At 37.3% G+C, this 114,126-nt stretch overlaps 1 protein-coding gene across 1 annotated transcript; it reads left to right on the top strand.

Moving 5' to 3' along the window:
* Positions 1 to 6,436: 6,436 nt before the first annotated feature.
* AHI1 (Abelson helper integration site 1) lies at positions 6,437 to 89,043 on the top strand. Its single transcript, XM_053939189.1, has 25 exons — positions 6,437 to 6,473; positions 8,079 to 8,150; positions 8,984 to 9,105; positions 14,870 to 15,480; positions 16,044 to 16,204; positions 16,501 to 16,714; positions 17,611 to 17,800; positions 19,319 to 19,414; positions 20,909 to 21,094; positions 21,968 to 22,108; positions 23,112 to 23,244; positions 24,235 to 24,358; positions 26,561 to 26,790; positions 27,822 to 27,925; positions 28,746 to 28,864; positions 31,832 to 31,962; positions 33,264 to 33,404; positions 35,290 to 35,492; positions 42,975 to 43,092; positions 64,496 to 64,554; positions 69,990 to 70,055; positions 72,368 to 72,530; positions 73,936 to 74,036; positions 84,265 to 84,344; positions 87,889 to 89,043. Exons 2-25 carry the CDS (start codon positions 8,141 to 8,143, stop codon positions 88,124 to 88,126), a joined length of 3,741 nt encoding a protein of 1,246 aa, XP_053795164.1. The 5' UTR covers positions 6,437 to 6,473; positions 8,079 to 8,140; the 3' UTR covers positions 88,127 to 89,043.
* The last annotated feature ends 25,083 nt before the right edge of the window (positions 89,044 to 114,126 follow it).

The following is a 114,126-nucleotide window of genomic DNA, read 5'->3' on the forward strand; positions in this document are numbered from 1 at the left end:
GTTTTGCTGAATTTTAATGTAAGATTTTTTTGCTTTTGGCCTATAAATAAAAACTGTAGTACACAGTGAAAAAAACTTTTCTGTATTACAGAATTTTAGCTTTGGGAGAACTGCCACTCACAAGAAGTTGATAATACACAACAAAAACAAAATCCGTGGTCACAATTGGTCTTGTATCTACTCTGGAGAGAACTTTCTGAAGGTAAATGTGGCTCAACAAAATCAGTGAGGACAAAAAACATTCTTAAACTCTCTTCTGAAAAAAGACTGCTTACTTGCCCCCATGAACTAAGGGCACCCACTTCAGGACTAGAAGACAAGTCAAGGACAGAACTAACAGTGAAATCTTTTTAGTTCAAAGACTTGCAGATCTCTGAGAAGCAGCCACAGAAATTTGGACTGCCAAATAAACACATACAGGCATTTCTACTGCCAGTATTGGGACACACCAACTTTCCAGCATAGCTAGTCCTTATGACTTGCATTCATAGCACTAGAAATTTAGCATGCAAGATGCAGTCATCTCAGGATGCAGAACATCTTGCACAATTGTTCTCTAATTATTAAAGAAATTGATTATTGACTTTAAAGTTTTGACCCTTCTTTTTTATTATCAGTATAATATATGTAAATTTCTTCTTTCTGTTGCCCCGACTCAAGCTTCACCTTATGTCAAATCAGATCGTTTGCTCAGATACCAAATAGCAGAAACCTGATTATGTTTTGCTCTCAAGAGAAAATTACCCAGTGATCAGTTAAACAATTAACTTCTGCCAACATATCACTGCACATTTAGCACTCTCTGAGTTATCCAACCCCAAATCTTGTTTCCATTTTATGCACTCGAGTGACACTTTGAGGCTGTCCCTGCATGTGAACAGATTTTACTTTTTGCTGAAAGTTAGGCTCTGACAAGAACCTTGATCCATTCTTCATCATCCTGGAATTCCTGCAATATTTTCAGAATGCATCTGGTATCTACAAACTGTTCACATGTAACCCACAATATGCCACCTTAGTTCGTGTCCCTTTCTACTTCCCACACATCCCAAGTGTAAGATAATGGAAAGCTTTCTCTGTACAAGCCCCTGCAACTGAAATACCAGGTGAACACAGGGAGGACATGCTTTTGAAGCCACTGAAAAACTCCATGCATACATGTTCAATTTTTTTCAAAAGTCTTGGTTTTCTGCTTCTAGCAGAACAGAATTGCACACTTGTCTCTGCTTAAGAGAAGGATGCGTTGTGTTTGTAGTACGCTTTCTTTTCTTTGGTCTGTTCCACAGGCCATCAAAGTACAGACAAAACTCATCCTGTTATTTTAGGGGCTGTACAAGTTCCCCTGCATTCTTTAGGTGCCGCTCCTGACTTGCATTGCTTTTGTAATCATGAGCAAAGTCCAAATATTTTTTTTTAAATTTCACGGTCAGGAAATGGAAAAAAAATATTTGTGACACTGACACAGGAATACACATTGCAACATCTTTAGTTGTAATAAAAGTGTGATTAGCAGCCTCAGGAACTGCTTAGTATCAGCAGGTCATGTTTTGCACTATGCAAAGTACATCAGAAAAACTGTAAGACATAGGATCTTGTAACATGAGGTGAAAAAGTCTTCTTTACATCAGCATGTCAATCCTTGGCTTACAGTAGCTGTCTATATGGAACATTCTTAACTCCAGAATAGTGATTTTTAACTAGTCCAGGTTGAAAGGAGCAAATTTAACATAGACTGTGGAAACCCAGGGCACTGGGAATATTTCTCTGTCTGCACTGGGGTGTCCTGATCCCCAGGGGAGCACTGACTTTGACCCTCATTCATGGAGAAAACTTCCAAAGCCTCAAGGTAAACTAGAAACCAAAAAAAGTGTGAAATAGAGTGTAGAGATTGTAAAGAGTAGTGTAGTACGTCACACGGGTGAGAAATTTAGGGTTTAGGATTTTTAATATGTTATAGATGCGTTCAAGATGGAGGATATAGGGTGTTGTCTTGAGTTCCTTTCTTCTTTCTTCTTCTTTCTTCTTCTTGGGTTTAGCTGGTATCTTGTAATTGGGTAGAAAAATCCGCATTGCAGGTCTTTAGGGGTCAGTTATTGGGTTAGAAAGGAAAATAATTTAGGTGTCGCTTCTTAATTGGGTAGCTTAGTTTTTGATTAGACTTAAAAGGCCTTGTAACAAGAGATTGTTAGCCATTTCTGTGCTGGTTTTCCTGTACACAGAGTCTGGTGCAGACAGTGTGCTGAAGTTTTGGTAACATAACAATAAACAGAAGCTGAAGACTGAAAAAGTTCAATGCATCTCTCATTTGTGACACAGAACTGCTCCAGGAGGGTCTCCCCTGCCAGGGGATCCCCCAGGGAGCTGCCCAACTTGGGGCCCGCAAACTCACAACAGACTTGTTTTATCTATTATTTATGAGTAAGAACTGCAGCGTTGTCATCTGTCTCTACCCCCCAAAAACCCAACTAAACAAGTCAGCTACAGAGGTCAGATTTATTCTCCCCTGACACGGAAAATGGCCCTGACCACTACTTGCTTATAGATGTCAGATGGCACAAATACCTCATGTTTGTCAAAGGTGTAATGGTCACAGAAATGTCAAACACATTGTTTTGAAACAACTGTTCCTGGAAACGTGGCACAAGCTTTTGGTAGTAATAGAAAACCTGTCGATGTCTCCTGCCAGACTTATTTAGAAGGCTTTATAGCCCATTACTGCTGGTCAAATTAGACAATATCAAATCTGCTTTCCATGTCAATGATTAAAAATGACTGGTTTTGAGTTTGCCATAACTGAGCCTCTCAGCTGCCAGGATGTTAGTTAGGAAGGAATATCTATCTGGATTTCTGGTCCAATCTCTTGTTCAATGCAAGGCCAACCTAAAAGTGAGACCAGGTTGTTCAAGGCCATTATTTCACGGACTTTGGGGCACTACAAAGGACAGAGAGATAAAAGAATGGAGATTCACTAAGGATAAAAGGAAGAACATCAATGCTGAGGAGTTGGGTTTTGTTTGTGCTATGCCAAGGCAACCCAGGACACCTGCCTAACAAAACCAGAAATATCCCTACCTATCAGCTGAGTGCATGTAAGCATTTGAGAAAGCAGAGGACTGGTAAGTACAAAAAGAGATAGTAGTGACTGTCACTAACAACACAGAAGGAAGGAACAGGCAAGCCAGGTTTCCGAAGGTGCATTCTTTTGGAAGCCAGTGTAATTCATTGACAGAACTTGAGGGATGCAATGCTTGGGAACTATGTCACAAACTCAGGATCACAAGCATTTGCTCACCTCTAGTTTCTGCAAATTGCTGTCAAATGAAGGCTAATTTTACTCAACTTTACTTCTGAAAAAAATGAACCATGTTCATTGAAAACCTTGCACTGATTTTTCAAACCTTACAGTGCATGAGGGACCTTTGACATCTATATTTTAATCAATTTTTACACAGAAGAAACGATTATACAGGTTTTCAATGACAAATATGCTTAAGTTTATTAGGTAATTATCCCTAAGAGGGAAGGAAAAAAAATATCCCCAAAACACTGCTTAGATCAACTATTAAATCAGGCAACAAATAAAAGTTTCTCCCGTATCTGCATAGCTCGAGGACATCCATTTGTGCTGCTTTTTGCAGAAAGCTTGTGTGCATTCCAAACACTTGTCACTTGCCCTCCTGAGCCCAACAGAGCCCATTACCCAGGGACTTTATTCTTCCGCAAGCTACTTTTGTTCGTCTGATCTCTGAGAGCTAATATGTACTTTCGACACTTTTTTTTTTTTAATGGACCATGAAATACCCGTGGGAGGGCTCCCGTTTCTAAGGCTTTTCATCGCTTTTTGTTTGTTTGTTTGTTTTTCTGTTGTTTTGTTTTTTCCCCTTCCCCGCGCCTCCCTGCGCGCGCCGTTTCCTTGGCAGCCGGGATTGTTTTGGGCGGAACCACGGGCGCGGCGCTGCGGAGGGGGGAGCGCGGCCAAGGAAGAGCCCACTGGCGGAGGGAAGGGGGGGAGGCGGGGCGGCCGCAGCAGCCGCCGGGCCACGTCGCGGCCGCCGCGGGAGCGGACGGGGCCGGGTGAGTGATGCCCTCGGCGGGGAGCGGGGCCGCGTCCCGGGCCGGGCCCCTCCGGCCGTGCTTCGCCGCTTGTCGCAGCGCACGGCGCCGGGGGCGGGTAGGGCTGGGTAACGCCTCCCCGCCGCTGTTCCCTCCCCTGGCTCCCCTTCCCGCCCCGGGGCGGGGGGCTCAGCCTGGGGCTGGGCACGGCTGCAGCCGCTCGGGCGCCGCGCCGAGACCGCGGCAGTTGGCGCGCGCGGGCGGGGAGCGGGATCGGGATCGGGATCGGGGCTGGGGAGCGGGAGCAGGGGCGGGAGCGCGGTCGGGCCGGGCGGCGGCCAGCGCGGGCCGGGCCGCGCGGGCGGGCTCGGCGCGCTCCGGGAGGGAGCGGGAGCGGCCGGCGCACCTGGCGAGCGTGCCCGGAGTGGCCCCGCAGTGACTCTGCCGGGCAGGCGGCACCGGCGGCCTAGGGCGACCTGCGCGCTGTCGCTGTCTGCTCCCGGCGCGGCGGCACGGGGCAGTGCCGCGGGAAGCCCTAATCCCCAGATGGGTGTTGTTTCGCCCCTCCCGGCACCCCACCCCCGCTTTTCACGAACTTCATAGGTCACTGGGGTGACATGCGTGGGCAGTTGTAGTGAACATACAGTGCTTCTCCATGCCTGACACCTTGGGCTCCAAAGCGGGGATGCCTCCCCCGCATGCGGAACGCGCATCTGGATGCGCATCACATCCTCGTTGAATAATTCCGTCGGTTAGTCCAGTTGTGTGGGGTCGGAAGGTCCCTTTATATCTTTTAAATCTCCCACTACTCTTTCAGGCAAAGCAGAATGCCACATTGAAAATTAAAATACTTAGGGTGGTCTCTTGCCGAGAACACTTTTTCATAATTAGCATTCTAAGATAAAGCAGAAACTTAAAGCCTAAAAAACAATAAAAGTTGTCTAGATTTCCTTACATAGAACTGAAGTCAGTAATTTTGCCATCAGAGTCTGTTTGCAACTTTCTCTGCACTGAAGGTGCCAAATTTCTGGGGTAAAACCCACAACCTAACAGTTCCTATGAAGCAAAAACTTTCTGGTATGTTACTACTAGAAAACCGAGGGTAGCACCAGCTTTTGAAAACATCTTTTCTTATTAGTATGAGTGTAAAGTTTTTACAGGCACATCTAAACTGGTAGAAAACTACTGCACTTTTACTAGGTTTTACATAGGTGTTTATTTCGTCTGTCAGTTTTCTGGACTTAAATACTGAATTTTCGTTAATAAAACTAGATTGCTTTTTGATGTCAGATTTTTCAATAGTGAAGAGGAACAGATTCATCTCAGTGTAATTTTGCTGTATGATTCTGAGCTGAAGCTCTTTCATGTCTCAGAGTAATGATCCCTACATGTAGCTTAATTAGGTGCCTACTAGTAAAACCCAGGATTTCCCTCTATGATCTAGAAGATGAGAAATAAAGAAGGCCTGACGTTCTACTTGTTTTCAGACACTGAAGTTCATGCTCACTTATTGCGACGAAAGAAAAACAAGGAATTTTGTTCAGGAAAATCCTAAGTGTGCAATTATATTTTGTCAGCTCAGTTTACTAAACGGTTATAATTGGGTAGGAAATTTTTCACTTCCCATTGCGTAGTGCAAATTCTGTATGTCCTGCTCATTGTAGTATGAGTTTGATTTATATCTTTTATTAGTGGTCAATAAAAGCGGGTTTTGTGTATGGAGACCCTCGTGGCATGTTTAGCATGGAATCCCTGTATTACAGATGTAGAATATAGCAACTCAGTGAGCATTGTGAAATACTGTGAAAAGAGCAAGAGGTTAATGTAAAATCACTTTATAAATAGAATGTTGGAGAAGAGCTAACTAGGTTATTTTCAGGAAAGTATAGTAATTGTAAGTTTAGGCTTTATGAATTTGTTTTGCTGTTTTTTTCCTGCTGGCTGGAATGTCACTTTCCAGGTATGTGTTTTTGTCAGTCTTGGATTGTCTTATATTTACTAACATGGAAGAGCTCCAGTCTGATCAGGCAAAAATGCATTTTACAAAATTAATGATAGCTGAGCTTACTCAGACTGAGGCACGGTGGTTGCTGAACTTTGATGTACAATTAAATCTCTCCTATTCTAAGGTGAGATTACTCTAAGTAAACAGCCTTGTTCTTATCCTTGTTGATTAATGATCTATATTTACACAAGCCTGATAGTTGCTTTAATGCAGCATGTCAAAGACCACAAAGCTCTAAATTGGAAATTACTATTAAACAATACTGCTGTCATTAGAGAACTTTATCTCTGAGTTTTATTGCCACAACAGGGTAGACACTGAATAAATAAACAGTGATGCACTCATTGGTGAATTTTGCTGATGATTCTTCATTTTACAGAGCGTGCTTGTAGACATGAGGCGACCCTAGCCTTTGGTAAGATGTTTGTTCCATTAGAATCAAAAAAATATCTGTAAGATTAATATTTTAACCAACCTATAGGTTGCTTGGGTTTTTTGGTGGACTGATTTATTTAACCTTTGACCAGAAACTTATTTCTGTACTTAGAATACGTATGCACTTACTTCATTTTGCTTTTGTGTACTATATTGTCTCTCATATTTTTTGCTTTAATTTTAAGAGCCCTTCAGTATTTCATTTTGTGTTTCTAATTTGTTTTAGAGGGCTTGTTGAAATTATTCAGCTAATTATAAGATACTTTTTCCATGTTTCTGTGGTCCTCAGTCAGTGATTAAAGTGATAGAATCTGCTGTATTTTTTGAATTAATTTAGTTTTCTGCTCTTCTAAATTATGTGCTTTCTAGCCAATTGTGAATTGACTACTTGGAAAGCAGCACTTAGTAACTGTAGTACTTTAAAAATGCCCATTAGATTTAACCAAGTATAAGTTGCAAAATCAGTTTTATCTTTCAATGGTATTTTCTCTTTTAATTTATTGTAAGAAGTGTTATTTTTAACAGTTGCTGGTTTAGTTGAGACAGTAAAGCTTTGCTGTCAGGAGTCAGAACATGTTTCAGATAGTGAAAATATTGCAACCTCATCAGTGTCAATTTCAGGCATAGTTTGGGTGAGTGTTAGGTGGCTTGGACCAAAATGGTGTGAGAATAGTGCAACCACACATCCTGGCAGTGTTTAATGCTATGTGTAATTTGTTGGGATCGGTGCAGTCTGGCTGTGCAGTGAATGTGAGTTACTGGTGTCTAACAGGGGCTGTACCTAGGGAGAACTTGGAGTTGTTACCTGGTGGGCTGTGGGGGACATAGGTACCAGAGTTCCCTGCGTGGAAGGCTAAGGGGAACATCACACCTTCATAGGAACCTACACTTCATTAGTTCTGCTGTTTACAAAACAGCTCTTTGTATTAAAGTTTTTTGTAGAACAGTCTGAATTTTCTTGATGAAAAGATAAACCTGTGTGATATTTTTATTTGCCTTCAAGCTTAGTTTGGATTGCATTTGCAGGCTTTTTTCCACAACCAGGAGGGCCTAAATTTTTTTTTTTTCTTTAGAGAAATGAGTTTCATGTAGTTGCTTGTCTGCTTTATAAAAATACAAATCCTTTATATAAACATAAATATTTAGGGATTTGTAATAAAGTTAGATATGCTGGCAGATACTAACCTTTGTATTGAAAACTATCAGCCTGCTTCCTCAATGATGCTGTCAGGAGAGGAATCTGATTAGAATGGCTTCAACATAAATGGTTTCATGGGTCATTATTATTTAAATAAACTGTTGGATTTTTAAGAAGGCTGGAGGACTAAAGTCCTGAAAAAATTTGGCTACCACCCAGAAATAGCCAAATAGGTAATGAAATTAATGTTGTTTTTTATTTACCCTCAAGTAATAAGTATCAGAGCTGGGATTTGATAGCAGAAAATTTCTAATAATTTAGATAAATAGGGAAATACTTTTTTCTAAATAAAATGTAATCCCTAATACTAATTAGCACAGATTTAATTATTAATTTGAAGTCTATGGACCACTTATGTTAATGACAGTTGTTAAATACTTTAAATAGAATGGTGAATTCTGAGGAAGAAGCAGCTGTTGTGTTGAGCCACTTCTAACTGAGGACTGAAAATGCGAGCAGGTAAGGATATGTTGTGTTTGATTTCCTGTACATATTTTATAATTAGAACTAGGTGCAAATGATAGAAATTATTTCTGTCCTATATAAATCCCTAATGTTCCATTGTCACCTTTTTGAGTTCATGATTATGGCTAATTTTCGAAGTGGTGTTATTTTTTAATTTTAAATTCAGGGACTTTCACAAAAAGTTGTAATGACAGTGGTAAATATGCTGTAGCTGAAGATTCAACAGCCTTTTTCAGTGGTGTTCCAGGTGCATTTTGAATTCTTGGTTACAAATTAAGCATTACCTAAGGGGAACTAGAACACCTACTGCTTCAAGGGTTGAAGTGCTGCTGATGGCAGTATCATGATTCACAGAAAAGCAAGAGTGCCATCTCCTAGCTCTTACAGGTCTGTATAAGGGTGGTGCTGCTCTGGTTTCCAGGCCCAATAAGAACCCAGAGCTGCTACTTCTCCTGGAAGACAGCGTGTCACCTCTGCTCATAAACAGGGAGGGCAGTAATCTGTCCTCTGCTTTGGCTAGCCCAAGTTTTGTGCTGATCCTGGTGCATGTGCTCTTCAAAATGTGTTTTCTTCAGGAGACAGGTTAGATGGTGCTGACTTCAGCAACAAGTGAAAGACTTGTGTGTGTCTGTGCAAAGCTGCTGAGTTATCCTTGTATGGGTTATGTTGCCAGTGGAAATTCTTAACTGAGTACAAAGTGAATTTTTTGGTAAAATTTCCCCGATAAATAATTCTCATCCTTTGCAATTTTAGAGCATGATTATTCACTTTTTTTAGCAATGGTGATTAATGAGATGGCAAATCATACTCTCGATTTCTTTTTGCAGTTGAAAGTGAGGCGAAGGCAAAAACCAAAGTCCGCTTTGAGGAAATCTTCAGACACCATGCTAGCCTAGCAGACACAAAGAAATCAAAGAAAAAGAAGTTTGACTCTCAAGAGAGTATTGTGGTGAGTTACAACACATGCGGGCTTTGTTTGATTGCCTTCCTTAACAGAAAAAAAGATCAGGAAAATATATTGCAGAAAGGAGATGTAAGCATTAAAAAAAATGGAAGTGTAAAGTATGTTTCTGTGTGTCCCCCTTGGTTTTGGTGTGGCTTTTATTTTCTTCTTTGTGTACCAGCAAAGTATCCTTGTAACTTGGAGGTATGCCAAAATGATGTAGACTATAATGGTGGGGAAAACAAAGTGTCACATGCAGGCATGCACTTGTTTAATGTCCACCAGTACTTGTTTTTCCATACCCCATTTTCATAAAATTTTTCAAATTCAGTACTGACTTTACTGGGAGTTAATGAAATGTTTGAGGGCTAGTAGAATTACATCTGTGAAAGTATTTAATTTTGAGAGGACTACATCTGTGTAATACAGGTGTATCTGTCTAATACAGCTGTGAATTGAAAACTGATGAGAAAATATAGTAATATTAAGAGATAATAATTAATGATTCCATTTTCTACTTTTTTTAATCTCAGTAATCAGTGAATTTCTGCATGTGCTGAGCTTTGTGTCTTGAGTGGTTCGTTGTTCACATGTCAACTTTTTTTTAAAGATTTTGACCTTTGCTTGCGACTTGCAGATTAGGAAGGATTCTATCACCCCTTTATAGTTAGATGACATTTTTGTTTGTGGCATATCTGTCTCTAAAGGAGCCTCAGAAATCCCTCTGAGTTATGGTTTATATTGTAGTCTTTTTCCTGAAGAAGAGAATAAAAGTTCAATATGAACTTGTTCTAATATACCTGATTATTGACTTAGAAAATTTGGTATTTGGAAAGAAAGTAAATAGGTTAGAAGACAAATGTTCTGTTTTTTTTATTTTCCTCTTGATAGGTTTTATATTTTTAGTCATTTTTCTTACAATTGTGTCCATATCAGATTCTGGAAATGAATGTTCCTTCATTAATACTCATTTAAGACAAATGGGTGGTATTTCATGTAATATCATAAATGTTACATGTAGTTATATATATTAAGTATATTCAGAATAGATACATCAAACTTAGTATTGCTAAATCTTTGGTCTTAGGTTGACAGTTTGAAGTTGGATTTTGTATGGGCTTTTAAAAAATTTATATTCCTTGATGTACATGCTATTTAGTCAATAGTCTATACAAAGAATCAACTTGATGTCTAAAAATAGTACAGAGAGTTAGAAGGTGGGGTTTTTTTCCCTTATTTACTGGTATGTATGTAAATAAAAGGCTAAGTTCTTCCTCAGTTAAGTTTACTTTTTTATGAAATGTGAATTTTTAATTCTGTAATATGTAAGTATTTTTGAACACATAATTGTATGTTCATATACAACTACATATTAATCAAAAATATTTTAAACTTGCTTTGGTTTTAGAATTGGTTTCCATTCCAGAAATCTCTGATATGAAACACTAGTGTTTTGGAGTTATGTAGAAACACTTAAAATCACCGTGACCAGAATCAAAACGCAGTGGTATGCAAGCAAATTAAGAAGCATTTTTAGGATCAGTGTGGAAATTCAAATTTCTGGCTTTGTTGAAGCTATAAATGTTACAAATGAAATCACTTAAAAATTAAGGACTTGAGGAGAGCTTGTATTGAAACCTATTACTGACCATTTGGAGTATATCGTTAAAGCGTGACAAAGTTGCAGGAGCTCAGGTTGGTATTTTCCGTGCTGGTTGTGTTCAAGTAGAAATTTCTGTAAAAGCTTCAGCAAATTCACAGTCATTTCTCTGTGAAAAATAAATGTGTGTGGGAGTGGAAGAGTAGGTAGATGGACAAGGTTGGCTGGTTTTGTTCCCATTTTCTTCAGTTCATGTGATTTAACTGTACAGAGTTTCACATATCTTGAAATAATGTGAAATTTGTCAGTGATGGTTGCCTTCATGTCATGCACTTGCCATAAATGGTCTCCCAGCTTTGATCAAAAACAGGTCATGGTTCAGAGCCTATTTCCACTTGAAATGTTCCAGTCTGTTTCCTTCCTTTGTCTTTGCTCTAGCCTCTCTTAGAGATTAATAAGACTTTTCCCCTTATCGTCCACTGTTTCTTTGAAACCTGAGTTCTGGAGCTGCAGGGCCTTGCTCTGGTTTTAAATTACAGAAGTGAGGATAAGGAGAATGCCTGCCTACTTGCCTGCTCTGCTTTGTGTGCCCATTGCCTGGAGAGCCTGCTTGGACAACAGGGAAGCAGTCTGCTTGGAAGAGGAAAGATTGATGTCTGTAGGGCAGGATGAGTTTGAAGCCACAACTGATAGGAATGAAGAGCTTGTAATGGAGATGGAAATACGCATCAGCTGTGGCCAGTGGAAGTTCTGCTTTGCTGTTCAGTAAATAGCTGCTAGAACAGTGGCTGTGAAGTCTGAAGGCACTGTGGAAAAAACAAGCAATTGAGACAGAGTCAGTGAATTTGCTAATAACCCTTCTAGGGCAGCCACCATATTTATTTTTTACCATTTGTGCCTCCTATTACAGGCACAAATCATTCATTGTTTGAATGAGGCAAGCCACAGATCAGACAAAGTCCAGGTACATTAATCTGTCTAAAGTCATCATGAAAATGAATGAATTTATTTTGTTCAATCTAAATTCTGTGGTTGAAAAGAGGATGTTTAAAAACATTCTACCAGATGAAAAGGTTAGATCACTGTATGGAGGCAAAAATTTCTTTCTTAGACTGTAATCTGATCAGATTACAATATTGGGATGGACTGGCATTGGTAACTTGGGTTTTGTGTTCAAGGCAGGGCTGCAGCAGATTTATCTGGCTAGTAGGCTGAAAGGCACTGAATAATTGTTGAGATTTCCACTGGATTTTACACCTTCGTTTCTTGTGCATAAAATAGGAGAACTGATAATAGTTGACTATATAATTGATCCATACATTCTCTCAATGTTTTCTGTTACAATTTGGTGGGAAAATTCCAAGCCCATCATCTTATCTGTAAATTAAAGTTCTTCTAGCTTTGAGTGACTATATTTTATAGCCTTACACAAGCAATGGCAGTAAAATTGGTTTCCTAGTACATTAAGGTTTTCTTAAACATCCCACCCAACAAGCCATCATCACAAGTACATTCAGTAACAATTCAACTGTAGGTTAATGGTCTTGTACAACCAGTACATATCAGCGCTTCAGTGGGCTGGCAGTGTCCATCCCCAGTTTTTCAAGGTGTGCCAGTGTTTTTATGGGCGGAAATTCAGGTACCTCTGTAAATCAGGTTACACAAGTTTCCAAACACCCATGACAAACTCACTCTATATGATGCCAGTTTCCACTCATGCATGTTTGAGAAGTCCTTGTGAAAAGGTGTAAGTCCTTTGAAAAGTCATTGTCCCTGCTAACACCTCTGGGGCACAAATGGCAGTGATGTGACCTGTGATTGACTAATTGTGGTGTGAGCCTTGAGTGTCAGCCCATGTGTGTGCACCTTGGCTGTCACCCATCCCCTGCTCCTTTCAAGCCAGTAGTGCAAGCAAGGCTGTTTCCAGGGGGGAGTGCTTCCTCTGCCCTGTTGTAATGTGGCCACAGAGCTGCTGTGAAAAAAAGCCTTATTTGTTCCATATTTTAAGCTGAGAAAGCCAGGTTCAGGTGAGCAGCCCTCTGGAGTTACTCCAGAGAGAGGCCTGTCTTACTGAGCTGCTTTTCCAACCTAACTCCTTTCTCTAATTCAGTTCAGTGTTTATGTATTGATGATTGCTCTTACTTGATGTCTCTTAGTCCTGTGTTTCAGAGAATCTATACCAGTATTCCCACTTCTGCCAGAATCCTAATCTGAAGGTTTTTATGAACCTCTTGGCTTTTACTTCTTTGTTTTGTAACTTCTTTGCATCTTTCCTCGCTGTTTAATTATGTCATGTAATTGCAGCATGTGGGAGAGGTGGCCTGAATTGAGGTCATGCAGGCTATTTATCAGAGGAATTTACGTTTGAACTGTTGAAGCAGCTTTGTGCCTGCAGTATCCGTTAATGTTCCTGAAATTTGCTGTAGTTCGAGATTGTGGTTTGTTTTCATTATGGGGAAATGGCCTCAAGTTGTACCAGAGGAGGTTTAGATATTAGGGAAAACTTTTCCATTGAAAGGATAGTCAGACATTGACTGCCCAAGGAAATGATGGAGGTATCATCCCTAGAGCTGTTCAAAAGGCATGTGGATGTGGCACTTGGGGATATGGTGTAGTGGTGCTGGATTAATGGTTGGGCTTCATGATTTTTAGAAGTCTTTTCCAACCTAAGTGGTTCTATGAATCTATGATTTTTTGTTTGTAGGCAATAATAAATAACAAGTTCTAGTAAGTATTTCAAGCCAGTTTTTGCATCAGGTAGATTCCTTTAAGGAGATTATTCTTGAGTATCAGAGTTATTTTAGAAACTCTTGACCAGGTCATAGATGAGGGCTTTTTGTTTAGGATTTCTCAAATAATTCTACTTCTTGAACTTAGTGGATTGATGTTTTATCAAAGACAAAAATCAGCAAGACCTTAGTTACTGGCCACTGTTGGGTTTTAATTGTCAGTGTGTTTTAATCTTCATTTCTCCTACTTTACAGTTAAAGTTATTCACAGAAATAAAGGTAAGGAAGTGAACAATCTATTAGGAACATTATTCTGTTTTGGGGGTTTTTCTTAGTTTATACAAAGCTTGCTCTTTAATACTTTTATTTTCCTTACTCTGTTCTGTATTTCAAGTTATTTCTATTAAATTTTCCACATCCTCTTGAATTATTGACTTACAAATAAATATGATGTTAGTAGTTTCTTTGAGCATGTATAAGATGAAAATGAAAGGTCAGTTTTTTCATACTTATTACACATATTGTCCCTGTTTACAAATGTTTGAGACAAACATGATTCTATGACTGGGAGTTGTATCCTGACAAGAAGGGAATAATGTCTTTGTTTATTGAGGAAGAAGGTCTTGGCAAATAAAACTTTGTAGGCAGATATGTATATTTTCTCCAAACTTTTAAATTTGCTTTTGTTATGTTTTAAAGCCCTTTCTAGACCTCAGTTACTTGCTGTGTTCTTTGGCATTATCATAGAATCATAGTTTGGATTGAAAGGAACTTTAAAGGTGATCTAACCCAAGTGCCTTGCCATGATAGGTACATTTTGAACTAGATCAAGATGCTCAGAGTCCCTTCCAACCTGAACTTGAACATATCCAAGGAGGCAGGGAAGTGGCATTATAACGTTTTGTAACCAGAAATAGAAACTTGAAGGAGAGAGGAAAGTTTAAATTGAGTTTTCTATAAAATCATCAAGAAGTGCTTAAACAAATGGACTAGCTGAAATTTAGTTCTGACGAGCAGCTTTCAGTGGAAGACACTGCAAACAACCAAGCCTGAAATCTGTCTCTAACTTGGATTTTCAGTGGATGAAAATATTTGTTTTTGTGGTGCATGTAGTCTTCTCATCCTCCACAGTGTAAAACACTGGCATCTGTTTATGGAGTAGACTTGTTGGTTTTCTTTTTTAACTGGATATGTGTAAAAGTCATGTGAAAACATACTGTAACATTGAGGATGAGGTGCCTGAATACCAAATTTTTTTTTTTCAGTGTGAATTTTCTGTTGACTTCCAATCTGTTGCTTGTCAAATTGAAACAACAAAATAAGTAGATCTTTGATTTAATTTTACTTTGAGTAATGTTGCTGAAGGAATAACATGAAGTGCGGTGTTTATCCTTGGAACATGATTTTTAGTACAAATGTTTTATGTTCTTTTCATTTATAGCTTGATACCTTTAGAAATAATATTGATCTATCTAAGGAAAGTGTGAATGATGAAGCAATTATAAACAACACCTATAATCCTGAAGAAGAGAGCCCAAGATTTACAAAAAATAAATTGAGAGAGAAAGCGTCAATTGCAAAGAAAATAAACAATGATGTTGTTAGTGGAGAAGAGAACAAGCAGCCAAAGTTGAACAGGAAGAAAAAGAAATCACTCTTACAAGAACAATTTAATGAGGAGGAAGATTTATATGAAGCTAAATTGGGGAGTTTTGAAGAAAAGACTAATGATTTTCCAAAGAAGAAAACAAAAAGTAAATCACAAACAGATGTACCTGATCAAGAAGGTGATGGAAAGATCAAAAATTTCTTGACTGAAGTGAGAAATGTAACTGAATTAGAAGAGGAAGAACAGCTTATTCAAGCCTATCAGCTGCATGTGGCTGAGGAAGAGGCAAATGCAATTAAAACGAAAATGAGAAAGAAACTTAAAGAACAGATGTCTGAATCTACCTCCACTGTTCAAAGGCATGAAGTTGCATTGAATAATGAAGTGGGCAAAAAGAAGAAAAAGAAGAAAGAGCAAGCAATTTTAACTGAAGCTGAAACAAGGTAACGTGGCAAACCCTACATGGTGTGTCTGTGAATCTTACACAAAATGTTTCATTTTAAGATAGGCAGCAGCTTTCTGATAAATTGTTCATATTTTCTAAGTGATTAACTGGATGATTCTGTTACGAAGAAGCAGTACTAAATCTTTTCTCAAAAGGCTGTCATGATTAATATTTAGCTCATGGATTCTTTTCAACTTTTTAAAAAATATTCTTCGTTGCTATTTGATGTTTGTATACTGTGGAATTCACTCTTAACTAAATTAAGATTGTTTTGGGCATGATTTTTTTTTTTTAGTGATAAGTGATGCCCCTGATCCAGCAAAAAAAGTATTTGTTTACCTCTTCACATAAATGGTTCTGCAGTTCTCTGGTAATTAGGGGAAAAGGAAGAGGGGAGAGCACTGAAAAAGGCAAGACACTAATGGGGCTGGGGGCTGTTATGTTTTCAAGATACACAGATGATGAGTTGGAGAATTTCAAGTGGATTAATAATGGCAATGAGTAATTGTATCAGTATATGCAGTGGACTGCAGTTGCTTACAGTGATCTATTACCTTGCAGTGCAATGTCCCTTTCTGAGCTGCAGCATCATCATCCAGAAGCAGGTGGCAATGAAAGTCAGTCACCTCAAAGACTATTTACATCTGAAGGACAGAAACTGGAGGCAAGCATGGAAAAGCAGAAGCCTAAAGCCAAGAAGGTTAAGAAGAAAAGCAGAAAAGGTCTGCCAACAAAACATTATAATACTGTACTACTTAGCTGCACATTTTTTTGTGCTGCTACAGAAATACTTGTCCATAGTAGTAGCACAGAAGTGATTGAGCTGTTTGAGTTACTTATATTTAAGTTACTCAGTTGTACCTCTGTTTTTCCAATTCTGAAGCTCATTTGTGAGTATGTTTATTTGATAAATCAATCTAAAATCTTGAAAATTCATTTACTATAAGAAGTTTTGAGTTGAGACGGAAATTAGTATGTTCCACTAGTGACAGTTTGTTTACTTTGCTCCAATTTCTAGAAGAAACCACGGATGTTGCTGCAGAAAATGATGAGGAAATGAAGAATTCAGAAATTTTAACTCAGTCTAAATTTGGTTTTGGCGATGATCTTGTTTTGGGAGTTTATATCCATCGATCGGATCAACTTAAAATTGATCACTTGGTATCTCATCCTGTGGTCAAAATCCATATTGTTGATCAGAGAAGTGGCTTATATGTGAAGAAGGATTATAGGTGACGTTTAGTAAACTGTTTCTATTATCACTGATTACAATTAATAGGTATAGTCTTCCCTACAAAATTAAATATGAAAATGAAAACAAGGGTGTATTTTAAGCTTGGGTAGTTGTTCATTAGTTTCTGCATCTATGATATGTATATATATGCATACCATAAATGAGGGTGATATTTTTTTTTTCCTTTTGGCACTTCTAAATGCTCTGCACTGCTGTATTGCTTTTGAGGCTCCCCAGGGCAGTGGTCACAACATGAAGCCTGACAGAGTTCAAGAAGCGTTTGGACAATGCTCTCAGGCACATGGTGTGACTCTTGGGGATGGTGCTGTGCAGGGTGAGGAGTTGGACTTGATGATCCTTGTGGATCCCTTCCAACTCAGCATATTCTGTGAATCTGTGATACTTCCAACATAGTCCATTCTGTATTCTTCCCAGAGGCAAAATTTCTTAAGTGTCAAAAATATGTAAAAGCCAAGAACATGCAATCAAAATTCTTGTAGTATAAATAGTATCTGCCTTTTATATTAAGAACTTTAAATCAAGTCTAGTTCTTTATATTTTTAATTAATCCAGTTGCTTGTCTCCATTGTCATTATCCATAATTTTCCTGAAACCAGGTTTTTCTGGGGCTTAAACAGTAGACTCCACCGTGATCTTCATGCATTAATTTGCTAACAGTAATTTAATTGTTAGGATTTTCAACTTCAGCCTGTAGTTTTTCTATATACATTGCAAATTGTCTTAAATTTTCAGTGGGTTTAGAAAATTTTTTCTAGAATCAGACAAACAGTATCTTATATGTTTCTTAGCTTTCAGTAATTGAAAATACTGTTTTGTTCAAGGTTGTTTTTTAAATGCTCTAACAATTGTAATTCTTTGGAAATCTTCTAACAGCATGAAGGAAGATTCTTCTTATGAACAAGGAGAAATAGAGCACATTCTTCCTATAATGACACAACCATGTGATTTTAGAAAGTCTAAATCAACAATTCCAGAGTGGGAAGAGCAAGTAATATTTAATGAACGTTTTACTTATTTTATTCAAAACACTGAGGAAAACCCTCAGGTTATCTTGTTTTTTGAGGTAAGATGAAATATTTTGCATCCAATTTATTCACATTCTGCTTTTTTGTTTTTTCATCAGTATCTATTTGACTGAATTGGGTGTTTTATTTCAGTTAAATTGGGTTAGTCTCATAGCTTTAAGGTACAAAGTCAAGTGGAGATACCAAAAGTGGTGTTTTTTTATAGGAAAGGATCTTGTTTTAATAGTAACAAGGAGCAAAAAGCTTTCTTAGAAAATCAGCTCTCAAACTTCTGGGGAAGGCTGGTAAGATACGGTGGATATCACTATTTTCATTTTCTTGAAATTTGAAAAGAGGTTTAAGTACAAGAAACTCAAAGGTAGAATTTGTCTGCATGTAGCAGCACCTCATTTTACCAATGAGCAAACCGTTGCATTATTTCCATTAGCATTTTACACATCCACCTCTCCTCTCCTAGTTTGCATAAAGTAATTATTAATTTGTCCTCCAATACAATTATGTTTAAAGGAAAAATTTTAGGTTATGTATTCAACATAATTTTTAGCTTAGGCATTTCAATATTTGTACAGAGAGATCCTGTACAATTGGAAACTTAATACAATAAATATTTTTTGTTCCTTGTTTTTTTTTCCTCTTTCAAATAGGTTTGACTATAATTTATTGCCATATTGAATTATAATTAATTGAATATAATTTATTGCCATATGTTTCTTAAGGTTTTGTGATGCTTGTAAATGAACATGTTTATAGAATTAAGAATACTTAATTGCTTACCACAAAACTAATTACGTTTGTATGTGAAGATTCTTCATGGAAATAATGTTGGAACCAAAAGTGTGATTCCACTAAAAAAAGGCTGTTTAACTTCAGTGTAGTTTATGAAATACAACTTTGAAAAAATTATTATATTATTCTAAGGGCTTTTTGTATACCACATAAACTTCCAGGAGTACCAAAATATGGGAAAATTCATGTCCCTGACAGAAAAATGAAGATTCATAGGCATCCCTGTAAGTGTTCAAGGCCAGGTTGGATGGGGTTTTGACCAGCCTCATCTAGTGGAAGATGTCTAAGCCTATGGCTCACAACTCTGGGATCTCTGAAGGCTTCTTCCAACCCTAATTGTTCTATGACTGATTCAATGACAAAACTGATAAAGCTATTAAAGAAAAACTAACTTTTTGACTGCCATTTTCTGTCTAGATTAAAATGCAGCTGTTTTCTACTGTCAGATTTGAGATCTAAATGATTTCTGAATTTTTAAGAAAATGACACATTATTATTTTTTCTCTTTTATTGAGATGTAAGGGGAACAAGAATAAGTTTTTTTAAGACTAGACTTCTTTTTTAATGGAGGTTATAGTCATCAGGTAAATGCACAAGGACCTGTTATTTCTAATTTTATACTTGTGTGGAAGAAACTCTGTTTTTGTAATTTCTTAAAATTTAAATCTGTTTAATTTAGTGAATTGACCAAGCATATTTTCAGCAGTTTTCTTTTACCATGACATATACATTCATTAGAAATACGTTTATATTCCTGCTGATACTTCTAGGTCCTTGATTCTCCGAGTATGCGTGAAGTGAGAGCCAGCTCTGATGTAAAAATTCAGGAAGGTCGTTACCGAAAAATTTGTTGGGCATTTCTAAAGGTACTGTAAATATTTAAATTAAGAAAAAAAATTCATAAATCCTTTTATCTGAAAATCTCTAACAGTACTAAGGAGGAAAGCATTTAAAAATATTTTCAGCAACAGAGATGGAAGAAAAAAAAGTCCTTGTTTGCTTGGCTGTTCTCTTCTTTTCCTCTTCTTCCACTCCATGAAATCAACACAGTAACAGGCTTGACATTAAAGTATATGTCTTTTTCAAGAAAAGAATGTGTAGAATTTTTGTAGAATGTAGAATGTCTAAAAGTTTTTTGTTTGTTCATAAAGTACACAAGGTTGTTTTCTTTTGAAGTTTTCTTTGCGTTTATGTGATTCTGAAGAAAATGGCAAATCCACTAATTTCTGTACCTCAGCTGTTCTGTATTCTAGTGACATTTTCATTTGTCCAGTCTTTGAAAAGACTCCCTTAATTATAGAATGCTTTTCATTTTCATTTGCAGAGTTTGAAATGCTGTGGCAATTGAGATACAAATGTGCCAAATGTGAGATACGGTTAATTTAGACCGCACATGTACATTTCTACCCTTTTAAGAGAAACTTGAATGTGTCAGTTAGTTCTTTGAGAGCTGACAAACTTCCGTTTCCCTGAGGATTGTTTATTTACACCTACCCCTGTGTGTGATAGTCATTGACAATCATTGAGCAGTCCACAACATAGAGGAAATGTGAGAAATACAGGAGAAGATAATGGACTGCAAGTATAGGTGAAGGGATGGGAGCCTCTGTAGCAATTCCCCACAGAGATTCTTCTGAGCTCTGCCCAAGATAAATCTACTGGAATCAGGGGTCTGCTATCCCATGTCTGTTAGCAGAGCTCTGGTAGGAGCTGTGCATCCAGGCATTCAGCTTACTCCTGAAGAGAGGGAAGAACAAATTTTCAGCTCATAAATATGAATAAAATTGTTGCCTGTTCTTCATTCATTCTGCATCTGCCTGCATTATCCTTTTAGCTGTATCAGTCAAAGTAGAAATGTCTCAATTCAACACTGATCAGTGTTAATGGCAGTAGGTACTTCTGTTATTCTTCAGTTCAGTAGGGCTGACTCTGTCTCCTCTGAAGTTGGAGAGGTTACTACATTGCTCTATCTTCTGTTCTGAACCAAAGCCTTACCCAATGCACTCAAAGAAGACAGATTTGGAAAAAGCTGTTTGTGGATTGGCAGTCCTTTGAGATTTGGTTGATTTTAGCAAGTAGTAGTTTAAAAAAAAAAAAAAAAAAGAAGTCTTCCCACTTTCAAGATATTACTGCCGTGAAGCATCTTTTGAAACTAGGCGGCCATCTAAGATTTAGTCTTCGTGATTTGATTCTGAGGGGATTAAATACATGCTTAGTTCAGCATCACTTTTAGAGTTAATATATTCCTGCAATGGGAAGTGGATTTCAAGAGTTTATACTGTTAAGTAAGATATTAAAAATTATCAATTACTTTTGTGTTCATCTTTCTTCCTTTTTCCTCTTTTTAATCAACCTTCCAGCTTGTAGGTGCAAATGGAGTTCTAAACGTTGGTGGAAAACTTCGTCTGCAATTGTATTACCCACCTTCAAGGACCAAGTCACATTCAAATGTAGTTGAGGTTTATGACTGGTGGGCAAAATGTCCTAGAAATCGTTACCCATCAACTTTATATGTATCTGTAAAAGGGCTGAAACTGCCAGATCTTGTAAGTTACATATATAATATATAAATATATTCACAAATATGCAGACTTTTCTGTAGGAACTAGTACCTAGGTAGAGCATGTGAGTCTGTGTTTGTAGGCATGTATATAAAAGCTGTGCTTACATGCAGTATATAAAATGCATAATAAGAATGTTACATCTCAAGATAGGTGTTTCAAACTCAGTCCTTCATAGGTATCTTTGAAAAATAGGCATACTTTTCTACCTACAACTTTGAATATTTTGCCACTGGCAATCTGAAAACTTTCAGAGTGCTTTCTTGAAGATTAATGTTCCTTCTAATTAGCAGAAGTGCCATTTTTAAGTCACTGATCTCATGCAGGTATAAAAATTCTTTGAGAAAAGATGCAAGTACTTAACTTTGCATTTCAGATAAGTATGGCATTTTCTTTTCTCCGACGCAAGTACAATATTGTTCTATTATATAATTTCCCATTTGTATTTAGAGCTGTAATAATACTTTCTTCTGCTCATGTTTGTACTATGAAGGGTAGTCTGTGGAAGCCTGGTGAGATATGCACCCTCTCAGTAGTACAATACAATACGATAGCGGAGTAATTCTAATTTTCACTGACCTTGAGAGTTACTGAAAATAGGAGATAATTGAGTATTTGAAAAAATTGTGATACCATTGGATTGACAAAACTTTGGAAGCTTGGATTACTTTTTGACTCCTGGTTACTTTAAATGACATTTTGCAATGCAGTTTTCATGTATTAGGCTTTTCCAATCTCTGTGTTCCAAATACAAAAATGCAAGACATCTAAATTAAAAGTACCTTTTAACCTTTTTAGAAATTACATTGTTCACTTTAAAATATTTTTTCCCTGATATTTAGTTTTGTTTGCCTTAAGGTTGGTCCTTCTTTTCACTCTATGGCAGCTGTTCAACAGGAACAAAGTAATGCAGCACTGTCGGAGCTGCAGAGAGAAGGATGTGAGCCTTCTTTAGAGGAGAAAAAGGAGCCATTTAAATGGTCAAGATTGCCTGGACAGGTGAAGCATTTTTCTTTGAATTTTAAATGAAAATAATTGAAATATTTACTATATTTTATAAGTATTATGAAGCAAGTAATTAATTTTAAAAAATAACAAAGATATTAAACAAAACATAAAAAAACTTTCATAGATAGTAGAGGAGGCTTAACCTTAACCTCCTCAAATATGGTTGATTTAACCATTTTTTTTACCAGAAGAATCAGGTATTTCTATCTGCAGAATTTGCTAAGAAATTGAAAGAGTAAGAAGTAAGACAGGAAGCCAGTTCTCAGACTTCAACTTGATTAGAAATATATTTTCTTGACTTTTCTTTTTGTTTCTTGAAGACATTTTTAAACTATGAAAAAAGAAAGAGCTTACATTGAGGAACCACATAGCTGCTGTGGATATTGCCCTTTACCTTAAACTTTGAATTTAGTTTTGGAGAAAAAGCCATTGGGTCAAAAAGAGGTAATATTCTGGGAGAAAGGAAAGGGGTCTAAAATACCAGTTAAATTTTTTGAGATGTTTCATCTCTGATTCTGTCTTTAAAAGTCAGATATTTAAGTACAGGTGAGAAATGTTAAAATTATTTGGTAGGAGACCAAAGGTTTGAGTGCCTGTGGTTGGGTTTCTGAGTTCACACTGCAGTCATTAGGTTACTAAAAGGTGTGCTTAGGCTCCTTGAACAGCCTTGACTTACAGTTTAACTCCACAGCTTACATCACTGATGCATTATTAAGCATTACTTAAGATTTAGGAGTTTGTTTCAATTTAAATTTTTTTTAGGTTTTTTTAAATGTGCTAGTTGTTTGCAATAATGGGGCAGAAAGAGATACACATTCATGGGGCCTAGGCCTGCATAGGCCTAGGCTGTCTCTGTTTATAATACATTGAATTTTACTTTGGAATGCCATTAAGATGTTACTAGCCTTTTAGAGCTTCTGCATGTCAGGAGCTAAGAGTGTGCTCCACACATTGGATAGTTAATATTCCTCCCACTTGTTCCCTGAAAAGCCAGGCTTGCCGCATACCCAACAAGCACCTGCTTTCCCTGCGAGGTGGAGATATGGGCTGCTTCTGTATCCGCTTCTCTCGTGACGGGAGAACGCTGGCAGCAGCATGTGCAGGAAGGAATGGCTATCCCATTGCTTGTAAGTTTAAATACATTTTGGATTTTTGCTCATAATCCCTGTATTTGGAAATTGAAGATTAAGGAAGTTAATTTTTAAATTGTGCATTTTTAGAGTTTCTGCTTTGTAGTTGTGATTAGACGCTTGTTCTGTGCATTAAAGAGCATTGAGGAAAATGCTCTTTCTGTGTTGGTAGGGCTGGAAATGGCTTTTCTTACATGGTTACATATACACAGTTCAACGGAATGAAATGACAGCATTTCTGCCCAGAGGCCTAATGGAAATATTATATCAGTTTGCAGAAGGAACATAGTTTCTGATGATAACATTTTAAGGGAAATAACATTTTAAGCCTCCACCTCACACACTTTTCATGTAAATTTTTCTCCTAACCTGTCTTGAAAGTTAGATACCAGAATGTTACCATCTCCAGACAGAATACTGGAAGCTGCTCTTCCATAGTCCAGTTCAGTCGAAGTACAAACATTCCTTGTAACTCAAATTTTTGACTGCTTCATCACGGTAGCTTCAACTGCATAGTTCTTAAATCTTGCATAAAAGTTTTGAGATTTAGAGAGAGCAGTATTTTAAATGTACACAAAGTAAGTGTTTAAATGCAAGGAACAGTAAATCTAGATTCCTTTATTACACAGCCCCATAAAATTATCTCAGGGTTAAAATATTTCTAAGATTGGTCAATTCGTTTTCAAAATTTAAGGAAACCCAACATAATCCTAATCTGGTTCTAATAATTTCATGCAAATAAAGTGTTTCTTAAGGGTAAGACATTTGTGACATCTGTGAACCACTAGATGGAGGTAAATACTTGCTGTCTGTTCATATCTAACAATTATTTCATCCAGTTACCTCAAAATGAAAAGATAAAATAAGTGAGTTGATTTATGCTAGCAGAAAATCAGCCTAAGATTAGACTAAACTTTGGCTCTAGTAGGTACATCTGTTTGACTGCAAATACTTACAAAACTTATTATTCTATTTCTACTTCCCTAGTGTATGAAATTCCTTCTGGACAGTTCCTGAGAGAATTTTATGGTCATCTTAACATAGTGTATGATCTTTGTTGGTCAAAAGACAATCAATACCTTCTTACTGCTTCCTCTGATGGCACTGTCAGGTCAGTATGATGAGATGTTCTGGCAGATACCATCAGAAGTTGGAAAGAAAGTGGTTTAATTCAGTGTTTTACTACAAACTGTGCTATATAATGTTTTAATTAAAGATTTGGTTACCATGTGACTAAAAAAATTGTGACTGGGTTAATCACTTACACTGTATTTAATATTTCTAATGTATTTGTATTTGAAACGAAAGTTTTCCCAAAAACCCTAGTGTCTAAATCTACAGTGCAGTAAAAAGCTAAAGAGCTTTTATTTCAAGAAGACACTGAGACAGTTGTAATATTCCGTTCCTGGAGAAATTGCCATACTATGAATGCGGTATTAAGTTTGCAAATTTGAACACTAGGCAGTAAATTGAAAGTTTAAGATTCAAGTTATGGGTGTAAATTTACCGCACTGCATATATGTATGTTGGTGGTGTTCTTTTGTTTTTTTACACTTAGTAAAGTAATTCAGCTTAAATTGCTGTAAATTTTAATAGTGTTATTTCTTAAATTGAATCCTCTACAATTACAGTGTTCTTCTCTACAATGTTAATGTTAAAATATTGATCTGCTCAGATTTAAAAACCAAAACCCTCAAAGCTGTAGATACACATGGCAGTATCACTGGAACACTGTAGTTTTATTGTGAGCAACTTAATTGGTTTTCATAGAGCTTTTTGGGTTTTTTTAGCCCTTCAGATCCCTATCTATTATTTCTGTTATGCAGCTCAGTAATGGTACAGGCAGTTGCATAACTGAAATGCCAGAAGAATTGTTAAATGATATGTTGTTGTTGTACGTGTGGAACTGTTTTAGGGTTTTTTTGCTGCTTGTATGTGGGCATAAAAAGAGTGTGTTGAGAGTTCAGCACTTCTTTTTTTTTTTAATTTGGGAGTGGATTAAGTAAGTATTTTTTATATTGAGGTTAATATCAATTTCAGTCATTTATGTTGCCTATAAGAAGGCTGAGCTGTTCCTCACGAGTTCTTGAATTTGTGGCAACAAGTTGAAACTGCAGTGGTCTGCCTCCTTTTCTGTGTGCTGTGTGCAGTCACTGTATGAGTTATTTGTTCCTGTATTTGTTGTGAGTTGCCTTCAGCTCCTTAAAAAGTCTCAGCGCCCCACTGCTTTAAAGTCACTATCAGTTTATTATTTGGATTATCTCATACTGAGTTCTAAGGTAACATAAAGGTAAATACATGAACTTCTGTGAATTCTTCTTCATATAGTGTTCAGTGTTATCCTTCCCAAGGATATGTAAGCCTTCCCAAGGTTTAGTCCCAGATTATTTGTGAGCAATAAGTGAATGTTTATTTTGTTAGATTAAAACCATTCTAAAAGATAGGTAAATTCCTTGTAACCTTTCTGCATCAAATTGCAGATTAAGTGTTGTATTCTAAAGGGTTGCAATTTTTTAATTAATTTACCTCTGAATAAGCTTAGAATTCTTCAATAGCCACCAGATGTAGTTGCCTCACCAGAAGTGGGTGCCACTAAAACAATTCAATAACAGTTTGTAACTGAATACTGTGTGTAATGTGCTGCTCACCTGTATTTAGTGATCCGGGTACTGTTTTATTCTTTGTGGACTCATCTTTGGGGAAGGCTCACTAATAAAATGCATACCATCAAATAGAAAACACTAACAAAATTCTGATCTTACAGCTATGGTTGGCAAAGGATAGGAAATAGATGAATAGTAAGAAGTGAATTTATGTGGTGTAAACATCCTCGAGATCATGATCACTGTGTGGCTGGTAATCATTATTCTAAAATTTTCTTGGATTTTATTTATATTTATTGGCCCTAAATGTTCCTTTATGACTTTTCTTGTTCTAATATTGTTTTAAGTGAATGATACCCCAGAAGAGCTTAATTTGTTTATAACTCCTGAAAGAAAGAAACCAATTCATTTCATGGAATTCTTTATGAGTATTTTAAAATGAGAAATATATCCATTAAGTGAGTAAGTAGTCATTAATTTGCTTTGAAGACCAAATGTTGTGTTAAGTAGTAAATTTTTCTTAATTCTTGTTAGAAAGTACCATAATAAAGTATTAAATAGTGGTGGAACAAATTGGCGGGATACACAAGTATTGCTAAGTGTTTGCAAGCATTTGCCTCTAGAACCAGTAGCCCAAAATATGGGCATCAGTTATACCTGTGTGTGTGACTACTTTATACAGTAAAAGTTGTAACTTTGTTTCCTATTAGAATGTGGAAAATAGAAATGAAGGCAGCATCTGCAGTGAGAGTTTTCCCTCATCCTTCATTTGTCTACACTGCCAAGTACCACCCAGTTGCTGACTCGTTGGTTGTGACAGGATGTTACGACTCAGTGATTAGAATCTGGGATGCAAATGTGAAAGAAATCCATGGGCAACTGCTACAGGAGCTTGATGGCCATAAAAGTTTCATCAACACACTTTGTTTTGATGCAGAAGGTATGTACTTAATATTGCTTTTACAAAGAGTTGTCTTTCCAATTGAAGACCAACTTGAGTATTACTAGTTTTCTTTACTTCATGGAGGCAGTGTATTCTTCTTAGGAAGAAATTATTTACTGGGAGAGTGCTGAGACACTGGGACAGGAGAAATTGTGGATGCCCCATCCCTGGAGGTGTTCAAGGCCATATTGTTCTGGGCTTTTTTCTAGTGGAAGGTGTCCCTCCCCATTTCGGGGAGGTCAGAACTAGATGGTTTTTAAGGGCGCTTTCAACCCAAATCAATCTATGACTCTTTGATAAAGAAAATGAGGTAGTAGTAATTAGATTGTGAGAATTTTAGCTCTAGACTGAAGAAATGGGAAGGTGATGAATTTTCAATATTGACAGAGAATAAGAAACACAGAGAGAAAAGGACAGAGGTTTGACCATTGTAAGTCATGTTAATTGGTAGGTTGACAGCTGAAAATGTATGTTCTACTGACATGTACTAGTGGAGGAAGAGTTGAAGATGGGTTAAAATTAAAGTTTGACTTTTTTTCTAGTATTAGTGACATCATTAATAGTTAGGTGCTTCATTTTAGTCACTGGAGTAGGTACTACAAAGAGGAAAGCTGTATTTTTATAAAGAATAAATGTTTGTGCTTAAAGAACAAGTATTGGAAAACACTATTTGTTCTAGTTCAAGATTCTCTTAGTGAATGTATAAGTAAGCATTGAGCTATCATGTGAAGCTCGTTGAGCTGTAAATGTTCACTTTTTGCTGTATTTAGAATGCGAATAAAAATGAAAAAATTAAAAAAAATGTTCTGCATCTCAGTATTTAATGTATATGCTACATCCAGATTTATGGTATCAGCTTATGTCATGCAATATGAGCAAAATGCATTTGCAATGAGTATATTATAGCAAAAGAGATGGAAGAATTGGTATTTGCCTATTCACAAAAATGAGAGAACAAAAGGTTGTTTCTTGTTTTCTGTATTATTGTTTGGTGGGTGGTCTTTTACTTACAAGACATTATTTCTCAGGACACCACATGTTCTCAGGAGATAGCTCAGGACTGATAATAGTTTGGGATACACCTGTCAAAGGAAGGTCTCCACACCTTTTTCAACACTGGAAGGTCAATAAGGTAAACAGGATTCTTAACTAGCATTGTAATTTTTATGTGAACTGTTCCAAATCTAGTAATCTGATTTGAACTGAGTTTTTTTAATACATAACCTTTTGTTTAACTGCAGAGGTGTATTTTCTTTAAAAACTGGTACAGAAGAACTGATACAATGCGCAGTGATTCACTGACTTAATTTTTTTAAGTTGTTTTGCAACTTAATTGGGTTGGGCACTGGAACAGGCTCCCCAGGCAAGTGATCACACCACCAAGCCTGAGAAAATTCAAGAAGTATTTTGACTCTCAAGGCACATGGTGTAATTCTTGGTGCTGTCCTGTGTAGGGCCAGGAGTTCGTCTTTGATGTTCATAGTGGGGCCCTTGTAACTAAGGATATTCTAAGATTCTGTGGTTCTGTAATATTTTTTTTCTATATAAAACATGAAAATACTTGAGGTTTGAAAATACTTGAGGTTTGATAGCACTGTTTTAACAGGTAAATGCTTTGCTCTCTAGAGACAAAAATAAAATAGATAGGCTTTAAAAACCAGATTTGTTCATATTTTAGAGCCCTAATGTTCAGTCAGCATTTCTGTCATCAGCTTATTTTTTTTTAGAAATTCAGAAATTTAAAAATTCAGTCACAACAGAATCTGCCTTATGGTTGTAAAAAGTTCATGTCTAGGATGTAATGCCTTAATATAGGAACAATCGTTTTCCTTAACCAAATAAAATGAAATGAAAAGTTGTAATGCAAGACAAAAATGGGCAATAATGTGTAAAAACATGAGTTTTAAAAGAGAAAGTTATATAATTTTCTTTATTTTTCCATCCTTCTGTAGGAAATAAAAGAAAACGATATTAAAGGAACACCAGTAAATCATTTGGAAGTGCATCCAAATGGAAGGCGTTTATTAATCCATGCCAAAGACAGTACCCTGAGAATTATGGATCTCAGAATGTTGGTATTTTTGGTGACAAATGTGTATTTCCTTTATGTTTTAAAATTTACATGGAAAAATAAAATACCATAATGGTATTAGTTGTGTAGCTGGGGAGAAAAAAGATGTTTTAATAATCAAAGATAGAAACATTATGGTTAGGAAATTATTTCAATACACTGCTGTGTTACAGACCTTTTGGGTGATATTGAGTAAGTCTTTTAGAACAGAATATCTAAAATATCCTAGATTACTTGGGAGCCTAAAGTGCCGTGAAGAATACAATGTTAGTCGTCTAAAGATTGAAATCCCTTTTGAAATGCAGTCTGGGCATGAAAAGAACTTGGAAGTGGTAATATTTGTGTGTTAGTTTTGCTTTTTAAGACTCTGGGAAGGATATTTGGATGATGAAATGGAAATTATTATCATCATAAATACTAAAAAATGCAGTGATCTACCTATTATGGTTTATTAAGCAGGCTGTGAGGTAGTTTTGCAGTTTCTGATGATTTTTTCCTTCTTAATTGGTATAAGCATGATTTTTTTAAATGACAAAAATAACAAGCAAGGAGATTATAGACTCACTTGACACTGATAATGGAGAATGACCAGTTCAACCCAATAATCAAATCACAACAGTATGCTACTCAGAGCTTTATACAATTGGATTTTTAATATCTTGAAGGATGAAAATTTTACAACTTCTGTGAGCAACATGTTCAAGTGTTCATTCACCCTCAAAATAAAAGACTTTTTTCTTATTTTTAAACAGAATTAGCTGTATTTCAATTTATGTCCATTCCCTCTTTGTGTTTTCATTGGGTGGGAGTAAGCAGAGTCTCTCACCAATCACTTACCTGGGTTGATAAGATACATTTGAACATTCTCTTCTGGAAAGTCACATTAAAGATATGAACAACTTTTCTAAAATGTTTCATCCTTAATTTCATAGGTTTCTTTCCGTTCCTCACCACACAGAAAATCCCTGGAGGTATTTAAAAGATGTGTAGAGGTGGCTCTTAGGTATATGGTTTAGTAGTGGAAGGTACAGTGCTGTGTTAACAGTTGGACTTAATGATCTTGAAGGTCATTTTGAAATGAAGCAATTCTGTTATTGTACTGGATTGAATGTTTGAACTAGCTGAGGAATCTACTGTATTATGGTGCACGTTTCTCCTTTTCTGTAAATGATAAAATATAATGACCATGGTAGAAGCTGAACTATCCACTCAGTTGAAGCATGAAATTGCTGGATTCGGAGAGGGAAGCTGTAGTTTTTTAAGCAGCGTTCTTCTGTTGCTTCTCTTTCTAAAACGTGCAGAGAGTTTTAGTTTGAGAGGGAAAGATGGGCATGCATATTATCTTTAACAAAGGTTAATATGGGGTGCAATTTCACAATTATTTTAAGCAAATTTATCCATAGGATGTACCATCTCCTGCAATCTCCCACACCTTTGGCTGTGTATTCCTAGCATTTCTTTTTTATCATTTCTAGAAATCTTTTGATGCAGGGTAAGTCAGATCAGTGAGCTGATCCGACTAAAAATTAGCCTACAAATACAAATGATTAATTTTCATTTTAATCAGCTCTCTGATCAAATTTATCTGATAGCTGCCCAAACACTGGAGAAGAAATGAGGGAGAGCCTGGGAAAATAAGAGTGGAGAGGACACCACCAGGACTGCTACTTTGACCACAGCCCACAGTTACATTGACTTTTAAGTCTATCAATAAACCACAGGGTCAGATACCCAGCAGTGATAATTTTACACGTCAGCATTAACTGTTCATTCCCTGCATGAGAAAAGAGGGGGTGGAGGTCATAGATGAACACAATTCACTTTGATTGACAGCTGGTTGCTCTTAACTTTCCTCTTTCAACTTGCTTTTTTTGATCTTTTTGGATAATGCTGCTGTCCTGCCACTTAGGTATGTGATCAGGGATTTGGGTTTAGTTCAGCCCTCTCCTTGGGGTTTCACATGAAGGTTAGTTTTACATCTTGCAGGGTTCTTCTAATGACATCTCAGAGATACTATCTTTCTTATTCATACAGCTAAAACTCTTATTTGGGCTAATATGGACTTGCTGTAGGATCATCTAGGGTATATTTATTTGGAATATTGTTTAAAATAATTTTCCTGTAATATTAAATGCACTGTACTTCTCCCAGCATACCTCCATTGTTTTTGCAGTAACAAATGTGAAATAATACTGTCTTCTGTCCTTGAGGGCTGTGGTGGCCTATTGCTGTTATTCTTGCCTTAAATTCTGCATTGTAGTACTGCTGCTGGGTTAGTCTCTGTGTTGAACTTTGGTATCTTTTTCCAGGCTATGCCTCATGTTTAAAATAGCCTCTTACAAGCTGATTTATTCTTCTTTCCATCCTTTTGTGGATTCTCTCCTACTTGATGCCAACACATTGATCATTCTTACTGTGCTGACCAATAATGTTTCACTGAAAAAAGCTTAGGATACCTAAGTTGCAAAATAATAATATCAAACATATTAAATCAACATTTATGTCTGAATTTTTTTTATTCTACTGCTGGTTTTCTGACCAAGGAGACATTAGTCTGAAGAGTTGAAGAGAGCTGCTGTGTAGGTTTAATCATTCAAGCTCAAGAAGCATAATGAAAACTCTTCTAAGAGAGCTTGAAGTAATAGTGCTAATTTCCCTGTTTTGTGCAAAGCCCAGGATCAAGATAGTGCAAATTACTGCATCTCTATCTGTTGTCTAGATCTGAGGGTTTCCTTTTTCTGCTGAAAGACAAGGATGTACATTTTCATCTATACTGTCAAGTGCATTATGAAGGTTAAGGAAAATAAAGGGTAAATAAATACTGCACTCTGCAAAAAGTGTGTGCTTGCATATCTACTTGGGATGCAAGGTGTACTGATCTTTCTAAGGAATAGAGGGGGAACTGACACTTAAAAAGTTACATTGTATATTCTGAATGTATCTTCTATATTTGCAAACTTTTTTTAGCTTGGCAACAAAGAAATATGTAGGTGCTACAAATTACAGAGAAAAGATTCACAGCACCTTAACACCGTGTGGTACGTTCCTGTTTTCAGGAAGTGAAGATGGAAAGGCTTATGTTTGGAATCCAGAAACAGGTAACTAATTATTTTATGGGCTTAAGCCAAATTGTCAAAGCTGAAGGGTAAAGGATTTTTTAAAGTTTATTGGAACACTTTTGATACGGAATAAAACTTCAGTGAGATGTTCTTAAATCCTGAAGCTTTAGCTCCACCTTTTAAATAGCTGTTATTAATCTCTGAGATTTAATTCTCTAGAGGAAATAAATAGAGGCAACATTTGTAATATCCAACATGACTGAAGCACCTGAGGCTCAGCTTTTTGTATACTGCAACTCTTTACATGTGGTGAGGATCTTAAGATGGAATGCACAAAAAATGTTTTACATCAGGTAAGTTCTTCTGGTGTGTTTAGATTTGAGAATCAGGCTCTTGTGCAGAACCACTTCATCTCTGTGGTGGGTGGTCAGAGACTGAATCTTTTTGGTATGTGGTATATAAGGTTTAACTGTGAATTAGTCCCCAAGCCAAGGAGTTTCAAAATAGCTACCAAAATCTTTCTGAAAAAAAGTGATGAAAATGTAGGGTAGAGTTTCTTGAACAGGAGGTAGAAGAGATGAACATAAGAGCAGAAAGTAGCAGAATACCATTTTGGATTTGATGACGTTATATTCTGTCTGTAATTGTAATTTATATAGTATTTTAAAATAAAAAAGGTAAATATTTTTAAACTGGCAGATAACTAACAGTTCTGTTTTGAATTTCTTTCCATGTTTCCAACTATGTTAGCTTGCATCTTTGCTGCTACATAATTTGCCTGAAAACTTTGAAAAAATAATAAAAGTAAAAGGAAGGAGGAACTTTGTTATTAGGATGTTTTTATTGGATTTTGACTTTTGTGTACACACTGTATTTGCATTTACAGTGCCATCAGCTGAAGAGCTAATTTTATTTATATTTTTAAATAATTCTCTCCTCAACTTTCACTCCTGTTATCAGTATTACATAGCTGAAATCCACAAGTAAGATGGCTATCTTTGTACAATACAAGAGCAAACAAATACTGTGGAACGCCACCTTTCTAGAATGTGCTTATCAGAACGAGAGAACTCATCTAACCTGGTGTATCCTCCTCTGGCATTTCCTGCAGCTATTGCAACAGCACTAACTTTTCTGACTTACTGAATAACTTAAAAGCATACAAAATTTCCTTTGTCTTATGCCAAAAGACAACTTTTCAATCAGGAAATTGACTGAAGAACATTTATTAACAGTGGCAAACACTGCAGTAATACAAGATTTAACCAACTGTTATTTTGCTGTATCAAATGTTTCAAATATTTTTCCACGGCATTAATAAACTTAATTAATTTCTGCAGGAGATCAGGTGGCGACATATTCTGATCTCTCCTTCACATCTCCACTTCGTGATGTTGCCTTTCATCCACACGAACACATGGTGTCTTTTTGTGCCTTTGGTCAAAACCATCCAATACTTGTATACATTTATGATTATAAAGGTACAGTACAAATTTTCTTGATACTCACCTGTAAGTATTTTATTTTTAGAAGCTATTTGTTAGTATTTGTACTTCTTTTGAGAGAAAAAGATACCAGTCATTTGATGGTAATGCATATCTTTTTCCTGGGAGATGGCAAAACTGGATTGAACATGATCCTGCTCAGCCTGTTCTATGTGATGAGCGGGCCTGTGATGCTGCTTTAAGCAAGGGTTTTGGCCTAGCCAGAATCACCAGAGGTCCCTCAATTTTTTTGTGTTTCATACTGTGTGAGTTTTGCAACACTTTATCATATATAGGCAGCCCTTTTTGCAATATCAAGGTAGATTATGGATCCAGAAAATACAATTATTTGGAAAACTAATTAGTAGCTTAATTGGAATCTGAGTAGTTTGTGCCAGCTATGTTACAAAATAATGTTGAGGAGCCATATAAAAATGAATGAGAGTGTATCGACTTCTGAGAAATAGCTGTTATAGCTGTGATGTCACTATGTCAGAGACATGTTTATTCCCCATGTTATATTGAAGAGAAGATAGAAATAAATAAATTTGAATTTTTGGTATACAAAATAAAATTCAGATTGTCATTTGCAGGCTTTTTTGATAGTTGTGTTCAATTAAGGACATTTGCATCTAGAGAGTTAATGTGTTAATATATTAAAAATATGCAGATTTTTTTTGCAGTAATTAATATGCAGTAATTTTTTTGTATGAATTATGTTTGCAGGGGACATAGATCTGTAAAGCTAATCCTGTCTTTATACACTGGCTTTTTAAGTAACATGTAGTAGTAGGATTGCTCATATAAATTCTCACTGTAGGTTATTTGTTGAATTGGTTGACTTATACAGAAACATTAAGTGGAGTGACTTTGCAATCAATATTCAGTACTATACTTCAATTACGTAGGATATTGGTATTTTTAAAAACAAAGAAATTTTTTTGGGTGAAGGGTTTGTTCAGAATTTTTTGATGAGCAGACAGTGAGTCTTAAAAAACTTAACATAGTAGTTTGAAATATATATATTTGTGCATACACATTTAGAGATCACACGGCACAGTCATAGTTATTTGTGTCTTCTGACACACATAACTGCTGACAATAAGGCTTTGCATAGGTTGTGCTTTTTTTTGTATCGTTGGTTATTATCTTTATGTTCCTTTTTTGGTTAAAAGCACCCTTTTTGCTTTCAGAAAATAGTCATACTGCTACAGTGTTGAAAGTTAAACATACAGTAATACTAATTTTAGTCTCTGACTAAAATACTAATTTTTAAGAGTCTGACAAGCATGTGTGTTAGATACACCAGCAGTTTTATTAATATCAAGGGCAGAACTTCCATGAAGAATTCTTTTAACCTTTGTTGGCTTGAGACTGTAGGACAAAAAATTGCAAAAGTCAACTTGTCAGTCAGTATGTCCTGTGCCTGTATAATATGTTTATCAACTTATGAAATATTGCTCAGGCATCATAAACTCACTTGAACTAGGCTGGAAAAAATGTGAAATGTCACCAACTTGAACTCAGTGCAGGCTTTATAACTTTATTGCCTTTGAAAAATTCCTTTCTCTTCCCACTCTTTCCCCCCACCCAATGCAAATATTTCTGCATGAGGAACACTATTGTTTATAAACAATACAAAAATACCAGTTCTGTATGAGAGATTACTGAACACAAATAAGTGGAGTGAGATATTGTGATCAGAAGAGTTAGGGGGAAAATGGGGTAGTAAGGGGAAAATTTCAAGTCACTTTCAGGTTTTCCCTATAGCACTGTTGGTACAGTTTCTGATAGTATTTGACTGAATTTGGCTGGCAAAATGACTTTTTCTCATAGCAATGTAAGGCTTCACCTGAGACATTAATGTTGGTTATTTCTACAGTTGCTCAACAGGAAGCTGAACTTGTAAGAGATCTCAGTTCATCACTTACCACAGCTGCACCAAGAGGGCCACACTTCTTCAGCAGTTTTTCTGAAATTCCTATACAAAATAACTCAGTGATATCTCCAGCAGATCAGTTTCTCAATGTTGCAAGAGCATCAATGAGAATGCAGAAGGTGAAACAAAAACTTGATTCTGTTATGGTAAGTCAAATTTAATTAATTTCAGAAGTATATAGTCTTCCTATATTCTGGAACTGGTATACTTAAAAAACCATATGTGTTGTCATGGCATCTGGTTTTTAGAAATGAATACATCTCTCGCTTACACTAATGCAGGTGTAAGTAGCTCTTAAGAAAAGAGCAACCATAAAAAACTTAATTTTTAATAAAAAACTGATCACAAGGGATTTTTTTGTGCTAGTGTCCATTGCTGTTTGTCCATTTATGTAAAATCAGGGATCCATAGATCATTATGGATACCTTAAAAATTGTATGTGGCATAAATAGTAGGGGTTTCAGGGAGCTGCAAGGCTGGGGGGAGAGCATGCCCTGTGCTGGGCACAGGTGTTTCAGGCCAGCTCAGTGAAGGACAGTATGGGCCTACTGCACAACTGAAACTGGAACCAAACAGAATATGGCACCTCTGAGAAAATTGATTTAAGAAAGGTCAGAACCTACTGGAGACAGGAAACACCACAGCAGAGGAGAAATGCAAAGGAAAACGTGCTGGGGCACAAGTAAAGATACAGGAGAAGGGATGTGAGGAGTCATGTGAAATAAGGAGATGTGAAAGACACAGAAGGAGGCAGAAAGGTGATGCAAGAGACACAAAACAATGCAGAAATGGAAATACTGGGGAAATAACAGAGTAGGCTTGAAGGGAAAGACAGGAGATACACGAGGACATGCAAAAGAAAACACAGATGATGGTATGCTTCTGAATCGGTTGCAAACAATGGAAGAATCTGTGCTGGACAGGTGCAATCCCCCAAGGGGATGTTGTGTGGTAGAGGATCCATACGAAAGCAGTTGAAAAGAGCAAGAAAAAAGAAGAGTCAAAAAGAGCAAGTCACTATGCACTAGCCTCTCTCTACTGCCCCACCCTTCCATTGGCTTTCCAAAAGGACTGAGTGTAATGTAATTTTGAAATCAAGGAGACTGGGGATTAGAAAGGAGAAAAAAGGTGCCTGAAGTGGAGACAGACAGAGAGGGATGAAAAGTGTTTTCTTTGGTTGGGTGTCTTACTATTTGTCTTCTTTCTCAATACTCAAATCAGTAATTAAAGCTTTTGTAATTGGTAATAAATTTAATTAAGTTGAATTCCCCAACTTGAGACAATTTTGCATGCAACAAGGATGCAGAATGTTCCTGAATAGCACTGTAAAGTTATAATTACTTTTCACAATGACATGAACTATATTTGAGTTTGCTTTTGCTGTTTTTCATTTTGAAGTACTTTTGAGTACATGTAGATTTTCTTTGGTAGTTTTACGTTTTGTCTGCGTTAATAACAAGTGAATCACAAAAGAAGCAGATGAGTAGATGAAAGTGGTTGTTGCTGAGGTTGCTGTAACTACTGTCATCATGCTTTAGGGGTTTTACTTTGGATTAGATTTAGTCTGGTTCCTTGGCTTTGGCATCCCCATTAGGCCTGAACTTTGAAACTGTCTGGAAGAAAGCTATCCCACAGACCTTCACACAGACCACAGATTTCTGAACTGTGAACTCCCAGTGAACCTCCTCATGAAACAGCACACAGTAGCTCTCATGGATAACAGTAGTCTGCTGCTTCTACCTTTCAATTATGTGTGGCTTTGTTTCTACTTGCTGCTCATACTGTTCCCCTCACCTACAAAGTGAGAGCTGGTGCTGTCAAGTTGTTTATCAGAGAAAGGCACAACATGGAGAGACTGGACATGTAGCCTTGTGTCTGGGACAAGTACTCCAGGAAGATACTCCAGGATAAATTGTTCTGGATGTCTGGTCATATGAAGAAAATGATGGGGTTAGAGAATTTGAGAGTCTTTATCATTGCAGCTGTTTACTCCCAGATTAACCAGTGGTTCTGGATTGTGGAAGACAAATCTGGTTTAGCAGAAGCATCTAGAAGTTCCATGTTACTTTGTGACTAGATGAAATAGACAAGCCCACAGCTGTGTTTGAAAGAATAACTCAGCCACTGGAGTTTTGTAACCCTAGATTTCCATTGACTAGTTTGGGATGAGTGAGTCTGCTGTGAGCAGAGTAATGATCAGTGGTTTTGACTTCAAGAATCCTCCAAGCCCTCTACCCATGTGGGAGATGTCCAAAAGTTCATCTGAGTCTTCTCACTGTGTGAGTTTCCAAACAGTACAGGTTGGTGGTTGAAAGAATGCACATCCAGTTTGATATTTGTCACATAGCAGTAGTGATTATAAACACTGAGAGTGCTTCCTTGCAGGAATTTATGAACCACTGAGATATGGGGGAGGAGAGTTCCTTGAAAGGAGTCTTGATGCTAATCTTTTCAGTGATCCAACATGACACTCAGGGGACAGCGGTAGATACTTTTCAAGCAGGGATAGGATAATTTTTTGCACGTGGCTGCAGTATTGCCTGCCTGATTTATCACATTTTGGACAGCCCCAGAGTGAAATATACAACATTAAAACTTAAAACTTGTACTAATTTGTAATTGGGAATTAGTTTTTAATGTGTGTGCAATTCCCTTTCTCATATGAAAAATGATGCATGTATGTAAGTGCAGGCTTTGCTGGAAGGCTTATTAGAATGCACACTCACATGAATGGTTTGCTAAAGTATTTGTCAAAGTAGAACTTTTAAAAGTTGCCACTCAGCCACATGTGTGAGAATGTGCTAATATTTCTGGGAACAGACAAACGCAAATGGAGAAAGATGACTTTAGGAAACCACACATAGGGTGGCTTGCTGCCCTGTGGTTGAGTTGGAACATTAAAAATCCAGATGAGAATGCAGCTGTTACTTTGTATGTATTTCACAGAATTGTAGAATATGTTGAATCGGAAGGAAGCCCCAGAGATCAAGTCCAACTCCTGGTGCTGCACAGCACCACCCGCAAGAGTCACACCATGTGCCTGAGAGCATTGTTCCAACACTCCTTGAACTCTGTCAGGCTGGTGCTGTGTGACCACTTCCATGGGGAGCCTGTTCCAGTGCCCAACCACCCTCTGGGTGAAAAAACTTTTCCTGATATTCAACCTAACACAACAGAATTCCCCTGACACAACTTCAGGCCATTCCCTTGGGCCCTGTCACTGGTTATCACAGAGATCAGTGTCTACACCTTCTCTTCCCTTCATGAGGAAGCTGTAATTGCAGTGAGGTCTCCCCTCAGTCTCCCCTTCTCAGGCTGAACAGACCAAGTGACCTCAGCCACTCCTTGTACAGCTTCTCCTCCCAGCCGTTCACCATCTTTGTTTCTGTCCTTTGGACACTCTCTAATAGTTTATTGTCTGTCTTAGGTTGTGGCACCTGAAACTGCACACAGCACTCGAGGTGAGGCCGCCTCAGTGCAGAGTAATCCTGGTCTTTGGGTCATGTTTGCATGCCCTTGTCACAGATATGTAGGAAATACCATGTTGGGACAAGCATGGTGGCAGCATACCTTAGACCTGGCCTAAGGTCACACCTGTGGTCGTGTTTTGCGGTACAAAGGTGCTGGAACACACGAAAGCAAATCTGCCAACATGGGGGTCTCTGGTTTTAACATGTGTCAACTTAACAGCGTAGCTACTGGATTTAAAACTAACTTTAAAGGGTAGAGTTTAGAGTCTGTGACTTAGATACAGGATTGGAAAATGTGATGTCAATACATTAAAGTTTGGTTTAAGCTAGATAGAGAATACTCTGGTCCTGTATAAGCTTGGGTACTTTGTCTTATGACCTGTGCCCCCTTTCCAGGTCCTGATAGAACCAATAGTTTTTTTATTTTTCTGTTTTTCTTCTTTTTACCTAAACATCAACCTTAGGAAATGATAGTTTCTTTTCTTCTCTTCTGCAGCATTGCCATTCTTAGCCCAGAAATTAGAACCAGAGTTGACTATTGTGTTGAAGCTTTAGCAATTCAGAAAAGCTAAGACCTTTTTATACAAAAGGTAAAAATTAATTTCTGTATGAAATCAGAATGCAGAATTAGCTTCTGTACCACATCAAGAAATTACAGAGTAGTGAATCTTGGCGGCAGTTATTATTTATCTCTACCTCAAGGAACTAATACTAATGCATGATTCTGTTAATGGAGGTTTTTGATAGGAAAACATTTAACTCATCTCTGGCTCTTGGAAGTGCTAAGTGTTTTTCATTCAACATTACTATTCATGTTTTTTTTTAATTTCACTTCCAACTAGCAGTTAAAAAAACAGTTTATAACTATCCATAACAAGGGGATGATATATGTTGTGTAGGTGTAGAGAGAAGGGTTTTCTTTGAAAATGTCATATTCTAGCTCTGAAACTCAGCTTTTAGATGTCTGGCCCCTTTGTAGCACTTATGAATAGCATCTCTATATACTCTGTAGTACTAGTCTCAGAATCAATTACATGTTGGCAGCTTTATCTCTTGATATATGCTTTTACCACATTGTCAAGTCTTAGAGCATTCTATTTTTTGCCTCATGCAATTCACTTTTAATGTGAAAACTAGTTTCACTGAAAGTGTGTATTTGCATAATTTGCATAGAGCTGCCCTAACACATGAAAGAAAATGCAAATCATCTTTGTTTAAGCCTGGCAAAAATTATGTAGGTATCTTTATTGTGATGGAAACAATAAGAATGTTTTAACTCTTAGTCTTACTCAATTCACAATAGTAGTAAACTGTATCTTTGATAAAGTTGTGGTTTATGCATGAAGAAAGCAGAGCCTGTGGTGAAAAATAAGTAAATTCATGGTTGCCTATCTTAGCCAAGTTTGCTCATTGTTGTAAAGGTATTTAGCAATGATTTCCCACATCATGCATTTAAAAAATAATGTCATTTTGTTCTGTGGCTAATCTTATGTCTGCCTGCTGTAGGAGAATTAATTAGTTTTCATAGAATAGTGTACTTCACCTGGAAACAGTTGTGCTTGATTCACTATTCCTCACTTATTTAGCTGAGTGCTTCCCTTTTCTGTTACAATGTTGTGCCTTTTTTTCCTCCTTGGGCCTCTTAGAGATTTAAATAATGCTTAAGAGCTAGTGGCAGAAAGGTCATTAAAACTCTAGTTTTGCCTCTAGTTTGGATGGACAGTCTTTTATAGCTCACCTGAATTCAGCTTCACTGCCATCAAGAGGAGGAATTAATCACTTCCTGTAAGTTTGCTTAGACTTAAAACTTCATTTTTAGTATCTCTTTTATTAAAAAGATGTTAATCTTGTTTTTAAGGCCTTGGACAGGAAGGAAGTATTCTAAGAGAATTTATGCTGCATTTTAGAACAGGTGATTTTCTTAAATCCTCAGGACTGCACATTCAGTTGTCTCTTCTGTGTGTCTTGTTGCATTTGATTTCAAAGCATGCTATTTGGCATGTATTGTGAGAGTGTTTGCATAATACAGCAGGAAAATAAAGAGAAGTGAATTAAGTGTTGTACAGGAATAATTTACATAGAGTTCCAAATCTCTTATATAATTTGTTTAAGGACTAGAATCAAGAAAGCTTAGCTTCATAATTCTTCCTTCCAGGATGAACTGCAGAGGCATCTATTAAGTGTTAGTTTTCAATAGTTTGCTCTGTCCTGTTCTGGTATTATCTGAAATCTCATTTTTGATAGCAAATTTGAAGGAGAGTTCCATTAAAGTATTTGACTGGAAAGCCTCTGTTGTCTTGTGGTGTAGTGTGCGCTTCACAAGAAATTCATGCAAAGGGGAGATATTCTCATTTAGCGAGAAAGGCTCTCCCTGGAGTTTACAGTGGATTAAAGAAGATGAAACAGTGGGAAGCTGAGCTCAAAACATTTGCAGAACAGATTATTTTTTTCTGTGTTTGAGTAAATATGTAAGCTAATGGCTTTCCACCATTTTTTATATCAGAGAAAACTTTATATTAATGAAGCTTACGTGCTTGCATATGTAAATGTAAGAAAAGCAGATTGATTTTGTTGTTGCAGTTGTTCAGAGAAACAGGCCTCCATTCTGATAAGGTTTCCCAGCTACTGTTTACTAGCATTCATTTAAATTTGTACACTGTAGTAAAATCTAGCAGGTTTAATACTTTTTTAAAATCATGCTGAATGATTAATTTGATTTTCTGTCTTGCTTTTCTTTCTGTCAGCTTTGGAGTATAGCCATTACAATTGTGCACTTTTGCTACAAGATTCCTTGTTAGTCAAAGATAGTTTTTACTATAAACTTTGCACATTAGAACTTAATCCATATTCCTGCACAGAAAACCAGACACATTAAGATGAAAGTCAGGCGTAGTGGTGCAGAGCAGTTGGTGGCAGAAACTCTCTGGCCCAGTCAAGTAATTCAACACACATTTTTACTGCTATATTACCTTCCAGTACACCTGCCAATGCCTATGCATTATTGAATTGAATCATATTTATTGAATTGCAGAAGTTATATAAAATATATAATTTTTGAGATAGTTAAACCAAAGTGAATCGGTGATTGTCTCCTTTCTTTAAACAGAATTTACAAGCCAGTAGTTTGAAAATATGCAGAATATCACTGGCCCACCACTGAAGTTTAAGATTCTGATCTAGAGTTTACTGAGGCCAAAGGTAGTGCTCTCCTGATTGGGAGATTTTAGTAGGATTGAGTGACCATATGCTTTTATTCTATATGATGAAATAGGCTTGACTTTTGAAAGGGTCAAGAATTATATTATCTTATGTAAATAATTCTCATGAATTTTAGTATATTAATATCTTGCTTGAGGAAAGATACAAATATTTTATTCAAGGCCTGTTTTTCTTCTGCCTTGGCTTTGGTGTATTAAGGCAGTGAGAATATATTTAATAAACAGTAAAATTCTCAGTTGGATCAACCAAAAACTTGAGATCATTAAATTTTTTTTCATAGACTATATTGGATAATATGACAAAAGTAAAGTTTGGGAAGGGCTTTTGTTTTGTAATAGTTGTATATATGTATATAAAGAAAGTCCATAGGAACACAGATTTTAACTACATAATCTTTGTTGCTATGGAGATTAGGACTGGAATTATGTGTAATTTACATATAGGAAGGGCCTGGGATTTTGGTGTTTATTGCTTTACAGAAGTCAGTTCTGTGCTAGGATTGGTTTAAGATTTTTTTTTTTCTTATAGTAGTGAGTATCTCTTCATGGATGTAGTGTAGTTTGAGTACTCAAAAATGAGAAATTATTTTGCATATATAAATTTTTGAGCATATGTATGTCTTGTTATTTTTATACACAAAGATGCAACAAAATGCTGGTTCAAACAATTCTGTTCCATTGTTTGCACTGCTTGAGAGTTAGTGTCCATTTATAAACACACAATTCAGTTTATTGCTGTGCCAGTAATTTTTCCAAGCCTGCATCTCCAAATACTAAGAAAAAAAAATTGAAGTTGTTAATCTTCATCAAATTGAGTTCTAATTTTTTTCCTAGAATTTAATAGTTATTTACAGTAAACAAATATTTCTCTTTTAGCTATTGCATCAGTAAGTGACCCAGGAAATTACACTTCACTTTCTGATTTGTCTTCCTATTACAGGCAAACTCAAATCTCTTGCTTCCTGCACCATCATCTCTGTCACCACACTCCAAGCTGAGCCTGCCGGGCACACTGAGTATTCCACTGAATCCTCTGTATTCTTTCACTGCTGAAAGTGGTAAGTTTCTTTATTTCTTCACTCTTTGTAGGGAAGGGGTGATCACTTCTATGAGGATTTTTTATTTTCTGCCTCTTAAAATTTTGCTGTGCAGCTCTTTCAGAGTCTAACTCAGTTTTGTTATATGTGATACTCTCTATTAAATGCAGTGTGATACAATCCAATGCTGATGCATGTTTCTTTGTAATACTTTTTTTTTTCTTTAAGCTGTACATCTATTTATTAGTGTAAGTTTGTAGAAGAGGAGGTGATTGCCAGCTTTTCTTAATTTAATGCTTACTAAAGTATCTTAAACATGGGCACTTAAAAAAGACTAGAATTTAAAAGCATATATACTAATACAGAACCATAGTGCCTGATAGTCTATTTGCAGTTGTTTTTAATCTATTTTTAGATTTTTTTCCCCTAAAGATATTTTGTATTGAAAGATTTTGTGAAAAAGGTAAGCAATGCAATTATATACATTTGTGATGCTTACTTTGCTAATAATATCTGTTTCATTGATAATTGCCGTATTTAATAATAAAATTTATAATTTCATGCCATTTTTTTCTGGGCACCTGTAAAATAAGACAGAAAATTGGCACCTTAATTTCAGTGTTTTTGTTTTGTATCCTTGAGAAGAGTAAAAAGAATTCCAGAGGGAGGGTGGAATATATAATGAAATAAAAACACGTAATAGAGATTTAAAATGTAGATAGTAAAGATAGGAATAATCTCTATAATTATATAGAATTATCTCCTAAAGGCAATTTTTTTGCACATGAAGTTATGATTACTTTTTCGAAGCAGCTGGGGAAATGGTCCTTAGCATGGTCTAAAAGATAGACCACTGGTCTCAGGATCACTCTTACTCACTAATTCACAATGCAAATGGCCATACACCAATTAACTTCAGTATTTTTATTTTCTACCTAAACAAAAGAGCTTGGAGCCATAATAATATTCATCTGTTGCTCAAAGGATGCATGTTATTTTCACAGTGTGTAAATCTTAGAGAGGCAGTAGAAGGCATATGCTTACATATTTTGAATACTTAAAGTGGACTAATCCTTTAAAGAACATTAACGTACGCTTTTAAGTTGTTCTACATGGCTATTCCTAGTATTGTTCAAACAAAGGAATTTTATTTTATTGAATTTTACTTTATGCAGAAGCACAGATAAAAGTATTGATGGAGACTTCCTAAATAGCATGAGCAAACATAGGTGTATATTACAGCTGTTCATGAACACTCTCAGTGTTTTTGCTTCCAAAGCTGACTGGTACTTCCAAGATGATCCACAGGTACAGGAAAGTATTTATACAAGGGAAGCATAGTAAAAAGGGAAATACAGTAAAGAAGAAGCCATGAGAACAGGAAGATTTTTAAGGGCAGGCAACCATAAAAATACTAATGGGCCACAACTGAAATAGATTTTTCTGTAAGAAAATGTTTTAAAATTGTGAATTACTTCTCTGTCATTTTGTGGTCCTCCAAGTTGTTCTTCTGTGGTAGACTTATTTTCAGTGAAACATGAAAAATATTTACTATCTATTTCATCATTCTATAAACTGTGAAGATAACTGCCAGTTAAATTTTGCTTTTGAATAATAGAAAATCTGTACTTAAATGCATCTATTGATTTATTGATTGCACTGGAAAGACAAAACCTTTATTTTCTGTGTTGGTTTTATATACAAAATATATTTTCATTTTGTACTTATGTTAATTGGGATGTTGCATTGTTAGCAATTGCCTGTACTAGAGATCCAGCAGATGGTTACAGATTCCTGAAGGTTAAGTTGAGAGTTCAGTTCTGTCACCTTTTACTGTGCATTTAGTACTTCTTAAAGTAGAATTCCCATTTACATGTGTAAACTGCTGTTAGCAATATATTTAACTACGTAGCTGGTGTATGTGCATGCTCTAATAGTTTTGTAAGGTGATAGCTGTTATCTTGTAGTACAGGCAGTGTAGTAGCCTGAATATATGCAGCCCTTTCTTTCTAAAAGACAGTTTAATTGTCTCGGTCTTGCCTGAGGTAGGAAACAGTGGAAAAACAGTGTTTCCATCTATGTGCTATAAGGGTAGTAGCAGTAAGACAGCAGATCTTTCCAGATGTTTAAATCTTTTCATATCCATATACATTTGCAGAATTAGCTGTTTGTGACATTATAATATAATACTTCAAATAAAAATAATATTCACTGCTATGGCTTTTAAATATGTGTGTTCATTTTGACACACATACAGGTTCTCTATACCCTGACATATCGTGTGTTTTGGCTTTTCTTCAAGTGCATAATTTCACAGATTTATAGGCTTTAATAAAGCCCCAGTTTCATTCTGCTATTTATTGTGCTATTTCCCCACTTCCCTCAAGAACAGTTAGCTCATGGATGCCAAGGGAGGACTGCCTTTGTTTCCAACCAGTTTGCTCTAAATTAAGTAATTAATTGTTTAATCATCTGATAGAGAGCTTCAGTATCTTTCTCAATGACAGAATATTCTTTATGTGAGATGAGTAAAGAGAAGATCATGATATTATTGACCATGGAGTCCAACCCTCCTCCTTAAAGTGGATTCGCCTAGAACTCAGGACTATCCATTTGGGTTTTGAATATCTCTAAAGATGGAGGCTCCAAAACATCTCTGAACAACCTATTACAATATTGGAGTATTCTCATGGGACAGGATTTTTAATAATCTTTAAATTATATTTAGTGTATTTCAGTCTGCTTTGGTGCATGGGATTATTTCTCCCATAGTTCAGGACTTGGCATTTCCCCTTGTTGACCTTCAGGAGGTTCTTGTTGGCCCATTTGTGTGCCTCGACAAGGCGCCTCTGAATGGTAGTGTGTTCCTCTGCTGTATCAACTCCTCCTCCCAGATTTTTATCATCTGCAAATTCATTGAGGGTGCACTCAGTTCTATCATCCAGGTTATTAATGGAGAAGTTCTAGTGTGGACACCAGTATCGACCTGTGGAGTGCACCACTGGTCTAAAGTCTCCAGTTAGATTTTATGTGAGTGGTTACAAACCTCTAAACTCTCCAGCTCAGCCAACTTCCAGTCTGGTGCACTGTCTGTTTTACACAGTGCACACTTGAGCTGTTCGTCTGTGGCAATGTGATGGGGGACAGTGTAGTAAGTCTTGCCAGATTCAAGGTTAACAACATCTACTGCTTTCCCATTGATTCTATGCAGTGCTGTGCAAGAGACAGTTTTGTCAAGAGCATGGTTAGAATTACTAGAAAAATGTAATGAATTTTGTCAAATAGTAATTAGCAAATAAGTGCCACAAAGCAGGTACAATGCATGAATCCACTTATTTTTATGTGTTATGTATAAAGCATTTCATTAGAGACATTTAATCAGATTTAACAGAATTAATTAAAGAAAATGTGTGTTGTGTGCCTTCCTCTCACAAAGATTGTTTTAAATTTGAGGGAAAGGCATGGAACTTGGGTTTTCTTACCATCTGTCATGATAACCTGTTTGCTGAAATTTTTAATCAAGAGTGTGACTCATTTTACCACATCAGGATAATTTTTGTGTCTGCCTCAGTATAGTTGTGCTCATAGCTATGTCAGTAATTTGGAAAGTTTGCTAGATGTTTGTCTTTGGAGAAAGTCATCCCCTTTGAGTTTTACATTTGTAATTTAAATTCACAAAGTCTTATGAGTGTTCAGTACTGTAAGGAATCTGTCCCTAAAGGTATGTAATATTTAAGGTTGCTGAACTTCTTTTCTTCTTCCTTTGCTTTCCTTTTTTTTTTTTTTTTTTTTTTTTTTTTCCTCCTTGTTTTCCTTCCATGGTAATAGCATTTGATTAAGATCTGTCTTTGATAGTCAGAATTGAGGTTTTACCTTGCCTGTGCTGTACAGCTCTGGCTACACTCATGCTTAGTGCTAGTTTTATCATACCTGGCCTATAGTGCTGTTCTGCAGCACTGCACTATAGTGTTATCCAGGACTTGGTCTTAAACATTCCTGTCTCTTTCTCCTCATGTGCTCCTCTTTCATAACTTCTTCCAGGATGACCCATTTCCTAGTTGTTATTTTTTTAACAAATAGGAAAGTAGCAAAAACTCCAGATTCTCAATTGCTCTTTCTGGCTGACAGACCTTAAAATCCCCTCTGATTTTGTTTGCTTTTCCTCCTTAAGACTGTGAGCATCTTTGGACAGTGAAATCATTTTCCTGTGAGACACTGTTTTGGAGGTCTGTGGCATGCCATGAAAGAAATTTCCGGCATCTTTGGGCTTTATTCAACAGTGACTCTTCAGTAACTACCATTATGTTCAGGACATGCTTTCTAAAATAAGTTTTAGGTTTCAAGTAATTGTAATTAACAGTGACCCTAATTGTTAATTATGTTGGAGATTGAAGCTTGACTATAAATACTGCACAGATCTGTTCACTGAAATTTGGACTTCAATAAAACCAGTTAATTAAACTTGCTCTTAAAAATTAATTACGTATGTGCTAGAAACGTGATGGTTCTTGTATCTTTAAAGAAAATCTCAAAAACAAAAAAAATAAGATTTTGGCAAGGTTGAGAACAATTAGAAATTTTCTCTCCATTAACACAACTGACAGTCAAAGGTGTTTTCCACCAATATAAAGGGAAAGCTTCAAAGTACTCCTTATTGCTTTCTAAAAAATAAACAAAACTGACTTCACATTTAAGTCCTCTGCTACATTTGATAGACTATTTAAAACTGCTTCTTTCAGTCTCAAGCAAATGGTGAAATAGATTTCTTCATCAGATTTCAGAATAGATTTCAGAAATATTCATGCATCAGTTAAATGTTCCTAAAATACCATTTTTTTTTTTTAAATCAGAAAAAGGAGGTACAATTTTGCTACACCAAGTAGCAAAATTCACATTGTGCAGAGATGCTGCAGAAATACATGTCAAAAGTTGCAGTCACATATGTATGTTAAATCATTGATTTCTCCCCCCTCCGCCCCCCCCCAGTATTTCATACTTTCTCCACAACTCTGTAACATCTATCATTCAGTACTGCAATAGCCCTGGAGGAATTGGATGGGTTTGTTTGGGTTTTTTGGCGGGTGTATGCCTTTCACATAGTTTTGTGCCACTCAAGGAAGAATGTCTGCAGAAACCTTGTTCAGTGTGGCCTTATTCTTTTTAGTCTCTCACGAAGAAACTCTTAGGGGAAAGAAGACTTACACATGCTGTAATTGAGCATGTATCAAATGAACAATTTAATTCAATTTTGTTATTCTAATATTTTTTTTTCTAATTTGAGAATAATCATCAACAAAATATTCCAAAGAGATACTAAAAAACAACGGTCTACAGTAATTGAAGAGTGCATGTATGTGTACTATATCGTCCAAGTATAACATGAAATACAATATTTGTAATATCTCTTGAAAGAAGTTGTTGAAAGACATAAGATGACTAAAAGAAGCCATGTGGTACAGGTGGCAGCATTGCCATCTTCCCTGCACTACTGTGCTGAAAATACGTAATTTTGACCTTGGGTGGGGGAATATTTTTGTTTAGAGGGGGTGGCAGTGGCAGTGCCCATTGGAGAAATCTGTTGGGCAGATCCAATAGATCTGAATCCATTGGGATCCAATCCATGCAGGCAAATTGAATGGCACACAGATCACTGGGTACATACTCTTTTTTTTTTTTTTTTAATCCTAGCATATTAGCATTAATACTGTATTTTAACTAATCATATTTTAACATAGAAGTGAAATATCTTCCTATCCACTTCTTAAGAGAAATACCTTGAGTATGTGTAAAAGACTTCTTGCCATACACATAAGAAAATAATTCACTTTTGTTTTGAAAGAATATTGAGTGTATCTGTTTCCTGTTGAATTGTAATGTATGCTGCCTCATTAGCTCACCCAGCAGCTTCATTTAGATTTGCAGTGATGGTGAAAGCAATTATCCTGCAGGGCTGCATAGATCAGAGCTATGGAAATGGTGTAGCAATTTGCCATAATGTCTAAGTTCCATTGACATTTTTCTTTTTATCCCCACATCTTCTTAAAATTGGGGCAGAAGCATGTTACGGTGAAGAGAACCAAATACACACCTAAAAGTGGTTCAGAACCCACACTGTTAGTTGAAAGTAGTTTGAGTGTAGTACAATCTGCTATAGGTAATGATAAGAAACTAATTTTACTTTATTTTATTTATGAAAAAACTTACAAAAGGAAGTAGGTAATGTATAATAATTTCACAAGGTTTCTCAACTTCATTAGTATTGGTGAGTCTGCTGGCCTTTTTTTTTTTGTGATATTGATTGAGAAAATAATGAAGTGATGTTATGAGGCATGTAAAAAATAGTTTAGTAGTCTTTTCATTGTTTGTCTGATCTGTTTATCTTTTCTGTTTATTCTTAGTACTACTACTCCCTCCTCCTTGTACAGAGGGAGAAATGTAAGTTCCCCCTTCACTAAGCGATATTCCTAATGGCCTTGATGTGGTCAGGCAGTCCAGTGGGCGGAATATGTTTTCATGAGCAGTCTGCTACCCATGAAGTCTGGAGCTGGACAGAAATGCAGAACACTTTCAGTATGTGCTGTAGAGGTGTTGCCAACATAGGAAGTGATACATGAGAATAAATGCTTGTGGAGTGGTTAGCTTCCTGCAAGCTGCAATCTGCTGCTAGTAGATTATGTCATGTGTTTGAAAAAGGGGAATGTGCATCAAGATGGAAGAAATAAGTGCCTAGTACTTGTCTCTCACTTTGCAGTTATTTTTCTATGTTCTTACGCAGTTTGCTGTCTTCCTGCTCTGTCACGTATCTGAAGAACTAATTCCGCCTGACACACTTTTCAGAAATTGATACTTCGAAAAATTCGCAAGAGAACTGTTATTATATTTTTATGGGGAAGAATTTTTTTTTAAATGTTACCCTTTTCATTTAATTATTCTAGTGGGACACTGATGCCAAAAAATTAAGAATTTTGCCTAGTATTTTCTTTTACATTCCTAAATGTAAAAATGTGAGTTGCTTTCTGTTATTGCAAGAAATACCTTATTGCTACTTTTAAGAATTCTCACGTTTTCTGTAATTTGTAGGATGTAACTGATTTTAACTCTGTGTCTGGATCAAGTATGTATGTTTTCTTTCTTTTGGAAACTGAATTACTTAAACATCCCCACCACCACTTGGTCTGCAATAATAGATGGCAATAATGCAGAATACTAGCACTTCCTAAGTGAGTAAACTTGACTTATTTTAGTCCCTTGGTTTTTGAGTACATTATTCTATTGTGGGATTTTTTCCTCCTATTAACCAAAGAGAAACATACCTTTACAGTCATGACAAGCCTTTGTTTTTAACTAAAGATTACTGCTTAGTCACTGAGAATTTATTATAATAAGTTAAGTTTTAGATCCAGTTAGCAGATTTTCTCTTTATTTTTTAAAAGATGGTAGGAGAACTCAGTAGACAGAAATCACCAGCTCAACACCACAGATCAGTTCTCAGCAAGGGTCAACTGACATAATTACACTGATGTTTGCTTAAAGTTTTTTTACCATAAGCAGAAGAGCATTAAGTCTAAAGTACTTTTTTATATATGTCTTAATTTGAATGGGAACTCCCCTGGGGAAAATGATCATTCATTTTAAGATATTCATATCTCTCACTTTGACTTAAGGGAAATGTGTAAGAGAAGGGAGAAAATAACAAAAAAAAGTTTTATTTTTTTTCTGTTTGCTCGTAACGCTATGGAAGAACTGAAAAATACAGCTTACAGATATCTTTCTCAAAGTTTGTTTTCTTTTAAAACAATAGGAATATCTATCACAAGATGTTTTTGTTATTTTTTATATCTCCTTCTTTTATAACCTATTTGGCTATACCATTTACATTTTGAAGTAGCTGTAACTCAGTTTCTTCAGTGCAAATAGATTACAAAGGCTCATCATGTTCCAGCTTACAGGTGACTTTGGCAGTAAATAAAAATCAAGAGTATCAGGACACACCTGTGCCTTCGTCATGGCTTACAGGCAGCTTAGGCCATTCTGCAGGGGAAGGAACTTCCAAAGAGCTCTGTGACCCTGCTGTGCTGCCCACATCATTGGACAGCATGTCAGAGTTCTGGCTCAAGGCACAAATACAGGACCTTGTTTTAAGGTAGAGGTGCTGGGTGTTTACATTTATAAAATGAATAGTAAAAATTATTTTTAATTTGAAAACATAAGTTGTATAAATAGATTCATCTAACCACAAAAATGTTTGAATAGAATAGTAAAGACACTGAGACATAACCATTAACATTAATGACAGTCTAGTTCTTCTATTGTAAAAGGTTGCTTATCCAGTTTCTTCTATCTGATTGATAAGATGTTATAAATGTCAGAAGAGTTTGTATTTTCTAGTTAAACTTGCTAGAATTGTTTATACTGAGATCAAAGATACATATGTTCCTTTTTTATATGTTCTTTCTCATGTTTCTTCTAGGTAAGTTAATTAAAATATTTCTGTAAAAATTACACTAAATACAGAGCACAATAACAGCAATCTTTGAAGATTCCAAAAACTTTATCTAAAGAACACCATTTATATTTACTTGAAATTGGTGTATGTTAGGGTAATTACTGCTGAGCCTTCAGGCTAAAGGAAGTACTCTCAGCCAAATTATACAAGGGTGTGGATTAAATGAAGCATTACTCTCTCTTTGGCAGAAATGGATATAGATTGCAAAATCAGGGTGTGATGTTGTACTGTGGTAAGTCTGTGCCAAAAGAGATTTGGCCTAAGTGTGGCCTTACATTCTCAGTTATGTGGATCCTAAAACTGAATCTAATTCCTAAGTAGAGAGGTCCTGTTAACTGTTTTCATTCTGAGCTTGTCTGTAATTTTGGGCTATTGAGCCACGAGACAACAACATGCTTGAATGAAATTTCAGCTGGTCACAGAGTGGGAAACAGTCCTGCCAAGGATTGTACAGTAAAGTATCAGTATCTTGTCCAGCACAAAAGCTCACATCCGCAAGGATGCTGTTTGTACAGCAGTAAACATAAGTGAATAAAATGGGGAACTTGATCCCTGCTTGTATTGCTTCAGTCCTTCTGTTCCTGTAATTTCCAGAGGAGCTGGGAGGACTGTGCAAAAACCCTGGTAGCAGCCATGGTGCACAGGAGGGAGACATCTCCATCTCCCAAGAGGAAACCGAAGTACTTTGACTTCATTGCTGGTTTTGGCAAGTTAGCAAATCCTGAGTGCATCAAAAAAAAAAACCCCAAAATCTATGTTTTAAACATATGTTGTCCATCCCATTTTGGTATACATGCATACTTTTTCAACTACTTAAAAAGCCTTTGCTAATTTTGTTGATAGATTTTTATGTGTGAAGCAATTAAACTTCCATGGGTTCAATGCACCTTGTTACTCTTGTTGAACCACCAATTTCAGTGAGAGCAAACCTCCATGACATGATTAATTCTATTAATATAACAACTTTTAAGTTAACTTTGGGTATCTGTGGTCTGTAGTATGCTCTGCAGTAGCTTGTGGTACTGATGCAGTTTGGTCATTGTAGTTTGATACGAATCATGTTGGTCCTGTAGAAACTAATGATAGAGGATGGTGGCTTGGCATTAAGAAAGCAAGTACAGAGAAGTGGGGGCTTCCATAGGTGTGTAACTCAGACATTGCTGTTGTCACACAGTAGTTTGCTGTTCCATACAGAGCTGGCCTCAATGTGTTGCCATGATCCAGATGGAGTGAGAGCTTCACTGGAGCCTGCATGCTCATCGTTAGCTTGCTTTCTTGCTCGCTGGAGGTTATAAGGAACTCATTGCTTGTTGGCCTCAAATGAAGCACTAGAATTCTCCTAAAACTCTGCTTCTGAAAGCTTGTATTTGGGTGTTTTCTGCAACCTTATAGCATGCTGTGAAGAATTGAGGTTCCTTTCTCATGTTTTCCTCTCACAATTAGGGCTCAGTTTCTTCAGTTTTTACTTCCTTAGGCAAAGAGAAACAATTCAAGTGACAAAAAGGCAAATTCAAAAAAACTTTCCCCTGCTCACTTGATGCTGGGCTTTGTTCTGGCTTGCTGGACAGTCCCTTTGCAGAAGGCTCTGGACCATGTAACAGATAGTACTCGACACTGTGTCTCATCTAAAGATCGACTCCAGCATACTGCTTCCCCATATGATTCTAGATATCACATCCCCCTTTCCCATCCTGTCAATCTCTACTCCAGCTGTCTATCTGTGCTAGCTTCTGGTGCCTCATTGATTGAGGATTTTTACAGATTAGCTGAAGGGTGTTGCAGTGGCATATGTTGATACAGGTCTTTCTGGAATCCTTTCAGTCAGGACTGGTCAAAGGAAGCAGACTGCTGCAATATGCCAAATATGCCAAATAATAACATACAGCCAAATAATAACATACAGAAAATTGGAGCTTCTTTCAAAATACGTGTTGAGCATCTTTTGTTGTGACAAATTGCTTAGTAGCAATTTGAAGTGTTGTGAGAATTCATTTGCCAAACTTCTGGTTGTCGCTATGCACCTGCAGAGCATAATAAAAATTCACTTTGTGAGGGGTTGTATTTTCAGGTGAAGACCTTGAATAGGTTTCCTTTTCCTACTCCTTGCATCTTTAAGTTCTCATTACTGGATAATCACATTTAAGCAGAGTTCACCTCTGTAGTAAAAAGGGATGAGCCTATCCTTAAAGTGGGGGGGCAGGGGTTTGTGACTGTCTCAATACAGAGAAGGTATCCAAGAGGTGTGTCACCTCTTCTGCTTGTTCTGGAGAATGTTGTAACAGAGTTATGCCTGCTGCTAGTTGAAGAACTTCTATTGTGAGCCAAGCCCTAGTGAAAACCAAGCAGGTGTTTCTTTCCTATAAGGACTTCAAGCGTGTTCTTGGAATTTTTCATTTTTTAAATAATTTAAAACACAAGTTCTGAATATATATATATTGATTAAATGGTGGCAACTTTTCACCTTTTGTGTCCACCAGTTCAATCTAATATAATGTATGTTCTGCCAAGTTATATTTCCTTCTGATTTGGCTGCTTCTGCATAAAAAAACAGCAACAAGAGGAGAAGAAACATAGTTGTTCTACTGTTACTTGCAAGATTTGGGGTGTAATGCCCACCTAATGCACATCTATAACATACCACATCATGTGTACCTTGATAACAGTACTTCATTAGAAATTTGTTTTCCTTCTGGTACAGAACATAAAGGAAACTTCCATCTTTGTTTACTACTCACACATGTAAAGGATCTTCAGCAGTTGAAACTGTGGTTTCAATTAAGACTCATCCTGCAAATCAGCTTTTCTTACCAAAACAATTTTCAGTGTAAGTTCCAGTAATCACTCAAAGAGAGCAAGGTGTGTCCAGGGTTGTCTGTATCACCAGTTCTTGAGTTAATAATTGGCACATAAATGTGTGCAAAAACCATCTAGGAATGTTTACTGAATAAGGCTATTAAAACATATACTTTGAGATTTTCAAACTTAAGAGTGTTACTAGACAATTTCCTGTGGTTTTCAGTTGTTTGGTCCTTTTGAAGAAGTAAATGTTTGTAGCAGTTGGCAATGAAGTCAGTTTTAAAGAAACTCAATATCATTCATAATGCATAGAAATGGGTGGTTCCTTTTAGAAAAGGCTATGGAGAAGAATTTCCTGTCCTTGAATATTCAGACCTTAATCACCTTCCTCTTACTGATGATTATGAAAACTTAGCACTTGTTGCTTTTGTCTGGGTTTTGGCTTATTTGAGATGCTGTATGAGCATAGTCAGTAGGGATTTTAGCTGCAACTGGTAGTCAAACCAGAGAGAATGGGTCATATAACTAGGCTTGCATGTTAAAGTACTGTAGTTTTTAACAGTTTGGCACTACCTATGTGATGATGTGAAAAAAAGCTAATATGGTATTGTATTAAGCACGTACATTGTATTTCATGATACTGTAAAAACTATTTGGTCAAACAGTATTTTTTGATTCAGAATTTAATTTTTGTTATTATTTGTGTTTGCATCTTTAGATTTGCTGTGCAAATAATCTTGCTTACAAAATTCCTATACAAACAGCATACCAATTCACTGGATAGGACTGTTACTTCTACTTTCTTGCTTGCCACTGAGATAGTGAAAAGTCTTACTGTCTTCTAATCCCAGCTGTAGCATTTTGTGTTCCTGATTGAACCTTTTAGAGAATTCTGTTCCCTCCAGAATAATCCAGAGTTTTAGAAAAGTGGTCTTAGCCTAAAGCTGGGTATAGCCACTCTTTATGAATCTGCCTGTCTTGATTTGCCTTTTTTACCTCTCCTCAGATCAGGTACTGCTGTTGTAAATTAAAGGGAGTATTGCTGCCTAATTATGTTCAATGCAAACATTTTCCATGCTTTTTGTTTTCTCTTTTTTCTGCATATCCCCCATCTAAGACCCAAACATTCTAAAAATCCACTGCTGTAAAAGCAGTAACAGGTTGCTGTTGCAATCTAAAAAGCTTTGCAGACCTTGTAGGTAAAGGAAACTGAAAAATCAGTATAATAGAAATATAACATTTCAGTATATTTTCCTCTGTAACAGGTGATACCAATATTAGTCTCATGTGCTTTTTCATATGTTATTTACAAGGAAGTATATTCAGATTTTTGTTACCAACGTGGTTGCAGGCCATTATTTTATTTTCCTATACAATTGGGTGCTAGTTAGAAAGCACTTACTTATTCATACGTGTTCTATTCACTGTTATGTAGAAAAACTTTCTAAAAGTAGTTTATTCATAAATTTTCTGAAAACTCAAAAAGTGTACATGGGGGAAAACTGTCATGGAGTAGTTTGGTTTCACCACACAAATATTTCCATGAAATATCTGACCACTCTAATTTCTGAACTACAAAATGGAAAGTAAAGTTAGGGGTGTATTTTAAAGACATGATCTTCTATTTCTGAATATAGAAATATTTTTGCTATGAACTTTTTTCCTTACTCTTTTGATTTGAAGCCAGATTAAAAATCTTACATAATGTTTTCCTGATAAAGTATCTGCCAATTGTCCTGCATTTTTCAGGTTTGATAATGTATGAATTGTTTGGCTATTTTGTGGAATTTTCTGGTAATACTTTGTCAAAATTAGTACTCAGTACTGGCTAAAAGTGGTAATGTCATAGAGAAAGTAGTGGCTATTCCGGTCATGATAAACACCTGAAATATCAAGCTGACTTATTTTTTCCAGCATACTGCACATGATGTTGGTGATACTATTTTACCTTGAATATAAATGTTAGGAAAATGCTACATAAGCAGTTACAAGATTTGAAAATTTTTTTAGATTTTTTTTCCAATCAAGATGTGATTTGACATTGTGAGTCTTACTGGGTAATATAGAAATTCAGTAGTTTATGCAGTAACTGGTTGTTTTTACTTAGCTGACATGACTTTGCATTGCAAAAATGTGTTAATGGCTGAGTTTGAAAGATATTTGTGGTATTCTAAGCATATTTTCTTAGAGCTTTCCACTTGTAGAATGGCAAGCTAATTTGATTTAAGTAACTCTGAGTAACTAGCCATTGCTGAATTCCTGTTGTGGGAAGAACCACGAGAAAAAATTACTTTGTTTTCCTTCCTTGCATAATTTTCATTCTTTGTCTTTTATGTGTAGTTAAGTATGTTTTTTTTAAAGACACGAGTAGAGTTATGAGGTCATAAGATACTTGACTTTGAAAGCTGCAGATAGTTAATTCTATTTAACTGTATTACGTAGGAATTACCTGTTTTAATAAATAAAATTTAACTGTCCTACATATTTTTAGAAAGCAGATAATAATAAATCCTGCTTAAGAGCTCCATTTCCTCTGATTCAGAGAAAGTTAAAGTAGGGGCAAAAATATTATTAAAGCCAAAAGTGAAGGTCGCTACTTCAGTACTGGGCATCTACAGCTCCAAGGGACTGCAATTTTTATATTTTTTGAAGTATTTTTTGATCAGAAGCACCATAAACTACATGTAATAGAATACAAAATAAGTTTCTTTTCTGTTTTGTTTTAGTTTGTTTGCTTTTAAATAGTCCAGGTGAGCCTAGCAAAACCAGTAATGACTTTCTTAGGATATCTGCAGCACGAGAAGAAAAGTAACTCTTATTAATACAAAGAATGCGTCATAGTCTGCATTTTCCTTACATCTTTATCTGCTATCTAAAACTTGTAAATAATGCTGCCAATCTGATTTCAGAAAGCTGATGGTATCTGTGCAGGCTTATTGATGTTTGCTGTAGAATCACCTTCTGTTCTCCAAGTTGTAGAAAGAAGCAACTGGATACTATAACCTGTGCTCATTTTCAGTGATATCTACTGCCATTGTGATGTAATGTTAGAAGTTGTCGTAAATTAGCACGTTCCTGATTAGCATGAATTCAATAAATGTTCTTTACTTCAAAAGAATGCTTGGGACACGTGCTACTACTTGCATTGTTTATATATGGTACTGTAGAAACTTAACATTTGCAAGAAAAATGTAAGATGATGGTTTGATAAGATTACTCAGAAATAATTAGGTGGGTGTGTAGGCTGCTAAATGTATTTGATTTTAATCTCTAATTAAAAAGTTGGATTTTTTAATTGTTTTTGTGATGCAATAGTTTTTACTTCATTATGCTTTTTGTAAATAGGGGCCAAATTCTGCCTCTTCATTGTGCCTAAGCACAGAACAAATGTTTTCAGATGAAACCCAAAGCCAGTGACAGACATTTTATCTCTATAGTCCTCCTTGTGGAGGATTATTCTCAGAGCAAACACATGTATGTGCTCTTGTATACCTTGAACCAGGAATGTAAATGATGGCTAACCTTGAATGAATATCTCTATGCATTCTTTTGGCTGATGGGAGATATAATTATGTTGTGGGATCTGGCACTGCCAGAAGCACAGTGTTTTCATGTTAGTGCAGTCTGATTCTGAGGTCTCTTATATGAGGATTGGAATTGGTTGATGTTACAGCAAAGATATCTCTCTGTGGATCTGCAGGTGTGAATTTAAACCTTGCTCTGTTCCACTGCTCCAGTGTTTACTTAACTCTGCTGCAAGGACAAACTACCTGGTCACTTGAGCTGTGGAATCAGACAACCAGGTGCATTAGCTAGAGATAACTGCATCAATCCTTAGATAAGGAAGTTACTGTGTTCAAGCACACTAGAGCAGTTGTGTCTCTCACTTCAGGAAAACTGTGACTTGTTCATGGTTTGTGAACCCAGGGTTCTCCTAGTAGCTGCAGCTGAGACATCCACTGGGAAATCACATGCTGTGTTAAAGAAGCTGCAGTACGATGTATGGAACTGCATGGTCCTGAATTGTGTAACTCCCTAGAGGTTTTCCCCTAGATAACTCTTTTTCATACCAGTGTTTAGTAAACAAATGGTTGAAAAGGTAAACATTACTTACTTTTTCATTGAAAGCTTATCCTTCTGTACAGACTTCTCTGTATAGTGTAGTATTTTGAACGGCAAACAAAGCCTGATCTATTGACATAATTTACTGAGATTATTTTGTTCGTTTACAAGTTTTCATTGTATTAATAGGGATGGGGAAGGGAAACAAAAATAAGTAATGCTTTTCCACCTATCAGCACAGCTGTTTCAGCTGAACTTGGAGAGGGTAAGGTGGGAGATTGTTGGGGTTTTTTTTATGCCTGCCATCTAGATCAATCTCCAGTAACTGGAGGAGTGATGTCTGGCAGCAGTAGAGCTGCCAGAGCTTTTTTGTCTCTCATTTTACTGAAGCGTATATAGCATGTAAACAGCTCTCATATCCAATGGGCAAAATAAATAAACAGATGTTTCTCTATATAACTTATAAAAAGTGAGACAGTAAACAGAGAGGGATTCTATTTGTCCTTTAGGTTTTGGGTTTTGGTTTTAAGAAGATAGATTTAGATTAATAAATTGGAACCCCACTTAGAAAATGAGAATGACATTGAGGAGAGAGTTCAGTGTTCTCCAGATGATTTGATAGAAGAAAAAGGTGGAGAAGAGACAAGGAGAGTGCTAGTAATGGCATGAGGTGACACTGAGGTGACTTCTGTCAGTGTAGAATACACTGCAAGAATCTTATGGTTGTTCATAGAAGACCTTTGAATTCAGTAATGTTGCCATCACAGCACCTTTGTATATACAGCATGTGGGAACTGCCTGTTTTCAGCACATGCATTTTAAGTGGTTTGCAAGATCAGAGAATCACAGCATTGTTTAGGTTGGAAAAGGCCTACAAGATCACTGAGTTCGAGCTTTACCAAGTCATCTTGTCAACTAGACCATGGCCCTAAGTGTCATATCCAGTCATTTCTTGAAAATTTCCAGGGATGGTGGCTCCATCACCTCCCTGGACAGCCCATTCCAGTGCTTAACAACCCCTTCCATGAAGAAATTCTTCCTGATGTCTAACCTGAGCCTCTCTTAATGCAGTTTGAGACCATTTCTTCTTGTCCTGTCACTATGATACAGATTAAACTTCACTAAAACAGTTTTCAATAAACTTTGGTCCTATCAGTTCTGTTCAGTCTGGAATATATTCAAAATCATAGGTGCTACACTAAGTTATGTAGAACAGAGTTGGAAGTGGGTTTTCACCTAAAGCAATGGATTTTAATGAAATATCTGCTTTGCTGGTAAAATGGAAAGGTATGCTTGTGTTAAGTATCCACTCCTTTCATTTTGTGTGAACTGCATCTGAAAATGTTTGTGGTGGGTTTTAAATGTATTTGTGATCATGTGTTTAAATAAAAGAAAACAGGTTCTTCCCCAATATATAAACAGTCTTTTTATATAATGAATTCTGTTTTATTTATTAGAGCATAATTGGTTTGCGCTCCAATAAGCATAAGAGGATAAAGTCTTTGAGGGAAGATTAATATATATTTAGATCATTACAAAATTATCTTCATTCCCTTACATTATACATAGTTTGAAAAATGAAATTTCAGAAATAATGGAAAGCTTTTACTTTAAAAACCTCAAAACTTTCCTTTGGAACCTAAAGTAGAGATTATATTGCATACTAAAGGATTCTTTGGTCACACTACACTAGGTGACTGTGCTGAAAACATGATTCTCGTTACTGGAAACAGTTTTAAAGCCTCAGAAGATGAGTAGGAAGAGGAATGAGCTGAACTACACATATTCCTCTCATATCTGACTTGACTTTTTTTTCCCAGTGTTTGTTATTTCATTGGGTGTATTTTAACTACACTGTGTTGCAAGAGACCATGAGACCATGATATAATTCATAAGAATGTCTGCAATAAGAAATACCATTTCCGAGAGGCATTGTTTATTTTCATGTCTTCCAGGATTTTTTGTGGGTTTTGGGACATTAGCAATTAGTATAAACCTAAAGTAAAACTCAGTTAAAAACAGAATAGTGTGTGACTAGAGTAGGTAAGATTTTTTTCTCTCTCTACATGCTTTAGAGGTGTTTGTCAGAAATGTCTGAATATTATAATATTTCACTTTTCTTAGATATATATTTGTCCTTTGCTCTGTGATTTTCTAGGAATTTTCCAGGATGAACTTTTGGATGATTTCATTAGCTATAGATCTATGTGACTGGAAGCCTTAATCTATGTGACTGGAAGCCTTAGAGATTTAATATGCTCAAATACCTTTAGTAATTACAAAATTAATTTATCAAGAACATTTCAGAAAGTGAGAAAAAGCCTTCTTTTGAAAAGTTCATTAAAACAGGAGTTCTTCTGTAATGAATGTTCTCTTGGCCTTTTTTAAAACAGCATTTTTTTACAAAAACATTTCACATTGGGTGGTTATAGACAGTCCAGTAGGATAATAGTGGAATTATGTGACTGCCTAGAAAGACTTCTTTCCCTATTCTGCCTCTTATGCTATTAGTTTAAAACAAAATCACTAAAGATGCTGTTATTTCAAAGGAAGTGTTCTTAATTATTCTGAGGCATTGTTGCTATGTAAGTCAAATCTGTTTGGCAGTGAACTCATCTACTTTGTGCATTTCAGTCCAACTACTTAGAATTTGATCACCTCACACTGATGAGAGGTGATCTAGAGCAGAGGGTAGCTTTTCAGTGAAAGCATGCAGTAAGACTGGGGACTTGGTATTACAGATACATTTTGGACAGGACAACTGCCTAGCTTCTATCTTCTTTCCTCTTAGGCTGCAGTTATACTGGCAAAGAATAAATTGCCAGAAGTGACCGAGGGGACCTGAGGGTACACTTCCAGTTCTCTGTTCAGATTTTACAGGAAACTACCACAGTTTCAGACTCCTCTGAAGGCAGACAGATACACTGTTTTTCAAACCAGTTATTTGACAGGCTCACAATATAATTGTAACAATTGAGTTACCTGGACCCTAAAGAAGAGCTGTACTGCTGTTAAATTGTGTTGATGTGAAAATTCGGATCATTTGAGGTAAAAGATTAGCATCTATTGTTTTGAGATGCCTGAGTTGCAGCTAGACATCAGCAGTAAGTTCTCATAGAAGTAGTATGTTCTTCTCATGTAAAATTCCATGTAAAGGAAACCACTGAAGAATCAATGCAGAGTAATAGGAAACGCAGTAATTCAAATATTGATACTTTCATTGGAAAGATTACCTTCTCAAGATACAATTTTGAATATGAAGACAGCAGATAAGAAAGAAGATTGTTGGAGAGAACAAGTAAAACATCTGCATCAATAAAAATGCTTCTCCATTAGTGATTCTGAGGCAACCTTAAGATAGGACAGTCCAGATTACCCTGGGTGCTGGGGTTGTTTTGGGCTTGACCTTACAAGGGATTTAATGACCTTTCTCTAAGCTCAGACTAAGTGAGAGTCCCAGCAGGTCACAGTGTCCTGTAAACTTAATTTTTAGATCAAGTTGAAATGTCCTTCTGGAATGCGGACCTCAGTTTCAATATAGTAGTTAAAAAGCGTGTACAGCGTGGATGAGAGCGAACCAAATCAAGCACTGCTGAGGCTGTTAGTCACACCTGCTTGATGTCATTTACATGCTTCATCAAGCATAGGACCATATCAAGCCCATGGCTGTGGAACATTGCTTTAAAATTCTACTGCTTCATCTGGGGAAGAAGGGATAGATATTCCCTTGTTGAATGGAGCTTGTTTTGTGAATGAGGAAGATTTGAACAGTTTTTTTTTTTGTTGGTTTGGGTTTATTTTGTTTGCTTGGAAGTTTTTAATATGACCAGTTTTGAATGCAGAGGCTACAAAAAGGGATGCTCGATAATTAAAAACAAGTAACAGAACACACTAAAGTCTACTTTGGGGTAACTAATAGGCATGATCGTAGAATATTTGTGCCCAGGTGTGCTGTGGTCTGTCTATACCTCAAGCAAAGTAATAAGAATTTTCTGTTTGTTTTGTCTTTAGTTATGGAAAACACTGAGTCTGAACCAGTGCCAGCTTCTAGAATTCCATACTGCGCTCCTTATATCTTTGAGTAACACTACACTTGCAGCATAGCAGGTCTGCACTGCCCTTTATTGGGGTGTAATTGGAAATATCACTCCCAACAGAGTTTTCATAGAGTTTTCACCTGATAAGCAGCTGAATATAGAGGCTGCACAGGAGTACTGGCATGCATAAACGTACAGTCCAGGAGCACTTGGAAGTAATGTGTGTTTTCCTTAGAAAAATATGAAGGTCAATGATGTTACAGATAAAATGCAGATTAATGTTGGTTTTAATTAAAACTTTAATATTTTTCCAGACAAACAATTGTTTTTATCAAATATTTAATGTATCTTTTATCTTAGCATGGGTTTGTATGAGATGGCACAACATTCCCATGCTCAAACTGGCTGTCTAAAAAAATTTTTTATCATGCAGACGTTTTATTGGTTTTCAATTTGTTTGTTTTTTCTTCAAAGACTTGATACAACATGTGTATGTGATAGTATATCCATATGTAGTATCATCTCTGTAGCAGTTTTTCTGACTGGTTTTCTGGTTTTCTGGTTTTGACTTTGTGAGTGTGTAGATAACAGTATTAATAGGAGTAATATCCCCACTGACTTGTGGTTAGTGCTGAAAAAATGTTTTAGCAAATAGCTTATTTTAAAAAAAGGTTGCCTTCAGGACTACTGTCTTTAAGTGTGGGTTGAGTTCAGAAAATGGTTTACATTCTCATCTCTTTCTTCTTCTTAAAAGAGGTGGGGAAAAGTAATAAAAGCAAAGTAAGCCTTTGAAAATAAAGTGTTCCAAAATTTATACAAGATTTTTCTAAATTATAAAGATCAAAATGTTTTTAACTCATACATGAAGCTGAATAATCCATTATTGCATGGATTTGGGATTTCTCACAAGTAGATTAGTCACATGCAGATTTGCAGGAGCATGGTTCAACTACAGTTATTTGAGCTTGCAGCTTTTATTCTAGTTAGAAATATCTTAATATCTTAATGAGTAAACATTTTTGAGTAAATCTCCTGTGAAAGTCAAAACCACTAGACTTTAGAAAATATACTTTAGGTGTAGTTGTGCAAGTTTCCTTGTGGAGCTGTGGCAGTACATGGGAATCTGAAAAGTCCTCTTTATTCAGATACTGGACTCCTCAAAAGCAGGTTTTTTGGTGTGGCAAATGAAAATGAGTTTTCAGAACTTATTTTTCTTTAAAAACAAAATTTACTTCAAAGCTAGTGTCTCACAGAGAAAATCCAGTGAGCTTAACTCTGTGTTGCCTGGCATTTCTGTACTTGAGAAACTGTTCTCCAGTGAAGCAGTAGCATTTTTCACTGTCATGTTCAACGATTTTCTGATTTTTTTTTTGTATCTTTTCTTTTTAAGATGTTTTCTTAAGTATACAGCTGAGGAGACCAATAACAAAAAGATAAATCCATAGATGATGAAAGGATTTTCCTGAGCTTAGTAGTTAACATAATAGTCTGAAAAGAAAAGAATTTACAAGTACTTGTTCAAGTGTGCTGTGTAGAGGGTGAATAAAATAAACAGCAAGATGTGTTGTGATAGGAACTCAGATGATCAAAGGGAACCACTGAATAGGAATAGTTATTCTTTCAGATAAAATAAGGAAGTAATTCCTTTGTGAGTTTTTGTGATCATTTCTGTTGGAAAACTTTGTATGCATTACTTGGAATTTCAATGAAGAGGAAAGCAATACAGCCTAGATAATAGTGTCAGCTTTGAGCACGAGGTGGCATGTGGACATAGCTTGAGCTACTTCTCCAAATCATTTGAATGGAAATATTGGATTAGTTAACCTTGTGTCAGGTCTGTTAGTTAAATAAACCCTCCAACTGTTCCTGTCTAAAGGATGCATAGTTGTGACTGAAAGATGCTGCTGCTTTTCATTAGAATTTTGTCAAACATACCCTGCTAACATAATGATTTTAAAATAAAATGGTTTATTCGATGGAAAAGGATAACAAGCAGAAAATTCACAGCCTTTTCTTTTCACAGGGTGCTTCAGCCCAGTAGGAAATCCTCTTAGTCGAACACTATTGGGTAGACTACAGAAGGTAAGGAGTTCTCTCTTTGCATTTTTTTTTAAATTGATGTTTAACTATAAAATGCCACTATTCACAAGTTCTCATTGTAGAGAGGTGTTTTTTTATCCTGTCTTTATTCAAAAAAGAGATATCTTCAAACCAATTGTCTACATGGCCAAATTAGCTTATGCTGTGGCCAGCTGGTAGTGAGATCAGATATCTGCAAATCAAAAGCTTTATATTTTTTCATGACTTAATTTTTGTTGTTTAGAAATAAATGAATAAGATCACACTTGCATGTTTTTTGTTTTTACTAAAAAAACAGGCATTGATGAGTAGCTGAGAGAAAAGCAAAGAGTAATTTGGAATGAAATTCTCATTGTAGCACCATGTTTTCATTGTTTAATCATACTTCATCTTTTTGTAATAAGTTAAATCATAGCTATCCTCTGTTTACTTAATTGTTTATCTCTTAAATAATGATTGTTAGCTTCTCCTAATTATATTCATTATATCATTTATTTCTGGTTTCCTGATCACCATAATAAAAATCCAACAGAATCTGTAATTAATCTGCCATTAATTGCAACTATACATTTGATGAACCAGTATTAAACACAAAATGTATGGAAAAACTAGTGAAGAAAGAAGCAGTGATGCTTCTGAATACTGAGTGCATTTGTGTCTCCATGAAGCTGGGCCTGTTGTACTGGAGATGTTCATCCTCCTGCTCCCATGGACAGAATGGCATGGTTTAATATTCTGTTGTAATTGCACTGATTTTAATTCTTGAGAGAAATGTTACAAATGGATATAAATTAACTTGGGTCATTTATAATCTGTTTTACCATTTCAGTTTGGGGTTTTGTTTGGATTGCTTACATTTTTTAACAGAATCTGTTAAGACAATTGTGGCAAGCTTGTAAGATACATAGGATTCACCAAGAAATGTTGAAAGTATGTTTTTACATCGGTGTTATGTTAGTTGCTAAATGATTTCTGTTTTCATGTTTTCAAATTTTTAGCCATCAATAGGTAATTTTTTAGGGAAAAATATATATTGTTCAACCAGTTCGGTAGTGTTCTCCATCATAGCAAGCTTGATAAACATTTTCAGGACCAACTGTTTCGTAAAATGCTAGGTTGCGGCTAATTTAAAATAGTTTTTTTTTGAGAGGGCTAAAGTAAGGTTTTGAATATATTTTTTACTACTTCTATTGTAAATGCATTAATATATAGAAATAAATGCAGGTTAACAGAGTAATTAATATCAAAACCTAGCATTTTTAGAAATGGCAAAATAGTTGAAGAGGTTTTGAATCATTTCCGGAGTTGGAGTATTTCACATGTTTTCGAATTGGTCTTTTTTCTGTTTTTTTCTTTTCTCTCTCTTTTTTTTTATTTTCTTTCTTTTTTTTTTTTTTTTTTTTTTTTTGTAATCCTTGTAGGTTTTACTGCAGCAGCTGTGTTTGCATTTCTGATTTCTGTTTGTACATTGCAGGTTTCAATAAAGTGCAGCCTGGTGCAGTTTTGGTCCTTTCTTCCTCTAGGCAAATTATAGATTCCCATGCTTATTAAATATTTAAGGACTGTAATCAAATCAGGATTGTAGTCATCTGAAGCCTAAGGAAGTAACTTTACAATGTCTACAGACAGATTAATTATGACTGAAGAAGAGTTTATCATTCTTGCCAATTGATACTTTTTAATTTTAATTGAGCTATTAATACTAGTATTGGTATTTCTGTTTCCCATAGACTAAATTTGTAGCTAGTTGTCCTGAGCTAGGACCAGAGAATGAGAACAAAATGCAAAAGTGCTAACAGTATCCGGCTGTTTTCTTCTAAGTCTCATCTTACATAGCATTTAATTTAAAACTTCACTTAGTAAAGAGTAAAGAGACTGCATAGCATTCTTAGGGAAGGACATAATTAAGTAAATCTCTAACCTTTAGGATATTAAGGAAAAAGACAATGGAGCAACAGTAAAATTTCAGATTTATTCTGTAGAATTTTTAAATGTTTTGCATATTAACTTTTAAGCCAACCAAGGGTTTTCAATCAGTCTCTAGAAGTTAATTTCTTATTCTTTCTCCTTTAAAAAAAAAAACAAACTGATCAAGAAACCACCAAAAACCAAAAGCAGCCACAAAAGAAATCTGCTAAAGGCAACAGCCTCAGAATGTTGGCTATTACACACTGAGGCTCAGATTTACTGGACAGACAAGAGAAGTTGTAATACACATTCATTTTGTCTTTTCTGGAGTGTTTGCATTAGTTTCTCTTACACTATGTCAGCCGGTATGGGGGGGTGGAGTGGAGGGAAGCAGTGCTACTGAGAAGCATCCAGGAAATAGATGTTTGTCCTTCTTCGTGTCCCTGAGTCTGTCACTGATGGGAAAAGGAGGAAGCCTGACTTTGGCCATGTGTGCATACACACTGGAGTTCACCCTGGTATGTAGGGTCTGCCTAAAATTAATCTTAGAAAAGCTTATTTTCCAAGTGTTGTTATTAACAAGAGTTAATGGCTAATTAGAAGTGGGATTTAGTCTGTATGTTTATTGTGTTAGAATGAATATGTTTACATATAAGGAAGAAGCATATGAAACTATACGAATAATTTTTTTTTCTTTAAATTTTGATATTGTGGTAATTTAAGTATATTGGTTCAGTAGTAGAAATGAAATCCTGACATTTTTGCAGAAAAGGCAGCAATAAGATATCACTTGCTTTTTCTCAGTGCTCCTTCTCCTAAGGGAATGAGATGCCCAAATCTGTCTAATGCCCAAATCCTGTATACATACCACTATACATCTGCATCAAAAAAACAAAACCTTCATTTGAGCAATCACTGAAATGGACCCATTAAAAAGAAGCCATAAACATTTTAATTTGGGCTATTATCAGGAATCAATAAAACTTGATGCAACAATGTATCAGGTTACTCTCACATGCAGTGGTTCTCTTTTGTATCAGCATCTTGAAACATTTCTGTTTGGTTTTGAGTTAGAAATGTCAAGGTTATGTATCTAAGTGGGTAAGTCATGGCTAATCAGTGTGATATTCCATAGTGTATAACTCTTCATCAACTGATGGATCTATTTATCTTCCTCTGAGAATGTTCCTTAATGCTGAAAGCTCCTGACAGCTTTGTTCAACCACAATCAGTGTGACATAGCACACTTTTCCAGCAAGCATTTTGTTTCTGTTTCTCACAGATGGTCTGCCTCCCAAAAAGACCAACTCCTCAGGATAAAGCTATAGCCCCACATCTGTTCCAGTGCAGGAAAAGGATTAGCTTGTTTCCATCCTGCATGAAAACAGGGAGACATTAATATTGTATTAAGAATCATGTATTCATACCATTCAATATGCCTGTTGTTTTTATCAAAATACTGAAAACATGCCTTAATCTTGTGACACGGCGTTTAAAAAATGATACTTCTAAGCTGAAAGGCCACTAGTTTTTGTTGGATGTTGCCTGTGGTGTAACTGGTACTTGGCACTATTTGAGGCATGGCTTGGCACTACTCGAGGGATGGCAGGGCACAGCAGAGGCAGCCTTGCTCTGTGTGTGGTAGGCAGCCATGGCAATTGCCCTTGACAGCTGGAGGTAGAGGTGTGTGCAGCCGGTGACATACTCAGAGCACCTCTTCAATTCTTTTTGGATTGTTCTTGCCTTAAAAGTTTAAGGCAGTGTCTGAGAACATTCAGCATAGTCTCGGGGTGACTCATAGATGTTAGCTTGTTATTTCCACACAGCTTGCTCTATTCGAGCTGTTCATGAGTGTTTGAGAGCCACATAAATTCTTTATTAAAAAATGAGAGACAGAGAGATTGAGACACAATAATGGGGCAATATGAGTACCTGAACTAGATACCTAAGTAATGCTGCTAATAATTCTGATGAATCATTTTTGAGCAACAGGAGGCACTCCCATCCCACAGGCTAAGCACATTGCCTGCGCAGTTCTCTTAACCTTGAGAATGGAAAATGAGAATTAGCTGAAACCTGTACAGCAGTGCTGACTAGCAGTAGACCACTGAACAAGCAGTGAACTCTGAACTGCAGCTCCACCAGTCTTTGTTCAAAATTTGTTTATCAAATCAGGCAGTTACACTTCATTTTTTTTTTTTTTTTCCCTTCTGTGCATGTACATAATTATTCAGAACTCTTTAGGTGGTAGGCTTAGATGTTCTGGTAGATGATAAGAACTGAGTGCAACTGTTCACTTTTGTACTGAGTTCATCTGTAACTGCTGTGTGTGTCTGTAACTACTGTGGCAGTACCAAAACAATCTGGAGGCTGGATGGAGTTCAGGATAGTCAGTGATTTCTTTCCCATATGGGATAAGCCCAGCTAAATTATGGAAAGCACACTGAGGGCAAGAATGCCTGTTCTCAAGAATGGCATTTATTCTGCTGAGGATTTGCAAGGATTTTCTCTGTAATTTGTAATGATGTTCCTTGGGCCACCATAATAAAAAATTTTAAAAACTGCAAACACTGAAAATAAAAAGAACAATGCATTATAGATTTATTTTTTAAAAGCAGAAGAAGAGAAAGAAGTTCGTGCAAAAGATACATAAAGAATTGGCTATAAAATATGAAAGAGGTGAAGCACATTGGATTAAAAATTTCAGATTTAATGGTTTTAATGCAGTATATCTGTTAGAGGTGGAAGTGTTCACTTCACAAAGCACACATTTAATGCTTCTAAAATATTTTAATTGCTGTGTAATATTTCTATTCTATATAATAGTGTGTATCCTTTGATGCACACAAAATTGAGGGGAAATTGGTTTCCCCTTTGTGAAGATAGACCATTGAAAAAAAATTAAGTAACACCAGCAAAGGACTTCTACCTCTTCCCCTTTTTTCCCCTAGTCTGTTGTTCCTCTGCTAATTTTCATAATTTTTCTATTCTAAATCTTTTAGTTTAAGCATTTGATTATTTTACAGAAATCAAATTTTTTTAAGGTACAGGCTTCTCCTGATTATTGCAACATATATCTACTATTCTTCTGAATTAATTGAAAGTCTGAAGAGCAAGGGGTAAGGATAGAACAATTACACTTAAAGACCTGGCTATTAAGACCAGTCTAAAATTCCATTATATGGAAGTGACATTTTTGCATACTGGTTCAGAGGTAATGTTCACTGCAAAAACTTCTTAAATATCTGCTGTAGTGTTCGCAGTGCAAATAAGCTTGGACTGCACAGTCTTCAGTCCAGATGTGTCTTTAGTGTGGTGTACATGCGTGAAAAATATAATATCTTTTTCTAAACATCAACCAGCCAATAGCCAATATTACTCAGTGTTGCTTAACATCACTTCTGCTTTTTCTTTTTTGAAAAAAGCATTTTGTTGCAGATAATTCTTACTGTCTTACAGGAGAAATGAAAATACAATCATAGTTTAGCAAAATGCTTCATATTAAAATTTAAAACAACTTATTCTTCTAGAATGATGACAGCCTGACTCCACTGGGAGTGGGAGGAGGAAACAGTTGTCCACCCAAGCAAGAGACAGTAAGTATTATGTAATTTTTTGCAATATCTTCTGTACCTGTTATATTGTATCTGCTTTTGAAAGCATGCCTTTTTTTTAGCATGATCCTAAGGACTTTTTTTTTTCTACTGTAGATTTTGTAATTCTTACGAAGATGTTCATAACTGTGTAACTACATTACTTCTGGGTTTATATCAGTCTTGAAAACCAATATTGTAAAATTTTGTTGAATATAAATTTTTTTTTTTTTTTTTTTTTTGCTTGGACATTGACCCAAATAGAACTTGACAAATTTTTAAATTTTACACCAGAAGGAAGTCCACTGCTTTGGGTGTAATTGTGAGTGCTTCACACTCTTCTTTGTTTCTGAGATGCATTTCATATCTCCTGTTATGGTCATTTTTCTGATCATATGTTGACAGAGAATATAATGGCAATTTCCACATTTTATTTAAATTGTCAGGCTTATTAAACCAGTTATATTACAGAACACATTGGTATATTAATTTCTTATTTCTGAGAGACAGACAGTGGGACCTGATTGGTTTGAACTGTTTATGGCAGTTTCCATGTGACTGAGTTTTTATAATTTTTTTAATAAAACACAACATTTGCACCAGAAGTGTCTTGCAGAAGACACTGCAAAACAAAGTAATTCTTGCTCTGGCTTTCATTGTTTTTCATGGTGCCAAATAATTAGTGTTGCATTCCTACATTCCTTTTCGGATTTTGGATTTTTTTACCTTAAGTGACCTCATGGTTTTCATGAGAATGTCACTTAACTGAAGTTGGCACTGTTAGAGCACCTCTTACTGGACATGGTCATGGTGCTCATTAGAGTAGTTTAGTTTGGTTCAGTTTGGTTCTGTTCTATAGTTCATATTTCTGTACTGCCAACCTGTAATTACTCTTGGCTTTCCTAATGCAGGGAGGAGAGTTAAGATAAAACACATTTCATGTTTTAGCTTCTTTATGTAAAAGCTTCAGGACTTCTGAATGCATATTTAGGTAAATTTCCTGTCTACTGAAAACTATGCTGATACTAATTCTTTGGTGCTGACCAGCTCACAAAACGGCACATAAAATTTACAATGGTAGAATCACTTCCATCTTTTCCCATTCATAACTGATTTAATCTATTTAATTGGTGACATGGAATTATGAAAATACAAGTGACATTGGCTATATTTTTACACACGCAACTCACAGGTGATCTAGCTCAAAGCAGAAATACAAATATAAAAAGCACTGTGGAATTCAGCAGTCTTAAAATTTAAATGCTTGCATGAATAATAAAAAAGAAGGATTTTTTCTTATCTGTATCATCATAACTTTGCTGTCTCTTTCAATCCTGTTATCCCTCCTATTGCTCCTAATGATCCCTGTTTCTGACCTATACTTAAAATTTAGTAGAGGAATATGAGGTGAAGATTGTAGGTAGGGAAGCAGCATTCTGTTTGTAAAATAGGTCATAATTTTGCTCTTCACTTATGATGAAGGAAGTGAGCAATTCCATTATTCTTTCAGTTCATTTGTTTTCCTTTCATGCTTCTCTGCTCAGAGTTCACAAGGACAGATTTTTGTTCATTGGGCATAGGAAATAAATAAGAAATTGTACTTGATATTTTCATATTCAGGGTAGAAAGCAGGCTTCTAGTAGTTTACCTTATGTAGTATCCATGGTCCTGATGACTGTTAGTACTTTTTTCATAAAAGTATAGCTGCACTGAATTTCACTGTCAAATAGTCTCATTATGTGAAATGGAATATAAATGTATTTTTTGCAGATATTTATAAAATTGTGTATCCAAATGCTTATTGCTAAACAAAACAAATGAAAAATAGAAAAGAAGAAAGAAAAAAATGGAGTGATCAAAGCAAAACTTTGCAATGTCTTTTTGTATTAAATTTTTCCTTGGATAAAGCTGTCATACTGTTGAAGTATTTATTCAAACACATATGCTTCATGAGCACACAGAGAATGGGATCTGAAGGTGGTGTAACAATTCTGAGAAAGTGACTGTATGAAGTTTTTTTTTTCCTTTTTGCTTCACAAGCAAATTGCTTATAAAACTAACAGCTGCTGTTTTGAAGCTAATCTTAGTGAATTGAATGTTCTTAACCATTTCTGCAATCCCACAGTCCTTTATCTTGCCTCTCCTGCTGCTTTCCCACCACCCCTGATCCCATTAGCAAAACTTAAGGCAGCCTCAGCTTTTACCAAAGTGCAGCTTTGGTTTCAGCTGCTTTTCTGCAAGAGGAAGTGAATGTTGCGCTTTTTTCTCTGTGGCATGGTTGTGATAAAGCTGTGGTGTTCTTATCTCTCTTTTAGGTAGTGGCTCTTTATGACTACACAGCGCATCGATCAGATGAGCTAACCATCCATCGCAGTGACATTATCCAAGTGTTATACAAAGATAATGATAACTGGTGGTTTGGCAGCCTAGCAAATGGACAGCAAGGCTATTTTCCAGCTAATTATGTGGCTGGTGAAAGTAAGTTTACTGCTGTCTTCCTGGTATACCGGTGCGGGTTTAACTGATGCTCCAAGATTTTACCATGCTGTTCTGCTTATTGTTCTGAAGATAGGAATTTATGTAGTACACACGTGGCATAATGATGACTTCTTGTGGTGCAAAAATTGTATTAAGTTAGCTAACCATTGCACTTGCAGCTTATGGAATAAGTCAGCTTATTACTGACTTAATTATCTGTCAGCTGGATTGATCCCTTGTCTCTTCTAACACAGAGCCACTTAATTCAGGCCGCAGCTTGGCAATGTTTTAGGGCACAACAGAGCATTTCACAAACATCTTGGGCTTTTTTTTTAGGCAATTTCCATTAAATCTAGCTTTTGTACAAGCTCTTAATTTTCCCCCTGCTCTAATGGAGAATGTTCAGTTCCCAAATATCTGGATTTCAGTATGAAGTTTTAAAAGAACAGTAATGGTTAAATCTCACATCTGAGCATTGAAGTTGCTACCAGGTCCTTTTTATTAAAACACTTTTGATTAAACTGATACAGACAAACCTAGGTGAATTTGAACAAATAATATAGGAAGCATCCTACTTAGTCCACTGCTGTAAAGATGCTCAGTGTGCTGGTGTAAATATTCAGCTTGTGGACACAGCATGTGATTGCACACTACAAGAAATTCTTTTGCCTCCCTAAACTATTAAACTAGGAGTTATACTGGTATTTAGAAATCTTTTAACCCAACATTTCTCAAGATGGTTTCCCCCATTTTTTAGTTCCTCCCTATGCCTTTAAAGTGAAATCTAGTATTTAAGCCTCTTTCCTAAAAAACACTTGTACATAACACTGTGCTCACTTGGTGGGGTCAATTAAAGTTAGATTTACTATGCCCTTCCCTATTGTCCTCTCCTTGTATATCCTGTGCATTTTGCCCTGCCTTTCCTCCTTATAGGGTAACTCAGAAATCTGAAGGAAGTGTCTTCAGTGAGGGCCTTAAAAAAATGTTCTGAAAAACAAAGAACCTAAACAAAATTTTTGAGGCAGTTGTCCAATTGTGAAAAAATGATAAATAATTTCGTATTGCAGTTGATGATCATCTTATTGAATCAAAATAAATATTTAAGATAGGTTTGTTAAGTATCCACTGCTTCCTAACATTATAGACATTGTCGTTAGGTAAATGTTTGAATGCTTTTATACCAATAAATAAATAACCAATATATAAATCACATTTAAATCTAAACTTACTAGTATAAATAAAGGTTTATGGGAGAAATTTTCATAAATTCTCATACAACATTTGCCTTCAAACATTTTTCACCTGTTTTCGTTCACATCCTGGTTTTGGCTAGATTGTAACGTCATGGTGGTTCACAAATTCTTTCATAGCTCTAATAATGGCGAATTATGGTTCCTCTTTTCAGAAGAATATGAAGAACAACCTTCAGGATTAATACCAGATTCTGCTCCTCTCCTACCAGAAGGACCAACAGAAGCAGAGGAAGGTTTTCTGACACTAGATAAGGTTATTACTATTTATACTAATACTAATTATACTAATTATAAGGTTATTATTATTATTTGAGAAGGAAGAATTCTGTAAATAGAGGTAGGTTGCCTTTGCCACATGGACTGTATTAATTTTTGATCTTTTATGTAAAAACTTCTTATGTGTAGATCTCATTCCAGGCAAGCAGGTATATTTTCAGCAGAAGTTTAATATTTATCCTGTGTGGAATCAGCTGTTTCATTATGTGGCAATTAAATATCCTGCTTGCTTCCACCGTTCTAATGGATGGCAAATCTCCCACTGACTCTAAGTTTACAGAAGTTACATGTGCATAAGCATTCCTGTTTCTGTGATTTTTGTTAGTCAGAATATACAGAAGAAAAAGAAACAGGACCCGCTTTTTAGTCCAGGAAAAAAAAAATAGACATTTGATTTTTATGGATTGGGTTTTTTTCCCCTGAATTTTAAAGATTCCACTATATGCAAAGCAGGCCAATTGAGTCTCAGTTCTGCAGGGGATTAGAAATTTTGCATGCTTGTGCTTCCCTTCTGTGAAATAAGACTGATGGTTGTCTTAAAACATGGGATATCTTCTAGGAAAAAAAAGTACTTAAAAATTACTTCAACAACTGTTAGAATTTAAGAAATTTTTATTTCAAAATGTTTGTATCCTTAATAAGTGTACTTTCCACAACTGTTCATTTTCATTTACTGAAATGGTACTAACACAACTACTTTAAAAGTGTTGTTCAGATTTCTTTCAAATTATTTGACTTTTCCTGTGCTTTACTAAAATTGAATCTAATATTCTGTGTCTGATTTGTAAGACTCTAAGCATATTCTGTGTTGTTGCAGCTTTTGGGGACTTCTCAAATGATTCATCTAATCTTTGCTCCATAGTGTTTACAATCATAGAATTGCTTAGGCTGGAAAAGGCATTGCAGTGTTCAAGGTTAAAACATTCAAGACTGTTTCAATTGGCCTTTTTTGTGCAGCTTCTGTTTTTAGTAGGTGAATATAGAGAGGTAGCATATAATAAAGTATTGAGCACAGATTACTCACCTGGCAATCTTGTTGAAGCCGGCTGTCTTCTTGAAGCCAACTGTATAAATCAAATTACTAAGTGTTTTGTTCCTAACTATACTTGAAAAATGGAATTAATCACTACACTGAGTAGTAGTAATCAATCTGAACTATCCTCTACCTCTTTGTAGCTGAGAAATTCCTAGGCAAACCATTATCCAGGAAATACAAGGATGTACTACTGCCTTCTGTACTGCCTTCTATAAAAGCAGACTGGAATAAATATAGGAAAAATAAGTTACTGAAGATTTCTTTAATATATTGTCTACATGGCTAGAGGCAAGGAGGGTATCCCAGAGAATGTTTTTGAAATCACCCAGTTTCACTCATACGTGGATTAGAAGAGAAAGAAGCACTGTTATACCTATTTTTATTAGACTTGGTCATTGTTATCCATGTTTTTTTTTTCTGTTTTAATCTGGTAGGAATTTAGTCAATTTATTGTAGCACAATACTTTTATGTACACCAACTACTGTTACTAACATTTGCAATCCATATTTGTTATTCAGCTTTGTGAGAAGCAACATTTGATTAGTTTTGATTGCTTAGAATTTCTCATGTGTCTATGGCTGCCATATTTTTTAACACTAGTTTTTTTATTACTGGTAGTACTTGTTTTAGTAACAATGAGTTTTAATATTATTTAATTAAAATGCTCTTAAATTGAATTCTGCTTGTACCTTGAGTTAAATTAACTACATATTTAAAAATTAATTGGAATTTTGTAGTAGTCTACGTAGTCTACAAGAAAGACATAATGAATCAAGTGTACAGTATCGGTCCAAAACCAAGCAAATATGTTGCTTTTCATCTTGCACAGCAGCCAAGGGTACAAAATCATACAGAGTCTAGAGGGAGATTGTGAAACAGGTCCTGGAAAAATTATATAAGGGGATATACATATGAGATTAAACTAGCAAAGAATGAGCAGTGGAGAGAGCGTACAAAGCAGTACCTGATGTGAAGTCAATGCACACTTCTGTTTTTTGTTTTTCTTTCCTTCTGCTGTTAATCAAGATCAGGGAGCATTAAGCTGGAATGGAACACATCTACTGTTGGTAGAAGGAAATTTTTGTTTATGCCATGCTTAGTTACCCTGGTGAACTCAGCTACTACAAGACACTCTTAAATGTGTGTGCTTAGGGGTTAATTGCTTTAATAACACTTTTTAGGCTGAAGTAGTGGCTGAGATTTCAAAACCATTGGAATGACTGGGAAACACAATTTGGCAGATTTTTTTTTAATTTCAAGTCACATCAGCACCATATAAACCATCAAGAAGATAGTGAGTTTAACCAAATGATGAATCAAATCTCTGTAACACTTATGAAGCCTTGAAATGTAATAGGTTTACAAAAGCTGCAGAGTTCTGCTTTGAAGAAACAACTTGTCATTCATCTGTTTGCCAGAATGAATGAAGGTTGTACAGGGCTTTGACTTTAGGCAATACCAGAGACTTCTGAGACAAAACTGCTAAGATGACCACTGAGGGGGCTCATCGGTTATGGCAGTTCCTGTCTTGCAGCAGTGACACAGCAACTTTTCTTCCTATTCCTTTCACTTTTTTTCAGTATAAGACCTGATGAAGGGAATTGCCAATTTCCTTTATATGGGAGATAAGAAAAACTTAGTAAAACCCTGTGTTTTGTTTGGGTTTTTTAGGGTTTGGGGTTTTTTGGGTTTTTTTTCTTGGTTTTTTTTTTTTTTTTTTTTTTTTTTTTTGTTGTTGTTTTGGGTTTTTTTGGGGTTTGTTTTTTGGTTTTTTTTTACTTTGCAGAAAAACTTTTATTTTTTTAATCCAAAAATATTTATTGAGTAATATTAAGTAATTAGGTTGTTGCTTAAGTTGTTGACACAAGCAGGAAAATACAAATTAATATTTTAGTTGTTTGCTTTTTTGGGCACAAGAATGGTTTCCCAAATACTTAGTTATACCTAGGTCTGCTATATCTATTGTTCTTTCTGGGTTTTTTTGAGGGTTACTCAAATGTTTAGCACTGTTAAGACTGCAAAACAGTTACTGTGAAAATCATCCTAGCAATTACTTGTGAGATTTTTGGTACTGTTCAAGGCTAAATAAGGCACTTAAAATGTTGACTATGACTATGGTTTTAATTACTGAGAATACCAGATAGTCTAATTAAAAATAGTTTTCCAACTGCAGATATTACACACACATATCTAGGTAATTGTCAGAGCTTTATGAATGAATAAAGTGGAATTATTAACATTAGAAGAGGGTGTAATACTTAAGATCCAATATTAAGCTTTGCAAATAATTTCTAAAAAAGGTTTAGTTCAAAGAACTTTCTTTCAAAATACTTTCTACCATCAGTTTTGCATTCATAATAATAATTTTATGCAAACCTTGTTTTCCTGCCTTAGGAGTTACTTAACTCCTGAGCCACAAAATTAGGTCATAATCATCTTTAATTACAACATGCATGTAAACTGCCAATTGAAATTTCATGGAGTGAAGTTCTCGCTGCACTGAGGAAGAATTCCAAGAAATAGAGATGGACTTAACAGCTGGCTGCTCCAGTTAATGTGTTGTTTTCAGGTTCCTTAAGATGAAGGTGGAAAGGACAGGAATTCAAATAGGGTTCTATTAGAAATCATAGGGGGTTTTGCAAAATTTTGGCCAATCAGAAACATTTCAAAGTCGATAGTGTGTCTTTTTTTTTTTCCAGAAATTTTCTGCTGGCTATAAGATCTTGTGAACATGTTTTATAATTCAATAGCCTGCCACTCACTACATGAAATACATGTAACTGGATTCTGAATATTAAATATGCAATGCTATGTTACATGAGAATAGTAGGAATTAGTAACAGACAAAACAGTAAATTTTAAACTCCCATTAAAAGTGTAAGAAAGTATTCTTTCTGGTATATTTATCTTTGGAAAATGATGTCAAGATGTAAATAGAAAAAAAGAAAAGGCTTACTGGCAAGAACCACATTATTATTGCACAATTTGAATAATCTACCCAAAGGTCATCAAAACTTGATTCCATGTATATTTAAACAAAGTTAGGGATTATTACTGTTCACATAAATAATTCATGGTCTCACTCTTCTTCCCCGAGAGGAGGTCCTTGTCAGACTTTGTGAATACTTAGCCCAGTGTGTCTGAAACTAACCTGCCAAGCAATTGATACTTTTCCCCTGAGCTTGAGCTGTTTACATGTGGGTGATTTTGTGAGCTTAAAATTTATTTATTGAATCTAAAAATATAAAAAGCATGGAAAGCTTGTTCCATATTTCAAAAACAATAGCTGGAAATTTTTCTATTAGTTTCATCAAACACTTTTATACTTTGTACTGTTTCTGTTTTCTGCATTAATGTTACCTTTCTTCAGGTTACTGAGGAACACTTCAGAGACTGATTATATTTTAGGAAGAGGAGGGGGAAATAGGAAGATGTGATTGTGCTAATGAGGGAAATACTAAGGAATTAATACAATGAAACTTGCAGTGGATAGAGCTGAAGACTTTTGACATATCATGAAGTCTGTTCATTTTCAAGGTTCAGGGAGATAGAAAAAAAAGTGATTTTCAATTGAATTAGAAAGTTCTGTAGTGAAGTTCATAATTCTGGGCTTCATTCCTAGCTAATATGATTACAGATCTCTCTGAAGGTATTGACATCTGAAGGTATTGACATGCTCTTCTAGAATCAATCTGCAAAGCTACTGTGTAGTCTTCCACATACATTGTTTAATAGCATTATAAAATAGATATTTTTTCATAAATCCTACTTTTGAAGTAGTAATTACTTTGATTATTCTTTAAGAAATCATTCATCTGAAGGAAATGTTGCTATGGCACCATCTATGAGGAATAGGCCATTTTTCTTAATCTTTACCCAATATTAACATATTTTAGCTTTTGAGTTCTTTAGTTTCCTATTTCTCGGTACTCTGTTTTTCCTTTAAAATGCAGTTTGTACTGTTTGAGATAGAATCATAGAATGTGAAGGGGTTTTTGAATGGACCTTAAAGATCATCTAGTCCCAACCCTAAATTTCCTCCCTCTCAATTTGTACCCATTATTCCTTGTCTTGTTATTACAGGCTGTTCTGGGAATGGTACTCCCCATTTCAGTGCCCCCACTGAGGCTCTCCCAATCCACACACCACTCTCTTGCTCCTGCTTCTTCCCCCTTTTCCACTGTACCAGAATGAAGTTGAGAATTGGAGGCACAAAAGGTGAAGATCATGGGTTGTGATAAGAAGAATTTACTGTAAACAGCAATGAGATAAGAAAATGAACAGTAACATCAGCAATATTAATAACAAAAATGTACAAAAGAGAGAGTGATTCACATCCAAAGATGCTCTCTGTAGAGCCTGCTACAATAAATTAGTGCCAGATGGCTTCTCTCCACCAAGTTTTGGACTAGAAGGAACATCCTTTTCCAACAGAGTCCTTTTTCCCCCAACCCTGGCAATGATGTGAGGTGTGCCCCTCCCAGCTATTGCACAAAATTTAACCCTGCCCTGGCTGAAGTCAGGACACAGAAAAAGAAGTCCCTCTTCAGCTTCTCTGTAGGCTCTCTTCAGATACTGAAAGGTTATGAGATATCCACACAACCTTCTCTTCTCCAGGCTGAACAGCCCAAATTTTCTCAGCCTGCCTTCGTAGGGATGGTGCTCCAGTCCTCTGATTAACTTTGTGACACTCCTCTGGACTTGCTCCAACAGTTCCATGTCCAGAACTGGGCACGGCACTGCAGGTGGGGTCACACAAGAGCAGGGTAGAGGGTCTGAATCACCTCCTATGACCTGCTGGCCACACTCCTTTGGATACAGCCCAGGATTTGTTTGGCCTTCTGGGCTGTGAGCACACATGGCTGGCTCATGTTGAGTTTGTCATCAGCCATCACCCCCAAATCCTTATCCACAAGGCTGTCACTTCTCTGCCCAGCTGTGTGTCTGGGATTGCCACAACCCAGGTATAGGGCTTTGTACTTCACTTTGTTGAACTTCATGAGGTTTGCATAGACCCAGCTCTCAAGCTTCTTGAGGTCCCTCTGGATGGCATCCTTTCCCTCCAGCATGTCAGCTGCATGTGCAAGTTGAATTACTCTTTCTTAAGTGTGTGTGGTGCTACTTTATTTGTAAGCTGGTAGCTATGTGATCTGTCTCAAGAAATATTTACACCTGTGTCTATAGTATTACTTGAGTCATTGAAAGAGAAGGTATCTGGTTTATAAGCAAATTGATACCTGTTGGGGGAAAAAAGAAAAGGTGACATTTCCTGCATAGGTGTTTACTGTAGGTGACCAGTCTGTTTAAAGATAGGAAGAATCAGGCTGAGCCACTGAGTTGGTCAAGCGGAACCAAAAATGCTGTTAATATGTGTTAAGACACATACTATCTCAGGACCAAGCTAACCTCTCCCTTCCCCATTTTTCTCCTTGGGTCCTCATGGCCTCTTTCTGAAGAGAATTGAACTTTTTAATGCAAATGTTAATGCAAAGCTGTGCTCCTGTATAAATTCCCAGAGGCCAAATTGTTAAGACTGGAAACAGGTGTTCTAAACCATACTGCTTCAGTCTGAAGTATCTTGTCTCCACTCTTCCTCCTTCTCCTCCTTTTGTTATCCCTCAAAAACTCATGTAGTGGATTTGATTTCTGAGATGCAGTGTTTGCTGATGTTAAGCCATGACTACAGTTTTCACCCAACACATTTTTCCTTTTATGCAAAAGAGCGAAATTCATGCCAATGTCTGTCTTGTATACAGAGCCGTGGTTCTTCTAGATTATCACATCTAAGCTAATACTTTTAGATATAAGGGCGAGAATATGGTCAGTCTTGTTCTTTAAAAACACTAAAGAGGGGCAAAAGCAATTGTAAGTTAATTGCATTTTAAATAGGAAGGTCATGGCAAAATAAATATATGTAATTCTACTAGCAAATTCTGCCAGTTGTTCATTTAATGGGGAAATGTGTGGATGGGTGCAGAATAGCAGGGAAGAAAATTATGAGTGAGGTGTGGTGTCACATTTCTCCTGAACTTGACTTGTTAGAATAGTTTTGACAGCAGGCATTGGCACTGTTTTGGGCAGTTAAATACATGGCTGTGAATCTTTTATCCATGGACTGCATAATAAAAAAACAAGATACAGACTTAATACTGAGTGTAGTGTCCTAAAGACGAGCATGAAAAGTCACAGAGACATGTTCATTCTTGCCATCTGTGATCCAATGAGTTTTTAATTAGATGAAGTTCTGTAGAAACAGCTTTTATAGGAGAGTTCCTCTGTAGGCTGTAGAGCAAACTCATTTACTGTCATGGCTTGAATCATCTGAATAGATTTCGTGCACCACTCTATTCTGTTCATCTACCTCCTAGACTGCCAGAGAATCTCTGCAGACCAGTCTTAGGGATAACTGCGCAGCCTAGAGGAAAGCACCACTAAAAACATAGATTTGGGATAGGACTATGTCCTTAGTATTTCCTTTAGATGCCCACTGCTTCAGGTTCTTTTAGAAAGTGTGTTCTGAAATACCTGATTGCTCCCACAAGTTGCAGAGGCTTAGTGCACAGGTTTAGTGCTTAATTTACTGCTGTGGATTCTATAGCAGGGATCAGGAACTTGATATGCTTTTGTGTATTTTGCCTTTATTTATATTGCTTTGGTTGCTTCTTATGTGGTAGCAAGAGAGAATGCAAAGTATGAAATGAAAGAGCTATAAAGCAAGCAAGCCCTTTAGAAAAGGAAAATACGTACTTTATTACAATTTTCATTTCTATGATCACAAGGCAAAAAAACCTTTAGAAAATCCAAGTTTTTACAGTTGACATGAACTAATGTTCTCTTCTTCTGGTGGGCTATATCTGTCAAACAGGGGGAGAATTAGAAGATGGCAACAAAATTGAACACCATTAGTGGCACTGTACAAATGAGCTCATTTTGTTTGGTATTTGTTCTTGTGAATAGAAAAATACTCAGAAGTGTCTGAAACCTTAGGGTGTTTTTCTTTAAAGCAAACATTGCCCTAATAATGTGATATTAACAATGCGATCTGGAGAGTGTCATGGCTCACACCATGCCTGTTCCAGCACCAGCTCTACTGCATCTTAGTACAGAGGCAGTGATGATAGTGCAGAGCTGTTTGGAGCTTCCTGGGAGATCTGCCCATAATAACAAGTGGTTGAGAGGTTTAGAAATGGACAAAGATGAGATCAACAGCCTCCTCAACTCCTCCATATTCCAGCCTTCCCAGGCTTGCTCCTTACATTGACATGTCCTTAGTGAGTTCCCAGTGTGTGTTACTGCACCTTCTTTGCCAAAGATCTCTGGCATGTTTTCCCAGGCTCCACTTCTTCCTCCTGATGCTTCATCCCCTTGTTTCACCAGCTCCTGCACTGCCTCCTTGCATCTGCCACTGATCCCCTAATTTCTTCAGTACTGCTACTTTTTACATCACTAGGATGGGAAAAGAAGGTCGAGGAGTAGGCTGAGAGGGACACAAAGGTGTGCGGGACAGACCAAAGGAGGCAGTGACAGCGAGATCTGATTCATAAAGATCTAGTATCTAGTTCCTCCTTTGTTACATGCTTGAAAGTTTGTAGGAATGAAATAAGAAAGCTGTCATAAACAGCATTGTGGAGTGTTGGGAGTCTGTTTCCACAGACCTAGGAATTCTCATGAGTTGCCATGTGAGATGAACAGCTATTCAAATGTCTCCAATTGTATGCTGCTCTTTCCTTGGTACTCATACTAAAAACCTGTGTTTTAATATATGAAAGGCTATGTGATGAGTTCTTTTTAAAACAGATAATAAGATTTTTCAGTTAAGTAGCTTAATTTAGTGGATACTTTAAGTTTCTAACTGTAAAATAAGGATAATTTTCTGTGTTTAGGTGTCTGAAAGTATTAAAAAGTATTAGTCTGTTTTTCATAAGAGGTCAGTCTTCTGTAGCAGCACATTAGGGAATTCTACTCTACCGTTCTTTGGAATGGTTAATATTTGATTATAGTATTAGTACAGTGAGAAGATTCTGTAATATATACTCAAAAATGTGGGTAAAAATGGTTCAACACCATTCACACAGGATTCTCTAAAAAATATTTTGTTTTGACTGTAAGCAGAATGAATTCATGATTGTGTATGGCAAGGAACCACAAGGTTATAAATGCTGAAGGAAGTATTAATTACTTGGAATCATTCCCTTTACAACACTCCCTTGTATTTTTCATATCAGTGGTATTGTATTTCCTTCTTTTGTGTTTACTTTTACCATTGACTTAGTCTCAAGTTTATTACTGTATTAACAAGGATTTTGTGTGTGAAGTAGACGATTTCTCTTCCCAGGCCTGCCAATGCTACATTATTGTATTCTAATAGGCTGACTTTTGTCTAAACTAATCCAGCAATCTGTGTTTTTACAGCAGACTAATTCTAATGACTAATGTTTGAACATGGTTGTTGTGTGCAGTGTAAATGTGTGAATTCAGTAAGTCAATGGGAGCTTGATCCTGTTTATTCTGCTTATTGTAAGTCAGCAGAAAAATAATATTAAACTGATAAAATAACCTGTCCCTGAAGACTCAGGAAGGGCATTTACATTTCCTTATGGGAATTCTTTCATTAAGTTTGAGACCTTTTAGAATTAGGTTTGTTTGTAGAGGGAGCAAGTGGTATAGAGACCCTCTAATTACTTCGGAAGTGAGAGAACCTACTTTTCCAGATCTGGGGAATCTTTTTAGACCTGAACTACAAACTAACCTGGAGTGATTTGAACTGCTTTTGAATGAAACTTGGAGGCTTAAAAAAGGTTTTTCTTGTGAAAACTGTGCCATAAGAAGGCTTTATAGCATTCTGCTTTTGTACTTATAGAAGCACAAATAACAATTCTTTTAAAACAATGTGTGTTTTAAGCTGTCTTCAAGGAGATTCACAACCTCTTGTTTCTGCACATACCTGAAAACTGCCTTTTATTTGCAAATAGTTTTTTTTTTTTAGCAGGGCACTGTTTCCTTGTTTGTAACCACATAGGAGTTAACATTTTATGGCTGATAGACATTCTTTTTCAAACGAGGTATATTCTCTCCTTATTCAGGAAGCTGGTGGGTTTTCTATGCACATGTGTTGGCTCCGTTGTCTGTTGTCTTTTTACCTTCCTGCTTTTATTGTCTCGTTTACAGATGACAGCAGTCAGCAGTAAGTCAGGGGACCTGAAATTTATCTCCAAACATGACACAGATAGAGACTCACCTGCAACACAGTAAGCAAGAAATGCTTAAAACAATTTGCAGTGTTATTCCTACAACTGTTGTTTGAAAACTGTGAGAAATGTTGGAAGGGTTGATTTTTTTTTTTTCAAGCAAAACAAGAAGTTAGCTTTAGGGTGATCAGTGGGAGGGTGCTTCACACCCAAAATGTGAAGGAAATAACAGTTCAAAAATATATGCACGTCCCCAGAAGAGCAAGGACTATAATGTATATGGCAATCAAAATTCAGGGATATGTGGTTGCTCACTGGCATCCCTTAGCTATGTATTAGGATTTATTGCTGCAGACTGAAAGGTATTTTTGCACCTTCTAAAAGTTAATTAATGTAAATTCCAAAAGATTTTCACATTCTAAAAGGATGCCAGCAGCACCTCTGATAATGACACTTGCATTTCTTAAAAATCGTAGCTCTGTTGCGTGAAAGCTGTAAGCAGATAAGATCTCAGCATTTTGAACAGGAGCTTCCACAATATCTTTAGCTTTTGCAACCATTTTTGCTTCAAAAATTGATATCTGAAAATACTTCTCACGTTTGCCATTGTATCTGTCACCTAAGCAAAGTTATTTCACTGATCATTTGCCAGACTGGTTCCCTCCTCATATAAATAATCTGCATTATGCTGTAGATGCAGAGACATACCTCATTTGAACCTGCCTTTAAATCTGAATTTTGTATCTCCAGCTGTATCTAGATTTGAAAATAAACTGTGAGTGGAAAGTTTAACCCTCAAGCACTATGAGGAGTGGGCCGTACAATTACACATTGACAGAATTCAGTGTTGAATTTTGGTCACAACTATTCTAGTAGTATATACATTAAGGAAGGAAATGCCTTAAAAGCACAGTTACTGTGACAGTTGACACAGTCTGTTAGAAGTCAGTATCAAAAATTTGGGATAACTCAACTCCATTGGTAGGACTTCAGGAAACAATTACTTTGAGTGACCTTTCTAGGGCATCCACTGAAAAATGTAGGACCACAGATTTAAAATGTGGAATCACAAATGATTTAAGAAAATTCAAGAATTTTGAGTCATCGCAAATACAAATTCTCATTTTAATTGAAAGTAGGGCTATCCTGAGAAGATGTCACACTGAAGGAATTGAGCCCAATAATCACTTCAGTTACATTTCAAAAAGGTGAGAGAAGACCCCTACGTGCTCGAATCACTGGAATGTGCTCCCTCATCCTGAACTGTAGGGAGCAGGAGCATCATGGAGATTCCAGTCTGAAATCATGCATGCTCCATGTCGTAGCACTTCACAGCAGTGACCACATTAACCAGGTTTTTTCCAGAAAAGACCCCAAGCTGTTGCCTTATTTTGAGAGCTAGAAAAGAATCCTCTGACACTGCTGATGCCACTAGTGTGAAGAACTATGAATATTTCTGTAGGTATAGGTATTTATACAGCACACATCAGATAATAAAGCAGCTCAGAAACAGGGCTGCCTATTCTTTATGAAAACTCTCACTTTACTGTTACCAAAAACATGACCTGCCAGGACTCTAGTTTTCTTCCTCACTGCAGTCAATGTGTCTTGAAATATCCATAAAAATTTGAATAAATGCAAGTGTTGCCATCTTAACTGGAAAAGGTTTTTATTTCAGCATCTAGCAGCAATATCAATGTGACTTGAGATCCAGTCCAGTCTGTACTTAAATAGTTGCTCCACCTAAAACATGCTGTTATTTTCCTGTTTTCTCTGAAAATACACTTAATAGTCATGTCACATTGACATATATTATACAAAATTTATTTACTGCATAACTCCTAAGAATCAAGTGGTTGCCAAGTACACACTTTCAGTATGGAGAAGTGAAACTTTAATACCTGCACAACTTGCTAAGCCAAATGAATGATTAGTGGTTTGCTTATTAGAACAGTATTGTTCACTACAGCCACAATACCTGCTGTGAAAGAACATGAATGACAAGTTGTTATGAAATGTCTATTTTTTGAGAATTTCTGGGTGAAAAATACGCTTCTGCAATAGGAAAACAAATTCTATACAAAATGCCAGTGGACTTCTATCTTAGCCAAAAAGTTTGTCTTCTGCAGACTCTAGAAGAAATAGAGAAATTATGCTAAGTGATTTTAATCTAAGTTTTGATACATCGTCACATCTGATGTTCAAATAATAAAAAGATGAAAACTGCTTCTCAAAGTTAGAGTAGCTTTATATTGGAAGTAGCATAGTACCCTTACCCTTCGAGTAGTAATGGTTGGTGCTACTTGTCAGCACAGCCAGTATGTCCTTAGGTAGGACATAGGTGTTCCCATTGTATGGTTTTCTTGAGCTGCACTAGGTAGTGCTCTGCATAGATTTGCACAAGACCCAGCTGAACCCTGGGTTTTGTACACTGGTACTTTCAGCACTGAATAATTATGACTCTGTACCCTAGTTTCCTCATTTAGCAGTACATCTCAAATTGTTCTAGAAATCCTAACACAGAGGTTCTTAGACTCCCAAACCTTTTCTTTAGGATGTTCCAGTACTAGAGCTGCAGCAATCCACATATTTATGAGCATACAATTTAGCGCTAAAAAAGTTCCAACTACAGTTGGAACTTCATCAGTTCAGAACTTCCATCAGTTCATTAGCAAGACTGATGTGTAAACATTTTCATCTATAAAATCTGATTACATTAGGACGGTGCAGCACTTGTAACACCATTTTTGTGGAAAAGACACACATTACATTCTTCAGTCTTGATTCATCCATTTGCTTATGTGTTTCACCAGCATTAAACAGTTAGGTCATAAGCCAAGACCCTTTTGTGCTAGGTGCAATACAAATTTTGAGCAAAGACAGTGCCTTCCTTTGAAAGGTTAGAGTCAAAGTATTGTTACGTATTTATAGTTAAATAAAGTTACAACTTCTGCCAGGAGTGGGAATTCATGGTAGAAGTGGTAACATCTGCATAATCCCTGCCATCATGTGCAAGATCAGTTAGAGGCATCAACTGGAACACAGGAGCTTGACGGATCATTTTGGCACTGTATGAAGGCTGATAAGCATAAATAGACGTTAAAGTGATTTCTGACTCTGTCTTTGTTCAGGTATATTAAAATGGAAAAACTAATCTCAGGCACTTTGACTGCATGTCTTATTCTTGTTGCATAAATAAACCAGGAGTCTCTCCTTAATTGTGAGTATTTTGGTGTCTGAGCTTAGGAAAGTGAAAAAAGACAAGTGCAATTGCTTTTATGAGAGGAGGAGACTAGTAATTTGTATTTTTTAATTACATCTGTTTTCTGTTGATCAAGACGAGCTGATTTTTAAGATCATGAGCAGTTCTTTTCAAAGCAATGCTATGATAAAAAGTAGACTAGTGGAGTGGTCTCATATTTTGTCTTCATGGTTTTTTTGTCTTTGATCTGCTGTGGAACAGTAGTTTTTGTAGTTGTTTCAGCATTGTGCTCAAGAGGACAGGCAGACAATTGGTCTAACACATCAGCTGTAGGTGGAAAAAGCTCTAAATTTGGGCTAACTTTGTGTTTCTTTTACTCTTTTTATATCCACTTTCCTCTAGAGGTACAAAGAAAAAGAAGAAAAGGATACAAAGGAATGAGAGAGAAAATCAGCACAACCTAATGAGCGTCGATACTCCTCTGTCATCAGTTGCAACTAATGGTGTTGAAAACGAACCTACATCCCGTGGGGTGGAATTGAAGAAGAAGAAGAAAAAGGCAGCGAGAGGCTCAAACTTAAGCACAAATGGAAGGACAAATATTGCCTTTGAGCTCAAACGCCATGACGCAGAGGCATAATTTATTTCTGATTACTGGGGCGATGTTCATTACATGGGTTGAAGGCTGCAATTATGATCTCTCTTCTAGGATTAACAACAAACAAATAAATTAAAATACTTAAATATGCAAAATGGTACCAGTTGTGACTTATCAATAGTGCAAACCTGTTTTGGATGACTTTTGCCCTGGCTTCCTTGAAATCAACAGAACTTGAAGGTTCAGCTCCTCACTGGACTGGAAAAGAACAGAAACTGTTAAATACAATGTTTCCTAATTTGGTATATGATTAAACTATCACTTAGGCATTTGTGTAGGCTGTAGATCAATCCATTGCAAGCAAAGAATCAAGTGAAAAAGTGTGATCTAGAGCAAAACATGCCCAACCACTAGATAAGTTATTAAACTAGCATTTTAAAGTGTGCGTAAGTTAAATAGAAGAGTGTTCAGAATGTGGAAGTGCTGACATCAAGGTGTACCTGAAAACACAAGTTTTCAAAAAATACTTTCCTGACATCAAATATGTGTTTGGACTGCATTTTGCAGCTCTGAAGGGAGTTGTGGAGTAACTACCTATGCAACTACACTGTCTTCAGTAGGACTACTTGTTCTTATCAAAATAAATTAGTGTTACAAATTCCAGGCAGTTGTATATTTCAGCTGAGGTGTGCTGCACATAGTAAAGATTCATTGCAGTTTTGTCAGAGTTCCTGGCTGCTTTGGCAGCAGTCTTGCCAAATATACTTTCTTTTGTATGAATAAAATATTTCATATTCAGCTATGCTGTTTGTTTTACTTGTAGTCCTTATTCACTTGTAAGCATCATTACTCTGTTTTTTTACTTGAGTATTATTTTGTGAACTTTTACTAATGACTTCAGCAATTATATACAGTGTTAAATAATTTATGTTTTATATTAAACAAAACACTTTCTATCAGTTAGTGTTGGTATTTTTCTGGCTGATGATGTCCAGTTTATTTTTACTCTGCTAGGAAATTCTTTCTCCTCCCCCTCTGAAGCAATAAATAATATAAAATTAGAAAGCCCTTATTTAGTAGACAGGGCACTTGATTCCATTAAAAAAAGAAGTGAAAATAACAATGCTGGGCACTGATGTGTGAAATGCACCCAGATGCAGAGGACTAGTTGCTGTATATTGTAATATCTTCCTTGCAAATGTTTTGAAGCCAGAAAAATCTGTAAACTTTTTTCTTTCAAGTAAAGCACAGCAGCAAATCCTCTCTTTTTGCCCCAATGGTAGTTGTTATTTGCCAGCAGTCCTAACTTTGCTCTGTCTAGAGTGTGTGCATGGAGCCATGCCTAAATGGGGCTTGCATGCGTGTGCTGGAAACTTAGTAATGTCTCTTTCCCCAGTCAGAGGTGGTGTAAAATTACCTCAGTCCTGGGGCTGCCTGATTCTGGCCAGGCTCCCCACCTCTTATGTCCCTGCAGTGTGTTCCAGCTCATCATCCTGTGTGACATGTGGCATTTAGAGATTTTATAATGGGGAAAAATCTCGACATCTTACATTTCTTAAAATGTCCTAGGTCACATTTAAAACAAGGGCAGAGCGTGACATCAGGCTCCACATCAGGGAGAGCTGAGCAGTAGCCAAGATCTGGGAGCTCATTGGAAAGCATTGTAAAATGTTAATTTGCCATTGTCGACACTGAAGACAGAAATAACACTTCAGATAAACACCATGGAGAGATGGTAGTTCTAATCAAAGGCACAGCACCTCCTTTCATGCTTGCGAACTAGGGCTCCAATTATGTTCACTGCTCTGAAGCTGAATAGAGCTGCTTTGCCACACTTTCCAAATTCAGAAGAGAGGCAGCAGTAGTGTCTTCCAAGGCACAGTTCCAAATAACAATTAAGCACAAGGAATCAGATAAGAGCCAAACATGAAAATGCAGGAGTTGAAAATAAACTTTTCATAATGTTTTCTTGTAATTGCAATAGCTTTTGTTTTGCTTCTATAATTTTTTTTCTTCCCTACCACATGGTTGGTTAGAGACTTCTCTTCCTTTATACAGAGTGTCACTGTGGTGCTAGTTTTCTGCATTCATTTCACAGAAAAGGAACAGAAATATCTGAAATTTAGAAAGGTTTATGATCCTTCAGTATTAAAATTAGAGCCTTCACCCTAAAATCTCTTCAACAAATTATGAGCGTGGCACAATGGCAAAGACAGTTTTTACCTTTTGTTCAAAAATACAGTTGATACATTCATTTTTAGAAAAACTGCTTTTTGGTATTAGTAGAGTTTTTATTCTTCAGACATTGCTGTTGGGATTTCAAATTTACAAAGAATGGATAAAACTTTTAAATGCTTTAATGGTTTAAAAGGAAGTTTTTAATTTAAAAACTTTATATAATGCTTCTTGTTTCTGTGTTAATGCAATCTACATATTTTCTAAAATCACTTTGCAGTGAATATCATGTACATTTGCAGAATATTGCATAAGTACTTAGAGGACTTACATTTCAGTGGAAGAAAAAAATTCCAGAAGGATTCAGATTGCCTACTGAAAATTTTCCTTTTTTATTGGATGAAGCATTACGGTGTCCTGCAGAATTGCTCCCTGAGCCATGATGTGTAAATTAAAATGCAAGAGTTATAAAAGTCTCTGTGAAACTTCCTTAGAGGGTGACACAAATTCATTGCTGGAACAAACCAGATAAAATGTTGCTTTAAAAAGTGTGAATATTATATATTTATAGCTGCCTGGAAATAGCAGCATCGTGGATCTTTCATTGTTCTGGTGTTTGTAGGTTTTGTGTGTGTGGTTGCACCATAGAGTTGCTATTATGTTTTTATGATAGGGCAGAGATATCGAGAACTGTGTGTAAATCAGCAACACAGAAGAAAATGTGTGGCTGTGTTTTTCCTGTGTTTCCCAATAGCTATCAAATTGCATTTAGTTTTTTTCCTTAAAATAATTTGAGGAACAGACATCATAAAACATAATAAGTGTATTTGTGGCATCACTTAATTCAGAAGGCAGTAGGGGATGGATCACAGTCAAACAAGGGCTAATGAGAACACAGAGGAACATGACAACCGAAAGTCTCTGTTGACTAGTGAACTAAATCTGCCGGCTGGACGCAATTGTCTGACAGAGAATTGAATGTCAGGATCATTTAGGGTTAACAATGGCCCATTACAAGCAAAAGCAGACAGCTATGAAAAATAGCCGGCATGGTAGTCATTCTGCAGGGACCATGGATGCAAACTTGATAATGAGGCACTTCATTCACTACATCCTTCTGCTCTAATTACTCAGGTGAATAGGAAATACTTGGTTTAAGGCGGGAACAGACTAGAGCAAAAACACTTGTTTGGTAAACACAAAGCGTGACGGGGATTTTTAATGATCCTTTTCTAGCACGTATGAAATTAGTATGTATGCAGTGCAACCTATTTTATGGATGTGGAAATTGGGAGGGAATAGAAATATTTTCTGACTAGTGGAGGGAGGCCAGGAAGATTCATGTAAAGATTGGTACTCCAGGGTTTTTCCCTTAGCATTCTGTCCAGTGTCCATACTGAATATTGCAAACAACTTACTTTAAGTACACCTGCACTTGTAAAAATATACTGTGTAAGTTCAGTCAAGGGGGTTTATTGCTTGGAGTTTAGCATACATGCTTTAGGAACAAAACTGCTGCATGTAGGGAATAGAAACAAGAGGAGGTCTGAGAGAGGGAAATAAGCAACTTGAGAAGAAAGCTGCTGCTTGGGGGAGACTTGCAAAAATGTGGCAATTAGAAATTGGAACTTAAGAAGAAGGAACAGAAGATAGCATGTAGGTGTGTTATAGCACAGCTTTGGTTGCTTCAGTCATGTTTTTTAGACTTTAGAAATTCAGATATTTAACCACTTCACTTTTTAAAACATTTGTTTTGTGCCATTTACAGAAACTTTCTGGATGAACTCTCAGGACCCATGAACAACATTCTGTGTCTCTCCAGTAACTCTTAGCTCTCTGGTGTTCTAACTCTGAGCTACAGCCTACGGAGTTCCACGTAGTCTATGACTTGCAGAGCTGTTAGGAGAGATGAATTCCCTGATTTCTGGCACAGGTTTTCAGGAGGCACCTTAATAGTTGTTGTCTGTTGCAATAGGCACCTCTGCCTTGATTCAGTCCTCTCCAGCCTCTTCATCTGGTGCAAAACAGCTGCAGCAGAGATTGGAACTTCAAGAATCAAGCTGCTCTTTCAAACATTTAATGTCATAGGATGCCTTTCTTATGTGTAGATATATTCTGCTCACAGTGGTTTTGAAAAGAGTCTTGTCTTTTGTTCATGTGTTATGTGCAGGTTGCTTGCTGCCTTCCCCTTCAGAAGGGTTTGTTTACCAGCACTGGGATGTTTATGTAAAGTCCCAGTCCTGCAAGCTGCTTAGAGTAGATTGACCCCTATACTCAAGGCTCCAGCAAAATCAGCAAGGAACGGGCTTTGAGCCACAACATCAAGGCTGCAATTAGTGTATACTAACTTTAAAGGCTGGGAAAACATTTTCTCTCTTGCAGTCATAGATGAAGGTGTCAACTCTGCATTTCATACAAAACTTTGTCCACCTGATTGTTTGTGAGGACTTTGTCAAGCCAAATGAATTTTCACAGCATTTGGCTGTGACAAGCAAGTTTACAAGTCCTGTGTAATGCTCAAATGCAAACAATCAGTAGAAACTGCAGATGCCACTTTTAGCGGAAAAAAATGTTTCCACACCGGTAAAGCAATATCAGTAAAATCTATGCTCTGAGCAGACTTCAAATTTTTGTTGCATTTATATCGCCTGCAAAGGCAGGGGGTATAATAAACTAGTGTGTAGCAGCTGTAAATTTTCTGAGGATTTATCTAACCACAAATACATCGAAATGGGGAAATAGGTCTATATTAAACTGTGCAAGATGCTGCTGGAACTCAGCCACTTCTGCAACATCCTGTAATTAATTTATTATGACAGGTCTGGCAAACTGAAACACCCAATACGCTTGCGACAGACTGTTATGATATAGCTGTTTGAAAACTACTGTAGTCACATAAAATGCAGGTATTAAAGGAAAAAGAAGAAAAGGTAGCCCAGTGTTACCATTATTTTTCTGGTATGCAGAAATTTTTCACCAGACTCACATTCACCAGCATCCTGGAGTGTACATGGCAGACTCAGTACCTCTGCCTGCACTAGCTGGGAAGGAAATTGTTGCAGAATATATTGGCTTAGATCCTACTGTTCTGGGATCAGAAGGAGAGTTAATGAAGTTCCGTGGACATGTTCGACTGAGGGACCTCTTTTCGCACATTTTCTGAGTCAGCGCAGGCCTAGCCATGTCTTTTGGTGATGAAGTTAATAAGAGGAGCTGAGACACTCAGTGCTGGTTTAACTTTCTTCTTGGTCAGTCCATATTCGTTTTTCTGCCCATGTTTAAGAGTCTTGGTTTCATTAAATAATAGTGAAAGAGTTCCAATGAAATTGTCTGTGAGTTGCAAAGAGAATTACTACAGATTTCTCAAAAATCAGTTTTTTAATGTCTCTAGTTCTTACAGAAGTGACTAGAACAGGTTTTCCTTGCATTCAGCTGCTTATCCTCAGTTCATTGCCTCAGTTCTCAGGTAAAATAAATACTGAATTTCATCTTTTTCTGGATGTTATCTTCAATGTTGAACATCCTGCTATTAATCCACAGCTAAACATTGCTAATTCAGCACTGCACAACTGTATGATTTGAAGAAAATCCTCCTTCTCCCCATCCAAATTTTTGGTAAGTAGAATAGGTTGGTTTGCTCCCTTGCTTGCACTGCATGTTTTAAAGTGCACAAGTTAAGCCTTTGTATATCCATTGCTGCAGGTGAGCTGTGCAGAGTACATGCAAGTAGTTATCATCACCAAGTGTTACTCACTTGGCAGTTCTGTTTTTTTATGGACCATAATTATTCCTTTAGTTTCACCTCAACGTTTTTATTCTGGCGTTGCATCATCAGCGCGCTTTTATTTCAGTGTATGTCATCAGGATTTGGACACTTTCGTATAGACACTGTATAAAGCAACTTCATGTTATGTTCTGCATTCATTTTAGAGCTTGATGGGGATACACAATCATGGGTGTAATAGTGACGTCAGCCTGAGCTTCATTAAAATAAATGCCATCCAAAGCCAAGCTTCAGCAGGCTGCATAAGCCTATAATAAGCTTATATGGGGTTGGTTAATCCCCATTGTTGGTTAGTATAATGTCATAATAAAAAAGTGACATCAGGGAAAGGGCAGAAAGGGCAGTAAATGTGCTCTGCAGTGTGGCCAAGCACTCCTGACATCCCTCTTCCTTAAGCAAGAGCATGAGCAGAGCTGAGCAGGTCCAGGTTGCAATGGAGGGTGACTGAAAGTGGCTCTTCTGTTAACTGAGACAGAGCTACAGAGCCATGAACATCCCAGGGTGGCTTTCCTTGGTGATGCACTCTGGGTGTGTGCAGGCATGCAGAAGGTGTGGAGCAACACATGGCCCTGCACTGGCGTGCTTCCCAAGAATACTGTTTCATTGGACATTGCAGGTCCTGCTCTCCATGGGAAACATCCTGGAATCAGGACTCCCAGTTTAGACCCCAAAGGTTCTAATTTGTTGCCTGTATCCAAAGGCTTGGATGAGAAAGAGATGGGCTGTCCTTAGGATAAGCAAAGGCACCCTCACTCCTCAGAGCAGGGGCACCCAGGGCACCCTCCACGGGGCTGGTACTGAGCAGGGCCAGGGCTCAGGCTTCCTGTCTCCCAGGGATGAGTACCAGTCAATGAGCCAGCACTGGGAAGGAGGGTGAAAGCTCTAGCCAGCACTTTTGCCTCACACTTGGTTGAAGTGGTAGCTGCAGTTGTCTTTCCTTGCTGTTCTTTCAGTCAGGGTTAGATTTTCTCTGAAAGTAGAAAAAGCCCTCAATGGCAGCTCTTTGAGTTCAGTGTCTCTGGCATTTTGCCCTTTGTACTCTTTGTCAACATAGTAGTATGGGTTTTCAAGTCATGTTTGGGAACCTGGGCACCTGGCTCTTGCTGAGACTTACTTGAGGCAGTGTTTTTGATATCAGGTTTGTGGGACAAGTGTTAGAGACTTGGCTGCCTCCAGTTAGATCCCTGAGTAGCCTGAATTCACAAGGAAAAAAATTGTTGGATAATTCTGAGGTTCTGATTGTTGGTCAGGTTTTGTGTTGGAGGAAGAGACCTGTGTAGACATGGTCTAAGATACAATTTCCTGATGGATTGTGCCATCATCTAGCAACAGCTGGATTCAGTTTGCTTCATCGGGAGAGTTAATATTTTTAACAATGCTTAGCATTGATTGTTTTTTCATGCCAGTGAAATGGAAGACGATATAGAACAAGTAATGCTGACAGCAATTACCAGCCATTACCAACACTATAAACAAGGATTTCTCTGAGCCATGATAACTAGGAGAAGAAAGCTGTAAGACTCAAGTATCTTCCAGCCTAAATGTACATACAAGGCCTGCCACCAAAGGTGATAAACCTAATATTTAGCTCAGGTTGCTTGTTCTAAGGACACATTTTGCAAGAAGAGGAAAGAGTGACTAGTTCAGCACATTGGGGCTGACATTGGTCAAACACTGTCAAGGTTTGGTCTTTTTGTAGTTGCTTCATTGAGTCGTTTGAACTCCACCGGTTTCCCACACTAAGATCAGTGCTGTAACATCTGTGAATGTTTTGGGTTATCTTTTTTTTTTTTTAGTGGTTTTGTTCCTTTTTTTTTTTGGTTTTGAATGTGTGGTAAATCATATTGGAAATTTGTATAATTGAAGAAATCTATTCCTAGTTCATTTGAACCGTTGGTATGTTTTTCCAGAGCATTGCCATATTTTCCTAGAGCTAGAATTAGCTAAATTTAGATACTTGCCTTCTACTTGCCACCCAGCAATGGACGAGCACAGCTTCCAAATTGAAGATGCATGTGTTTGTGCCTGCAACACTAGCTGAATGCTGGTTAACCTCACTTGCAGAGTTCTGGTGTGAATTGGAGTTTCTTGTCATGAATTCGTCTCCCAGGGTCAGACTGAATCCTGTAAATTGAATAAGAACTCAGCCAGAGAGAGGAAAAGAGAATTTGCTGCCATTTGAACCTGTGCAATACCAACAGAGAAGTGCTCAAGCAGGGCACTGGCAGTCTCTCTGCACAGTGCAGCAGTGTGGAAAACAGGCCTGGCTCTCCGCAGATTTGTAAGCAGTGGCACATGTCACAAGGGATTAAGGACTCCTGGAAGGACATGCAATTTGTGGTGCTGCTCCCATTCTCCCTCCCAGCCACCCTCAGTTCCCTGCTGGCCTCCTGCCTCCTGTGTAAAACTCCAGCTGAAATGGAGAAATGGGATGGGTGGCAGTGTGCCAGCTGCCCGGGCATCCGGTGCTGCTTATCTCTCTGACGGACACCCTGCTGTCCATCCCCACCATGACTCACTTCTTGAGGCACTTGTGCCTCCTGTAGCTCAGGGAACTTATTCACTCCTGGAAAAATCTCTGTAAATATTCATATAGCTGCCTTGTTTTACATCGGCCCTTTTGAAGATTGGCTTTTTTTTGTGTAGGCAGGTTGGCTGCTGATTTGCCACTATCATCACAACTTTTTTTGACTAGAAAGGTGTGAGTAGAAGTAGCTTTTGCTTCTTCTGTTCTAAGGTGCTAAAGTATCTGCTCTAGGAAGAAAATAATTTGGAAATGCTTTGAAAAGTTAAATTAAAAGCTGTGGTCTGGGTTCTTAGTGCTGTCTGAAAACCAAAAAACACTCTATCAAAAGATGTTGAAATGATTATTTGTTTCCACTTTGCTAAGTTTAATTTACAGCTGGTTTTGTGAGTTTCAACTGAAATCAGATTAGTTAACGTTAATCTGAATCTTGTGTCTAAAAACTCAAAGACCTAATTAATTAGCTATATTTTGTCACTATTTACTAAAAAATACCAGCAGTGATTTTACAAATTTTGAAAAGAATAGGATTACATTGTCATAGGAAATATTGAAAATGTTGACAGTTTTTAACAAAGAAATTCTATGCTTATTTAAAGACCATTTTGGGGAAAAACCTTTCTAAGAAAAATACTGATGTTGGATATTCAAATCAACTCACTTATTTGGCAGTAAAACTGGTCTAAGTGAATAGGAGTGCATGACATGACTCTTGATTTCAGTAAGATTTTTGATACTGTCTTATATGATATTTTTTATTACCAAAGGGGGAGAAATATGGTCAGCTATCACAAGGATTTGATGCATAACTAATTAAAAAAGAGAAGCTGCATTCAAAAAAGAGTTATGTAAGTTTAGTTATCATACCAGGGAGATATTGCAAGTGAGGTCCCTGAGGTCAGTTCTCTGTCACTTCTATTCACTATTTCCATTAATGAGCTGGATGATGTAGTTGTATTTATAAAATGCGTGTGTGACACCAGGAGTTTGCAGGCTGTTTGTAAGACATGATCAGAATTTAAAACTATGTTGGAAAATGAAAGTAATGGTGCAAATCAGTAAAATAGGTGCCAATAAGATTTGTGCTAGAGGAAGAAGGAACCAAAGACAAAAATACAAAGTGGCTTTCCAGTTTCATTGAAGAAAAATGTGAAAGGTGACAGGTTCAAAGGCAAACTAAGTGAATCATCAACACACTGTGTCTGTTTGGAAAAAAGGGTCACCCAAGTGATATTAGCAGAGGTGAAATGTGTAAAATCAGATTATTACTTCTTCCCAAGTTATGCTGGTGAAGCTTCAGCAGGAATACTTTGCTTTAGTTTTGGGCACTGGATACTGGAACTGCATACTGGAACTGGCAGACAAGTTGAATATGGTTTGGGGAACAGCAGTGAGCATGACAAGAGATTTAGAAACCTACAAAAACTGCAAGGGATTGGAATTTTTAGTGTGGAAGAGGTAAGGATTGGGAGACACAATAGGGATGCTTAAGGCTTTTCCAGAAAGCAAGAAATGAGGTAGCTCTGTTTCGTACAATCTATGCCCACATGATTTCATTAGAAATATCATCTATTACTTTTTCTCTCTTATGGAAAAGTTTAGTTTTATCTTACAGCAGTGTGATGGAGCAAACAAAAAAAAAGTATTTCTGGGTCCATTTAAATCATATGATCATATATTTCCTCTCACTTTGTTATGTATACTATTATTAGTTGTCTTTTTCTTCCTCTAAAATTGTATCTGTAAGACTCACTTAGATCAGTGTTGGTGCATAACAACCATTGTTTGGAAAGAAAATTGCAGTGAAAATTTTTTATTCATTATCTCCTCTGTCATAAATCTCTACCTGGAACAAAAATCCTGACCCTGAATCTTTCTCCAGAACTCATGAGCCCGTGGCTATTCAGTTTTAATTGTGCTTCTCCAGTGATTTATGGCATGACCTTGGGTAAATTGAACCTCCACCTCAATTTCCCTGTCTTTAGCTGAAGATAGTAATATTTCTCCCATGGACAGACTGAGACTTAATCTGTGTAAGGCTGTCTTGACAATGTCCAGTCCACAAGCAGAATCTTAAAAGTTTAGTTGTCACATACCTATGACTCAGTAGTTGAAAGGTAGTCTGTATTTATAGTGGGACTAAGTTTAGAGGGTTTGGGGATTTTTTTAAGTACTTCTGTAAAATCGTGTTTTTCAGTCTTATGGCTTGGAGAGGCAATTTTGATTATTTTATTTTTGGGGCTGGCACTATCAGGCATGAGAGCAAAAAGCTCTGGAGAAGGCCTTTGTAAAGGTGGATTACTCAGATGTAGTTGGACACTATAACTTATAACAATACACTCTGCTGGCAGCTATAATAGTAGAGCAAGCTCCACTGGAGCTCCAAAAATCTGGGATGGGAGTCTGGCCAGAAAAACTGAAAGCCTTGAAGTATGTTCCATGGCAAGGAAAGAGAGGTTTCTTCTCCCCTCAGGTTTCTTTCATTCAGAAGTGATAATTACTAACAAAACAGAGAGAAAAGATAAATTCTGGATTAGCTGGCAAAAAAAAAGACCCAGGTTTCTGTCCTCTACAAACAGGAATGCCTGCCCAACACATATAATGCTGTCTCGATTTAATAACAAAACAGAAATGTATTAAAAAGTAGTCGAGGAGACCCTGCTTATTTTACAGAACATGAGATAATAATGCCCTATTTATAGATAGGAGGGTCATGCTGTAAATCCAGTATTTATCTCAATTGTAAGCACTCTCTCATTAAGGAGTGGAAGTATCTTTACTTTGAAACAGGACTAATAAAAGGTGTGAGCACTTAGGGTTTTGAAAAATATGCAGACTTATATGATGACAGCAGGTAGAGGTTTTTCTGGTGGGTCCTGACCTCTGCACCTTCATTTCATTAATTCACTGAGCCATAATTTTAAACTAAAATAAATACTTTGGTACAGCTGGAAATGTCTCTCTGTTGAAGAACTTGGCCTTTTCCCTGTCCATTTCTCTCCTTTTGTGATCTCAGTTAGTGAATGTCCTCACATTTTTTTCTTCATGGGGGTCTCTTTCTTCACAATGCAGAATAAACAAGATTTCTGTTCAGGAAATTAGGTAGTCTGTGAATGCAATGCTTTAGTGGACAGGAGGGAAAACAATACTCAAGAAATTAACTATGCCACGTTACCATGTTTTGGTATTTTCCCTACCCTTTCCCATTCCCAAAACTCTCTGAAAGCACCAAATCTACTCCAAGAATTAGTCTGAGAAATCACTTTTTGCTTGCTAGTAAAATGTATTTTCTCCATCAGTGTTTTAGTTTCATGCTTCATAGAGTACATGTGGATTTTATGGCACATGCATTGAATAATCCCATCAGCCATTCAAATAATTTGGGGTTTGGTATCAAATGACGGAAGCTGGACAATCTTTCTAAAGGAGTTGTTGATGCACAGCTCAGTGCACACAATCAGTGCATTTAATTGTCCATAGTGTGCTGCATGCTTGTCCCTGAGAAGGCTCCAAAGTGCTGGAGCAGCTTTAGGGGCAACTTTAATCTCACACCCCTTACCCAGACCGAGCCCCTGTCAACTTGAAAATGTGGAAGTTCTGAAAACAGAGAGGTTTTTGAGCTTCACTGCTGGGCAAGTCTTGCTGGATTCCATGGGAGCTGCTGGGCTTCCCTGCTCTGGAATACCCTGACAAGGACTCCGATTTACTTCTTCCTGAGTTCTGGCAGCTGGACTTCAGAGGGTCTAAACGAGAAGGAGCCCCAAGAGGCTGGGCCTGAGCAGCGCTGGCCCCTTGCCCAGCTCAGTGCAGGCACAGCCCTTCCAGGGTGCCCCTGGGGTGCTGCCACGGCCGCAGAGTTAAAGTGCAACTTCAGAGTCTGGCTCCTCAGCCGCTGGTGCCTCTTGTGGGTCATGCTGGCAGCACCTATTGTTCTGGAGCATTTGAAGGGCATCCAAGTTTTGGCATCATTAGATTATTGCCATGGTGCTCAGGCTGCAGATCCTGTACAATAAAAGAGGTTTTACTTTATGTTCAATCATTATTAGCTGTTATCTGCAGCTTTCATCTAGTCTCCATTAATGAAAGAACAAATAATTCCAGGGACTAAATAGATGTTTGACCATTGAAATATATGCAAAGTGATACCATTTATAAATGAGAGGAAGTTGTTTTGCAAACCTAAAATTCCATTTGCTGTGGAATTTCCATTTAACAGTGTGAATCCAGTTAAATCCTGAAATACTACACTTAAGAGAGCAATTTACATCATACTTCATCTCCCTTTCAGCTGAAGGTTCCTAATGGCTCATATTTCTAAATCCCATTCTATTTCATTAGAGGGTAATTATCTGTTAATAAATACTATTAACATTGCTGCAAAGAGGAAAACATCAAGCTATTTTCCATGATTTTGCTGACTGAAAAAGAAGGAATGGGCTTGAATTGCAGGGAGGAGGATCCAGGTAAGACTTTGAGAAAACATCGTGTGAGGAACTGAGAGGTCTGAAGAAACTGGGCATCTCCATCACCAAAGAGTGTTTTCTATTTTTACGGCCAACAGAATATCCAAGACTTGCTGTTGCAGTCTCCCGGCAAGGGGAATGTGTTCCCTTTCACTGAGTCTGCACGTGGCATTCTTCAAAGTGAGGGATATAGAAGGCACAACTGGCAGAGCCAGGCAAGTGTTACTGCAGCGCAGCCGATGATTGCCAAAGGATTGCATCACAGCCCGGCTTTCCAGCACTTCCAGCCCCATGGCAGGCTTGTAGCTCTTGGGTCTGCAGGCATCGCTTTCCCTGGCGCTGCTCCTTAGGGTCAGAGTGGGCGGTTTCGCTGAGGGCCAGGAATGTGACTGCAGCTCAAGAATCCCCAACTCCTGGTGAGGTGTTTTGAACTGGCCTGCTTGAGGTGAATCAGGGAGGGCTCAGTAGCTCTGACACCAGCGCTGAACTCCTGCTGTACCAGCACAACTGAGCATTTGTCCCCCATTTTCCCCTCTTTCCTCCCAGACCTATGGATTGTTCTCTGTTTACCAAAACTACCTTATTTACAGCTACAGAGGCTTTGGCAGAGCTAAGTCTGGATTTTATCACAGCTGAAGAGCAGCTGCAGAGCATCCTTACGAATTCTCCACCCTGAAAGCTGAGGCACCAAAGACTGAAGGTAAAAACAAGCCCAGATGTTGCCTGAGTGTTTGACTTCTCTGTCCTGCCATCACTCAGCTTTCAGTGGTGGGTAGGCAGCTGTCAGAATTTGTGACAAGTCAGAGGGACAGTTAGTTCTAATTCAAGTTGCTATGGAAAAACTGATGTTGGGGGGAAAAAGAACCTGGACCAAATAAACTTTCTGCGAGGCAAGAAACTGCACTGCTAGTGAGGTTAGACATGCACTCAGCATGTGATTGGAGAAGGGAATAAAAGCCCAGTGCATTTTGAGAGGGGCATTTTGAGGTATCAGGTGATGGAAGGAAGAAACAAGGACCTTTCCCTCTCTGCAGCCACTGTGGTAAGCCTGGTCCTGAAGGGCTGGAGGTACCCTTCGCTGACAGGTGGATTCCACAGATGCTTTCAGAGAAGTAAATACATCCTTGTTAATGACAGCTGCAGAGTGAAAAGGAGGCCAATATGTATAATACTCAAATGGTAACAATGGACATTCTCTTTTTAATGGAAGGAGGTATAAATGGCAGGAATGAGATGAAAATGAGAAGCAAAACTTGGGCTACATGTAAATGGAAAAATCTTAACATTGGGATCATGGGATCATCGCCTCTGGGTAGTAGTGGAAGCCTGTAGTTTAGGACTTGAACAACCAGCCAGAGAAGGAGCACGAGGCACCACATTACAGGGTAGAGTCCTGCCTTTTGCACTTGAATTTGCTCATAAGGCTCCTTTGCCACTTCTCCTTGAGGATCTGAAGGAATGTTTAATGTGGACGGCTCAGCCAAACTGCAGCTTTGGGAATTCTTATCTATCCTCAAAGTCTTATCTTTTATTTCAGTTGTTTAGATTTGCTGACTTCCCGTCTACAGTGCTTATCCAAGTTTATTGTTCAGTTTTACTATTCCTTGCTTAACAATTGCTCCTTTACTCTTGACGGTGCCTCTGGAGTGATTTCTCTGTTTATCTTTACCACCTTGTTCAGGTGTTAGAAGTAACATGCTAACCTTGGAGCTGTCTCAGCAATCCAAAGATGCAAATTTTCCGCGCAGATTTGCTGGGGGTTTTTTACTTGCATAGCAGCCTTTTTATTTGTAGCATAGTTCTGAATTAGATATGATTCTTGCATTTCTCTACTCATGTAATTTTGTTCTAGTTTGGATAGCTTTTGGTTTTGTTTTTTGGTTTTTTTTTTTTGATTGGTTGTTTTCTTTCTCTGATCCTTTCTAGGCAAAAAAGGGTTAATTAGCCTCAGTAAAACATTGACAGTCACTGGGGACTGCTGCAACTGAGATGAAAAACAAGACTGCACCTGTATGCTGGCAATTTCAGACAGATTCTGGTCAACTATTTTTCTCTCCTGCTTTGTTCTGCCAGCTGCCTCAGTGCTTTGGATGCAGGTGGAAGGATGGACTTTGCTATCTATAAAAAAATTAAATGGTGAAGACCAACTTCCGTCTCACCTCCCCAGGGATCAAAGTGATTGCCACAGAACATGGCAAAGCAGGAAGCAGGCTGCACATGGTCTCCATGTGAAAGAAATAGGTTGAGAAATTTTCCCCTTTTTGCCTCCCTCCTTTCTTTCTCACCCCACCCCCCCTTTTTTTTTTTTTTTTTTTTTTTTTTTTTTTTTTTTTTTTTTAATTTGGAAGAGACGGTGAAAACATGGAAGGAATCCCAAACTGATTGACTGTAACTGGGGGGAACAAACCATCACTGTATAGCACACACCCTGCAATATCACTACTGCAGTTCCTCGGTAGAGGAGCTATTGCAGCTCCTCCAATAAACAAAAGAAAGGCAAAAGATTGCTTGGGAGCTCTGGCTGTATGTCTTGATGTGTGCCTATGAAAGAAGTTCTTACAAAAACTGTGTAGATTTATGTCATAATATGCCCTTGTATGATGAAAATGAGTAGTCCCACTTGCCTGTGAAGGTGCCTTCACTGCCTGTTGCAAGCAGCAGAAAAGACATGGACTCTTGGAAGGTACGAGATCTATTATTACTACAATATTTTACTATTAAATAGCAGCAAATTTTGCTTGACACAATAGGAACTTTCTGGGGTTGTGCTACACTGTGTCTTACAGTCAGGGTCTCCTTGACATTTCTGACTGCTGCTATGATAGAAACTAACAATAGGTAAAGAGCAGTAGTAAGATCTGAGATATTTAAATGTGAGTGGAACATTAGACTTGCAGGATTACAGTCTCCATGAAAGGGCTTTGTGCAGGGGGAAAACCCCAAAATATCCATTGGAAAAGTTAAAGAGTTATGCACTGTTTGTGTGGGTTTTGAAAATACTATCAGAAGGAAAAGATATCTCATTTTCCCCCTCTTTTTTCAGTGATATGAACAGATGCTTAATATAGGTTGTTTTCTTGGGTTGTTGCTTTACATCACTTCTCTACAAGCCCACGCCTTCAAAGTGCCATTAAAAAAAAAAAAAAAAAAAAAAAAAACCAAACCAGAAGTTGCTAAATGGAGATCAGTGAGTTACAGCAGCTGAAATTAACCCACATGCATATTGCAATGAAGTGTATGGGGACTTTGGAGGAGGTAGCTGGGTTGGGTTTATATAATTTTATTTTGAGCTGCCTATGACCTTCTAATGCTAATCTGTCTTTAAACAGTGTATATTTATGTGTATAACATGGGTAGCTGGCTACAAAATGACACTTGGTATTAAGAAAGATTAACTGAATCCCACATGTCAGGGCATGCACTACCCCAAAAAGAACATCTTGGCCTCTTCTCCACCAGTGCATAAAATACTAACCTGGTTTGCAGGTAGTTCTCACCTGTCCCTACAGCAACAGGTACCCCCACCTGTGGTGTGTGTGAGGCACAATAGGATAATAGGTGGATGGAGGATCTTACCTGCTTTAGTACATGCACCTTGTGCTCCTGTGCCTCTGTGCTGTTTGGCCTCTCTGACGTGTGGTGTCGATGCCACCCTTGACTTTGCGTGGGAGGTCTTGCCAGTACTGGTTTTGCACCACCACTTCCATATGCAGTCATGGCACAACACTTTGTCCCACGTGTTTCATACAATTAGTGAATGCTCCTGTACCTGTGCTAGCCCAAGGGTGCAAGTGAGGTTATGATTTTTGCTGCAGAGAAAATCAAAGTCTGTAATATCTTTGCATTAGCTCAACCATTGATCTAAGAAGCTGTATCAGGTAGTCTAATAAAAATACTGCTCTCCTTGTAAACCTTGTCTGACTCTGTAGTAAATGAGTTACTTTTCCTGATAGCTGATGAGAATTTGCTTGGTGCTTAAATGAGTTTCTGAACTTTCTATCCACACTGTGAAGTTTTATCTTATGTGTGGCAGAATATTGGCATCATTAAGATAAATGATTCACTGTTTCTCTTTGGTAGGCAGAGTTATATAAAGCAGTTATGATCCTATTCATAATCCTCGTTTTACATCCAGATGCATTAGTAATAGTTAATTTTGTCTTACAGAGGATGAATTTAAGGTTGTGTTTAGAATCTGCATTTTTTACCAGGAGCGCTATTTGTAAATAGGCAATTTTATGCTGTTGTGAGCTCATATTTGACATAATTTTCAAGTTATTTCAAATTGTTCTTCAATGCAGACATGTTCAGTATAAGTGCTGGAGTCTGTGTAAAATGGTGGAGCTGAAACCTGAAATGCTCTAATCTGTCAGCAAATAGTGGTAACAGGGAAGTGAATGCTCATTGCTGACAAAATGAGCACATTTTTACCTCAAATGTAAATGAGCCTGAAAGGCAAGTGTGATTTCCTGAAGAGAACTTCTTTCTTCCTTTTTGGATGCACAAACTTTGAATGGTCCCAGTTAGTGGAGAAGGCCTAAGTTGGATATTATATTAATTTGCTGTTAGCTTTCCCCTTGGCAAAGCTTTAGATTTAGCCCATGTTGACTGGGCTTGTATATGGGGAGGGGCTGGGAATGGCATCTAGAGGCATGTGTTTTGTAGTGTGAATGCAGATATGTTCTTGGAAGGCAGGTGGTACAGGACATGTCTGATGATGAGGAGGATTTTGATACTCTACCTACTGAACACATTAATGGTTTCCCTAGTTCAGTCCTTTGTGCTTTACACATTTTAGTCTCTCCTATGAAATATTAAGATTTTTTCTAGGCAGAAATCCTGGAGCTACTAATGTCATCCTTGCCACACTGAAAAATGAAACCTGATCATTCAGACCTGGATCCCTGCAGAAACTTACACAAGACTTTTTGTGTAATGAAATACCTAGTTACCATACTGCAACAAAACTGTGTTCAAGTAATAACCAAATCCATAGGAATGTACAAATGCCACAATGCTGATTTTCAAAAGTAGAAATTACATAATGAGTCGTGACAGTGATTTAACATAAAGGGACTGCCATAGCTCTCTGAATCCTATAAAAGTAAGAACAAATGAAGGTATCATATCACTTTCCCTGCCAAAGGTTTGTTTTGACTGTCAGAGGACAGTAGTACACAACCACTACTTTTTTTTCTTTAACAGTACTCACCTCTGAGGCTTTCCTTCATATGGAAAAGGCATGTGTGTTTAAGTGATATGAAGCTGTATTTTCTTTCAGTCCCAAAGTGCACAAGTTTCTGAAGTACTGAAACAGTACAGAAGTGCTGAAACAACATAAGTGTTTCTGAAGAGGTTTCAGAGATCTCATCCCTGTCTATACTCTAGCTGCAGTTCTCTTGTAATGCTATTGAACTATTCCAGTAGCCTTAATATGATCAGATATGAATCTGAGGAATAAATGCTGATCTTCATGATGAAGTAATTGCCTAAAATATAAATAAGTGTGGTTAGTGAAGCTTTGCCTATATTAATATGCTTGTTCACTTTACCAATGCTTAACACAGAAGGGCATTCTGCATATCTGTTCAGTGAAGGCATTTGCATCTTTTCAATTACTTTTCTTAAATGTAAACTATTGGTGTCAAATGTTGCCCATCTTTTGAATAATCAGAAAGTAAAAATTATCATTTAAAGTATAAATTAAAAGATCATTAAGGCTTGGGAGTGTAGTACTTCAAAGTTAGGGGAGTCAGAACTGAGGTTTGACATGCAATTAATTCACCCTCCCCTCACTCCCCACTTTTCTGTATATTCATTACAATACTAATCTTAATTGCACAGTCACATTTATGTGTGTGCACACACTCATGCACATATTTACATCTGGCTCCTAGCCAGTAATTCCCATTGCTCCCAGCTTGCCTTTACACCCACCTTGCCCTGCACCCCTCTGCGCTGGTGTTGGGCAGCCTCGTCCTTCCCATGCAGCAGGCTTAGTGTGAAGCAGCAGAAGGGACCAAGGCAGCTCAGCCGAGCCTGGTGTGACATTGCATCCGCCCCTTCAGCACCAGAGCAGGGTGGTAGATGACCAAGTGCAGCCCCTTACCCTCAGAGAGGTGGTGTATCCTGCCCAGGAGGGGAACTGCCAAATGGAGGTGAGCCCCTGGTGCTCCTGTGTTGAATGAAATGCTCAGAAGGCAAGTCTATATGGTCAAGTTTATATGAATCCTCATAGGAATAAGAGTTACACATTACACTCCTGCCTAAAATTTTGAGTCCCTGATCCACAGTGTAAAGCCAGGAGAGTTTCTTAATTGAAACCAATATAAGAATATTTAAACTGGTTATTACAGTTTGAGACCAAATGACAGTGGGGAGCCTAAATGGGTTTTTAATCACAGTATATACAATGCAAAACAAAAAGTCAGTTAAAGTTCACAGACTCATGCTATGCTAACTAGGCCTACCAGGGCAAGGAAAAACGAGTTTTCCTCAACCTCATTCTCAGAAAAGGCTGAACTGTTTTTGCTACAACTTTTTTTTTTTCTTCGACATTTCTCTTTATTTGTTTTCCATTCTAGAGTGTGTGATCTAGTCATTCTCCTACCTGTGGTTAGTGTTATTCAAAGAAGACACACTGTAACTGAAACTCTGAGTTTCCTCCAGCTAATCCAGTACCACCTCCATTGTCTGAGAATCCTGAAAATAGTTAAAAATAAACATGTTTTTTGAAGTGGACAAGGCTGCCTTTCTAAAATCAGAGCAAAAAAAAATCTTAGCTAAGAAGAGTATGGGTTTTCATCAGAACCATGTACATAAACAACTACCCTGAAATGTGGTGATAATGTATGTAAATATTTTTCTACTGAAGAACATTCACCAGGTACACTTTTGGCTGAATATCAGCAATTTTGTGGTGGGGGATGATTCTGCAAGGTGTATGAAGATGCAAATGGTTCAGTCTTCCCTGTGTGTAGAAGAAACATCTGACTGAAGTGTCACGTCTGGAGTACAAGTTCTGACTTTTTAATAATCTTAAGCAGTAACTTGCTCAAGCTTAAAATAATCAGGGCTCAGACTATTCATGTTTTGCAATATTTTTAGCAGCCAATAAGTAATTGGTGTGTCTTTTTCCGCACAACCTTGATGAACAATTCTGAAAAATAAAGCTGTGTCATAGATTACACCAGACCCAATGAGAATGCAGCAGTTGTGCAGCCCTGAAAGCTGTGGATTCTCTGATACTCGAACCACGGTGGGAGGCCAGACATTCACAGGATGTCCTGGAGCCTATGATTTTTTCAGTCAAACTTTTTAAGTCCTCCTGAAGAAGATGGCTGCGACACAAGTTGACCAAGCATGTTGTCCGATCAGCATGGACAGCTGTGGCTTTAAACAATGACAGCCATTGTTAGGTCAATTTTAAAGTAGGTCCTTAAAGTTAATGTGATTATGCAAATGTTGCCCTAACTACCATGGCTGTCTTATATCCTTCACAAATGAGTGCATTGTCACTTTTCATTATGTGCATACAGTCCTGGTGGTTTGGTGGTATCATTGTATCTCTTGGAAATGGACCATGTAAAGGCCATTCACTGTTGGCACTGCATTGTGCTTTTCCCCAAGCAGACCAACCTTGACCCACAAATGAGGGTGGTAGAGATTTTCAGGCCAAAACCTGCGTGTGCTATTCACATGATTACTCTCATTGACTTGGCTGGAAACTCTTGCAGCAGGCATGGAAGAATTAGGTTAACATACAGTTGTGAAATTAAGTCCAGTCCACTCTAAACCACAATGTATCTGAACCAACCTCTGACAACAGTTTTGTATTAAATCCCTTGCAGTATAAATTGAAAAATTAACACATTATTCACTGGGGGGGGGAAAAAACCCCAAGCACGTCAGACAACTACTGTGTATGATTTTTTCCATAATGTCTGTATGATTACAACTTGATTACAATTTGATTTTAATAATGAAATACCCTTTTACAGAAATCCGTGATCACAAATGAGGAAGCTGAGAAATCTTGGGATCTGTGTGATCTGGAAGGTGGCGGATTTCAGACGACTCATCAGTTGGGGGACATGACTGATTTCAGACTCTTGGCTGCGTTGCTTTCAATGAAAACCAGTGACTTGCAGTTTCAGTTCTCATCACAGAAGATGTTCTCACAGCAATCTCTTGTTTGGATGGTTTTCTCTTTTTCTAAGTGTGGAGTCTGATGTTTGTCTGAGTTCTGTCCTTTGTGAGTTTCTGTTCTGGTGAACAAGAGTGTCCATAAAGCAAGCACATGATACATAGGTTCAGACTGCTGGTTGGGATTTGGCCCTCCTCAGTAAAATATCCTTCCTTTATTTCTAACAAAATACACTATATATATATAATAGATACAACAGAGAGAGAGATTTGAGTAACATGAGTAAAGGTAAGGGAAAATCATCACCTCCCAGTGAAGTCCTTTGCTGACTTGCAGCAGCTGTCTTATGAACACAAACTTCCTCAGCAGATTCAAGGGCATGGAAACTGCAAGGGCAGCACACTCTGTTGCTTGGTTGTGTTATTCTACATGCAACTTCTCAAAACATCCTCATAACTGCAACACATCAACATTGCTCCAGAACTTCCGTGTCCTTGGCCAGCCTGTGTGTTCAGTCCAGAGAAATCTGGTCAGTCCAAACCTACACATGTAGCAGCTGGACTCTTTCACAGTGCCTGGTTTTACTGGAAAGTTTGGATTAGGGTGTGGAAACCTGCTTTGGCGGAGCAAGGCTGAAGCTGTAGCAGCCTCAGCATGGTCTTCGAGAGAGTACAGAGCTGCCTTTGGGACACTGAGCCTTCTGGAAAAGTTCCTGTGCTCTAGACAAAAGTGGATTTCTGTTATTGGAAATCCTTTGGAAAAAGTTAGTTATGTATGTTAAAGATGAAAGAAAAAGAGTTTGTATCACTAACAGGAAGGCAAATGAAGGTATCAAATAAATTGCCACATTCACTCTGATCAATCTGTCACATAAAAACCAAGTTGCTCCATTGATGAACTGCCAGAGAGGATGGTAATAAGTATTTTTTTGGATGTCAGACAGACAGCACAGCAAAACTTGGTAGTGACAAAAAGGAGAGGGGACTGCTGGAATAATCAGCATCTTATTTATATAAGATTTATATAATCTGATAATCTGATTTATAATCAGTCATCATGCTTGCTGCTTTGTGATCTCTGTGGCAAAATTGTGGTGTGGGTGTGTGTCAGGTTCAGTCCTCCCTGACTACGCTGGGTCTGGCTCTGAGATCCCAACAGTAGCTACTCCAGCTGGCTGCAATGAAGGCTTGTACTAGAGAGCCCTAGGTTTCAGAGCAGTGATGGAGGAGTGACTGTCACTTTGGTTCTATAGCTTATCACCACACAAATTGCGTTTCTATTTTTTTATGGGTTTTCTGTTAAAGGATGTGGCCACAAATCAGAGGTTGGCAAGAAAAGGATTACTCCAACCTCTTTGATTAAAGAAAGTTAAGGGTGTTTCTGTGTCGGTGATAGGTCAGGAGGGGAGCCTGTGAGTTGCTTCTCCTGGACTGCCACTGTGGGACCTACATGGGGCAGCAGGAGAACCTATCTCCTTCCTGGGCAGGTGGGAAGCTGCTGAGAGGGTGCCAAAGCTGGGTGTAACATGGCCTGTCTTGCCTATTCCTGATGGGCCTTCCAGTCAGGAGCATATCACCTCCAGTGAAAGGCTTTTGTGTACCTCCCTGACTTGAGGATGTTACTTGAGACACAATCAGAGCTCGCTTTTCAGTGAAGATGATCCTGAACCTGGGGATACCAAGAGAACCATTGTGAGTGTGTGGGGCCTCTGCTGAGTGGGAGCGGCAGGAGCACATCAGCCATGGGCAGGGAAATGATCCATGTCTTTAGTCCTGGCCAAGTATGGGCTTGGGTTCTCTGCTGTTATGGAGATTAGAGACTTTTATCAATCCTTTTGGAGCAGTATTCGGGCCTGAACCCTATCAGGGGCATGAGCCTTGGTGAAACAGAGATGAAGTGGGTAGGGGTGCAGCGGGGATGGCCAGTATGAGCAGAGCAGAAAAGAAAAGCAAAATATAATCTCTTTTCTTTATTATTTAACTGAAAGGTATTTTAGGCCTTTGACTACAGCAAACCACAGCTGTTTCTTAGTTTATTTCTTTGGTGCAAGAAGGCTTGGCTGAGCAAGTAGGAGCTCTAACCTCTTGCAGATTTTCATTTCCCAGCCAGCAGCACAGGCTAGCAGCACCTTTATCTGTACAGGAAGGCTGAGCCAGCACCTTAGAGGTCTCTGCCTTGAGCTGGTAGGAACACAGATATCAAAAACCCTTCACCAAAATAGTGATAGCCTCCCTGCACCTTCAGAAAACTCCTGTGCTGATGTACACTGATGAGAGAGTTAATGAAACATGAGAGAGGCAGCGGGCAGGAAAGCACACCTGCAGGCACCCTTTCAAGGCTCTCTGGGGGCTGACTGTATCGGGAGGGCCACGGCAGGCTTGCAGCTGGGCTGGCAGGAACTGGGAGATGCAGAGGTGGTCTCTATGGTTAGTGTAGAAACCTGTCTGGGGACAGCTTCCTGAAACTTTCTTCTTCGTCTTCTTCACTTCTCTGACAGATGTGTGCACAGAGCACGTCTTGGAGCTGTGGTGATGAGTAGTGATTGAATCAAGGGGTAAAAGTTGTTTTCCCCATGAAATGAAATTTCCTTGGCTGTGAGTCGAGCTAGGCTGTAAATGTGGATTTGCGCAGTCTGAGAAGTGGAGGCTGTTTTACAAAACAACTAAAAATTCAGCAATCATTCTGATACTCAAATGGACTGTAAAAATGCCTTCTAGAAATGTCATGTATCAAGAGGGATTATAAAAAACAAAAACAAACTCAACAACTCGATCACCAATAATTTATGGAAAAGTAATAGCAGAGTGAATACATTTTGCAGCCCTTAACAATGAGCTGTTTAACCACTGCCAACTTGCAAACACAGCTGAAGGCAGAATTTGGACCTTTCTGGTATATCTTCATTATCTCACCTCCAGCAGTCACTGAGAGCAAAAAAGTCACAAACAGGTTTATGCTGGTAGCAGGGTCTTCAGTAAAAACCGCTGAGACATCAAAGTCAAGTTCAAAGAAACGAGGCAAACAAAGGGAACAAGTGCATTTGGTCAGGAAGCATGACTTCCTTTTGAATTAAGACATTAGACTGGAGATTGAAGGATGTGACCAGTGTCTTTCCTTGGCCACCCAGGCAGAACTCCACCATTGCTCCTGAGCAATGTCTGCTCTCATGACTCCACCCGTGCTAGGAAACAAGGACACAGGCAAAATGCAGACCAGTGCCTCAAAACCATTCTTTCCCCAACTGAAATATTTTTAACATGCTTATTAAACGCAAAATAAATCAAAAACCAGAAAACAAAAAACAAAACAAACAAAAAACAACAACAAAACAAACAAACAAACAAACAAAACCCCCCCAAAAATGAAACAAATCAAAATCTCAACACGTTTTAAATAGATTTCTAGGAACAAACCGTTTGTTCTGTGCTTTGCCATCACACCTGTCTCAGATCAGGAATGAGGTAGAAATAAATTAGATGTGGCAGGAGTAAGAGGAGGTTATGGTTATGATGTCCCTGTCACAATATTACAGAAACACCCTTAGCCTGAGTGCTTGCCTGTGTGGGTTTGAGGGAGGGTTGATTGCCATTGATTTAGCTGGCACAGATAAGGATCAAGACTACAAATACAGAGAAAAAAAAAAAAACAACTGGCTTTTTTGAAGGATCACTCTCTGCTACAGAATAGTTAATGCTGTACTTGCTCTCTGCTTTACCATCAGCAGATTTATTTTGGCTGCTAACTACAAAGTCTGTCTCTTTTATTCAAGCTCTAATATTTTTTCCCAAACCCTCAAAATCTGGCCCTTTTTCAGTTTAGGCTTACAGATATCACATGGGTCAGACTTGTGGGAGCTGAAGACCCAGGATTCCCTGCATAGAAGGCTGAAGAATGACAGGGAATTAGCTGGGAAACACCTCACACTCAGGTACTTTTCTTCTGGTTTTGCCCTGGCTCCTTTGCTTCTTCATTTTTAATTAGTGGCATATGCTGAAATGATAATTTAAATTCTTTTCAGAAATAAAAAGAATTCCCACTGACAACATTATTAAGTTATAATTACAGAGGATAAAAAGGTTAATAGGAATTTGAGCCAAATATCTACTCTCCATTAAATGAGAACTTGACTGAACCTGCTTTCCTTTCATTTTGGTAGGTTACTCTAGGCTTAAATGTGTCCTGGATGGCCATACACCTGTGCAAAGAGCCACTTCTAGGACAGGTTGCTGTCACCGAGACCATTTACACAGACCTGCCTCAGGACAGCTCTTGCCTGACCAGTTCAAGACGGAATTTGCCAGAGAGGTGGGACTCCTCTTGGGCCTCTGAAAGATGTGTGTTTCAGGCAGTGAGAAGAGCAGGGTCACACAGGGACATTTGTGCTAGAAAGGCATGTAGGAGGTGGCACTTTGCTGCAAGGGAAATGCAGCCACTATTGGTGGAGGGAAAATAATCAGCTTCCTGGGTCTAGCATCCAAAGAAGGCCTCTTCCTTCACCCATGCTGGGCACCACATGCATGCAGAAACAAATGCAAAGCAGCCTGAATCTACTGAGTGTTTTGCATTTTCAGTGAAATGAGAAATGGGGAAAAGAAACATTTTCCTCTGTATTAGCTCTAAGTGTGACCATCAAGAAGACAATTATTGTTATAGTTATAGATGTTTAAAATGGATTTTAAAGCAACTGAGGGTGTAGGGGAAAAAAAGCCCACTCCTTTTTCTGGGCACCTGCAGGCTGAACTTCCGTGGTTCCCGGCACTGGGATAATGGTCTGTTTAAACTCAGCCAGGATCTGTGCAGTTACCACTGGAGCCATACAAGGCAGGAGTTTTGCCTTGAAGTCCTGTTGTAAGCTTGGCCTTTCTTTTTCCTTTTTTTTTTCCTCTTTAAAAGCTGTAACACATTGCCTAAGCTGTGTGGCATGCCTCAAGGCAGGCCTTTCCCTCTTCC

Source organism: Vidua chalybeata, chromosome 3 (assembly GCF_026979565.1).
Source record: "Vidua chalybeata isolate OUT-0048 chromosome 3, bVidCha1 merged haplotype, whole genome shotgun sequence".
Taxonomy (NCBI): domain Eukaryota; kingdom Metazoa; phylum Chordata; class Aves; order Passeriformes; family Viduidae; genus Vidua; species Vidua chalybeata.

Coding starts and splice junctions, on each gene's coding strand:
- AHI1 (XM_053939189.1), top strand. Junction 27,926..28,745: donor AACACTGGAAGGTCAATAAG/GTAAACAGGATT, acceptor ATCCTTCTGTAG/GAAATAAAAGAAAACGATAT. Junction 33,405..35,289: donor ATACATTTATGATTATAAAG/GTACAGTACAAA, acceptor TTATTTCTACAG/TTGCTCAACAGGAAGCTGAA.